The following is a 144,179-nucleotide window of genomic DNA, read 5'->3' as shown; positions in this document are numbered from 1 at the left end:
TTTGAGGGTCCCCCTTACTCCTCTAAGGACTCTGTCAACCACACTTGTATAAGTAAGCCCAGTGAGACCATTGGCCCACCATGCTGGGCTCAAATGTCATTTTGTCTTTAATATGTCATTGGCACCCTCTCTGTAGTGAGCAGACAGTTGTTCACGTCTCCCAAGGAAATGATCACACAGTGTAGCACATCTCACGGGAGTGACTGCTTACCTCATGGCCAGGATGTGAAAGAGCAAAATGGAAGAGACTTCAAGGTCATATGCCCAATAACCTAAAAACTCTTACTAGACTCCATCTCTGAAAGGTCCCATTACTCACCCCTCCAACTCTGGCGACACGGGCCCTTGAGGGGTATTCTGGATCCAACTGACCATCTATGGAGATTCTGAAGTATTTTTAAGAGTATGCCTCTGAGTTGAAATATAGTTAATTTCACGTGTAAGCAAACTTCCATTTAGCAGAAGTAGCTTCCATGCCATTGTGGATAGGGAGCATCTCCCCTTCTAGTGTCTCCTACAGACATCTTTCTTGTCACTGTGGGTCACATGGACAAGGAGCAGTATTGTTTTCCTCTGAAGCTGTATCTCAAAGTGAGAATGATGCTTGGTTCTTCTCTCAAGATGCATCAATGTAGACACAACTTTGAGTACTGATCACTATGAAAGCAGGGCAGTGCACTCTCACTTCCTGCAAAGGAAGATTTATTTGTCTTACAAACATTCACAGTCCGCCATGACAGTTGCTTTGCTGTTCTTGAGAATTTCACACATATGTACAATGAAATATTGCCATATCCGCCCTCATTTCTTTCCTCGACTCCCCAACGCATCCTCCTCTTGACTTAGTGTTTGTTTCTGCTCTTCCACGCAGCAGCTGCTGTCACCGGAACAAGGTCAAGCCAGCCAGAGTTCTGGCATCGAAGGTGTGGGTGCTCTAGACCCCGCCCCTTGCTGAGGAGCTATTATAGCTCAGAGCTGCTGGGGGAGGGAACATTGCTCTTTGTTGAGGGTGCTCCCACTGGTAGGTACAAAGTACCCTGTGCTCCAGCAGATGGCCCCACTTCTTTGCACATATGGGCCACACTAACCAGACTTAGTGATTAATTTTTAAAAACAAAGTTCTTATAAATACCCTCTCCCAAAGGAGTAAGTCTTCAACCACAGACCACTGTGGGCCTGGTGTGCAGAGAAAATGAAGCTAGGCTTCTTGATAAGGGTGGCCATGGTGGTGAGGCTGGCAGACAGCGGGAACCAGACTTATCTGGCACCGTGGTGAGTCTGGCAAGAGAAAGTTGTGGGAGGAATCCAGGCAGCCCTGAGTGAGACCAAGGGAGCCATTTTTTTTCAAAGCATCTTCATCAAGGTGAGGGACACCATAAAGGCTTGAAGGCCTGAGAAAGGGGTGACTAGTCTGGTGGCAAAGGGTCGTAGTCCAGTCTATGTTTATGCTACAATAAAATGCATAAACAAAAAAATTCACTTCTCATGCTTAGGAGACTGAGAGTGTAAGATGCAGGCAGATTAAACATCTGGTGAAGGCGGGCTAGCTGGCTCGTAGATACAAGCTCTTTGTGGCTTCTTCTATCACAGGGATCCCATTTGTACGGGCACTGCTCTTAGGACCTAACCACTCCTCAAAGGCTCTACCATGTGGAATCTGCCTGCTCCTGGCATCACCTCAGGAGCTAGGATGTCAGCATACTGAAGATACACACATATTCTGTCTCTGCCATGCATGGCATGCCAGGCCCTCTACGGGGCAGTGAATGCAGGAGGGATATCTGCCTTTTGGTGTGCATACAACTCCTGTCTCAAATGTGACCTTAAAAGTTGCTTGGCCCAACAGATAAATCCAGGGATGGTGAGATTTCCAGGCCTCTGTATGGACTACTTCCAAAACCAGGCAGAATGCTTCAGTCTGGCCAAGGGATGAACTGCCCTGTCCCAAGGGAGGAGAGAATAATCCTTTATTCTCTCACCATGAAATGAAAGCATCCCCAAGGCCATGAAGACCTGTTTGCTAGGACGCCGTGACCCTCACATTCCATTCTCAGCCGAGGAATGGGGCAAAATCCGCCGCTTAGATTTCTCATAGTTTGTAAAGTAGTTTTGCATTCAGATTTTGAGGAAAATGCCATGCATTGCACTTGTATTTATTTTTTTAATTGTCTTCTTGTTTAAGATTTTACTAATGTAAAATTTACTGAGAGAAAACTATTCTAAAATTTGAGGAACAGTGTCACTTTGTGAAACAGGTTAGTATGTCCTTCAGGACTTGTCAAAAATGTAGATTCAGATTTATTACTGTTCTCAAAATCCATTTTCATATCAAACTCCAGCTAAAGATGGTTAGAACATTCTAGAAGATTTATTATGTTTAAGATCATTCCCTCGCTGTTGTCAAGTGTGAGTTGGGTCTCCATTTACATCAAGATGAATTTCAAGACATTGCCCAAGCAAATGTCTGAGCAGCAGAGAGGTCAGTTAACATCAGCAAGGATACATGGCTACTTCTTGTCAATGGTGGCACAAGACAAAAACGTGAAGAGAGGCAATACCAAGAACGAGTCAGCCACCACAGCCTCTGCATTCTGAACCATCTGAAAAGAGTCTTAGGTTGATGTAAATAATGAAATTCCCCTGTTTGAAAGAATCCCAAAGAGGGAAAATAGTATTTTAATCTTACTTTATTTATTAGATTAAAAATGTAATTCAAATATTAATGAAGTGAAATTGTCACAGGCACTATAAGCTAGACTGAAATATTTCTGCTGCTGAAGAACCTCATCCTCGTGACACCAGGGAGCTTTGAGCTCTGGCTCTACCTGCCATGGATTAGATGTGTAACTTCCCCATAGGCCCATATGTTCTAACACCTGGTCTCCAGCACGTGGTGTGTTGGGAAGGTTTGGGGGCATTAAGGAGTAAGTAGTTCACCAGGAAGCAGGCTTTGGAGCTTGTAGCCTGGCCACACTTCCTATCCCATCTCTGTTCCCTGGTCCACAAATATGAGAAGCAGCTCTACTTTCCAACTGCCATGTACCCCACCATAAAGAAATACATCTTCAAACTGTAAGCCAAAATCAACCCTGCTCCCTCAAGTTCTCGTGTGTTTTACTTTTCTATTACTATGAAGAGACATCATGACCAAGGCTACTTATAAAACAAAACATTTATGTTTTTTTTGTTTGTTTCTTTGTTTGGTTTTTCGAGACAGGGTTTCTCTGTGTAGCTTTGCGCCTTTTCCTGAAACTCACTTGGTAGCCCAGGCTGGCCTCAAACTCACAGAGATCTGCCTGGCTCTGCCTCCCGAGTGCTGGGATTAAAGGCGTGCGCCACCACCGCCCAGCAAGAAAGCATTTAATTGGGGGCTTGATTACAGTTTCAGAGGGTAAGCCATGACTCTCATGGTGAGAAGCAGGCAGGCCTGGTGCTAGAGCAGTAGCCCAGACCTTACATGTTGAGACAACAAGAAGACAAAGAAACACACACACACACACACACACACACACACACACACACACACACACAGAGAGAGAGAGAGAGAGAGAGAGAGAGAGAGAGAGAGAGAGAGAGAGAGAGAGAGAGAGAGAGAGGCAGAGGCAGACATGAGACAGAGCTAACTGGGAGAGATGGGGATTTTGAAACCTCAAAGCCCGCTCTCAATGACACACTCCTCCAACAAAGCCACACCTCCTAATCCTTTCCATATAGTTGCACCAACTAGGGACCAAGTGTTCAAATGTGTGAGCCCATAGAGGCCACTGTTCAAACCACTCCATTAGGTCTTGGGTCACAGAAAGGAGAAGACTGGCCAAATAAATTAGTGGGCTCTGTGATTTTCTATGTGGGTTATTGTTGTTACAACTGGAGTTGAAGGAGGCCAAGGATGGACCTAGGGAAAGGAAGTGTGAGATCTAATGGAAAAGCAGCTGGACATGCAAGAGCAAACCCCATGGGTCTCATGTCACCAGTTAGTCCTGTTAAATGGCACATCTTCCCAAAGTCATCCAGCAGCAGCATCCAAACTGGACAATGTCCCGGCATGTGCTAAGAAACATGCCAACAATGCTTACATGTACAGTGTGTAATTCCTCCCATCAACATTTGCAACAGGCAGGGGGCTGGAGAGATGGCTCAGAGGTTAAGAGCACTGACTGCTCTTCCAGAGGTCCTGAGTTCAATTCCCAGCAACCACATGGAGGCTCACAACCATCTATAATGAGATCTGGTGCCCTCTTCTGGCCTGTAGTCATACATGCTGTATACATAATAAATAAAAAAATAAATCTTTAAAAAAAAAAAAAAAAAAAAAAAAAAAAAAAAAAAAAAAAAAAAAAAAAAAAAAAAAAAAAAAAACATTTGCAACAGGCTCTGTACTATCATGATCTATTGAGCCTTGGCTTCTCGCACACCGAGTCGCATCATTTCCCACCAAGTGACTTGTCATAGACAAAGATTTCATTTCACTCTTTATGCCTCTGTACAACAGAGCAAGAGTTTCCAGTACAGGAAGATTTTTACACAACCAAGGAGTATTTGGCAATGTCAAGAGATATTTTTGTTATCACAATAAAGGGAACATTCCCAGGACCCAGCAGGTAGATACTAGGATGCTTCTAAACATCTTACTGTGCACACAAAAGGCCCCAAGCTAGTAACGATAGACACTATATATTACCAGTGGTGAAACTAAGACATAATGAATTTAAAAACTTGGTTGTTAAGTTATGAGAAATAAGTCTAAGTCAACTGAAGACCAAAAATAATCTTCTAAAGCAAAAGAACAAGGCTTATTTAAACTACACATCCATCTGATTTTTTTTTTAGAATTTTGTACATGAGTATTTACATTATTTCTAGCCCTAACTCCTCTCTTATCCCCTCCTGAATTCATGGCCTCTTGTAATTGTTTTTGAATATGTGTATCTATGTATTCTATAGCCTGCTGAGTCTCTCTAGTGTTGCTCATCAGTACATGGGTTTAGGGTTAACCACTTAGGATCAGACAACCTAATGGGGTCTGTCGTAGAGAAAACTGCTGTTCCACCCTGCTGTAGCCATTGGTTCAGAAACTCATCTAAAGATGGAGCCGTGTGCAGTTTCCCGTCCATTTCATCATGGCGACTGGTGTGACCCTTATACACGCGACTGTGTTGCTGAGATTCCACAGAACCAGCATTCCTGTCACTTTAACTCATGCATTTTCCTATAATTCAAGTGCATTTTCTTTTATAACAGTAAGTATATATTTCCATTCATTAAATATTTTTAAAACATTAGTGTGTACCAGATATCGTTGACATAGACATAAAAGTAAAAGACACAGAAATTACCCATGGGAAGTTCAAGCCCAAACGAGGGAGAGTCTGGGCAAAGACCCAATCATTTTTGTGCAATGTGTAAGTGTTACAACAGACTCTCAGAGAGGGTTGAGAAGCTGGCTGGGTCAGTCAGAGGAGGCTTTGGTCACAAAGAATAAATAAGTAGAACATTTTGAATATTTCGGAAGTGTGACTACAGTTTGAGATGTATGGTATGTGGGTAGAATTGCAGTCCACCAGATTTCTTATGTGCTTAAGGGATGACATTTTTTTCTAATATGATTTTATGATCCTAGAAGTCATTCCAAATTCATTCACATGAGCATACACTTTTATCAAACATGAACAAATCAGGTGTTCTCTACAGTTCTTGTGATTAGGGTCAAAAGTTTGACTTAATAGCTTTTTTTCCTGAGGAAAATGTCCACTCCCAAGTCACCCATATTATGTGAGTTCTGATAATTCTGGTGATGCATCCACTATAGCCCATTTTAATAAAAAATAAAGAATCATAGTTTATTAAAATGTCTTCATTCCCCTAGGCATTTCTCCATGAGATAATTTATGTAACCTTTATTTCCTAAATAGCAACACTCAGGAAGTATACATGTATTTCTTCAGGAACACTCCACAATAAAAGAGTTCATAAAATATCCGTTAAGTAACAGGGGTCAGGCCAGGCACAGAATCCTTGAAGACAAAAGAGAGATTGGAACCACCAACTATCCCTTCTTCCTTCCTCCCTCCCTCCCTCCCTCCCTCCCTCCCTCCATCCCTCCCTCCCTCCCTCCTTCCCTCCCTCCTTCCCTCCCTCCCTCCCTCCCTCCCTGCCTTCCTTCCATTCACCTGATTCTGTTCAAATCCTTGGAACAGCTAAGTTCCCAGCCACTGCCTTAGCCAGCATCCTTCTTCCATCCCCCAGGCAGCTTCCTGACTGGTCCTCCAACATTCTCTGTTGGCGGGAGATGAGGTGGCACAGATGAACTGCACGGTGGCTTGCTGCCATGAGTTCCTTCACTGCTCCCACAGCAGCTCGTCTCTCTCAACCATCTTACTCCCCCTCGTCTGTCCTTACAGATGCCCCCACAAGTTTCTTGAACATGGAAGCTTGCTTTGGTGTCTGCTTTTGGCACTTCCAGACTGACACAGGAGGACATTCTACAAATGCCATTAGGACTTGGTCTGCTCGTCTCTCCTTCCTCTCCACTGCCCTCCCTCCCTGTTCTCTCCCCTCTTCTCCCTTCCCCTCTCTTTCTGACAGTCTCCATATGTAGTCCAAGCTGACTGGGAACTCTATATGAGCTCAGGCTGCCCTTGAACTCTCGCTTCAGTCTTCTGAGTGCAGAGATACCAACCATGTATCACCATACCCTGCAAGTCCTGGTTTTCCTAAGCAGAAGTTTCTCCTGGAATTCATATCCACCTCTCCAGTAAATCACTTCAAAAAATGAGTTCTCCTTCTCACACTATCCCTGTATTTTTAGATGTAGAATTCTGTCTCCCAAGGCTCTTCCCATCCATCCACAAGACAATAAACATTTAAGAATAGACTCTAACAACAGGGGTCCCACCCAAAATCAGTTTCAAAACCAACTGGCAACTGAGAAAACAAAAGGGATCTTTCTGAGCGTGGTTCTGTGTGGTCTCCTTGTGCACAAAACTGTGCCCCTCCCTCCCTTCAGTTTCATTCTTAATAGTGCTGTAAATGGGCCACGAGGGAGCTGGAAGGCCTATTCCCAAACACAGCCCACCCAGACCAATCTTTGTGTGGTCTTGACAAGGTTTTTAGATCACTGCCCTTACCCTTTTGGCTTTGTGATTTAACAGGAAGAGATGTTTGGGGCTTAATGGAAATAACGATAAATGAGATCTGCACTGTGCTAAACACTTTCTATGTGAGTTAAAATTATGTAGCCGTTTTATTAAAAATACTCCCACTTTTAAGTAAGAAATAATTGGGTTTTGTTTTTCAATTCCATTTATTTATTTGAAACAGGCTGAAAACCCATGTGTTTATCATGTTCAATGTGATGTTATGAACACAGACGCAAAAAGCAAACATCATCTGATCCACCTAGCCTGTGTTCAGCACAGTATTCACTGAGGGTTTCATACCATCTAGGTCATGTTTTGTTTCTAGTTCAGGCTGGTCTCTAACTCCTATGAGACAGGGATAACCTAGACCTTCTGGCTTTCCTGCCTCTACTTCCTGGGTGCTGGGTATGGAACCCAGGGCCTTGTGCATGCTGGGCAAGCAGTCCAACAACTGAACTAGTCACCAGCTCTGTATCAGGCATCTGTATACGTGTTCTGCATTACCCATCCTCACCTGGGAATAGTTAAAATGCCATCAATACATTGCCTTTTCCCAGAATGTTGATCATGGAAGTTGTCTTCTTGAGGCTTTATTTTGTCAAATGTGTCCATGGTTCAATACCTGCAGAAAGCCCTGGATTTAAAATGTGTACAGAAATGAATAGAAAACTAAAAATGTTTTGACATCAGAACTTCTTGGGGAGGGAGGGATGTGGTATCAAAAACATATGTGAGTTTATTACATCAAAATGTATGGGGTCCATCCTATCCTTGCTAGAACCCTTTCCCAAGGCATGTCTCAGGGATGAGCTCACATAGCCTAAGGCTGACGGGAAAATCTTGCTTTGCCATACTCTAAAGTCAGTTCCATAAGACTGGCCACAAGGGGTTGTCTGGGAACATAAAGGGACAGGCCCCTCCCTGCCTCAGACTGACCTTGTTACCCCTCCATGGAGTGTTCTGCTGTCAGAGCCTTCAAGACTGGAAATCCTTTGACTTTAAAGCACACACAAGTGTTTAACTCCAGCTCCCTGCTTCAATTTCAGACAATGCAAGACCTAGCCTGTGAGGAGCAGTCCATTGTTTTCTCCCCCCACCCCCCGCCCCCAGCGTGAACTGTAACTCATCAAGAGCTCAGGGTGGCTGTGAAAGGCAGGTCACAGCCTGAATTCATTCTGCAAGGCAAAGGTTGGACTCCATCCCAGTGTCTCCTCTGGTAACGCTAACACTTCCACGCTCTTGCCAAGTAAAGTGTTCCTGTTTGTGTGACACACCACAAGCCCTGAGCCCACATGGCCCTTCTGTATGAAGGCCTCCAGGGTGGTAGCTTATCTATTAAGTGTCATCATCCAGTGTGCAGCAAGCCTCTGCTGTTTACATCTGGGGCCTCTTGGTATGTGCTGAGGGCTAAGTAGAACCTAGAATGACATGGACAAAGAGTTAGAGACACAGGAGACATCTTTCCAATTGCTCTCTGGAGTTTGGGTCTCATTTCCACATTGATGGACATAATAAACTCAGGCAGGGAAAATGGCCTAAATCAAATTGAAAAGATCTCAGTGTGTGGTGGATACCACTAATCCGGAGAACAAGGCTGTGGAGAGTTCCTCTTGGTGGTGGCTTTCTTACAGTCTTGAGGCTCAGTATATCAGTCATATGTAATTCAATAATCTTGCTTTTCCATACTCCAAAGTCAGTTCCATAAGACTGGCCACAAGGGGTTGTCTGGGAACATAAAGGAATTGTTGCCATACTGCTCAATACTCGTTTGTGGCACAAAGTTTCTTTGAAAAGTTTCTGTTGATTTTCTTCATGGGCCATTGCAGATCTGCTTCAATATTTAGTTATATTAATGTACTTATCACTCACTTCCCTCTACTAAGGATCTGAGGCTATGGCTTCATTCCAGGAACATGAGGTGTCTCAGGACACACAGGGCTTATTTTCTCTGCATATGTTGCTCATTCTTTATGTGCTCTCCGAACTGAAGCATGTGGTCATTCCATAGAAACCACCAGTCTGGACCTGCCTGGACTGAGTCTACCAGGTTTATCGCAGTCCTCGGGGGAGGATTTGCCCTGGAGGAGGTGGGAATGGGGAGTGGGCTGGGGGTAAGGGGAGGGGGTGAGAGGGGGGAGAATAGGGGAACCCGTGGCTGATATGTAGAACTGAATGGTATTGTAAAATAAAATAAATAAAATAAAAAAAAAGAAAGAAACCACCAGTCCTTCTTCCTCTGCCACTTTGTGGTAACATGAAAGAGAGTTGCTTGTTAGGGTGTAACAGGAGCCAAGGAAAGGCCTACAAATGGGCCTATGCAGGCATAAGGCAAAGTTAAGAAGGGATTTAGGTGGCTGGAGAGATGACTCTGGGCTTAAGAGCTCTTATAGAGGACCTAGTTCAGTCCCCAGCAGCCATCAGGTGGCTCACAACTTTTCCTAACTTTTAAGGAGATCTAATGCCCTCCTCCAGCCTCTGCCAGCACCAGGAACACATATGTACACATACATACATGCAGGCAAACACTCATATACATAAAATACAAATAAAATAAATACTTTTAAAAAGAAAAGATCCCTGGAAAATAAAGACTGACTGAATAAGAATGTTAAGAACCAGAATATGTCACAAAAACCCATGTCTTTGACTTTCTTAAGTATCCACTTTACCCACACTCATTTACCTTGTTACTTAGCTACTCAGTGCTCCTTGATGTCCCCTTACCGATAGAAATATTGACACTCTTGGCCTGCAAAGACAAAGGCATTCTAGCTCATTACATTTCCTAGGAAACATTATAAACTATAGAAAATCTTGCAAGCTTAAATAATACTAACAATAAAATGAAATAAAGTTGTGTGTGCAAACCTTAATGTCATAGTGAGGCTGAGAGAATAGCACAAGAGTGTGACAGCTACTGGAGAGACCCTCAAAGCAGGCAGACTTACCTCCTAGTATTAGAGATTCAGGGAATATGAGGCATTCATCTTACCCATCAATACTGTTAAAATCAGTTCACAGGTGGGAGAAATTGGGCTTATTTGCTGAAAATCCATCTGCATTCCTCACTATGACATTATCTCCTTCAGTTATAATTTGCCTTTATCCATCAGCTAGAGCACAAATTCCACTCGTCTTATACTCCATGCTGCAGCCTTGTGCATGGATCTGTCATTAGCCCACCTTAATCAGTCATCTATTACTATCTTAAGCTAATGGTGGAGGGGCAGGCAGCATGTCATATTGCACTCGGCCCTCGGTGCCTAGCCCAGAGCTGAGCACTCGATAAGAGCTCTCAGGATATTGTTTTGATGTGACTGAATGGAAGGTGGCCACAGTGGAAGTGGAGAGAGCGAGGCAGGTGCTGACCCCCCGCCCCCCTTGCTTTCCTTTCCCTCTGTCCTTTGAAGGAAAGTCAGACCCGGGTTCTTAGAATCATCAATCTTCATTTTCCCACCTGCAGTCAGAGCTCAGCTACTCCAGTTAAGTTTGCAGAGATGTGCAGATGTTAGCCACATACATGGTCTCCTCGACAGCTCACACAGGAAAACCAAGGCTCTGTCCTGGTCGTCACAGCTTGAATGAGCCACTCTGGGTTTGTACCAGTCACCGACTGTTCCTTGTCCCTGTCAGACAGAGAAAATAGATACATGACCTATAGCTGCCACAAATGAGTGTTCATGCTGCCAAGAATAGTACAAGCTGTTCCTGCTTTTCTTAACAGTCAATCAACCTGGGTATGGAAAAGCCATGAGGGCATCTCTGCTTGCCTCCTCTGTCTGCTCCATCCCCTCACCTCACTGCTGCCTACCTAGTTCTAAGTTAATTACAGCAGAGGACGGACCCTGCAGCTGATGGGAGACGATGACACACACGGGCAGATCCTGCCATTAATGTCTTCCCCTCAAAACTGTTTTCCACAGCTTAGGTTCACCTGTAAGCCCTAATTAGAGCCAGCTCTGCTTGCTTTATTTGTCAGGTGTTTATGAAGCAGCCACTGCAAAGCTGAAGCTGTATCTGTAGCCACTGCAAGGCAGGGGCATGCAGACACTGCCCGTGCCTGGTCTCCACTGTGCTCACTTCTGTTTCCTAGGCACAGCAGTTGATCAGGGCCAAAGGGCTGGGAGGTGGTTCCAGAGAGCCCCTTGCTGCCGCTAAGTAGGACGTCACCTGCCTAGTCATTTACTCATTCAACACTGTCTACTCCCTGGACTCAGTGCTCCAGTATTGTCCACTACTTAGCTTCCACATCTAGTAAGGTCTTTGGATTAGAAATAGAATTAGCGGGGGTCCGGGGATGTCAGTGGGTGGGAATGGCATTAGAAATCATTCTTCATCAGTCGAGTCTCCATGCTTGCTTCAGAACTAGGCAAAGCTGATTTTTTTTTTTTTTTTTTTTTTTTTTTTGGTTTTTCGAGACAGGGTTTCTCTGTGTAGCTTTGCGCCTTTCCTGGAGCTCACTTGGTAGCCCAGGCTGGCCTCGAACTCACAGAGATCCGCCTGGCTCTGCCTCCCGAGTGCTGGGATTAAAGGCGTGCGCCACCAACGCCCGGCTCAAAGCTGATTTCTTATAGGCTAATTTTTTCTTCCTAAAGGAGTAAATTCCATCTTTTCCAAGATCAATACCTTGAGCTATTTTTTTTTTTTTTGCTCTTGCGTCTCAGTCTCACTTTAGTATCCTTCTAGTAACTCACCTCCTGGAGCGTTTACAAACACAAAACAAAGCAAAGCGCAGGACGTTTCAAAGATGACCAAGTATCTGTATCAAAGCCCGAGATGTCCTAAATTTCACGCAGAGTTGACCTGGGCCTTATGGTCCTGGAACTCTGGGACCCCTCGCCCAAGTCTGTCTTCAGCGGCCATGGGCTGATTTCCTGGGCAAGCAATGCGCCTGCAAGGATGGACAATGGCGCCCTCTAGTGACGCTTTGTCACGATGCTGCTCGTTCCTGTCCTTGCCAGGCAGATGGAGAGACAATTTGTTCTTTTCCCAACTTCATGCGGATAGACAGGAGCAACTTGACCTGAGTCTGAGGATGACTTCCACACTCTCCCATTGAGAGTCTCTTCTCCTGTCATTATAGTCCTGCATTCAGAAAGTACTAGTCTTTGCCTTAAATGAGCCGGGCTTTCAGTCCTGGTTTTAAGAACAATGGCTCACCTTCTTTTCTGTCAGCCTCCATGTGAGGACCGTGTGAGCATGAAATAAAAATGTGTGTGAAGCCGAATGAAGCACATAGAAAACAGGATCCAGTCAGCAAGCATGCAGCGTGAGGCCAGTCCGCCGGTTCCTTTGTTCCTCGCTCTAGGTAAAGGGACAATTTAATAGCCAGGTGGGACATGAATGGTGACGGGGCACGGTGACTCTAAGCAATTCGTTTTCATATTGAGTCGAAAGTTTGTCAAGGAAAGCTGAACGTTTCCTTTGCACATTTATCAGATTCTTCTGTGTGTCTGTAACTGGACCAGACGATGATGGGTCGATGGTGGGCCGGGCCACACCTCGCCCAGGCTACTCAGATGTGCGTCTCCTTGACCCTCTACCTAAGCTCCAGTCTCCCTTCGGAACCCCAAATATGGACCATAAGGGAATGGGGGTGGTCACTGAATCTCTTTGTTTTTTCTCAGGGTGACCTCACTGGATAAATCTCCTTTTTCTGCTTTCTACCATTAATTTGTCCTTTCTTGGCTGCTGAGAAGGGGAGCTGACCTGGCTGGGTCACAGGCTATGAGCCACAAGTGCTGTGGTCAGTGGTAAACCTTGGTCGCCAGGTTCCCATTAGAGATGGTGTCCGTTATGCACCTTTCAGCAGTGAAGAGAAGAGAAGCCACACTTGACCAGCCTCAACTTAAAGCATCTCTCAAGCAGTGGGGGCCAGGCCATTCTTTGTTCATCAGTGTTATGTTATGTTATGTTATGTTATGTTATGTTATGTTATGTTATGTTATGTTATGTTATGTTATGTTATGTTATGTTATGTTGTGGTACGGTACTGTACGGTATGGTACAGTATGGAATGGTATATTCTCAGTGTTTATATCCAATCACAATAAGTGCATATTGCCCATCTTAGTCCTGGGCACGGTGATACAAAGCCAGGCTTCCCTCTGGGCTTATTCTTTCATAACTTCAGGACGTCACAGCTCCTCCAAGCTACCAGTTTTCTCCTGGGGCTGTGAACGTGTGTGTGGGTGATGAGCTGTTTTCTTGCTGGGATAGGAACTGAAGATATCATAGTAGCTTGGCAATGCTGCAGTAGACCTGCCTCGACACCATTAAACATGCACACAGCCTTCTCCAGCAAGAAAGGCACTTGCAGCCATGAGGTGGAGGCCTTCCGTTTCCAGCACCTCCTCCCTCTATGCCTCTGCTCATTTCAAGGGGACCTGCGTTTAAGTCCCAAAGCTACCACACATCTCTGTGTGGCTCTGGTCTGACGGAGATGTTGCCATCTCTTCTAGAAAAATATCCACATGATGGAGCTTTCATGAAAATTTGAATAAATAATGCAGGTGGAGGAAGACCTACCGCAGACTCTGCCTGTTCCCTGGGTTTAATAGATGACAACTGTTGTTATTATTTCTAAATATTATACAACTTAAAAAGAACTTTTAATGGCAACAATTAAGTAATGAAATCAGTTAAAAACATTGAGTCTGTGGAGTTAGAGTGCCTGTTGTGTAAGTGTGGAAACCTGAGGATGAGTCCCAGACACCCATGTAAAGAAATCTGGGGTAGCCATATGTGAAGCTGTCACCTCAGCACTGTGGAGGGTAGAGAGAAAATTGCTGGGGTTTGCAGGCTGCCAGTCTAACTCCAGGTTCAGTGAGAGACCTCTTCTCAGCAGGACAGTGAGAGTGACTGAACAGGACATCTGATGACTGGTGTCCTCCTCTGTCCTCTCAATACTTGTACACTGGATATCTCTCTCTCTCTCTCTCTCTCTCTCTCTCTCTCTCTCTCTCTCTCTCTCTCTCTCTCTCTCTCTCTCTCTCTCTCTTTCCTCCCTCCCTCTCTCTCCCTCCCCCTCCTTCCCCCTTCTCTCTCTCTCACACACACCTTTATTATTGTATTGTGCTTTACATTGAACCTGAGCACATAAGCCTTCACAATCCAATTATGTTGGTAACATCCATCATTGGTGGGGAAAACAAGAAGAAGAAAGGAAGGGTAGCTGGCCATTGCGCAAGTCAGGCCTTGACTTCATTTGCTGTTCAGACAGTTGTCAGGGACTCATTTCAGATTCCAGGATTATGAGCACTGGGAGCCTGAGGGTGACCTCAGACAGTTATAGAGCCAGTCTGTGTCACAGTGCCCTGCACTGCTTGACAGACTGTGCCAGGGCACACGTGGCTGCTCAGCTGTCCATCCAGGCTCCTGTTGCCCCTCATCCAGCCGGGCCAGCTAAATGGAAGGCTGCACTCATCACCCTGGCATCACCACATGGTGGTGCTAGAGAGTAAGTTGGAGTGCAGCCTGCCCCTGCAGTGGACTGGCTTCAGTCCGATCACAGTGGTAAGCCCTGAAATGCTGGCTTAAGCCAATTTCTGGAACTAAACAGAAGATATTTTCACGTTCATAAAAAATCAGTTTCTGTGCCTAATATAATGACTCGGTGAGTAAAGGCACTTGCGGTCAAGCCCAGCAGCCTGGTTTCAATGCCTGGATTCCCACATACAGAAGGAGCGAACCAACTCTGTCCTCTGCTCATCCATACTCCGTGGCACATGACGCAGTGTGTGCACACATGCAATGAATGAGCCATAACATTTTAATCAGTTTTCTTTTTGACAGAAGGATTCTGAGGTGAGTTCTTTGCTGGTTTTATTCTCTGACAGAACAAAAAGGACGGTGAGGCACAGAGGTTTCTCATTTGGCACCAAGCAGTCCCCTAACTGTTCTTGTACCGATTTCTCATAGTTAATCAGAAAACCCCTCAGTTAGGTCCAACTTCATGGCCTGTTGGCGGCCGAAGAGCCTGTGTCAAAGGAACCTGGAAGAGGGCAGCAGACGCAGCTAGCCAGCGGAAGGAACTATGAAACGGAGACAGGGTCGCAGAGTGTGACAAGGACCATGGGGGACCCAGGTGTGAGCCTCTCAAAGGACTGCACTGTGAGTGGGACATTAGACAAGTCGGCTGCTCCCTGTATCACACCAAGCTGCACTGGGGTGGCAATGCCTCTGTGAGATCAGGCAAGGAGAAGCCCAGCCTACAGAAAGCAAGATAAGAAACAGGCAGGCACCCCAAGCTACTGTGGGATGGTCTGTATGGCAAATGTGTTGCTCTGATTGGGTAGAAAATAAAACACTGATTGGCCAGTAGTCAGGCAGGAGGAAGTATAGGCAGGACAAGGAGGAGAATAATTCTGGGAAGTGGAAGGCTGAGACAGAGACACTGCCAGCTGCCGCCAGGACAAGCAGCATGTGAAGATGCCGGTAAGCCACAAGCCACGTGGCAAGGTATAGATTTATGGAAATGGATTAATTTAAGATATAAGAATAGTTAGCAAGAAGCCTGCCCCGGCCATATAGTTTGTAAGCAATATAAGTCTCTGTGTTTACTTGGTTGGGTCTGAGAGAATGTGGGACTGGTGGGTGACAAAGATTTGTCCTGACTGTGGGCAAGGCAGGAAAACTCTAGCTAAAATGGTGCCCAATGTGGGGCAAGAGTTTCCACCTAAAACCTGAGAAAAGATTCTAAAACGGAACTAAAAACAGCTTCCTAATTGTCTCTCTCAAATGAGCGGCAGCTGCCGGTTTGAGTTACTGGCGGGTTCCTGGCGTGTGTACTCGATCTGCAGTATGGCGGGAATGAGGCCTTTGCAAGCGGCACATTAAGCTTTGTGGTGGATTTCACCTTTGCTAGTACAAAACAAAAAAAGAGGTTTCTGGGCTACACGCTGCTTGGATAAAAGCATAGACCCACGATAGCTCCCAGAGCTGGTGATAAACATACCACTGCCATGTTGGGAAGCTGAGGTGGGTGGAGCCAGCAGCCATAGCGACATTTCAGTCTTACAAATGCTGCAGTTTAAAGCAATAGATTCACAATAAGACAGATTCAGATGTAATAGTTTACAATGTGTGTACAATATACGTAGGCTTGAAAGAGACAAAAAAGGTGATATATACAGTTATATAAAGAAATAGATAGTTTTAAGAAATAAAGTCTTTAAAGAGACAGTAAAATTAATATAAAAATAAGCCACGTAAAGATGAATATTACACAGAGAATCTGGATTGTGTTGTCTTTGAGATTTTTAACTGCAGAAAAACATTTGATCATAAAAGATATTGAGTTAAACCAATATGTATATTTTTAAAGATTCCTTGACTTTAAAATTTGGACATAATGATGTGTTGCTTTGGAAAGGAGGCTCTGCTTTTGTTTCCACAGAAAGCAAGAGACTACGGATTTGTTCCAGATTAAGATACATCAGGTTTCACCAGCCAAGACCCCCTGAAAGGTCTCCGATGACACCATGGCCCAGATAATCCAATGTCCAGATCGGATTCAAGGCAACTGGCTCAGACAATACAGCCTCATGGACTACTCCATAATCCTAAAATTTTCTTTGTGTCCCCATAAGATACAGCACCCCCCCAGCAGGAAGTAGTAAGAGAAGCTACCCCCAAATTCCCAAATTATATGTAATTTTACTTTGTTAAGGTTAAAACCTTCCTTTTTGAAAAAAAGAAAAAAGAAAAAGAGAAAAGGGGAAGTGCTGTGGGATGTTCTGTATGGCAAATGTGTTGCTCTGATTGGTTAGAAAATAAAACACTGATTGGCCAGTGGCCAGGCAGGAAGTAGGTGGGACAAGGAGAGAGGAGAATTCTGGCAAGCGGAAGGCTGAGGCAGGGAGTCACTGCCAGCTGCCGCCATGACAAGCAGCATGTAAAGATGCCGGTAAGCCACGAGCCACGTGGCAAGGTATAGATTTATGGAAATGGATTAATTTAAACTATAAGAACAGTTAACAAGAAGCCTGCCATGGCCATACAGTTTGTAAGCAATGTAAGTCTCTGTGTTTACTTGGTTGGGTCTGAGCAGCTGTGGGACTGGCGGATGACAAAGATTTGTCCTGACTGTGGGCAAGGCAGGAAAACTCTAGCTACACCAGGCAGCAGAGCCACACTGCCTTAGCTGACATCAGCATCCTGCTTCACATCAGAGTGGAAACCACAGCCTTCCTGCGGCCTTCTCCACCTCCAATGAACTGCGGCCTCCACCCCTTGGCTCTCCAGTTCCAACCCCAAAACATCCTGTGCCCCTGCACGCAAGACTTTTGCCCAGGCTTTTCCCTCCTGGAACTTCCTCCTCTATTTCATTTATTTCTCTGCCACCTTCAGATGTTTTTCTACTTAAAATTGGAACTCACTGGCCCATCTTCATTCTTCCTTGTCGTAAACTGCACATTTTACTATGATGGGTCTTCAGTTTCCTGGATCCCAGGCTCATGAGAAGGCAGAGGTTTTCCTTGTTACTGGTCTCATCCAGGGCAACATCTAGCACACATAACACTCAGAGCAAACCTATGGAACCACAAATGAGTCAGGCACTTGCTGCTCACAGTCCACATCTCTGGTGGGACAGGAGCTCTAGGGAACCTCAAGTCTCAAGGCTAAAGAATCACACAGGTGACCAAGGTGGCCAGCAGCCCAGCCTGGCAGCAGCCCAGCCTGGCAGCAGTAGTGCTTGTGGAAGTTCACTGTCCTGTAGACTAGCTGATGTTTACAAATAGGCACATGGCTGTAAAAGGATTGATAGCTAAGCTAACTGCCATCAAGACCCCAGAAATGTCAAAAATAGAGCCCACAGTAGAACTGGGTCTCCACTGGAAATGTCAATTAGATGTGGAAGACAAGACTGCAGCAGACTTTGGAGCTAAAATAGGACCATAATTTGCTAACAACTACTCACAAGGATAGATGCATTGTCTTCTTGTGGCTCTGGACTCCTGCCCTGAATTTATCTCCTCACTACCTCACAGAGAGTGGATCTGTGTGAGTCCCACCCTGGCATTAAATAGCTCAGATGCATACCTCAAATTTTGTCCTGGGATTGTTTAATAAGAATGTATATAGCATCTCAAAATTCACTTGGACGTTTTGGGTAGACAACATACAGAAGCTGATAAGGCCTGTTTCCTGGCAGTGATACTCAGGCATGCAGCTCTCAGAGACAGCCCTTCGTATATGCATTATTTAATCCTTACTCCAACCTCAGAGGAGGCAGGACCTCTGGGAGAATCAACAGTTTCCCAGACTTCCCAGCAGGAAGTTAGTGGCAGCATGGGGGTTTTCTTTCCAGATCCTTCTCTGTCCATTTCTCTGAACAACAGCAGCACAGCAGCAGCGGCAGCAGGCCCGACTGCTTCCTGTCTGTCCCTCCAAGGCCTTGTCACAGCCTGCTTGATCTGTGTCACTGTGACCTCCATATCTGGATAGGAAACGATGTGGTCTGCCCAGCAACTGCATATAAAGGAAACAACTACACCTGGCCAGGTTTGTGCAGAAAGATGGAGGCAGCTGACAGAGCACCGGCGGCCCACACCTTTATGAAGTCTTGGTGCCGTGGAGCCTGAGGGGGGTACCGAGATGCCACTGCCAGGGTATTTGGCCAGCAGATCTTACCTTGGTTCCCATAGGACTCTTTCTCTACCTGGGGCCTGGCCCTCTCTTCACCTCCCAGGTGAAGGCTGCCAGCCCTACTCGGGTTGCAAGTTGCACCAGACCATTCACTCAATAAACACATCCATTTGTTAAACATTCTTAGAGTCTACTGAAACTGCTGCCACCTCTGAAAGTGCCTGTGAAATAGCTCCATGGGCCATAGGTCTCTTGGAGTTATGCAAGGTTTTTGTGATGACCATGAGAATATGAATTCAGAACACAAGACCCCTAAAGGCACTTCTTCCTGTACTGTATGAAGCACATTCTGGCTCTTGCATTCCCTTAGGCTCTCCAATACCTCCCTTCAACCCCTCAGGCCAGAGACTGATGTGGTTTTGTTTAATCATAAAGTGGCCAAAACAAAAATGACCCTACATTCTAGCCCTTTCCTTACACTCACCCTCAGATCTTGTTCTTCAAAGGTCCACAGGACTCATTCCAGGCCAGCGTTAGGAAGCCATTGAGTTATAGTCCCTTTGAAATGGAGAGAAAATTCAGAATACCATGCTATCAGTAGAGCATGTTCTGATGCTGTCAACCAAAGGGATACAAGTAACTGCAGCTGGAGCAGAGTCCTCTCCAACAGCACTGTAGCCCACTGGAAGCCTTTTTGACATGTAAAACCAGATCTTCCCCTTGCCCTCAAGCACACATTTGGGGCTTCTCCTGAGGGTTCACAGTGTTTAACCAGCTGCATGTCTCAGAATTCCAGTAGGATACGAACATCTTAGTTATTGTCATGATTTTAGGTGAAATGACTGAATAAGCCATGAATGCCTTGTGTCAGTTTAACTGGGAGTTTTGGTAAGCCTGGGATACAAGTGACCATCAGACACTGGCATTGGAAAGCACAGGCCAAGACACTCAGGACAGTGCCACTGCAGTGAGGAAATGACCATGCATTTCTGATGGACAGTTTGTAATCCTCCCTAAATGCTGTAAAATACTCAAAGGATGCTGCTGCAAGACTGGAGAAGAGAGGGAATGCAGAACGATGTAGCTTATCTTACTGGTCACAGGCTGCAACAGACAGATCAATGTTCAAGTCTAAATTCTGACTCCCAGTATAAATGAATCTCTGTAAGGAATCGCCTTGACCACCTAGTGCCACAACTTCAGACCAGAACCAAACAAGAGTTTGGGTTTTTACACCAAAACCAAACTATGGATCCTTTAATATATAAAACACTTTTATCCAACACCATCAATATTAATTTGTCCAGACTGAGGAATGTCCAAAGGTCTCTTTGGACCTGTGAAGATTCACATACAGATTTCACTTACAGGGCTTCATTGAGCTCCTAAACCATCAGGAAGATGCCAAGGCTTTAATAGAAAAACCTTAAATATGATCGCATAGTCACACCTGACTTATTGGAGATATGTAAGATATGTAAGGCCCAGCAACAGACAGAATCCAGGGGAAGTGACATGTACGAGCTGTGTGAACACATGACAAACAAAATGAGGAGAACCAGGGTGTGGCCCTTCCCACTGGTGATAACAGTGGAGACCGGACTGTGCTACTGAAGCAACCAGGTAGGTGTTGAACATTGAATTAACAACAAACACGAGGCATGTGGCAGTCCACTCTTTTTCTCTTGAGCTGAAGGATGGCTTTCCAATTAAACGGGGACAGAGTGAGCAAATTAAATGGTCATACTTCAAGGAGGACTTGAAACCACCCTGGAGTCAGCCCACTGGCATCTGAGCAATGTCCACCGTTTCTTCTAAGAAAGAAGAAACCACAGATTGTAGCAGGAAGTCTGAACATAACAGAATCAGCTCAGATTTCATTCTCCACTGAAGCTCCTTCATGAGCATTCACAGCTTCTTCAGAGAACAGGAGACCTGCACTTCACTGGCAGCCCCTACGCCATTATAGAGAAACTGCTTACACTTTGTCTCTGTTACTGAAAGCTATACCCAGAACATTCCCACCAATGTCACAAGCTCCCGGTAGAAGCTAACAGAGACTACAGAGGGGGAAAATTATCGAAATAATAAAAACTAAAAGGAAAGGATGAGTGAGAAGAGAAAGAAAATACATATGATGTCTCAGACAACCTTGATTTGCAAATGTCTTTGATCACATCCACATGTATGTATAGGTAGGTGGTACCATTATTTATTATATATGATGGATTATATGTAGATGTGTGTGTACTCTTCCACATGTGTCCTCTTCTGTATGTTAGCAAATTATAGCAGTAAAGTGGACACAATTGAACCCTTTTTTAGATACAAGGAAGCACTCTAAGATTTGACCTTTTCCAATTATTCTAGTAGAAGTCCACCTCCTGAAGAGAAGAGGAGGGTAAATGTCAGACAGCAAATCAAAGACTACTGAAAAGGTTAAGGCACAGTGAAGGATCTCCACACTGCTTTAGACCAACACATGGTAATAAGGAACTTAATTTATTCTGATTAAAAGTTTTTTCTTGTGGCAATATGAGAGTCTATTTTCATGGACAAAAATTAGAATCAAAATGCCAGCTAGTGAAGTTTAAGACTCACTTCCTGAATGTCAGCATCAAGGTTTTCTCTAGAGATTTAGAGATTTAGCCATGATGTTCTTGTGGTTCCTAAAGGGCATGTCCATCCACCGGCTTATGTACACTCTTTACAGTTATCAACAGACAGGAGCATGTCCATCCACCCACTTCTGTATACTCTCCCTATAGTTTATCAACAGATAAGGGCATGTCCATCCACCTGCTTCTGTATTTTCTCTACAGTTTATCAACAGACAAGAATAGTCCTTGCTCCCAGGTATGCATGTAAAACAGAAAAATTCTGTACATACCCATGAGCGGTCTGAATATTTGTGTCTGCTTCTCGAATTTTGTTAAAATCCAAGCCACAAGTCAAAGGAGACTGAGGAGGTGACTGTGGTGGTTTACATGGATCACTAACTTGACAAAGATATCTGGGGAGGTAACTATGGTAGTCTACATGGATCATCAACTTGACAAAGGTGTCTGGGGAGATGAGTGTGATGGTCTGCATGGATCATCAACTTGACAAAATCTAGACTCTCCTAGGACACAGTTCTGGACACACCTATGAGGGAGTATCAAGATTGGACCAACTGAGGTAAAAAGACATTAAAGTCTTTTATTTTATATGCTGACATTGCAGACAAATATGAATCAAAGTGGGCTGAGCACTGACATTCATCTCGCTCTGCTCCTGACTGTGGAGTATAGTCAAATTTGCTAAATGGTCTTATTAAATAAAAACTCAGAGCTAGATATAGGGGTGAAAACCTGAGAAATCAGAGAAATAGGAAAAGCCACAAGCTAACCTCACCTCACTGACACTTCTGTCTCCAAAGAGACCTACTTCCTGTATACCCACGCCTATATGCCTTTCTGTTCTGCTATCTCATTTGCTCTCTGTGTTCAGCTACATCACTTTCTCTTCCTGCCCATCTGTACAGACTTCCAGACCTCTATGGTTAGTGCTGGGAATAAAGGCATGTGTCACCACACTTGGCTCTGTTCCCAGTGTGGCTTTGAACTCACAGAGATCCAGACAGATCCCTGCCTCCCGAGTGATAAGATTAAAGGTATATGCTACCATTGCCTGACTTCTATGTTTAATACAGTGGCTGGATTTTTCCTCTGATCCTCAGATAAACTTTATTAGGCTGCGCAAATAAAATATCACCACAGTGGATGAAAAGAGACAGAGCCTTTGGGAAGTATTAGTGCAAGGGTTGGTGCCTCATGAATGGGATTAGGGATCTTGTGAAAGAGACCCCAGAGAATGGCATGGCCCCTTCTACCATGTGAGGACACAGTGAGCAGGGGCCATTCATGATGCAGGAACTGGACTCTCTCTGACAGTCTACTTACTTCTTTCCAGAGTGTGAAAAATATATCTGTTATTTACAAGCTGTTCGCCTTAAGGATATTGTTTAATAGCAACTCAAAAAGACTAAGACACATCCCATGTAATGGTATAATTTCTTATGATGTATTATTGCTAATATAAATATTTGACTTCTTCCCTTTGCTATCAAACAAAATGCCCTCCAACATGTCATCCTCAAAAGAATTTGTAAAATAGGAATCACCATCCTGGTCATTCACTCACAATAATTATCTATAAAATGGTGTAGTATTTAAAAAGGATGATCACACTGTTGGATAGCATAAACTTAATTATGCACAAATCTCCATAAAAGTTGATTACAAAATGAGAGATCATTTTATAGTTATTATGCCCAGCTTCATTCTGAGGATGTGTGTATGGCTCTTCAAAATTGGTTCTGCTGGGTTCTGGAAATAAAAAGTTTTAAATAAAATGTATAGTTGAAGTTGATGAAATTGAAATAGCTATACTAGATGGAGCAAGTCACTGCTTTTGAGGATTATATGCAGTCCATGGACATGGCTGTTCATAACAAACTTTAAAATCCACCCAAAAATCAGTGCACTTAAAAGCTTGAAAGATTTGAAGAATGGAAAAAATGATCTCTTGAAAGTTCTATAGGTACAAATACTGAATAAATGAGAAAAGTCAAGCAGATACATGAATGATTTATACACACACACACACACACACACTCACACATACACACATGCTACACACACACACACTCACTCATACACACATACACACACACTCACATGCTACACACACACACACACACACACACACACACACACACACGATGCATTTGCTTTAACAATCCCAGTTTTTCAAAGTTCCTGGTGTGTCAGCTGAGCATACCACAGCTGAAGGTAAGGACTCAGGCTATGAGTCTCTTTAACCATTTGCATTCCTTCATGATTGTCTGCCTTTAAAAGGACATTGTCTGCTTCTGGACTGGACATACAAGGGGAAATCAGGTGTAGGGTACAGCCCACAGTTCCTTATCAAGAGATTAAACACAATATGAGACTACACCTCCAGCCAATGGAGACAACCTATATAGTTGAGGGACATGTATGTTTCACTCCTGACCTTATCACTTCTATTTGCAAATTATTTATACTCCTAAGAACTTCTGAGTTTTTTCTCATTCCCAAAATAACTATATGGTTTTTATAAGGATGAAGTTTGAGCAAATTAGATAATGATGTGGTGATATTAGTTGTCAAATTCACACTATTGGATCATCTTGAAAGAGAGTCTCAATGAGGGATTGCCTAGATCAGACTAGCTTATGGGCATGTCTAGGAGAGATTATCTTAATCATGCTTATCAACGTGTGAAGACCCAGACTACCGTGGGCGACACCACTCCCTAGGTTTGGGTCCTAGGCTGTAGATTAAAGAGAGAAGCAGAGAAAGAAGGAATGTGCATTCTCTTCTTTCTGCTCCTGACTATGGATGTGATATGACTAAGTCCCTGCAGCATTGACTTTCTGCTATGATGGACTGTAACTTGGCATTGTGCACTAAGATCAACCCTATTTCCCCACAAGTTGCTTTCTGTTGGGATGTTTTTGTCACAGAAACAGAAATAAAACTAAGGTAGAAAACATGTGTTAGAGCCTGGCATAAGGATCATGCTCAGTGAATGTTTCTCCCAGTTGTGTGACATCTCAGCTCTCCATTTAATGTCAGACACTGAGTGGTGGATTCTGGTGATTTGTTCCCTGTACCTAATGCAGGAGCTAGTTTCTTGTTGCTGTGACTAAACCCCTTACAAGAAGCAATGTCATAGATGAAGGATTCATTTCAATTCATGGCTTGAGGGAGTGTAATTCCACCATGGCAGGAATCTCATGCTGGCAGGTGGCTCATTGCCAGCTGCAGTGTGTGCCTGGACCCTTCACATCACATCTGAGAGGAACAAGAAACAGAGAACACTAATAAGGTCAGACCTATAAACCTTATGCCTTGCCTTCCAATGACTCACTTTCTCCAGCAAGGTATCCCCTACAAAGTTCTACAACACCCCAAAATAGTATAGTGACCATGTATTCAAATAAACAAGTCTGTGGGAGATATTCTACATTCAAAACACAGCGTCTAGTAAAATCACCCTAAATTTGTGCCATTTCTCAGATTCAGCCATGAAATGAGGAGGTAAAACCATGCATGCACATGCAACAGCTTTTGATCTGCTCACTGGCAATAAAGCCGCTGGTACTAGGTAAGGAGAGGGCAGGGCTAGCCAGAGGGAACAACTATTTGTTATATCAAACTTCTTAATCACTCCTCCAGATGGTACCCAGATCTCCAAGAGGAAAGAGCAACTGGGATAGATACATTTCAACTTTGTTTTAGCAGGTGAGGTGTCTGCGATGTGAATAATGGTCTTTGATAATTTGTGTTCATAAAAACCAGTGATCCTGAGATCTTTGTCATGTTAGGGTCAATCTTTAGCAATATGACTAAAAAGAGGTTGCTGTTGGAATTTTTAAACTTTTAATATACTTTGGTGTCTTTCTTTAATGTTCCAACTGAAAAGAAACCAGAACATGTTCTTATCCAGCTGCCCTCTGCAGAAACTGCTGAAACATGTAACAGGAGGTGCTTCCTGGGAACCCACAGCCATGACACCTTCTCCTGGGGACCCACAGCTGTGACATCTTCTCCTGGGAACCCACAGCTGTGACACCTTCTCTTGGGAACCCACAGCTGTGACACCTTCTCCTGGGGACCCACAGCCGTGACACCTTCTCCTGGGAACCCACAGCCATGACACCTTCTCCTGGGAACCCACAGCCGTGACACCTTCTCCTGGGGACCCACAGCTGTGACACCCTTCTCCAAAGTGCCTTCTCCAGTTAATCTCCTTGGAGACACAGGAGTCTGACCATCTCTTCTGGAGCCCTTTACAGTTCAGCCTAGTCACTGTCCCACAGTCCATGGCACAGAAGCCAATCTCTTGAAGAGCACAACACACAAAGTCTGTGGATGTTGCATTATTTTAACTTGCAGATACAGCACTTGGTATAAGGGTGTCTTTTGGTTCTTGTTTTTCACAATTGCTGTTTAAATATTGTCACACATGATTTGAAGATGGACCTCTGCTTTATCAGTGTAATTTTATCGATAAGAAACAACTACAAATATCAAAAGCACTGAATATAAATTTTCAACTGTGTGCTCTAAGCTGGTTCTACAGATGTTCTTTGATTCAGCCACACTTGGTGCTGAACAGATTTTTCTGGTTTTGCCACCTATAAGGGAAGACATACTTCTGCTGAACTCAAAGCAGCATTTCAGTCAGTTAAAGCAGGCAGCATCTGAAGATTGAGTCTTTGGGTAAAATGATGATCCTTAATTGCTGGTTTCTAGTTATTTAAGATACTGGATCACAGTGTCAATAAATATAACAACCATTACTTAGTGAATAGAAATGAATACAAAACTTTGTTTACACATTTGGGGAACAGAGTAGACTACACTGGAGATAACAGTGAGTGTTTGCCAATTCCCACATGGCTGCTTAAAAGGCTGAATATCGGGTTTGTCTGTAAATGCCCTTAGAAATGGTGCAGAATTGTGCTATCACTGAACCAAAGAAATACAGTGTTTGGGACTTCGACACTATTGTAACCAAAAAACAGTTCTTATTGAATAGTAACTTTTGGTTACAATTTTAAAAAGTCATAATAAAGGGCTTTTGAGTATTTACATTAGTTACAAAAGAAGGCAATCGTGTTGTGTATGCACAAACACATAAATTCACACACAAGTTCACGAGTGTATGCACATGCACAAACACACACACACACACACACAAATCAGAGAGTGGGGGGATAGAAACAGAGAGAGACAGAGAGTGAACTGGGTCATGTTTCTGGCATTAGCTGAGAAAACACGTTTTCATTGTTAAATATAATGTTTTGAACAGATGAGGCAGAAAATTGAACACAGGCATAAGCTTATTTTGTTTTGATTTTTAGACATGGTCTCATGTAGGCCATGGAATCTCACTGTGTAGCCAAGGCTGACCTTGAATTCTAAACCTCACTCTATCTGCCAAGTGCTGGTGTGACAGGTGTTTGCCACCACACGGGGCTCTAAACTCATTTGGAACAGGTAGTATCAATTATATTAAGTAGCTAGATGATGGCTACAATGCTCTTTAAATAGATTATTTTCCTCCGTATTCCAGGGTTGGAAGTCCCCAACAGGGAAAGAAGATGCCTGAACTTACTTTGTCAGAGGAGCCACACAGGCAGCAACCTAAACCTGCCCCCTGCCATCTAAGATCCATTCCCAAGATGTCACAGGAACACAAGTTACTCTCCCTCCCCCATCTCACCCACGCCCACCCTACAAGAAAGCTATCCAGAAAACAAGCTCCAAGGAACCAAGCGGACTTCTCAACACAGTCTGAAATCTTTAGCCTCAACAGTGCAATTTAATCACCAAAACATGTTGACATTAGGACTCTAGATGATCCAAGTTATCATTCAACATACTGTTTATCATTGGCACTTAAAAAAATAAATCAGAAAATAATATGGCTTCGAGTGGAGAAATAAATATGCATTTCTGAGGGGGCTTCACATTATCTGTGACTTTCCTCCTGTTTGGCCTCTAAGGACAATCTCTCCCCCAGTTTTCGAATAAGTTCTGCTAGGTCTTCTGTGTTCTGAGATTTTTCTTCTAGGAGTTCATAACGAAGACTTGAAATGTCCTGCTTGATCTCCTTCAGTTCCCCTGGGAAGAGGGAGAGAGAAAAGACGTCAACCATGACTGTGAAAGCAAAGCAGTGATTCCAGGCTAGGATAAAGGCAGCCCTGACTGTATTCTGAATCTTTTCAATGGAAATAACTTCCCAATCAGAGTAGGTTTCTATTTCCTCAGGTAGGAAAAGTAATTACAGCAGAATTTTAGTGATTTGGAGAATATTGCACTTGGGGTAGCAGCCCCTCACCTTTTCCAGGGACTTTCACCAAGGACCCCATATAATAAGGATGTTTTATCTAAGTCTGTACCATCTGCAGACAAAGGACTTGTTCCCTGGTATTTTGTGGCCTTGATGGCTGCGGAGAGGACTAACACCGACTGTCAACTTGACAAGGTCTAGAATCACCTTGGAGACTGACTGGCATCTGGACTAGTACGGGAGTAACCTGTGGGTTGGGGTAACTGTCATGGGAAGAGGCATCGAAACTGTGGGCAGCACCATTCCCTGGGCAAGAGTGCCAGCGGAGGAAAAGGGAGAGCGTGAGCTGGGCGTGGACAGTCGCCTCTGTCTGCTTCCTGACAGCAGACACACAGTAGAACGTCGCTCTACCCTTCCTGCACCGCACTCCTTCACCGGCATGGTGGACCGACCCCTCAAGCTGCCCCCGCAAGGTGGGTGACCCCCAAACAGTGACCAGAATAAAGGTCCCTAAAGTGTTCTGTCACGCATGCTGTCACAGCAATGGGAAAAGCGAACAGAGGTGGAGAGAGCCAATTCCATATGGCTGCCTGCGGCTTTCTCACCTCTACATCAGGACACAGCCCCAGCTCACACAGGAAAGCTTTGTCCTTGTGTTCAACTCACCTTCATTCACTTCATCACTCTCCTTATCAATTTGAGCCTGCAATACATATCTTTTAATGAGTCTTTTCATGATTTTCTAGACAGGAAAAAGAGAAATCCATTTCAGCAGCATGTTCATGCAAACATCTCATTTGGAATAGGCTTCTGGTCTACCCATCTTTAGAAGTGATAGCTATCAAAACTCGGATAAGATTTAGCCCACGAGGAGTATGTATCTCCATATTTTATTTTTCTTACGAAAGCAACTGTCATGTTACTTGGGCTAATGACTCAAAAGTTAATTCTCAAAAAGAGGAATACCAGAAAGCAAACACCAAATACTTTGTGCCCCTCTTGTATGATTTGAAGGCAGAGCACAGACTTCCTGTCAGATAGGTCCAAGATTGTGCAGAGCTCTTTGAGGAAGTAAGGAATTCAACAGCGCCCAGTTGTTTATTTCCCCTACCCTACCAAGAATTTTAGCCACTTTTGATTGTGCAGTTGCTTTAAGAACCACCAGTTTCAACGTAATAAGGTTCCTCTAGTTCTTTGGTTTATGTATAACTATAAATATATATTAAATGCAATTTAAGAAACACAATAGTGCAGGAAGTTCTTACATTATGAAACCAAATCTTACCACAAATTAAAAGGTGACTAATACAGTTCTGTTGGAGAAATTCACATAAGGACATAGTTTGGTGTGTAAAAGGTGATGAATACAATTCTGTTAAAGAAATTCACATAAGGACAGTTTGTTGTAGAGATATGTGTGTTTTCAGTAGTGTTACTTGGGCTATTGACTCAAAAGTTAATTCTCAAAAAGAGGAATACCAGAGAGCAAACACCAAATACTTTGTGTCTCTCTTGTATGATTTGAAGGCAGAGCACAGACTTCCTGGCAGAAGTTTTACAAAAGCAGTAAAGGAAAACTTAAATGTTCATCAATGGTGAATTGTTTCAGTAAACTATCATTTATTTCTATAAAAGAATACATCATAGGTATGTATGTTGTAGAGTGAAAGCACACACTATAGAACTATGTACAGAACGCCTTACTATTAATTCATTTGTATGATATGCCACAAATATTACAGAATATTAACATATATAAAACTGTACACATGCATACATATATACAATCAGTAGATAGATCATTCACAAGTAAGCCATCTTTATTTCACAGTAGGAGACTGTGAAGTAAATTGTGCTCTTTGGTTTTATTTTTAAAGATTTAGTTTTACTTTTAATTATGTATATGTATGTGTAAATGTGTGCATGTATATACACAAGAGTGTAGGTACCCTTTGAGGTCAAAAGAGGGGTCAATTGCCATGGAGCTGGAGTTTGAGGCAGTTGTGAGCTGCTGCGGAGGTGCTGGGAACCAAAATTGGGTCCTCTGTAGGAACAGTGCATACTCCTAAGTTGAGATATTCCTGTAGCCCCTCATTATTGTTTTGAAAGATTAGCCTTTTAAAAGAACCTGGTCTCTAAGCTGTATGATTATCTACTTACATATTCCTCACTTAGAAAGTGCCAGGCACATGATAGTTACACCATAAGCCGTTGTTAAGTAGATGCATCCTTCTGAAGTTTAAAACATGTCCTGACATTTTATTTTAATTTAACAAAGTGCAGAGCTTGAGAACCCGAGCTGAGCAAAGAGCTAGCCTCATGTCTTGAGTTTGTGCTTACCTGGTACTGTCTTGGAGGGCTACTGAAGCTGTTTAAATGGAAGTCTTCTGAGCTCCTTATGCTTGACTGTTTGTGTGCCAGCTACAAAAGGAATCAGAAATCCTCATTAATTCTCATTGTAAGCAATGTGTAAGAGATTAGTCATATGGGTGCACTAATAGTCTGGTGTATTCAAATGAGCATATCTGTATGGATAGGGCCATTTGTCTTAATTGCTACGTTCTGCTTATAAGAAACAAGAAGTGGTCTCACAAGGGTCTTGAACCCCTCTGTTGCTGATGGAGATTGTGTGTGGAGCCTCTCAGACTTGGTGGCCCTCATGACATTGTTCTATGAGTCTTGTTGCAGCCTTGCAACAGGTAGATGAGTGGTGAATGGAGAAGCAAATGTGTAGGGACTTCATAGTGCTGGTATCCCAGTCACCGGTGAGAAGACAGACACTGTCTGATTGCCACACTCACACCTGCCCTCAAGTCTCACCAGGGCACCAGGGCACCTGACCAGACAGAAGTCAGGTGCCATGGCAGCTCTTACTAAACCATTTCAATTTGGACATCTGGACAGTGTCCCCTCCCATCTGTACTCTTCGCTAAAGCTTCTGCATTAAGTAGAATGCCCACACATGTATCTCTGGAGCAAACATGTGCCCAGGGTTTTCTGCCCAAAGGGAACTGTGTCAGACTCCAGATATTGAAAGAGGAGCATAAATCATGCTGGCCCAGCAAAATGCCACCAGCAGGCAGATGAGCACAGCGACGCTGAGGAGCATCACGGAGACGGTGTACCATTTGAAAGCAGCACTTCCTCTTCTTTTCATCTCCTTTGAAAATTTCAGCAAAATATCCATGTATTAATTCGTGTTGGCTTTTAAAATCACTGGGATACTGTGCTACAATTTACCAAATTAAGCAAGAATATTCAGTAAGGGTAATTGAAAAGAAGACCTGGTGGGAACTTGGAGACAGGTTCTAACGTGGCTTCTCCATCCCTCCCCCATTTGCTACAGAACCCTAGGCAGAACACTTAGCCTTGCTAGCATCCCTTGATAATGAAGGGTGTGGTCTCCTTGATGTCTACTGTCCCTCCCTAACTTAGGAAGTCATGAAATGACAGGAAGTTTCAACACAGCATCTCTGGCCTTAGGACACAATGGCTTTTAAGGTACAGTTCGTTTCTGAAAGCAGCGTTACATTGGGAGCTCTCTACCACCCAAGTTACTAGACAGCATGGACAGTGAGGGCAGGCTCATAATCCAAGGGAAGAACCTAGATAAAAGGAATCCTTATGATTCATGCTTTTGGTTTATTTACAGTTTAGCAAACTTGGGGTTATGATCTTTCTTATCTTAAACATCCCAGTACCGCAAACAGTAGGTGGAAATGAGACAGCAAAGTGAAAACTTCTGCATATTAGAACCTTTGAGAACGCGTATCTCTGGTCATACATACTCTGACATGTCAATCCTCTGTGAAGGTAGACCTGAAAAGATAATCTTTTCTTTTAACCTAGTAGTTTGTGAATGTCACATGGGTCATCTTTCACTTGCTCTCCACATTAAATGCCATTGTGTTTGCCATCCCTAAAACCTTTCCTTCCTCGTGCTAGCAAAATTGCTCAGTCAGAACATTGAGATTTTAGCTTAAAGCATAAGCTCTTTAGAAAGCTTTCTTGCCCACCTCATGATAACAAAAATACTGAACTGGCCAGGCCTTTTGTTTTCTTCCTAGCACCTGTCAGAACTGCTCATGATTCTTACACTGGCTTGGTTGCATGGTTGTTTTTGTTGTTGTTGTTTTTGGTCTTGGCAGAAGTTTATTTCAGGGCCCCTGTGGCAGCACTGACATACAGCAGGTGCTCAAACGTTGCTGTCTTGTGTAAAGAATGAAATGATGGGTGTTTTTCATCACTAGTGGGATGTACTGGGGTTGTGGAGTTTTTGTTGAGTTGGACATGTCCAATATGAGATCTTAGCCAGGTAGTGGTAGCTTAGCTTCATGGTAAACATGTATTGGAAACACAAGGAGTAGTGTCAGTGAATAAACAGATGTCTTACAGGCTGTCATAGACAGGTTACACAGAGATGGTAATAGTGCAAGGAAGGTTTGTGTGTGGAAGAGCGCAGATGTGGCTTTCTAAGGTGCTGATCTTAAGGCCTGGGAGACCAAAACTATGGTATATTCCCACATTTCCTCTCAAATGCATGCCAGGTGGACAACACCTTGCTTTTTCGGACACAGCAGTATCAAGACCAATATCATGGTTTGGAAAAGTCTTCACTGTGGGCAGTGTCCTATGTATTGTATAGTGTTTAGCAACATGCCTAGTTCCTAAGCCATAGATGCAGATAGCAGGCCCTACCCCTGTGTAGCAAGCCCAGATATCTCCAAATCAAATGTATCCTTGTGGGGGGATCAATGGCAAAATCGTTCCTGACTAGGAACCAACTAGCAGACTGATGGTTCACAAGCAGGCAGATGTTAATTCATACCAATTATTTTGTGGCTAGTTCTGTTTTGAAATATCAGGTTTGGGATGAAATGTTATTTCATAAAAATGATATTGTTATTTTTCCAATATAACGACTCAACAAATTTGTTTTTTAATTGAATAAGGCAACAAAATAATGTGTAAGAGGAAATGTACCCAACGTGCAAAGAAGCATTATTACCACTTGGTGGCACAAAATCCTCATTTATCATCTGGCTCCATGGCCAGCTTCCCAGTCAGCTTAGAGTCTAGAGAGAGGGCACTGCAGCTTGTTTGCCCTTCGGCTCCTACCAGGGATTCAATGGGCAATCTGAAGAATGTTTGAATTTAGAGACGAAGCCACAGCAGAGGCGCAAAGGACTGAGTGTGAGCTTTGTTCTTACTGTCTGTAAATATTTACCCTCCAGTTCAGAATGAAGCATGGGCTGATCTTTAAAAAAAAAACCAACCTATTATTAAATTTTATGCATTTTTGGAAGAGATGGAGCTCAAATTCATGGGGCAGTGCATGCTAGGTAGATGCTGTGTCATGAGCTACACCTGCCCCAAGTCTGTTTCTGCATTCTTTATACCTTTCCTTTCTCATTTCATGTTTTATATTAGCATTTTAACCTACAGACCACAAAATATGCATGAGAAACATTAAATAAAATGTTTATGATTAATGTAGAGAAGAAAGTAAGTTCCTGTCTTCCTGAACTTACAGATAATTTTGGAAGTCTGTCTTATTTTTGTAAGGACTAAATTGCAGGACCCTGGGAAAACACAAGGAAATAAGACAGTGGAGGCGATGTACTCAGGCCTCACAAAATGCAGATGTGAGGTGGACCATAGTGTGCACTGTTGGGAAGCCCCCTGCTTTAGAACTAAGTGGCTGTGGACTTGGATTTCAACTGTCACTTGTCTAAGGCTGAAATTTAGATAAAGTACTTCACCTCTCAGAGCTCAGCAACTTCGGGTACAGAATAGAGAAAATAATCTTGCAAAAGAAAAGCTGTATGGATTTTCCAGCTTGGAATGATAGGTATTGCCAATATCTGTTATTATTGTAGACAGGCATGCATATCTACTATATGGTTTGAAGTCTGTTCATAGATGATCCTGATCTAGTTCATATACACTGGGGACACTCTGCCAAACATTGCTTTTGATTGATGTGTCCAAGCCTATGACTAAGTCATTTAGAAAATTGTATAATGTGGCTCCCCTCCCCAATGATGTCTTAAAGTCTTTTCTTTTAGACACGTTCTTACTACATAGCCCTGGGTGGCTTAGGACTCACTATGTAGACAAGGTGGGCCTTGAGTAGCAATCTTTCTGTCACTGCAACCTGAGCACTGGGATTAGAGACATGAGCCACCACACTCAGCTTCCCCAGAGCTTAGTGAGTACACACATTTCCAGGACCCTCTGTCATATTTTAATGTATAAAGGAAATCACATGAGAATCCTCACAAGATCATGTAGAAAGATGGGTCAGCATTTTACCTGCTTGCTTCTTTGGATGATTTCATTTTAAGTAGCTCCTACCCTAAGTAGTGGCTAAAACCATAATTCCTGGATGTATAACCAGTGCTTTGCAAACACACACACACACACACACACACACACACACACACACACACACACACACACACATATATATATATATATATATATATATATATATATATATATATATATATATATATATATCTCCTCACTGAACCCAGGGCAGAGCAAACTACCCAAAAGGCATAAAACCCACTGTGATATAAACAACCTGATAGTGACCTGTGCTGAAACAGGAGCAGAGCAGGCATTCAAGACATCACTCTGCATTAGCAGGTTTATTTGTGTAATGGTGAATGGCAGAGACTGGTTTTCAACTACACTCTTCTTTTGCACTGTATGTCTGAAAAGCTAACACTAGCCTCCATCGAAGCCAGGAAACATTTGAAATAAAGGATGTGACAGAATATGAGAAGGCCTGCTCAGTGAGTACTAAGAAGAAATTTTACTTGGCTCACCCTGTGGATTGTATGGTATGCCTGCAGCAAACGAGAAGACAGCATTTCCATAGCTAATTAAACACTGCCATCTTCAAGCAGTCAGAAGAGGCCTTGGATGAAACACAAACTGCCATCCTAGAGGCCAACTTCATGAAAACACCCAAGCCAAGCTGTGGGGTAATGCAGCCTGAACCATGGAGTTTGAATCTGTACCCACAGAATGGCGTGTTCCCAGAGGAGCCTCCTTCAGCAACACTGGGAAAAGGTTATTTTCAAGATAAACAGGATAATTTAAAACTATTTTTTTAAGTAAAATCATTTGAAACCAGATGTTCACGTGGTAGGAAAATGGACATTTGTGTTTTTTGAGCATCTGGGATGCAAGCGTCAAAGACTGCACTAGAAGATTGAGATATATCCATAATTGCATGTATGAACCTGTCACATACAAATAATGGGTTCTATATATGACCCTTACATGTGTATATCATGTGCTCTGCTCATTGTATCCCTCATTACCCTCTCTCACTTTTCCCTCCATACACTGCTCCCCTCAACACTGAGGGTTGGCTGGCCTGTGAAGGCAGGAAAGGCATGAAGATTGTCTAGAAGAGTAGCCAGCCCCATGGAGTCGAGCCCAACTCCAGTGTCTTGACTTCATGGGGTGGGGGTCACTGTGGGACAGAAGCACTTAGGACCTAAAGGGCACAGTCACAGCAAGGGAGTGACAAGATCTCAAAGATTCTACAGCTAGAAGCTGCCGGGTGACCCCAAGATGACCAGACTCTGTCTTGAAGAAAGATGTGAACGCCACATCTCTGTGGCTGCCATAGTATACGACCTCATGAAAAGGTTTTCCAGCTGTTAAACTGACATCAGAATCAACATCTCACCCCAAACTCCACAACTGCATCAACTAAGACACGGCCTATGCTGCCTAGACATTCACACCCTCTTCTTGACCCGGGTATTGGTTATGATGCCATGACCAGTATGATTTACCAAGGAAAATGAGAGGCAGGTACTAACACAGAAGTAACAAAACAACTTCACATCACATGCCTTACTACATATTTGAGAGTGTAGTAGCTTATGCAATTTTTGCAAATTCTTAGCTGGAATGTAATGGGAAAATCAATATAATGGTGATGAATGTGTGTGTGTGTGTGTGTGTGTGTGTGTGTGTGTGTGTGTGTGTGTGTGTGTGTACTGTCAAGCATACCCAACATATGCTAATGCTGGTGTCATTTCTCAATTAATGTATGCTGGCTTCCAAATGGCATGATGATTTTCCATTATCATTACTGTTTTTCCACTTGATAATTCACTTATTTCCAATTATTTTTTTCCAGATACACCCACTTACATTACTCAGCTGGACTCCCTTCATTTTCTGTTTGTACCCTTTCTCTAGGACTTTTAGGCTGAATCCCATTTTCGTTTCCCCATGTGACTGTAACTGTGTGCCTGTGTTTGTTCTTCCCATTCTTGCAATGATAATTAAGTAGCTCTGTATTCTACTCTGCCTCAGATATTGTCGTAAGCACTTTATCTGCACGGACTGATTTGATGTTGCAAACACTCTGGGATGGCAGCGTGTTTGATGTCTACATTCTAAAAACAAGGAAGGCACTGTCAAGGTAGTGTTTGTAAGCATCCCTCCTACGGTTATGAGGAATGCCTTACAAAATATCCAATACGCTCTGTGTCTTCAAAGTGTTCTTGTCATAACCTCCCCACAAGCTGAGGAGCAGGAAGCTTCTGCTGTGAACAGATACTAAATACTTTGGAGTTGTGAGCCACATACTGTCTGTGCCACATTCTTCCTTTGTTTTTCCTGTAATTCCTTAAAATGTAAACAACACACACACACACACACACACACACACACACACACGCACACGCACACGCACACGCACATGCACACGCATGCACGCACACGCTGAACTACCTCAGTCTGAGCAAAAACAAGTTGGAGAGCAAGCATAGCTGAAGGAAATGAGAGTCCCTCCACTTCCCCAGCCAACACACCAGCTTCTCCATGGAGAAAATGGACCTTGTAGATCTCTTATTATTTATTTCACTCCATGACTCCCTATCTATACTATTTTAAAATGCCTGCTGTCTCAGTGGCAACAGAAACAACAACTTGAATAGCAAGACTGCCAATTCCCCACAATCCTTAAGGGTGGCTGCCTTGGGGACTACAGGTTATTTTACTGCACCTGCTGCTATTTCACTCCCAGCCCCCATTGCTGCAACTAAAGCCCCAAGTTGCAGCAGGCCTTCTGGGTTCCTGGGTGTGTCACACACACACACACACACATACACACACACACACACACACACACACACACACACACACACACACACACACACACACACACACACCTCCTTCCACTACCATCCTTCCTGCTTGGGATCCTGTTCCATGAAAATTCTTCCCAGTGAGATTACTAATGAGAGCAGGGCTGCTGGCCCATGTCCTCTTACTCTAGATTTGTCCTTTAGGTTCTGGTTAAAGTGGGAAATGGTTGACAGACTTGTGGCTGAGATGGTAGCAAAGAAAGCTGGGAGGCTGGGAATCATGGTCACACAGACCATAAGTATACATGTGTTCTGCTATGGGACATAAAATATTCACTTAAAAACAGACCTCGGTGGCCTCCTCTGGGTCTTTGCTTTCCTTGCAGTAGCAGCACAATTCATTTCTGGCCGATCAGAATAAGGAAGTTATAAGGTACTTCTGGAATTCAGCTAGCCAGCCATTCTTCTTTGTACACATTCCTCTTTCATACCTCAACAGGGAGTGTAATGACAGGAGGTAAAGCTGTCATCTTGTGTCCATGACAAGAAAACTCCAGGAGGGTCCCAGCCACTCATCCTTAACAAGCACTGCACACTGTCTCTCAGGGCGGGTTAAATGAGAGCAGAAACAGGAAGGCAGCTGCCTTGCTTTGCCCGCCATGATTTGGGCTTTTTACTATGTGCAACTGAACTTGGTTCTTTCCTGACAAACTGCTCTTCTCACTTCTTTTGTCGAGTTTCTCTTTGGTGTCTTTTAAAGCCCTGTGACTTATAACTGACAGGGAAGAGAGTAAATATCTTATCACTGAGGACTTGGTGACTCCAAATTAGGAGGCTGGTGTATCTCGAGATACCTATCTCATTACGAACTGTACTGGCCACATCTGTTGAATCCTCACAGTACCTCTGCAAACAGCTTCTTGATGCCTGACAGACATCGCTAGCTGTGTGCTCTGCATGGTTAACAAACCCTCCGGCCTGGTGCCTTGTCTCTCACTACCCGTCAGGACCCACAAATTCGTGCAAACAGACATAGGTGCATTCTCAATTACAATCTTTGATATAATAGTTGTTAATAGCATAACTGTATCTGCTACCTATTTCTTTTTTACTTTTTAAAATGTGCATTAGTGTTTTGCCTGCATCCGTGTCTGTGCATACCCAGTGTCTGTGGAGGCCAGAAGAGAGCATCAGATCCCCTGGGAGTTACAGAAGGTTGTGAGCCATCATGTGGGTGCTAGGAATTGAACTCAGGTCCTCTGGAAGAGCAGCCTGTGCTCTTAACCACTGAGCCATCTCTCCAGCACCTGCTACCCATCCCTTAATGTTGCTTCTAAACATTGGTCTTTTTCTGTGACAAGACAACTGTGATCATAGGCAACCTAAGTGTGGCTTTCTATTTTCAAGTGTTATCTTACCTGATTTTTGTCAAGTGAAAATTTTGAAAGGTCTTCATGACTTCCCAAAATTCCAAATTTCTTTTCTTCATTTCTCTTTTAAAGATAGATATTAAAATGAGTCCAGTTGCATGGCTTTTTTTTTTACTCTTCATTTCATATGCCAAAAGCTACCTGCTCTAATTCCCCAGCAAGTTTTAATGAGAGAAACGTATTCTTTTTGAGTCTTCCTTTTGGCAAGTTCTTGGACATTTATTCAAACACTCAATTTTCTCAGGTTACAATTCTAATCAAAGCCGACAACTGTACATTTAATTACATTGGGTAAAGAAAAATGTCTTCTACTTAACCCACTGACTCCTGCATATCAGCCATCTGGAGGAAGGCCATCAATGCTGCTTCCTCCAAATGTCTATGCACAAGCATTTAGAAGTTTCAAAGTACTTTTAATATTTATTTTACTTAATCTCTGCAACCCAGACAGAATTTTGATTCCTATTGCTGGAGAGGAAACGAGAAACCATGAAGCTTGCCCCTGACTTAGAGTCCTACACAATTGGTGCAAAGGGAGCACTAACGTAAACACCTTTTCCTTCCATCCAAAGACAGAGTCCTAACATTTCAAGAATCCTCCAACCATTCGGTCCAATGGCCCACCCAGGCTAGAGAAACAGCTTTGGGTTTCTAATGTCAGACATTTGTAGTTTACTGGTTAACTACAATTCCAGGGGCACCCGGCTTCCAAAGATTATCCACAGCTCTGCTGGGGAGATCTTATCAATATGAATTTGTTCTTTCATAAAACTGAGATTGAACTATTTATAACTTTTGCTCATTGCCGTTCTTCTCATTTTTGAAGAGACAAAAAAAAAGCCTTTAATCTCTAACCAAAAAGTGAATGCTCTAAAAAGATTCTTGTTCCTTTCAAATTCCCTTTTCAGAAGAAACTGACAGCTCTGTTAATTATTTGAATACATTCCATTCTATCATACATGTCCCCATCCTGATCCACCTCCACTGGAAGCAGCTAGTGTAACACCCCTCCTTGGTCTATACTCAGCCCATGTCTCCAATCCTATGTATGCACAGCATTGTATATGTGTTTGAAATATATCTGAACATACTAAAAGCCTCCTACCCCACTATCTGAGCACCACTCCTTTCTTGAGATCACCTTGCCTACTGAGATTATTATTTCCAATCAAGCATCTTGCTGCAGACACAGGCCTCCCACGTTGTGTGTGAGCAGTCATTCCTGAACTTTGCAATGCAGATGTTGTTAGATGGCCAAATTCCTATCAGCTATTGATAACTGCTGGCACATCACTAACAGCAAAGTGAGAAACTTGGGGCGCCAGCAGCACAATAAAGCCTCAAATGCTCTCGATTTCATTGTCTGCACCAGACAATGCATTAATTTAGTTACAATTCATTTCTCTTGCATGTTTTCACATAGGAAATGTCCAGTGTGCCCTTTACAAACAGTCACCAGACCAAGGAGCACCATATATGTAGTTACTAGGGATGAGAATGGAGGGACATGGCTTATCCACGGAAAGCTTCTTTAAAGGCTATTGCCCAGTGGTTACCATGGTGGTAACAATTATGACTGTAGTGATAAATGATCAGGCTAATCACCTTGTTCATCTCTGCATCTTCTTGGAAGCCTTTCTTATGACCCTGGACCAGGTCAGACATCCATTTCTTAAATTTCAACAGGAGATAGAGCAGGGACTTTGGACTTGGCACAAGATTGAAAGGGACTGGAAGTGTTCTTCCCTCCTCAAAATAGGAAAACCATAATTTGGCCCTTGCAAACTTCCACTCTACGTCAGCATCATCCTGTACAAATAGACATGATTGTTTAGCATAGAAATATGGAATTATCAGGTTCTTCAAACACTGTGTGATAGAAGAGGCAATGGCCAGAGGTAGATAGCCTGGTTCCTAAGCCTGAAGGCTCCACACGCTCGTTCTGAAGTCTACTTCAGATTTTACTAGGCTTCCTAGACTACTGACCTCAAAATTCACATGAGTTTATAAATACTATGCAAGGTATCAAGTGTGCTTTCTAAAACACTGTGAAAATGTATCCTTCATTCAATCACTCATTCATTTAGGATATTTCTGGAATCAATATTTCTAGAATACAAACTTACACAGTCATCACCAATTTGAGAAATAATAAATTCTAAATATAACTCAAAAAAGATTTGGATATTATATTATTTGTAAACAATATTTTTCCTTTGTTGCTGTTATTTTGAAATAAAGTCTTATTGTATAGTCCAAGCAGGTCTGAAATTCATGTTGCTCTGTCTGCCTCAGTCTCACAAATGTTGGGATTAGAGGGTTAGGCCACCACAGCTGGCTGATAGCAATAATTGTTGACTAAAACATTAATTCATCACCAGGTACAGTAGTAGCATATATACTTGGAAGGTAGAAGTTAGAGGATCCAGAGCTCAAGGCCATCCTCTGCTATGTAGCAAGCTCCAGGCTAACCTGAACTACATGAGACTGTATCTAAAAAAAAGTAGAACAACAAAACACCACAAAAAATAAAATTTCATCTTGATACAGTGTTTCAGGTTTTAAGAAACAGTAATAAATTAGACAGTGCTATGCTATCCCTTATCCTCTGCTGATTCAGCATACTCCATCAATACTCTAAAATACTTTAAAAGAAAGTGAAGCCTGTCTGCATTCCTAGACCAATACTGTCCAAGCAAGCATGGACAGTGGAGAAATAACAAATCATGGAGAGTACACTTCATTCCACTGATTAGTTGATCCTTACAATACTTGAAACATGGACATGAACTATAAGAACACATGGATTTCATACCTCAATTTCCTGGAATGAACTGTTGATCATTGCAATTAACATATTTAGCAAAACAATAACCATTGTGACATTATAGACACCATACAGAACATAGCCAATGTTTTCAATGAACTTGTGATTGTAGTTGATGACCACTGACTTCACTTCTGAAAGCCCAAAGATAGCCCAGAACAGTGTCTTGAAACTTTCCTCAACTCTGGGGAAAAAATAACAGAAAAAGAAATATAAGAAAAGATGTTAATACATAATAATAACATCATCATAATTTTGAGTGGTTTCAATATTCTTATAAACTATTAGCTATTCATGAGAAAATTATCTTCTTGTCTGAATTTTCAACTTCCTTTCTGTAAAATGGGCAAAACAGCAGTTCTAGGCTCATTGCAAAGGTGTAATATGGAGCATATGGAGTGTGTAGCTTAAGATTTAGCATTGCATAGATGCTCGTTAAAGGCTGTGGGATAAGTTCATGACGACAGATGTTGGTATTTAAATGACGGGTGGATTTGGCAATAGAAAATTTAAGTGAATTACTTAATAAAATACAACTTGTTAGAGTCATTTTAGTTTCTTGTTCATCTGTACTTCCATTCACACAAAATAAATAGAAAATAATGATATATATAAGGAAATATGACAATATAAATATAAATATGGCACCAAAATTCTTGGCATGTCCTAGGAAGAATTGTGATGCTTCAGGCATAATCATTTGTCCAGAGTTTAGCTCATAGGTTTAAACCAGTTGGTTTAATTTTCTATTGAAAAAAAATGCACTTTAGAAGAATATGAAAAACAGTAGGTTCCTCTTCAGATGCCACTTGTCATGTGCCATAGACATTTAAGACATCTCTTCCAGCACAGTTTATTCAAACTGTATGTGTGTGTGCTGAATGCAAGTCATAATCTTGTCACTGTTGCTACTTATAATCTGTCCAGTGATATAAGTTCTGGTTAACTGAACTAGGAGAAGAGCTGTCCTCACACCAGTGCCCCAGCAGTCCCTATGAAAGAGGAATAGGACAGTGGATGCTACTTTGTAATAATGTCAGCACTTATGCAACATCTAGCTTTGTTTAGCTTTGTGTGAGCTTTAGTTTCTTCTTCTTGTGCACTGTCGATAATAAAGGTATGTGTAGGAGGATTTACCATATAATATAGCTCTAAAAAATGTTATCATTATTTTATATTAGGAAGATTTCTGTATGTTGGTCTTCTTACAAGTCACTCTGAAAACATCTGTCTTGCTAAAACAGACTTAGAGAGGGTGTCTGCATCAAAGCATGGGCCTATGAACTGAGTGCTATTGAACAAATCTCCCTTTGAGCCATCATCAAATTCTGTAAGCAGAACACCAGGACCACTCACGTTGTGAAGGCTTCATTCTGTTTTGCACCAATGTAGTAGGAGTAGAGGTTGAACATTCCAATCATAAAGGCAACAAACACCATGATGAATATGACCATGAATTTGAAGATATCTTTTACTGTTCTTCCAAGTGAAATCTGCAGTGGTCCGAAGCTTTCGTTTGCTGGTAAAATGTAAGCTATTCTGGAGAAACTTAAGACCACAGCAATTGCATAAAGACCTTCAGAGATGATTTGAGGATCAGAAGGGTCCCACTTTATCCTGGCTAGAAAAAATCAGAGACAAATAATTCCTATGGGTTGCTTATTCTTTGTAAATTCTTTTCTGATAATAATAAATGTATGCTCAAGTGAAAGTCTCCATTCTGACGAACTTATCAAGTGCCTGCCATATCTTCCAATCTGACTGAGATGGTTTGCTATGAATTCTCCACAGGGTACAATTCTTAATCTGGCAAACCCATGGAAGACGTGTTGAGCAACTGTCCCTATTGATAGCTATGTATCTCCAACTGAAAGAACTTAATCATTAACCCCTCTTAGGTTCACTCCTCTCTCCCTGCTCCCATGGCTCTCAGCTGCCTTTGAAAATTCAATAAGTTCACATACAGACAGTGCTCAGAAACATCTGGCACTTACTAAGTTATATCATTTATTGTTCAATCTTGAACTATAACCACAAAATAATGTCATTTGATGCTTATATATTTCTTATTATTTAAACCTACTAGAAATATGGTTATTGGTCAGTAAAACAAGTCTATTTTTGCCACAAATTTTTCTACAATTCATTAATAATTTCTTCTGGCATCATTACATTAAGCCATCAAAAACCACTTAAGAAACCATTATGAAGAAAAATGCAAAACAGTGTGTAAGAATGAGGAAAATATGATTACAAATTTGCATTTGGTTATTTTCAGAGAAGTGGAATTAGGAAAGGATAACACAAAACTTATGAATGTGGTTTCTTTTTATAGTGTTTTGAGTAGTGTCTTTAAATAGATGTCTTTGAGTATATTTTGAAACTCCTTAAATAAAAACCTAGGATTGAAATAAATACTAAAATCCATAATGAAAATGAGACTTCAGTGATATAGACATTAAGCCCACAAAGATGTCAGTTAAACATTAATAGATTTATTTTCCCCAAGCCTTTTCTATGGGAGAGATTATTTTACTTGGGTGAATATTGAAATTTATTTCCTTTCCTTAGTCAGTTTTCCCCTGGGGAAATAAATAGCTCATCATTTGTTAACCTGGGATAGTAACCATGTTGACTTTGATCATGGGGTTGGCATTGCCCTCTTTCTTGTAAAACTTCTCTGGTCCCCACAGAAGCATCCTTCAAGATCAACCATTTACAGTCATCACCATTCTACCCCTCATTGAGAATGCTACCCTGGTCCACTGCTAGCTGAAAACTGGATGATAATTCTTACAAATTTGGAGAATCCAGTTCAGGGATCCACCTAGCTCTGATGTATGACATCTGCCCTTTTATCGGGTTTAGAGTTGAAGTCTCCTAGAGACTTCAAAAATTATTTTGCTTTGACACAGTTTATATGTCTTAAAAGAAAAAAATCATTCAAAAATAAACTTTTAAAACTCATGTGTATGTGAGTTCAATGTCATGTATGTTGACATGTCATGCTGATTAAATTAATATAGTTAATATATAAATCACCTCATCACATACTTTTTCTCTGTGGTAAAAACATTTAAAATTTACTGTCTCAGCAATTTTCCCATGTGTGGTACACTGGTTAACTACAGCCACCATGTTGCATGGCAGAACATCAGCATTTGTAGCTTATGTCTGAGTACAGCAGCATGTTCTTCTCTCCGGCCCACACGTCTCCATTCCTGCTTACCACCATTATGCTTTGCTTATGTGAGATACATGTAAGTGAGTTCATGAGATTTTTCCATGCCAGTTTTATTTCATGTAGCATGATATTCATTATGCTTTTACAATAATCATCTCCTTTCTTATTTAAAGCCAAGTATCATTTCATCATGTATGCATAGTTCACATGTGAACTTTTCTCTTTCTAGTTTAACATTTCACAGCTGATGAATATGTTCAATTAAAGAAATGTCCGATGAACTTCTGCCATCAACATGTGATCCTGTCAAATGCTCAGACAAAGCCTGCAGGAAGAGGCCATATTTAACCCATGGTCACTACTCAGAGCTCCTCTTACAGAAGCCCAAATGGAGCTTGTTCAGCTCTGTGCACTAGGCAAACACACAGTGAGCTTTAAAGGCAAAAGAGCTAACTTTACAGAAGTAGATAGGGATGCACAATATGGTCTCTGCTTTCTTTACATCATTACAGACAGAAGTGCAGCCAGAGTAGGAGCTTTTATTGAAGGCTTTAGAAAGAAGGGAATTCTTCATGATATGGAAGACATGATGGGCAGAATACAGATATCCTATACTGGCATTTTTTGGATCTCTGTCTCATGTGAACTCTCTTAATAGACAAGGAAAAATAGGCAACTGTAGAGAGGGCTCAGTAGTTGAGAGTGATTGCTGCTCTTATAAAGGACTCAAGCTCAGTTTCCAGCAACCCATGTTGAAAAGCTCACAGTCACCTGTAACTCCAGCTTCAGTGGATCTAACAACTTCTTCTGGACTCTTTGGGTACTCAGTCTTATATGGGAAACACACACAAAGACTCAGTAAAAAGAAAAAGACAACAGAAAAATACATAATTATAAGATATGGTACAGGGATTCTCAATGGATTTGATAGCTATCCAGTTGATTTAAGAAGGAATGGGAGATGAATACCATTAATAAAGGTTTCCATGCAGAAGATAAACCAAATGTAGAGGCAGAAACCATGAACCTTCAGGTGATGTTATTCTTCAAATACAGATGCCATCAACAAACGATTTTGTGTGAACTGGGGGAAAAAAGCTACTACTGCTTACTTCTCTTTTACAAGAAAATATTTTACCTTCAGTAATTTACACAGTAACATAGACTCACCCAGATTGTAGTACTTGACGTTGTCTCCCAGTGTGACTTTTGTCAAGTCCTTCAAAGTGTCATTTGCATCAATGATGCTCTGAGCTTTGGATGCATGCCAGAACGCCATGAATCTCGCAATGAATGATGCTGCAAAGATTGCCAGCATCCCAAAATCAAGCATATTCCATAACTCAAATAAGTACTCTTTGGGGCCTTGAGTCCAAATTTCTTTACATTCAGCCCATATCATGCCTGCATCAGTAAAGGATTAATATGTCAGCTCAATTTCATTCTAACTTTAGCTCTTCCATGAAGACAATACAATTGGAAAGGTCTCACCTGATATTCACAGCTCTGTAAGTTTCCCCTACCTTCCTCTCCAGTCACAATTTCCCCACCCCCAGAAACCCAGTCCAACTATATCACCATGTTTCCTGGAAGCAATCAAATGAAATTAATCAAGAATCTCAAGTGAAAAAACACCACATTGATCTTTTATTTCTAATCACGGAAAAATACTTAAGATGTTCTTTTGAATATCCTAAGCACAACATATCTACATACTTAAAATGGAAGTGCTCACACTTTCACAATGAAATTATACAGATATTTTATATGATATCTTATAAATTGTTGTGGGTTACAGATCATGGGAACTACCTGCCGACATCCAACCACAGAACCTTCCTTGACCATGAGCCTCGTCTACTGTCTTCTGAAAACCACCTCCACTTTTCCTACTGTATGCCCCTCTAGACAAAGACTGAGGAACACATAGGACTTCTCTGATAAGGACTTTGATTCAAAGATTAGTGGTCTTGCCATACTTCTCTTAGTCTGAATGAAAGTTTGGACACATCTAACCAAAGATGCCTCCCTCCATTTCCAACCCTCAGGACTTAATATGCACCAGGTTTGAGAGTCCCTTCCCCTCTCTCCCCTATATCCACATTTGTTTTCTCACAAGAAAATTCTCCTTAATAAAATTACAGTTCTTTCAATGTAGATATTGTGTGTTTAGTTTGTCCATGTGTGTCTTGAGGAACCAGAACACACACCATCAAGTAAAATTCAAAAGTTTAAATGGCATGGAATCTGTGAACAAATTTAAAATGAGTATCTTGAAAGACTAGAGGAAATTACAGTGGCTGATTGCATCACTGCACTAACAGTGATTGACTTTTTGATAAATTATTAACAATATTTCATAGTTTTTCTAAAACCTTAGTGCAGCACTTACGAGCATTGGTTGTGAGATTTTGCTTCTGCAATAATTGGCTGCAGAGTCATTGGCAAAGTGTTTAGACTTTCTAGAATGTAAATTGCAAAATGAGAATGCAACATGTACCTACTTTACAAGACCACAATGTACAAATGAAATGAGATGTATAAAATATCGAGCACGGTGCTGGCATTTGTGACAAACTGTGACAAACACTTGGAGCACTTGCTTCTTTGATTTACTTGTAACTTTCATGCACCCTCTTTCTTAACTTGAAGGATATTACTTGATTAAAAAGAAGTTAAAAGTGCTGTCCTCTCTGACACCCAATGCCCTGCTAGAGCCCTGTGCAGAAACACAATCCACCAGCTCATTCAAGTCTTCTCTCACAAAGAACTTCTACACAGACTTAGAAGCAGGCCTCTTCCCTAACCTTCAGCATCTCTTGCCCCAGTTCCCACATCCATCTCATGTCTATCACAGAACATGCTAGTCCAGTGGCTGAGCAGCCCTGCCAAATGAAGAAAATGCCATGGTCATTACTCATGTTAGGTAATTTCAGGTTAAGGGGACATTAGCATTGACTTATAAGTTTATAACAGGAAATAGTGCAAGACACACATTCACACCAAAACATTGAACAGTATGGGAAAACCTAAAGACATCTCTGTTCTTGGTGTGACCCCCAAGTTTTCCCAACTTTAACAAAGATTACAATGATTCCGAGTAATGTACAGGAACCAAGTGGACATTGGAACTCACACAGTCCAGTCATTTTGAAACTGTCTCTTTCTCCTCATACCTTAGCTCCACCTTTTTTCTGGTACAAATGGTATCTTGCTGCATCTGACAAACTACAGAGAACACTCAGAACTATTCAGGAAGTGTGCCTGTCCAATTCCCTCTATGCTGATCTCACTCTCTGGGTTGTTGCTTAAGGACCTTTGAAATTGTCCACATGTAGTCTGGCTTCTCCCCCATGCAGGAGAGTTCTCCATAGGGACCACACTGCTTAAACAGCGCTGGGTTGAGTGACTTCCTACTTCTAAGGGAGACTTGATCTGTTGCCAACTTGTGAGGACCATCTCTTCAAAAAGAATGTGCTGGTTCTATTTCTGTTCTCTAGAGCAGTGGAGAGTGTGCCAGCTCCCTCTGCATTGAACTTCTCTAACGACCAACCTACTTGGGTGCTCATCGCGTTTGCTCTCCTCCAGCAGAGCCATGCTTACCTGTGAAACTAAGGCGGCTTGAGCTTCAACACCCTGCTTGCCCCTACTTCCAGGTATATTTCACCTTCTTCTCTAAGTGACCCCACCACCACCACCAATGGAATAAACCTCAAATTATAATATTGAAGCCCTCCTTTCCATCCCTTTCAATGATGAAGAGTAAACTCCCCCAAATCTTCTGAGAACCACTGTGTGGGGTCACTCTCGAAGCCGTGATCTCCACAGCAGAGAAATGACAGCCCTGACCCTGCTCTTACCCTGCTCGAGTCAACCCAGGATCACTTGTGCTTTCTCAGCAGCTCGCTGTGGGTGACAAATGACAAATGATCCTCGGACTTCTGAACACAAAGCCCCTCACACACAACCCCTGCCCTGTGTTCCTGCCAGACCCTGCACCAACATCAGTCTGCAGTTACTCTGCCTGGCCACAGTCTCTTGGAATATCAGTTCTACTCTTTGGCTTTTCAAATTTTCATCAAACAAAAATCACATAGATTTGCTTGCTGTTAAAAACATCAAAACAAAAACCATGTCTTTTCCACCAACACTATAACACATCTGGCCTGTGACCTACATAGGCTATTTCTCATTAATATTTCTAGAAGCTTCTGTGAGTTTCTTGCAAGAACGAAAATACAAGAAAATAGATAGTAGTGTCAGAGACTGAGCCAGGAGCCCACATAGTCTACATGGACACAGCTGTCTCTTTATTTTTGTTTTTATCTTCAAATAAACATTGTAAGGTAATTTCTAATGTAAAAAACAAAGGTTATCAGGGCAGTTCTTCCATGGAAAATGTTTTTGTTCATAACATTAAATATATTTAATATTCTCAGCTTTGGTTTCTCATTGAAAAATATCTAAGTCTGTACTAAAAATTATATATTACATGAAGAATAAGTATTGATAAAGAATGAAATGAGCATTCATTATCTCTAATACTATTAATAAAATTTATTTTCTCTTAAAAATTATGTCTTGTATTTAAAGAGCTATCTCTTATCTAATAGGAAATGCTTACCATATTAAAAAAATACATAGTGAAAATTTTAATAATTATCTGAGACTCTGAGCCTGTCGGATGCTCTAATTCCTTATTGTATATTTTACTTATACTAATATATTAAAAAAACCTCATAGCTCTTAGTGTAATAAGATAGAGGCTATAAAATAGTATTTACCCTTATGTCATAGAACAGAGATAGAATACATCTCTTCCAGTTTGTCAATTAAATTAGAAAAGAAAGAGTTAAAGAAAAGTCAGGTTCTGCCATGTGTCCAAGATCAGCATTACTTTAGTAAAACCAAGGGGAAACTATCTATGAAATCATGTGGTTTAGAAGTTTTCAATAATTCAGTACCTGGTGAATTACCTTACAAAGGTAAAAATAAGCATACTGTAATTGTTACACTACTTCTTAATATTTCAGCTGGTCATCCATTGGGCTCAAACATGAAGAAGCCCAGAAGACAAGGATGCCCAAGAAGTGACATGAACTGACTGCAGGCATTTCTCTGGGTGACTAAGAGGGACAGCTGATGGAGCAGACCTAACATACTGTGGGAGGTTCTGTACCAAGAGCCTTTGTGTCTTCTCTTTATACTCCACACAGTTCCAGAGGGAATTTCATACAGTCAAGGCCTTAAAAGTCATGAGAAAGTGAAGAATTTCTGGAAATTTATCTATGGCCAGACTTATTCCAGGAGTCAGTCTTCATATGACTCAGTTGACATTTATCCCTGGAAATGTTAGGACATTTCAGAATTAACCATGAATTTAATGAGCAGTTTTTCATGGTCCCCATTCTGACCCCAGGCATCTCTGTCCCCCAGCCCCTAGAGGACAGTAACCACCTTCTAATGCACAACCCTCCCTGTAGACACATAGCAATTACCAAGTTATTCGCAGTTTAGCCTTTAAGCCACTCCCAGGTCCTCTCCCACAGATGCTGAACTCAGGTAACTCTTGTCATTAGGTTCACTGCAGTTGGACCCAGCCTCTGGGCTCATACCCCCACCCCTTCAAGCCTCCCTCTACCTCAAAACCACTGAGACATTTCTGAAATGTGCTCTGACCCATCAGCAGCCGCCACTGGAAATCACCCTCTGACCATTTACCCACCCACCTCTATCACCCACATCCACAAAGCCCCCAGACACCAGCCAGGAGGAGTTCACAATATTTCAAGTGGTCCAGTCTTATTATAGTTCCTCATCTCAACACTTGATGCTCTCATGCCTCTGTGTCCGTATCCCCCAAACACTTGGTCTGGTTAGCATGTCTTTATCCTCAAAGCCTTAATTAAAGGTGCCATTGATATTTAGGGAGGACTTCCCTGCTCCTTCTGCATCCTACCTCACTAATATTTAAATGCCCAATCTGTGCTTCTGTAGTATCTTAACAGGTCCTCAATTGTAGCATTTTTCATGAATGAGATTTAACTATTGACTTTTTGATTTGTCACCCAGATTACTTCCTTGAATGGAAAGACTACATCCCACTCAACTTAGTGTCCTTATTACCCAATGACAGCTCAGTAGCTGTTGAATGTGTTTATTCATAAATATCCAAGAGAGATATTTTTCTCACATGCATTGTATTTAGTGACAACCCACAAGTGTAAGTGGATTCTACAGACAAATCAAATCCTATAGTGCTTCAAACTAAATTCCTCATCTTTCACAAGCACCTGAGGAAGTGAGTTACTTAATGCCCACATAATTCCATAAAATAGATGTTATTATATGTATAGAAGATTGGATATCTGAGAGGCTGTGTGGCCTGGTGTATGGTAAGAGCTTTGAACAATTCCTGGTACATAATAAATTTTCAATCAAAATGAGTGGCTCCTGGTTTTAGTTTCTCTTAAATCCCAACATAAAATAATGCAGTTGTTTTCAAGCTTGAAATCAAAGCCATCCCAAACTGCACATGGGAGGTTGTCCTTATTGGTGGTGGGTTTGATTAATGGTACACTGCTGGTTTTCTTCCTTTTGGGGAGAGGGAATACAATTATCACAGGGCATATGAAGGGACTGACGTTGGTAATAAGGACACCATAGCAACTGTGTAAGATCACAAAGAAAGTCACGGTGCATGGAACACTCTTTCCTACTGCATACATTTGTATAGCTGATTGTGTGGGAGAATCAGCATGATTCAGTCCAACTGCTAAGGCTGCAAAAAGGAACAAGACAGAAAATCAGTCTTTACCTATTACCCAGGATATAATGAGCATCTCCATCCATGAGAAGCAGGATGTTTTCATCCTGAACAGCTGTCTTGCATTATCTGTGCTGGTTTCATTAGGGAGGAGCTTGGTGCCTTCAAATCTGTCAGCTGCATTCATGACGAGCAGCCCCAGGAAAATGGTGAAGGAAGCTGCATGTGCTACAAACTTCATGAATGGTCCACGCATTATCTTCCCCATCTGCCACAACACACAAACAGAAAAATCTTAATAATATCTTAATAATGTTCTCTCTCTCTCTCTCTCTCCCTCTCTCTCTCTCTCTCTCTCTCTCTCTCTCTCTCTCTCTCACACACACACACACACACACACACACACACACACCTGCATATTTCAATGCTCTCCTAAAATAGCCATATATATTTTTATGATTAGTGACAGAACAATTATTTTTATGTTGTTGTAAAATTTTGGCCATGTTCTTCTACATGCTGGTGTTTCTAATAATTGAAAACTAATTTCATGATCAAGAAATTCTTGGGCTGGAGAGATGGCCCAGTGCATTAAGCACTGCTTGCTGCTCTTCCAGAAGACCCAAATCTACATCCCAACACCTTCATTGGGTGGCTCACAACCACCTGTAACTCCATCTTAGGGGATCCGATGCCATCTTCTCATCTTCTTCAGGCACTCACACATACATGTCAGACTCACAGATGTATATATAAAAAAAATCTTTTAGAAAAAGAACACTTAAATTCTTGAGGTGTTGTTAATGTTGGTTCAAATGCAGAGGACACCATCAGCACGCTCATAAGGAGCAAACTCATTTAGTGAGCCTAAGCATGGAAGAAGCAGCAGTGAAAACATTAAGCAAGTCTGCGTTATAAAGCACAGACCCTGAGTTTTGTCTTCTGCATAATTCACTGACATACATGGAGCTCAGGCTTGGGATGATGCTGATGTGTTGTGGATACTGTCAGGGCATAAAAGTCATGAAGATCAACACAATGTCTCCACAGAGGACAGGACACATTGGAGCCACAGGCTCAAAGGACACTGACTTTAAAGTTCAGCATTTGGGGATCAGGCTTCAGGTTCATCATTTTGTTTGCTGGGTGACAAAGAGTACATTTCTTGCCTAGTGCGAAAACTGAATCCTTCCTATGAAATAGATAGATGGTAAAACCCACTATGTCACTGCACTATTGGATTAATTTCTGTCTGAAATGTGGCCTTGGCAGTGGGAGAGTCTAGGTTATACCTCAAAGCTCTGGAAATCCTCTACAATGATAAGTGAAACCCATTCAAATCAGGGATACATAATACACCACAATACACCTGTTAAAAATGTGATAAACCCATAATTTTTCATATTGAAAAAAATTAAAAATTTGGTGATTTTTAAAGCAAGCAAACAAATGAAAGCAAAAAAAGAGCAACTTTCCAGGAGGTTAAAGCAGTATATTTGGATCCTCATGTCCTTTATTTCAGGAAACTGAACAAGCTCTGGCTATGTAGCCTTGAGTTGGGATACTCTAGCCTCTGCCATTGACTGTTAAGCTCATAGGCACGTGCACAGTTGGCTGTATCTCTCTTTAAAGTGAGGAGATTTGGGTATGTCTCAATGAAGATTAAGAATTTAGCAGTTATTTTAGAAAATTTTGTCATCCATATTTTGGGACATAAATAAATTTATAAAATATAACTATAGATAGAAGTATTTTATTGAATAAGCTGCCAAAAATTCAATAGCCTAACTAATTATTGAATTAAATACATTAAAATAAACACACTCAAGTTAAGTTACATCATTAAGTCATTTATTTTTGACCTTTCTGATTGTTTACCTTATGGCTATAAACTTCCCTGCTTTTAAATAGTTGTTCTTTTGTAATGGGCTAGAAGGGATGGCAGAGTTAGCATTCATAGACACCACACACCAGTCATGAAGGCAGCAAGAGTGATGGGAAAAAACCTGGAGGTGAAGGCCGGGAGTGTTTATGAGGCAGCCTTAGACCACCTCTTCTCAGTAAGCATGGATGGAGACAGAGAGACACACTAGCTGACCCCTGACTGGCTTTGTTATTTACTTTCCTTTACTAGCCAGGCTGTTGGCCTGTGTTTGCTTAGAGCTATATCTATCATGCTGTACAAAAAAAATTAGATCCAAGTGGGTCAAAGACCTTACTCTGAAATGTGAGACCCTAGAACTGCTAGAAGAAAACATTGACAGTAACCTACAAGAAATAGGTGTAAGAAAGAACTTTCTGAACATGACTGTATTAGCCAAGTACTTAAGGCCAACAACTGACAACTGGGACTTAAAAAAGTCTCTCTACAGCTTATGGAACAATTAAGTAAAGAGCAACCCACAGAATTGGAGAGAGTCTTTGCCAGCTATATACATGACAAAGGATTAATATCCAGAATATACAAAGAACTCAGTAAACAAAGAGTCAAGGAAACAAATAAGTAGAATTACATAGACTAAGCTGGCTGTGTTTATGTGTTTAGGAATACATATAACAATTATGAAAAAGACAAATTTGAAGGAGAGCAATGAGGGGCATAGAAAACATTTGGAGAGAGGAAAAAAGCAGAGGGAAATGAGTTATTACAAACTCAGAAATTTTTTTAAAAATAGTTTTAAATGGGCTAGGGATCTAAAGTGTTCTCCATATTAGAAATGGCTAAGAAGTATCTCAAAAAGTGTTTATCACCTTAGGAATTAGGGAAATGGAAATTTAAAAAAACTTTGAGATTTCATCTCACCTCAGTCAAAATAACTAAAATCAGCAAAAGTACTTACAACAAATGCTGTCGAGGTTGTAGAGAAAGAGAAACTCTCATTCTCTGTAGATGGAGGTGAAGACTTGTGTAGCCTCTCTGGAAATCAGTATGCAGAACCCTCAAGACACTAAAAATAAATCTACCATATGGCTCAGGTTGGCACACCACTCCTTGGCATATGCCCAATGTGGTGAGATATTGTGTACCCTAATAAACTTGCCTGAGGATCAGAGGACAGAGCCAGCCACTAGATCAGACATAGATGTCAGGCAGCGGTGGCACATACCCTTGATCCTATCACTCAGGAGGCAGAGTTCTGTCTGGATCTCTGTGAGTTGAAGGCCACAATGGAAACAGAGCCAGGCAGTGGTGGCACATACCTTTAATCCAAGTACCAGAAAGCACACATGCCTTTAATCCCAGGAAGTGATGTCTGGGCAGAGAAAGGTATATAAAGTATGAGGAAACAGGAACTCCCTCTTTTTAGGCTGAGGATTTTGTAGAGGTAAGAACTAGTGGCTGGCTGCTCTGCTTCTCTGATTTTTTTAGCTTTCACCCTGATATCTGGCTCTGGGTCTTTTTTAATATAAGACCTTTTAAGATTTGTATTATATCTGGTGCCCAACATGGGGCACGAATTGATGATCTCATGAAAAGGCTGCTTGCCTGAGGCTCAGGATCGATCTACATGCAGCCAGAATCTCCATCCTGGCTGGGCCTGGAGTCCCTAACGCACTGGCTAAGTTTCTGTTGCAGCCTTTCTATAGCGAACTCCCCAGGCTCAAGCTCCAAACACCCCAGAATTAGCTGCTTTTGATTGTTCCCCAGTGCAGAAAGATGGCTTTGGGGCTTCTTTTCTCACCTGGTGGGTTTTGGCTTTCCTTGGGCCCCTTCCTTGGACTGCTGCCACACTGTCATCCGAATTGTCATTATCAACAGATTTGGTGAGTCAATCAAGATTTCTTAAAGGGAGAAATTAGGTAAAGGAGAGTTTTTCCCATATTAAAAAATGGGAAACATTTTTAAAATAGAGGGAATATGGTCTCTGTTTGATAATACAATTGATTATTTTAAAGTGGAACAATTAAATGAGAGGATAATTAATGTAGATGGAATTTATGTAACATCAATTACAAGTATTATTTGTTTGATCATTTTGTTTTATTTTTAAAAAGTTGGTTAATATGAGTGCCAAGACAAAAGTTTTAGAAAAACTTGTTAAAACAGATCATAGAGATATTCAGACCCAGACAGAAGAATTTAAAGGTGGATTAACCTCAGCACTGTATTATATGGTTACAGAGGAACAGCTTAAGGCTTTCAAGCAGCCAAACTTAATCTATCTAGTAACCTCACAGGAACTGCCAAATGCTTAAGGTTGTATAAGAGCTGATTAGACTCCTGTGTAAATGTTAGATTTGAGGAGATTCAAAAAGGCATATGGTATGCATTCCCTATTTGTGAATCAGATGAAAAACTTGTGGTCAACTTGTAATAGAATTATCCCTCAAGACTGGAGAGATTTGGTCACAGATGTCCTAGAAGTTGGTCCACAATTGTAATGGAGGACGTGGTGGAAGGATGTGGGTAAGACCATTTAACAATGAAGTAGGGTGAGAGGTATGGAAATCTCCCAAGATCAACTTCTTGGAGAAGGAGATTATGCTAGTGTAGAAAGGCAATCACTATATGATGAGAACACCCTGGTTTTATGCCGAATGGCAGCCTTGAATACTTTGGACAGAATGAAGAAGTAGGAAAGAAAATCAAGTCATTTACAAAAGTTATACAGGGCCCAAAAGAAACCTTCACCAATTTTTTACAAAGGCTGTCTTCAGCAGTAAACAGAATGCTAAAAAAATTCAGAAGCTAGACAGATAATAATCAAATATCTGGCTTTTGAAAATGCTAATACACAATGCAAAAGAATAATTAAGCCATTAAAGGCAAGCTCAGCACCCTTGGAGGACTGGATCCAAGATACAATGAATATTGAATCTCATGACCATGATGATACTTGGATAGGAGAGGTGATTTCCAGAGATTTGAAGAAAAACAGTAATGTCAGATGTTTTAAATGTGGTAAACAAGGTCACCTAAAAAGGGACTGTAAGCAGGGTGTTCCTAGAAACAATGTTTTTTCAAAGAATAATCCCAACAGAATGCCCCTTCCTTGTAGAGTGTGCAAAAAGTGTGGCAAAGGCAGATATTGGACTAATAAATGTAGATCAACAAGAGATAGACAAGGTAATCCTTTCCCTTTGCTATAAGGAAACTCCCTGACAAGCCTCTCGCAGGTCCCCATGACAAATTCAGTTCAGTCCTTTCATACCATCATGGGTGAAACCCATTCTCAGAGCAATTTAAGAACCTATTACAAAAAAACATGCTGCTCAGGGTGATACAACAGCTATAGAAGAGAGAACAAAATATTCAGGAGAAACCATGAAGCCAATTTTTTGGCAAACTTCTATAAATGAACAAAGACCAAAATTAAAAATACAAATAATATCACTGAAGGTCTTATTGACACAGGTGCAGACATAACAATAATTGCACCAGAATCTTGGCATGCAAATTGGCCTCTTCAGGAGGTAGATGTTCAGCTTTTAAGGACTGGAACATTATTGTAAGTAAAACAGAGTGCAAGATGGATCAAATGTATAGGGCCAGGAGGACAAGGGAAGAAAATTAAAGCCATATAGAGTTATGAATCTATGGGGCCATGACTTATTGCAACAATGAAATACTCAGATTAACATTCCTTCAATCTCAGAAACAAACCATAAACTAACATATGTTTCTGGAGAAAATATTAGAAGGTATTATAAAGAACAGTCACCACCATCCAGACTGTACAAAAACAGGGCACAACAGCTGCTGATCCTTCAAAGACACCAACAGCCTTACCTTTAAAATGTTTAACAGACAAGCCCGTATGGGTTTAGAAATGGCCTTTAACAACAGAGAAACTACAGGCCTTAGAACAGCTCGTACAAGAGCAGTTGAATGCTCAGTATATTGAAGAATTAACCAGCCCTTGGAATTCTCCTGTAATTGTTAAAAAAGAAACCTGGTAAGTGGATAATGGAAACAGATCTAAGAGCTATTAACAAGGTAATTCAGTCACTGGGCTCTCTATAGTTTGGAATTCCTTTGCCTACTCTGTTATCTAAAGGATGGTCTCTTACAGTTATCAATTTAAAAGACTGTTTCTTCTCAATACCCTTATAAGAAAAATACAGAGAAAAATTTGCTTTCACAGTGCCTGCTTATAATAATTCTCAGCCTGTGAAGAGATATCAATGAAAGTTCTCCCACAGGGAATGATAAATAGCCCAACACTGTGCCAATATTTTATATGACAGCTGTTGGAAGTAATATGTAAACAATCTCCTCAATCTATAGTTTACCATTTCATGGATGACATTTTACTAGCTGATTTAAATATAGATACTTTAGAAAGAATGTTTGAAGAAGTAAAGAAAAATTTGCCTTGTTGGGGATTACAAATTGCTCCTGAAAAGACACAAAGAGGAGATTCTATTAGTTATTTAGGATATAACAGAGGTTTACAAAAAATTAAACCCCAAAAGGTACAAATTAGGAGATATCAATTATGGACTCTTAATGACTTTTAAAGATTTTTAGGAGACATTTTCAATCTACAGACCATTAATGGGGTAAAAAATGATGAACTGAGTAATTTGTTCAAAACCTTAGAGGGTGGCAAGGACTTAAATAGTCCAAGAGAATTATTAGCTGAAGCTGAGAAAGAATTGGCCTTGATGGAAAAGAAAATACAGGATGCACATGTGGATTGTTTGGATCCAAAGCTTGAATGCATTTTGGTTATTTTACCCTCTAAGCATTCTCCTACAGGAATTTTAAAACAGAGGGAAGATATATTAGAATAGATATTTCTACCAAATAAACAGAGTATAAAATTAAAAATTTATGTAGTAAAGATCATTGACTTGATTTTAAAAGGAAAATTGAGACTTCTCCAATTAGCAGGAATAGACCCAAGAGAAATAATAGTAACTTTAACTAAGGATGAAATTGAAAAATTATGGGCAGAAAGTGAATCTTGGCAAAGAGTTTGCATTAATTTTTGGGGAGAAATTAACAGCAAATATCCCAAAGAGATAGAATTCAACTTATAAATATAGACAAATGGATCATGCCTTGTATTGTACAGGAACACCAATATCTGGATCCCCTACATTTTATACAGATGTAAACCAAAAAGGAAAGGCAGATTACAAATCAGAAAATTTAAGTAAAGTGTTTCAAAGTCCTTATAATTCTGTCAAAAAAATCAGAATTATATGCCATTCTGATGGTATCATTGGATTTTTCAGAACCTCTCAACATAGTTATTGACTCTCAGTATGCTGAAAGAATGGTCTTACATGTTGAAAGTGCTGAATTTATCTCTGATGAGTCAGAATTAACTTTGTTATTTATTCAGATACAAGAAATAATCAGGAATAGGAATCATCCCTTATATATAACTCACATCTGATCCCATATGGGTCTACCAGGCCCTCTAGCACAAGGTAATGATGAGATTAATAAACTATTGATAGGAAATGTGCTGGAGACTTCTGAATTTCATAAAAACATCATGTCAATAGTAAGAGTTTAAAAATTGATTTTTCCATAACCTGGCAACAAGTCAAAGAAATTATAAGAAAATGTCCTATTTGTTCTTTATACAATTAAGCTCCACTACCAGCAGGATGTAACACAAAGGGTACTCAGAGGAATAAAATCTGGCCTATGGAAGTGTTTCATTTTGAAGAATTTGGAAAATTGAAATATGCACACCACATCAATGATACCTATTCAGGATTTCAATGGGCAACTGCTCTGTGTTCTGAAATATCTGATCCTGTAATCAAGCATTTGCTAGATGTTATGGCCATCATGGGTATACCTACACAAATTAAAACTGCCAATGCTCCAGTATATGTCTCTGGTAAAATGAAACAATTTTTTGTTTACTATAATATAAAGCATATTATAGGTATACCACACAATCTTACAGGCCAAGCAGTCATAGAAAGATCAAACTGAATTTTAAATGATATGCTAAATAAACATATTTATTATATAGGTGTAACAACTGCTTCCCCAGAAATAGATTACATAATGTTTTATTAATTTTGAATTTTCTCAATACTAAGGAGAAAGGAAGCTTCAGAGAGACACTGGATAATAGGAAAAACTACAGAATTAAATCAGCCTATATACTTTAAAGATGAGATGACCTCAGAATAAAAATTAGGATATGTATTTAATGGGGATGAGGTTTGGCTTTTGTTTCTACAGGTGAAGAAAAGATGTGGATACCACCAAAATTGATAAAAGTTCAATTTGAACAAGGGAGACTTCCTAATTATAAGAGGTGATAGCTCATCAATCAACATGACCATTCAATTTAAATTAACTTATACAACTAATAAATGCTTTTCATTTGGTCAGATATAACTTGCCAAAAAAAAAAAAAAACCTCCAAATTTAGGGTTGGGGAAGGGTTTTGTTTTTGTCTTTCAGGAAAATGGAGGCATCTAACTATGGAATCTGAAGACCACTGGATAAATGAGACATCTGAAGAAAAAGGACAAGTCATCCAGAATAAAAGTCCCAAGAAAAAGATTTTCTGCAGGGAATCATGACCATGTCTAACAGCAAATTTGAAGTCTCCAAAAAGATGATGGGACCCCACAATGGCGATTCCATCAGGATGATGATAATGGTACTAAGCTGAAAAATATCACCCAAACATTGGCATTGGACTACAAACTGCTCAGGACATTTTCAAGATAGCTAACTGAGATTAATCAACCTTACAGACTACTTACGTAAGAACTTCAGACAAGCCCTGTACTTTCCAATTATGCAGAGACTAGACAAATGATACAGCAAATTCCCCCAGGACTTGACAATTAACCCCAAATTTTCTTTTTGAGATTTTCTAAAGATGCCTTTGCCCCCTCACAGCAGGAAGTAATTTTAAGAACACAATGTCCACATTCCCAAGAGATAGGATGAGTAGTTTTTTGTCTTTCAATGGGTTATGGTTTATTGTCATTGCTTAGGATGGTTGGTTACAAGCTGTTAATTGTTATTGGTCAGGAAAAAAGTTAAATAAAAGAAATTAGATTTGGGGTTCTTGTTTAAAAAAAAGAAAAAAGAGGCTATAGATATGATAAGATAAAAGGTAGATTAATGAAATCTACTCTGAAAAGAAAAAAGAAAGAATATGGATATGAAAAGATAAAAAGGTAGATTATTTGAAAGCAACTACTAGTTTTAAATATTTTATATAGGATTGAATTTTTGTATACTGTATACAAATTATGTATATAGATACAAATTTGAGATTGATTTTGTTAGAAAATACTGTACATATGTTTCTAATCTTGTTCACGGTATTGTACCTATACAGCTCATTTAAATGTACAAGCAGGACACAAAAGAAAGGACTGCCAAACCTTGCCAAGAGAAGGGAGGAAGGCCCTTTAGAAAATCCGTCTTCACAGATGAGTCTGTCAGATATGCTAGGCATATAGGCCAAAGATGGATGCCCCAATGTTGCAGAAAAATCTTGGATGACTGTCCAGGCAGCCAGCTGTTTCTGTCTTTTCTCATATTTTCTGGAAGTCGCTTGTTTTCACTTCCTGCTTACTTAGGTATTATTATTTCTTTCTCGGGTTTTTGAGGGAGTTGAAGATTAGATAGTTATAGTTTTCCTAGTTAACAAATTTAGAAAAGAAACTCACTAAAGATGTGTAAATTGTGTAAGTTTGGAAGACATCAAAAGATATTTTTGGCTGGTAATACAAGTTAAGATAGAAAGTGAATTAGGTACAAAATGGAGTATTTTCTCTGAATTTGTCAAATGTTAATGAAATGGACATTGTTAATATAATTCTTGACTGTAAATATTGTATATACTTATTTTACTTATTGTATACAGTTTTTCTTAGTTATAACCTTCTATTATTATTTTAGACAAAAAAGGGGGAAATGTGGTGATATACTGTGCCTTCTGAGGATCAGAGGACAGAGCCAGCCACTAGATCAGACATAGAGGTCAGGCAATGGTGGCACACACCCTTAATCCTATCACTCAGGAGGCAGAGATCTGTCTGGATCTTTGTGAGTTCATGGCCACAATGGAAACAGAGCCAGGCAGTGGTAGCACATGCCCTTAATCCCAGTACTAGGAAGCACATATGCCTTTAATCTGGCCTGATGTCTGGGCAGAGAAAGGTATAGAAGGTGTGAGGAAACAGAAACTCCCTCTTTTTAGGCTGAGGATTTTGTAGAGGTAAGAACTAGTGGCTGGCTGCTCTGCTTCTCTGATCTTTTAGCTTTCACCCTGATATTTGGCTCTGGGTTTTTTTAATTATAAGACCTTTTCAAATTTGGGTTACACCCAAAGGACTGGACATCCTATGTCACATAAACTTGCTCATCAACATACATAACCACCTTATTCACAATAGCCAGGAAATGGAACCCTAAATGTCCTTCAAGAGATGAATTAATAATAAAAAAAATTTGGTATGTATACACAATGTGAAGACAAATGAAGTCATGCAGTTTGCTGTTAAATAGATGGATCTGGAAAAGATTCTATTGAGTGAAGTAATCTAGACCCAGAAAGACAAGAGTTGCATGTTCTCACTCATCTACCTTCCCTAGCTCCAAATCCTTACATGTGAGTATAAAATACTGAGTAACCACAGAAAATAGGAAAGTATAAGGAGACCATGGAGAGATCTTGGAAGGGGACTAGCAGAATGTGAATAACACGAAGTGGGAAACTGGAAAGGGGATTTGAACTGGAGAGGATAAAAGAAGGTCAATACAAGAAGAATAAGAGACAAAAAACAGATAACACCAAAGATATTTGATGAAGCCTCAAGGAATCATATTGTTTTAATTTACCAAAAATTGCACTATATATACACACAATATATAGGAAATTATGCCAATATGCCACCTGAGCTGACAATACTCTCCACAAGAACCATAAACTAAGAAAAACCCAAGTAAACAAGCATAAGAAACTGCCTTTAAAATGTTTACTCAAGGCAGTCCTCACTATTGCCCAAACAACATAGATTAGAGATGTAGACCTTGGTTCCCTCTCAGGGCTGCGGGTGATCCTTACCCCTGAAAACAGCACATGCTTAAGACACAGGACTTGGATGATTTAAGCTGGGTTTGACTTGAAAAGCCTTTGCTCTGTGATGTAGCTTTCCATATACCATAAAATATTTTTGCCAACTGCTAACGGAGGGAAGCAATTAAACAGTCTTACCAAACAGCAATATCTATGAACCATGACAGCTACCAGAAAGGCAAGACATCCATAAAGTTCCAATAAGTGGCACTCACATGTTGGTGGTAACCAGAAACTGTCTATTTGGAATTAAGGCCCACTCAGGAGGAGGGAAATCATGCCTGGTACTAGAAACCTGGCCAATTTTCCATAGCTTTTCATAAGTCATGAAGTTTAGAAAAGAATATGACCCCCACTTTCTTAAACTATCATTATTCCTTACTACATCCTAAATTGTATCTTTATACTCACAGGTAAGTGTAGCTACCATCCCTCACAAAAGAAGCCATACTCTACAGCAATTGGAGACCATCATAGAAAACCACAACTGGACACAACACAGAAATCAACAGATCAATCATGGGGAGCCCAGGCCTAATGGATGCACCTACATCACAGCTCCTGCATCCATGGCTCAGGGAACTTCATGGAAACCAGGCAAAAATATTGTAAAAGTCAGAACACCAGAAAGCCTGCTGTGAAACAGCCTTTCCTAGAAGTGTCTATATAAACAGGAAAACGATGATACACAAAGAGCTACAGGCAAGTATTGACATCTGGAAGAAGGAGAATCAGCCCCTCTCAGGGATAAGGCCTCTTATTGATGGTTCAAATGCATAGTGGTTGATCCTGAAATCATACACACACCACCACCATCAAAACAGTATTTCTACATATTTGTGCATATGTATACATATATATGCATATGCACACAAATGAATGTATGTAACAATAATAAAGAAAAAGAGGATACCAATTTAGGAAATGTGGGGTCATGGAAGGGGTTCAGACAGGGTGGTTGGTATTGGATAGAGAGAGAAAGGGAACTGGGGAAATTAATGTAATTCTATGTCAACTAAAAATATATTTTAACGAAAGAAAAATTATGTATTTAAAATAATTTAGAAGAAATGCTTCCCTTTAAGCATTATCTACCACAGTCTTGTAGTTTTTCACTGATGAGCAACTGAAAGTCAAGCAAGAGCTTCGTGAAGATATATTCCTAAAATTTTATTTTTGTGGATATATAAGAAAATCTAAAACATTTTAAATAAAAGCATCAATTTAGCCAAAGATGCCTCTCACTATTAAAATCAATCAGCTCTATGACCCAATAATAATGTTCAGTTCATTGCTAATGAGAAAAGCTACACACTTTATCATCATGATTCTGAAGATAAAGAATAGACAATAAAACAGCTTCAGATATGAGGAAAATGCTTTGATAATGCATATTTAACCTATGCTTGCCTCAGTGTTTATAGATCAGAATTGAAAACAGATATCAGAAAGAATTATAACCAGAGAAGAAGAAATGGTGAAGGAAATCAGATAATTAATATTCAATTAAAATTGGAGAAATGTGTAAACCCGAGGCAAACCACAAATGGCCTGAGTCAAAGCTTGAGGAGCTAAGGAAGGTATCATGATCTTCACTTATTGCTTACAAGAAAAGAATATTATTTGCTTTAGAAAAGTTGTCACAATTGCATGGCCACTGTAGTGGGAGCTGTTTGAGCCATGTTCTGAAGCACCACCCCTAGTGAGATATCAGTTGGGGGTGGATGGCCAACCCACGCTCCCACATGGAGGAGTTTGGTGCCAGATAATGGGATTAATCCATGGAGTCTATTTAATGAGCAAAATAATTTATTTGGGGGTTAACTCACAACCACAGGAGATTTATTGTAGGGTCCAGGAAAGTTGAGCTATGTCCCACACTGACCTGCCTGGTCCAAGATCTCAGCATCTAAAACCATGAGGTAGGATCCCAGGTCTTAAGGGTGCCCCAGCAGCCACACCCCAGGGGCATGTACCTCAAGGTCATAGGCAGGAGTAACAGCTACCTGCTACCTCACTGGGGGCGGTGCTTCAGGGCATGGCTCAAACAGGCACCCACTGCATGGCCACGGAGTGAGAACAAGGATGATTCAGACACTGCTCTAACTCTTGAAGACTTGGGAAAGAGCAGTAGAGGCATAACAGACTACAGACACAGTTGCAACCAGTGTTCAGAAGAGAGTTAGAACACACACTGGCAAGAAATTCTCACTCAAAAGGAGAGAGAAAATAGAAGATGTTGAAAAATAGTATGAGAATTCAGCAGTTAGCTGTAAACCATATTTTCTGAAAGTTAAATCCTAGGTCTACCTATTATCAACTGCAACTCTGGGCAGATTTCTTAACTTTCTATGCTCAAGTTTTCCTTAGCTGTAAAATTGGAAGTTAGCATGAAAATTCATGATTCTGGAGGTCTTTTATTAGTATCTGGCTACGGGGTGTGTTTGGGGAATATTTTGTACTATTACTGTAAGGGACCAGGGGAGTTTTAAATATTGAGTAATGTAGAGCTTTCAAATCTTATACTAAGGTAAGGAGGGGGTGGGGTAAAAATAACTAAAATTCATTATATAAATATATAAAACTGTCAGACAAAAAATTTAAATTTAAAAAGAATTTATCACTCCTGTAACAAACAGGAATGGTGCTAAGACTACTAAGCAGGGAAAGGTGCTTAGGTTCTTGTTGCTCAGACCTGACAACCTGAGCTCAATCCCTGGAACCCATATGAGGGTGAAAAGAAAGAAGAAACTTCACAATGCTGCCCTGTGATCTCCCAACATGTTCTATCAGAGAGAGAGAGACAGAGAGAGAGAGAGAGAGACAGAGACAGAGACAGAGACAGAGACAGAGACAGAGACAGAGAGAGAGGAGGGGGTAAATGTTTTTCAATCAATTGGAATGGAAATATAACCTTTATAAGAAAACCTGCACTACAAATATCATTTCTAATAATCTATTATTGTTAATGTCATCAATGTGTACTTTATATATGGTCAAGTTTTGGTCTCATGTCTTCTAAGGGGGAAATTCCATGATGATGAACTTTACTCTCATGAGAAAATACCATGTTTCCAGTAGTCCCTAATGTCATCATTGTAAATAGTCAGGAAGTTCTTACTGTGTAAGAGACCTTGTAGCAGCATCCTAACACGAGTCAGTGTGAGGTTCCTCAGCATGGTAAGACAATGTGCTGGAAATGCTGATGTGTGTTCTCTTCCTCATAACAAATGCCTAAAATGAGTCCTGCCTGTGTCTACGAACTGCACTCATCACCTGATGTGTCTGCCCGGAAGAGATGGAAGAAATGGCCCAGATGATGTGCATTGCTGAATTATTTCAGTCAGCCTCTCAGATTTGTGACTTACAAAGAACTAGAGAGTGGCTTCAACAATGTGAAGAAAAGTTTGCTAGCGATGCAGCCTCTGAACCTATGTGCCTGTTAGCAGAATGATAAGTCAGGGTTGCCCAGGCTTAGTGGGAGGGACTTGTAGGTCCAGCTATGGCACAATTTCAGGGGAAGATTGCAAGGTCATGGCCTGAGTGGGCAACTTGGTGAGGCTGTCTCCCACAGTTCAAAGAGAATTAAAGATGCAGCTCCATGTAGAATGTTTGCCTGCCATGTCCATGGTCTTAGATTCAACACCCAGTCCAAACAAACAAACAAATAAAACAAAAACAAACAAAAACCCTCTTCAGTCTTATTTGAACGTTCACCAGAAGAGCAAGGCCCAGTTTTCACAAAAGCCTGGGCAAACAGAGTATGCTTAGAAAGTGGGTGACCGCTGCTGCATATTTCCAGTGAACTTTCCCCTTGATAGAGCTGGTCTTTACCAAAACACGCCTCAGAATAACATTTGTACTCTTGTTCTCTGGTTATATAAGGATATATATATATATATATATATATATATATATATATATATATATATATATACACACACACAAAATATATCTCTTATCTCAAATACTATCTCAGGAGAAACAAAGAAAGGAATAATGATTGAATTTTATGAAACCTTTGATAGATGAGCTCAATAAAACTAGGTCTACATTAAAATGCATAAATTATGTGTATCTATATGCCTAGAGAAAAAAATAAGGAAATAACTTAATAGAGTGACATTTTATTTCACACATAAATAGAGACAGTATTTTGTTTCAGGTGAATTTTCTGGTTTTTTTTTCTTTTTCTGTTTCTGTTTCCCATTGGAAATGAGCAATATTTTTAGAATATTAAAAAGAATAAGTCTGTGAAGTGCTTGTTCCTAAATAGGATATTTATAACACACTGTCACCTCCCAAGGCTCAGGAATCATCCTGATAGGAAGAGAGAAAAAAGTGTTTGAGTCATAGATGGTGAATTGCTGCAGCCCAACAGTGTCCTCTGGACATGACAGGGCCATTGCGCATGTGAGCTCAAAGCAGTTGTGCAGCTTCCACAAGACCTGCACAAAACCAGCCAGATGAAACCTCAGCATGTTGTTGGGGTGGAGGCAGGAGAATGGCATGGAGTCCTACAGTAGCTGAAGGGCTATTGGCAATTGATGGCTGCTGGAGTGGGACATTTTCTTCAGAGATGGAGCCACTGAGAGGCTGCCCATGTTCCAGTAGACCATCTACACCTGTGCTCCAGTAGACAGCCTACACCTGTGCTCTAGTAGCCAGCCTAAGCCCATGTCCCAGGAGACAGCCTACACCCGTGCTCCAGTAGACAGCCTAACCCTGTGCACACACTGGCAACTCTAAATTAATTCAGTGGGTTTTTAAAAGAGCACATGAAGTTGGGAGGGCAGAGTGGTGGTGTATACAGGAAAGGAATGGGGGTAGATTTGTTCAAAAATCATTATATGCAAATATGAAATTCTCAAACAAACAAGTATTTTATTTAAAACTGTGTACTTCAATCAGATTTTCATTTTGGAGCTAGAACTATGCCAGCTGGACAGAATTTCAAGTGCAAACAGGTAGCAGGCCTCACAGACATACCTTGCTGCATGGAGCGCACCAGTATATGAGAGCCAGGAAGGGCAGTCCAATGGCAACCGCAAGGACCACGAGAAACTTGACTGCCATTGTCTGCTGCCGTAGACCAGAGAGGTTCTCATACCATATGGACAGGAGCTGTTGCTGGCAGTTCGGATGAGCTACGAACTAGCAGTGAGACAGCACACAACAGTTTAATTAAAGACAGGTGAAGCATAGGCTAGTCTCTGAAGTCTAATACGTCTTTCTACGCTTTCCCATGAAAAATGTGATTAGAATTAACAACCAAACAAGCCATCTAACTAACAGGCATCAATCAAAACAGCACTCACTCTGTACACAAGTTCAGATAGTCAAAGCACAGAAAATCTTTGGGTTTTTAACATTATAAAAAGATTCTCAAGTATTTTTGCCCAAGTGCTTTTATGAATTCTATATAATTTTTTTAAACAAGAAAGAACAAGATTAAGGTCATCCTAGATTAGATGTGGAAATATTGTTTGTTTATGAAGATTTGTTTCTAAATGTGTGTGTGTGTGCACACGCACGTGCATGCCTATGTTCCTGGTGTGTATGTGTGCATGCACGAGTCCACATGCCTTCAGAAGACAGAAAAGGGAGGCATCAGGCCTGCTAGAAGCTGGAGTTACAGGTATCTCGTGAGCCATCTGATATGGTGCTAGGAACTGGCATTGGTTATTCTGGAAAAACAGTGTGTGCTTTTAACTGCTGAGCCATCTCTCCAGCCTCAAATCACTATTCAAAGCAAACCACATCTTCCCTTCTCTTAGCTGGGATGGCGTGCTTTCCACAGAGGTAGCATTCTGTACCTGTGCCAATTCTACACATTCAGGTCCTCTGGGAGACACCTGCTATCTCCTTTACTCTTTCAATTATAATTCTTTTATAGAATTCTTTATTCTCACATATTTAATTTGAATAATAGCCGGGCGGTGGTGGCACACGCCTTTAATCCCTGCACTCGGGAGGCAGAGGCAGGCGGATCTCTGTGAGTTCGAGGCCAGCCTGGTCTACAAAGAGAGTTCCAGGAAAGGTGCAAAGCTACACAGAGAAACTCTGTCTCAAAAAACCAAAAAAAAAAAAAAATTGAATAATGTATTTTCTTATATTTATTTACATTTTATATACGAGCAGTTAACTCTAGTAAGTATACAAAAAAGCAATCTTCTAAAATAAAAATTCATAAGGAAAATATCAGGGTATGTAAAAAAAAATTTCAGATGAGTCTTAAGGACAGTTCATCCCAAAAACAGTGAAAGTAAAGTGTACGGTTCATCTGTTCAGAATGGCAAAGCATGAGAACATCACTGGGGGTGGGAAGAGCCTCTGCACACTGTGTGGGCGGGGAGTGAGTCTCTGCACACTGTGGGGAGTGAGTCTCTGCACACTGTGGGGGGGAGTCTCTGCACACTGTGGGGAGTGAGTCTCTGCACACTGTGGGGGTGAGTCTCTGCACACTGTGGGGAGTGAGTCTCTGCACACTGTGGGGAGTGAGTCTCTGCACACTGTGGGGGGGAGTGAGTCTCTGCACATTGTGGGGAGTGAGTCTCTGCACACTGTGGGGTGAGTCTCTGCACACTGTGGGGAGTGAGTCTCTGCACACTGTGGGGGGTGAGTCTCTTCACAGTGTGGGGGGTGAGTCTCTTCACACTGTGGGGGTGAGTCTCTGCACACTGTGGGGAGTGAGTCTCTGCACACTGTGGGGGGGGCAGGAGTCTCTGCACACAGTGGGGAGTGAGTCTCTGCACACTGTGGGGAGTGAGTCTCTACACACTGTGGGGAGTGAGTCTCTTCACACTGTGGGGGGGGGCAGGAGTCTCTGCACACTGTGGGGAGTGATTCTCTGCACACTGTGGGGAATGAGTCTCTGCACACTGTGGGGAGTGAGTCTCTGCACACTGTGGGGAGTGAGTCTCTGCACACTGTGGGGAGTGAGTCTCTGCACACTGTGGGGAGTGAGTCTCTGCACACTGTGGGGAGTGAGTCTCTGCACACTGTGGGGGGTGAGTCTCTACACACTGTGGGGGGAGACTCTGCACACTGTGGGGAGTGAGTCTCTGCACACTGTGGGGAGTGAGTCTCTGCACACTGTGAGGGGGAGTGAGTCTCTGCACACTGTTGGGGGGGAGTGAGTCTCTGCACACTGTGTGTGGGGGAGTGAGTCTCTGCACACTGTGTGGAGTGAGTCTCTACACACTGTGGGGAGTGAGTCTCTGCACACTGTGGGGGGGAGTGAGTCTCTGCACACTGTGGGCAGTGAGTCTCTACACACTGTGGGGGGGAGTGAGTCTCTGCACACTGTGGGGAGTGAGTCTCTGCACACTGTGGGGGGGGTGAGTCTCTGCACACTGTGGGGAGTGAGTCTCTGCACACTGTGGGGGGGAGTGAGTCTCTGCACACTGTGGGGGGGGTGAGTCTCTGCACACTGTGGGGGGAGTGAGTCTCTGCACACTGTGGGGAGTGAGTCTCTGCACACTGTGGGGGGGCAGGAGTCTCTGCACACAGTGGGGAGTGAGTCTCTGCACACTGTGGGGAGTGAGTCTCTACACACTGTGGGGAGTGAGTCTCTGCACACTGTGGGGGGGAAGTGAGTCTCTGCACACTGTGGGGGGGAAGTGAGTCTCTGCACACTGTGGGGGTGAGTCTCTGCACACTGTGGGGAGTGAGTCTCTGCACACTGTGGGGAGTGAGTCTCTGCACACTGTGGGGAGTGAGTCTCTGCACACTGTGGGGGGGAGTGAGTCTCTGCACACTGTGGAGAGTGAGTCTCTGCACACTGTGGGGGGGGGAGCGAGTCTCTGCACACTGTGGGGAGTGAGTCTCTATACACTGTGGGGAGTGAGTCTCTGCACACTGTGGGGGGTGAGTCTCTACACACTGTGGGGGGGAGTCTCTGCACACTGTGGGGAGTGAGTCTCTGCACACTGTGGGGAGTGAGTCTCTGCACACTGTGGGGGGGAGTGAGTCTCTGCACACTGTGGGGGGGGGAGTCTCTGCACACTGTGGGGGGGAGTCTCTGCACACTGTGGGGGGGGAGTGAGTCTCTGCACACTGTGGGGGGGAGTGAGTCTCTTCACACTGTGGGGGGGAGTGAGTCTCTGCACACTGTGGGGGGGGAGTGAGTCTCTGCACACTGTGGGGGGGAGTGAGTCTCTTCACACCGTGGGGGGGAGTGAGTCTCTGCACACCGTGGGGGGGGGAGTGAGTCTCTGCACACCGTGGGGGGGAGTGAGTCTCTGCACACTGTGGGGGGGGGAGTGAGTCTCTTCACACTGTGGGGGAGAGTGAGTCTCTTCACACTGTGGGGGGGAGTGAGTCTCTGCACACCATTGGGGGGAGTGAGTCTCTGCACACCGTGGGGGGGGAGTGAGTCTCTGCACACTGTGGGGAGTGAGTCTCTACACACTGTGGGGGGGAGTGAGTCTCTGCACACCGTGGGGGGGGGAGTCTCTGCACACTGTGGGGGGGAGTGAGTCTCTACACACTGTGGGGCGTGAGTCTCTGCACACTGTGGGGGGGGAGTCTCTGCACACTGTGGGGAGTGAGTCTCTGCACACTGTGGGGAGTGAGTCTCTGCACACTGTGGGGGGGAGTGAGTCTCTACACACTGTGGGGCGTGAGTCTCTGCACACTGTGGGGAGTGAGTCTCTGCACACTGTGGGGAGTGAGTCTCTGCACACTGTGGGGAGTGAGTCTCTGCACACTGTGCGGGGGGAGTGAGCCTTTTCACTCACACTGTGGGGGGGAGTGAGCCCTCTGTCTGCACACTGTTGCTTACATCTTTTTTGGAAGAACAGTTACAAAATAGTCTGAAATATAATAAAATAATACATAAAGTAAAATTCTAACATATTAATTTTACATCCAAGAATTCTTTGCAGCTTTAAAACAAGTAAATCATTTAAAAATGACTAGTATATAAAAATGGTCAGTGTCTTTATGACTGAAGTTTTAAAAAATATAATAAGCATCATTGCATAGTAACTGATTACTGTGTAGAATGACACTGCACAGCCGCAGAACAATCAAGTTTGTGTTTGTGAAAGCAGACAGTCACGGTCAATTTCTCTCTGCTTTTAACTGGACAGACTGAGGGGCAGCTGATTTACAAGGAATAATTACCATAAACATATATTGCTTTTATTTTTTAAATAACTATTAAAAAAAATTTTTTTAGTGGCTACAAATGACTCTGTGCTTAAGAGCACTTGTGCCTCATTCAGAAGAACAGCCCCAGCCCTCACATCAGATTCAAGCTCCTGAAACTCTAGCTCCTGGGAATCCAACACCCTCTTCTGGTTTCATTGAGCACACACACACACACACACACACACACGCACGCACGCACGCACGCACGCACGCACTCACACACATGCACACGCATACACACACGTTAAATGAGCAAATACATACATGCATACATACATGCATACATACACGCATACATACATACATACAACTTTAAAAAAATCTTCATGCCCAAGAAAAGAGGTCAGAGGAGTAGGGATCAATGTCTAAAAAAAGAATCTAAAGAATATTCTACAAAGATCCTAGAAGAATTCAAACCAAAAGAAGAATTGAAGCCACTGTTTCAAACTGGAAACTAGCGACTGATTAGAGAATAGAGGCATCTGAAATACTGTAACTAAGTTCGTTCCCTTCATACAGAAAATGCCTTCGGGTTTCCATGTATGGAGTCATTGTTGTTATTATCCGAGTGACGCAAAATGACTGTGATTCTCTGCATCAAAGACTGACCAACCCTGTGCCATTCTGTGTCTCACTACATGCTTCCCTGTTCCTTGAGATGCCTTCCTGCTTTGCATATCCACCCAGAGGAACTGAAGCAACGAAGAGGCCTCAAGCCCGACCTTACTTTTTTTACTTCATATTTAATGGCAAGTTTTAATCGGCTGAGATTCGGACGGCCGAGGTCCCCGGGCTGGCGAGTCTCTGCATCCCCGTTCAGGATGGCCTCCACTTCTTCCGTGTTTCTGCAGAGATCCAGGAGACCAACCACGAAATCTTTGCACTGCATGGACAGCTTCCTGTAGTCATTCTGGGGAAGACAGGCACAATTAAAATAAGGAAGAACAGGCTCATTTTGCCATGCTTGGCAGAATTTTCCAGATAATTGGGGGGTTGTACATTTCAAGAGGAAAAATCAAATTTTAGGTTTGCCACTCCTGATTTGTTCAGGCTTTGTTTTGCTTTGAGAGAGGGTGTCACACTGTAGCCTGGGTGATATGAAACCTACTGGTCTCAAATTTGCAGCGATCCTCCCCCATTAGCTGCTCACGGGCTGAGTCTAGGATGGGCGCCTCTGCCCAGATTGGTTTCACTGTGTTTTATTTTAAACACATTTTGATCCTGTTCTGCTGTCTGCTCCCTGAGCTACATTGTCACCATGAAGATTTTTCTTGAGACTCTAAAATAATGATATTTGCCCAAAGAATCACTAAAATTATTTTGAAGGATTTTGTTGTGCCAAACTCACTACCTGATCTGGGAGAGATAAAACAGCCAGCTTTCCCCACAACATGACTATCTTGCTTTGCATAGATCTGTCTTATATGGTATAATTTCACCATTAAGTTATAAAATATATACTTGGTAGAACACTGGAAGACTATGTGCTGTGTTGACACACCTGAGACTCAGAGCATTTAACACTTACCTGGACCTTCTTTCCTTTTTCTTTTTTCTTTTTCTTTTCTTTTTATTTTTTTTAAGACTAATTCTCAAGTACCTCAAGATGGCTTGAATCCCTGATCCTTTTGCCTCCACCTCTCAGGCACTGGGAATACAGATGTTGTGTTTCACAACAACTGGCTCATCAATTATCTTTTTAATGAATTGTTATTTCTTACTATGAATTAAGCACAGGATCAAAATATAAAATCTATGTATAGATTCTGAAACTGATATTCTCTTTAGAGAAGAAAAAGTTTAGTTGGGTGTGAGTGTATATGTGTGTGTGTGTGTGTGTGTGTGTGTGTGTGTGTGTGTGTGTGTGTGTGTATGTGTGTGTGTGTGTGTTGGGGGTGGGGGTACCTGTAATCCCAGCACTTGAGAGACAGAAGCAGAGGGGTGGTGAGTGCCAGGCCAGTGCAAGTTAAACAGTGAGACACAAAACCATGTTCCATGGAGAAGCCTTTACTGTGGTACTGTATTATCCAGTGAATTAACATTCTTCCGAGAAGGAGTTAGAATGTAGACTTGAATGACTGCAAACTACCGCTGACGTTCTGCACAGCATCTCTTCATATCTTCATTAGCCTCTTCCCTACCTTCCTCCCTCCTTATTTTCTTACCCTGAAATAAGGTCATACACATATCACGAAATGTAACCAAGAAAACCTGCTGTGGTGGTTTGAATGAAAATGGCCCCATAGGCCCATAGGGAGTGGCATTATTAGGAAATGTGGCCTTGTTGGAGTAAGTGTGTCAATGGGAGTGGGATCTGAGTCTTCAGACAGTCAAGCCAAGCCCAGTGTAACTCTCTCTTCCTGCCCCGGGTGGATCCAGAGGTAGAACTCCCAGCTCCTCTCCAGCACCACGTCTGCCTGAGTGCCGTCACGCTTCCCACAACAAAGGTAATGGACAGCTCCAGTTAAATGTTTCCTTATAAGAATTGTCATGGTCATGGTGTCTCTTCACAGCAATAGAAACCCTAATTAATACACCTGTTATCAGAACCTGCTGTGCAACAGGTAGATATAATCTCATTTAACTGCCATCTAATTTGCTGAAAGTAAATAAGGTGTCCTAATTTATTCACTCAGAACTGTTGACATCCGACCTTGACATAAATCTATTTGGCCTCAAACTCATTCATTGCCTTTGAGGACATCACATCATCTCTTCTTCACAAACGCTTTCTTACTTTGAACTTTGAGATGACAAGCAAGCAGGACAGATGCCATTCCCATCTAGGATGTGGAAAAAAAACAACCCTGTTTCCCAATTGCACAGTCTTTCCAGCAATGCAGATCTAATCAGCTGTTTCTCCATCCTAAAACTCTCCTGTGCTTCCAATTGAGAGGTCCCTTAGAAGGTCACAAGGGGAGAACACTGGAGAAACCTTGTGACTCTGGGTGCCAGTCAACAAGATCATATTTTAGCAATGCTGCTCTGGAGCACAGCTTCGTAAGTGATGCATGCAAAACAGCTTCATAATGTGTGCCAAGTGACCCTCAAAACCTCTCAGTGACTGTGAAATCGGCCATCTTTGACCAGATTCAGCCCCATAAAAGGTGAGTGAGAAGGGAAACATTCTGCACACCAGGACCATGCTAGACGCCATGGTCTTGCTAAACTACAAGACCAGAGGGGCGATGCATCTGAAGATCAGGATAGGGCAGAGTCTTATTCTCCAGATAATGCCAAGTGCCCTGATATGCTATGGGAACTAGTTTCAATCTGGGATTCCCTATCTTTACAATAACAGTCACTAAAGGCACACTGATCATACCCTCTGCCATAGTTGATATAAGAAGGGAAAAAAAATGGAGACTACCCTATCGGAAATGTAAAAATAAATTATATACAATCTCAAATAAGAATTAAGGAAAGACACTTCCCAAGATGCTCCTAACTTTTCTGTGTGTTCAGCCTCAGAAGTGGACCCCATTTCACTTAACGCCTTTGATGATGGCGTTTATCCTTTGAGGTCCCATGGCCGCTGTGAAGTTGAAGGAGCAAGGAAGGAGACAGACACACATGGGATTCCTAGTGCAACAGAAGCCTTGAGGCAGATTGTCCTGACAGTCCTTTCTCTAACTGTGAGCTATCATCTGTTGAAAATCTGTTGGAAGGAGACTTTCTCTGTCCATACATTTCACACTTCAGCAGGAAACACAAAGGAAAAACACATTGTCGTGCACACGAATGAGACACAGGCAGAATTTTACTGCATTTGTTTGTTTACACTTCTGTCTCTTTTCAACAGACTCACAAATTTCCCCATTTTTATTTAATTAAAATGTAATTATGTAATTTTCCCCACTCCCTCCTATTTCCTATGCTTCCTATTTACCCTTCACACTCCCTCCCAAATTCATGGAGCATTAACCATTGTTGTTACATATACTAAATGAATAAAAACATAAATACAGCCTGGTGAGCAGCTCTGTGTTGCCTGTGTGTGTTTCTAGGTCTAAAGAATTTGTCTTTCATAACCATCTCAGGGGGCTCATCGCTGAATCCTCTCTCTGTAGCTGTTAATCTCTGAGCTAGCTGCTTTTGGTGGATTGGTCGTTTCCCCACACCAAGTCTTACCAGTTCATGAGCATGAAAGGTTCCGTTGTCGAGGGTCTTCCTCAATCTCTTTCTTCAGATAGTTAAAGTTTTCTTTGTAGAGGTCTTTCATATCCTTAGATAGGTTTTTTTTCCTAAAATGTGTTCTGAGACTATTGTGAATGGGAGTGTATGCATGATCTCCTTCTCAGCATGTTTTTCGTTGGTATACATAGAAAGGCTACTTGTTTTTTGTGAGTTGATTTGATTATCTTTCCAGACTTCTTACTTCTCTTTTGAGTCTACACAAGCTGGCACAGTATGTAATCAGCAAACTTTGCTAGAGAATGTAAAGAGAGGAATGTGGAAGGATAGAAAGTGTAGCTTTATCTGAATTCCTACTTACTGCCTAGTAGACACATGAGGTAGGATAATGTAGCTCACTGTCTGGTCTCCTGTAGACACGTGAGGTAGGATTCGTAGCTCCTTGTCTGGTCTAGTGAATGCTGTTCTGTCATGAAGTTAGAGTGGGAATCACTTAAATAATTCATGAATCTCAACAAGAGTAAGTTTTCTCCTTCCTCTTTGGTCAGGACTTCAGCTCTATGCTCCCGGTGCTGTGAGTCTGCCTTGTAGGATGTATCTCAAGTAAGTGACAGCCTTTGTTCGCTTATAAGGTCTGATAATAGACACATGACTTTACTACTAACCAATACAGTTAGTTTCAACCCAGCCAGTTTCTTGGAAGATACTTATCTTTCAAGCAGGCAAATGGCCCGGCATTTTTAAACGTTCTACAACAGAACATAGCAATGATTTAAAAATAGACACAACAGTCATTTCTCTGCCATTCTCTTTCCCCGTTCTGCAGCAGAGGCATCTGGAGGGCCATGTGCGTGTAAGTGCACGGACCTCTGGGGAGACATAATGGAGCTGGAAAAGCTGCAGAAAAACTTCCTCTTCAGAATTACAAGGATGCTGAGAGTCCTTGCTGCTTAAAGGAAATGAATGGGGAGCTGAGGGGCAGTAAAGGGAATCGCTGCATCACTACAAGCAACCCAAGAGGTAGAGGGGCTCAGAAAAGAATTTAGAGACAGAGCTCACAGGAACACATGGAGACACCAAAAGGAAATTGGGACACTGGGGACGTGTACTTGTGGACAAGGCCATCCTGTCCTGACCTTTCCCTTTGAACTCTCTCACTCCTGGTCTGAGCTTTGACTTCAGCTGGAAAATATGCTCTTCTACAGTATTAAAACAAAAGTTCTGGACCTCCGTTTTTTGGTTGGTTGTTTGCTTACTTGTTTGTTTACTAATTTTCTGTCTGCTGCCATGTCTTAACTCTGATTTTAACCTTACAATAGTCAAGATCTCACATTATTCTCTAAGGCCTATTTTCTTAATATATTTCATTCCTTTACAAAATAATATCACATGTACCAAGTAATAAGGGATCTTCCTCTAATAATTAATCTATTTCTGTAAACCCTGAAGGTGTCTTGTGTCTCTCCACATTCCACCACCTGCTAAAGAGGATGCCTGGTGGTAGAGATGCATGTGAATTAGTGTTAAAATGACCACATGTGTGCTCAAGTGAAGCAGCGAGAGCTGGGATCATTCTTAATGTATTTACCCTCTTTGTTCTCCACCATTGACAAGTAATACCCCTTCCTTGAGTGAGATGCTGGCTAGAATGGGGTACATTGGAATTAACAAGGACCACTGAGCACAGTAGCCCTTCCTCATCCCTGGCTTTTACTTTCCAAAGTTTCAGATTCCCATGGTCAATTGCTGTGGAATGGTCTGTATGTCAAATTGCTCTGATTGGTCAATAAATAAAACACTGATTGGCCAGTGGCTAGGCAGGAAGTATAGGCGGGACTAACAGAGAGGAGAAAAGAAAGAACAGAAAGGCAGAAGGAGTCACTGCCAGCCACCACCATGACAAGAAGCATATGAAAATACTGGTAAGCCACAAGCCACGTGGCAAAGTATAGATTTATGGAAATGGATTAATTTAAGCTATAAGAACAGTTGGCAAGAAGCCTGCCACAGTGATACAATTTGTAAGCAATATAAATCTCTGTGTTTACTTGGTTGGGTCTGAGTGGCTGTGGGACTGGCGGATGACAAAGATTTGTCCTGACTGTGGGCAAGGCAGGAAAACTCTAGCTACAGTCAACAGTGGTCAGAAAATACTAAATGGATGGAAAATTCTAGAAATAAAAATTTCCAAGTTTTAAATTGTGTGCATATACTGGTAATGTGATGAATTCTTTCTTTCATCTCTGCGGCTATACCTCCCCTGTGTCCTGTGTTCAGTAATAATGACATCAAGGAACTTCCCAGGAGAGACTGGACTGCAGTCTCTCAAGCTGAGGAGAGACCATCTTCTCAAGGTGTATGGACTAGAGACAATTAAGTTATGTGCTTGGATAAAACACTGAGTTCAATGAACTGAACTGATTCAAGCTGCATAAGTTTATTAAAGTGAACAGTGATGAGGTGCAGTGGGGAGATAACTCAGTACATCAAATGTTGGCTATGCAGGCTTGAAGATCTGAGTTCAGTCACAGGACCAACATAAAAGGCCAGGCCTGAGCTAGGAAAAGGTCTAATCCCAATGCTAGGAAGGAAGAGGCAGGCAAATCCTGGGAACTCTCTGACCAAGAAGTTTAGCCAAATAAGGAGCTCCAGGTACAGTGAGAGATCCTGTCTCAAACCTAAGGACCAGGGCTGGTGAGATGGGTCAGCAGGCAAAGGTCCTTGTCACTAAACCTTATGACTTACGTTCAGTCCCCAGAATATGCATAATAGAAAGATAAAAGAGACACTTACAAGTTGGCCACTAGCCTCCGTATACATTCCATGGCTGGAGAGCATGTGCCACGCGCGCGCGCGCACACACACACACACACACACACACACACACACACACACACACGCACGCACACATACAAATGTTAAGAGTAACTGAGTAAGACACTCAAAATCCACCTCTGGGAATCACATGGTCATTAACACACACACACACATACACACACACACACACGTGCACACGCACACGTGCACATGCACACATACAAACATATACACAAATAATTGTGACAAAGCTGTAAAAAAAGAAAATGAACACAATCAGATTGGAAACCCAGGAGGAAGTTCAGCAGCATGTGGATGCTCTTTGGCTTGGAATCTGAGCTTTCACCTTCTTCAAATGTGTCAGGGACCACGTAGACAAGGGCTGGATCTGATACCATGTCTTTCCAGAGCCACTTTTAATAAGAGTCTGCTTATATTCAACATGCCTGCTTCCCTCATGTGTACAGGACTATTCTGCTTCTTGTCTCTCATTCTTGGCCTTCCAAAATTCCATTCATTCTTCCACACATGGAAGTACCGCCTTCCAAGCCAGTTGGCTGAAGCCTACCAGGAATTGAATCCTTTTCTTTAACTTCTATAGTACAATTGTCAAAGCTCAACCTCACAGTCATGCTTTATTTTATGTCATGCTTATTCATGTATGCACTGCCTCTCAAACTGTGTCTTTCTGCCCCAGTGGCATCTGTCACGGTATACTGCATACAGACATAGTATGTTTTAAGAGAAAGAAGCTGAAAATCAGAAGGAAACTGTATTCTGATCCCAGCTCTGCCATTTACCAGTTGTGGAATTCAAGTCCTACTAAAACTTCCTATCCCCCAGTTCTCAATTAGAATAGAAAAATTCCTACTTGGGGCCATGATAAATACAAAACATCTGGTAGAAAGTAGATAATTGCAGCAACAATTATAATACACTTATTCAGTCAAACATAAATTGGGAATGAGCAAAGGGCTCAGTCAATAAAGTCTCAGCTTCACAAGAATTAGGACTTTAATTGAGATTCCCAGAACATGTTGTTAAAAACACAACAACAACAAAAACTGCACACTGACAACTTTGCAACCCCAGCAGTAGCTCAGACAGGTGGAATCAATGAGCTCTGAGAATGCTCAAGGAAGACACCCCATGTCAGCTGTTGGCCTCTACACATATACACATGTGTACATCCACATGTTTGCACAAACTCACATGAACACATACACATACCCCCCCCCACACACACACCCATAAAGTCCCATCATGCACAGTAATTAGCACATCATGGGAAAAGAGCCTGGCTTTGACCTTGCCAACATCATACTTTCTCTCACTCTGAGCCTTCCAAATTCTGGTCCATTCTTCCACACGTAGCTGACATGACAGCTCCTGCAGAACTTTGCTGAAACCCGGGAGGAATTAGATGTGCCTTGCTCTAATATTGTGCAGCACACTGCTCATAGATCTACTTAGCGTTTGAACTTTGTGATGTTGCTGCTGCCAATGACCTACCTTGAATTCTTTCTCAATGTTGGCAAGCACAGCCAGCTCATTGCTGAGTTCTAAAGCTGTCATGACTGGATCTTCACTGGACAAAGACAGGTATGCTGGACTTGCCAGGCCTTTGTAGGCATTAATCCTGGATCTGGAGTGACTGAATGAGTCATTCTTTTGTTTCTGGCTGCATTCTGTACACTTGCAGAAGTAATCATGAGGCCGTTCAATCCGGGCACCCTTTCTCAGGAGTGTGTGCACTATTTCATATTCCTGGCAATGAGCAGCCAGAATGATTGGTGTCACATCATGGGAGAACCTAGTCCCATCTTCATCATAGGCATAAAAGTCATCTTGCTGGAGTTCAGACTGACTGGGGCTTGTGGCTAACCTCTTGCCTTCAGCAAAAGCTGGATGGTTGAGGATTGCTTCCACAATCCGTACATAACCTTTACTGATAGCTAAAAGCAAAGCATCCCCAACTCGAGACAAGTTTTCCTTCTTGAGCAACAGCTCTGTAATTTCCAGGTGCTCATTGGCTACTGCCAATTGCAGGGCATTCTGGCCCATGTAATCCACACAGTTAACATTGAGGGAGAGACACTCCTCTAGCATTTTCCGCACCACCGGGATGTTGCCATATTCAGCTGCATCTAGAAAGCGTTCCTCCTCAATAGACAGGCTTGTTGAGTGATCATTAAACATGTATGCTGGTCCTCGGTTAGCCAGTCTTCTTCCCTTCTCACGGAGAACTGTCTGCCGCCGGTGAGTCAGTCTGTTCTCATTACCCCGGCTGCAGTAAGACAGAAAGATGATGAAGAAATCATATTAAGAGCAATTTCTTATGCCAAATGACCTGTCATTCATCTAATGCAATCCTCAAGTATATTAGATGTTGCCTCAGCATCTCTAGACCTACTAGCTGATAAGATGAAGATGAATTTATTTGTTAATGAATTCTAAGAACTTCTTATTTAAGAAAGATAAGTACTTTATAGAGCTTAACTTTCCAATTCGAGGTGGAGACCTTGGCGATGGCCATCATTTTCCTTATGTCATTCACTTAGAGATATTAGTGAGTATTTCTGAACTGCAGATTGCAAACACTTGGGAAAAGCTATTGGCCACTGTGGTGGTTAGTTTTAAATGTCAACTTGCCACAACCTACAGTCACCTAGAAAGAGTCTTCATGAGGGATTATCTGGATTCACTTGGTCCATCATGACTGTGGGGATTTTCTTGTTGATAAACTGACTCAGCTCACTGTAAGCAGTACCATTCCCTGTCCCAGACCCCTGGATTGTATGAGAGTAGTGAGGGAAAGCAGAGTAACAAGCAAGGAGGTATCACGAATGCATTTCTTTCTGCTCTTGTGTGTGGCTGGGCTGTGCGCAGCTGTCCAAAGCTCCTGCCCCCATGACTTCCCTCCAGGCATGGACAATAACCTGGAATCATAAGTCAAATAAACCATTCATTCCCTAAGTTGTTTTTGGTCAAGGTATTTTTGACATCAACATAAATGAAACTAGAGCAGAGAACATGAAAATGTTTTAAAACGGTGAATAGAACAGAAAATTCATTCCAAGTCTTCAGTATCTACTGAGTCATTCCCTATGATAGACTAGTACATTACTCCAGGAAAATTGATAGTGAACAGTATACTTTTTATTTCTTTAAGTCTTATCCTCTAAAAGCAGAAATAAGTATAATGCCCTATTACCAGCTGCTTAGCTGTTGTGATGAGCCTATAGCATATCCATCTAGCCTAGCTGCTAGGAGAAAATGGCATGCCAAAAATGGAACCATGACTGAGTCACATGAGTGTGTGTTTGGGAGCTTGGGCTTGAGGTGGGAGTAGATGGGAGCTTTCTTCAGCAGAGGAAATGTACTGAGGGAGAACTTTACTGAGATAATTAATGCTTGGACTCTGTTAACCTGTAACATCACTGTAAACTTGGAGTCATGATCAAGAATATAGGAAGAAATGAAATCTTCATGGTGAGGACTGTTTCCAAAGGGGCTGTTGGCCTTTATTGTGGCCTTTAGATTATCATAAGAAACTTAAGTAATCCTTATCCTGATCAAAATGCTATAAGAAGAAATTTATCCTTTATGGATCCAAAATGTGTCAGAAGGTCTTCTTGAGGTTGAAGGACCCTCATTCAAATAAAAGGTTCAAGCCTTATTACCATCACCTACTGGAAATCCAAAGAGGAACAGTGTTGGAGAACTGAGGATGTGCCTGGTTATGGGAGTGGCTTAAATGAAGGAAACAGAGATGACAAATGAGGAGCTTCCTTATTATAAATGTTCAATGGACTATCCTCTCTAAAGACTGCCAACAGACCCTCCAGTACAAAGAGAGCACCAGTGGGTGATAGACTTCACAAGCCACCATCTCTGAATGCATCCAGGTCGAGGAAACCTAATAGCCTTTCCTTCTTGGAATTCATCTGCTTTCCGGGGGTGTTGTCTATAGCAGTAATGCCCACTAGAGAATGGAACTTAGTGAAACTTCATCAGCTCCAAAATTCATCAAGGAGCTTGTAAAGTGCACTGCCATGTTCACAATGAGCTTCATTTTCATTCATCATCGATTGTCAAAGGCATCTTCTAAACAAACCAAAACTATGCTTTGCTAAAGAAACAACTCAGTTTTTCCAGGTAAGGTAGTAGATGCCTTTTGTGTTTGGTTGGGAAAAAAGTGTCTTATCAAAACAGATATTTTTGGTAACCTTATTTCTATGAAAAAACAGACAGTAGACATCAGCCTAAGCAGGATTTCCTCTGGTGTGGGTGTGGGGAAAGGGGAACATTTACTCACTGCTAGTGGGAGTGCAAACAGGTGCAGTCACTATGGAAAAAGTATGATTGTTCCTCAAAAAGCTAGAAATAGATCTACCATATGATCCAGTTATACCACTTCTGGGCACATTCTCCAAAAGACTCTATATTTTACTTATTACAGAGATACTTGCTCACCCATGGTATTGCTGCTAAACACAGCAGCCAAGGAATAGAATCAGCCTAGATGTCCGTCAGATGATAAATGGCTCAAGGACTGCTATGGAAGAGGGATCAGAAAGATTGTAGAGCCAAAGGAGCAGGAAGTAAGTTGTGACGTTTCAGAGAGGCTGTACCCATGAAGTCCCATCAACATGGCTGCCTAAACAAGACCTGATAAGGACAATGCCAATAGACATGCTAACACGGAAGTGGGAAAGCTCCTATGTGAAGCCTCAACGCTGGACAGAGAACTGGAGGATGCTGAGAGCCAGAAAAATGCTCTTCCTCATGGAAAGGACTTCTCCCACAGTGGTTTTCCAATAATGTGGTAGTTTGAAGAAAAATGCCCCATAGGTTTGTGGTGATATTTTTATTGTGCTAAAATGTGTTATTATTTGTATGTTAATAAATAAAATTTGCCTGGAGATCAGAGGTCACACAGTGAGGTCACATAGTGAGCCATAAGCAGAAGTACAGTGGTGGTAGCACACACCCTTAATCCGATCACATGGCAAGCAGAGTCTCTATGTGGTCAAGGACACAGCCAAGCATGGTGACACAAGCCCAACCATACCAATACCAACCATAGAGACCTGGAGTTCTGTATAGACAGGCAGTGATGAGGAAGTCATGTGGTTGGGCTTAGAGCCAATGAGAAGGAAGAACAGCAAAGCAATAAAAACACAAGTCACACAGGAAGAAGCTTCCTCTCTGGGGAAGCGACAGCGGCGAGGTGGTAAGCTAAGGCAGTCATGGCTCTTCGCTAGTTCTCTGATCTCTTTGGCTATTACCTCTGTATTTGGCTCTGTGTTTCTTATTTAATAAGACTGTTTAGAAATTTGACTACATAGGTCCATATATTTATTTGCATGACTGGTCCGCAGTAGATAAATTATTTAGGAAGGATTAGAAGCTGTGGCCATGTTGGAGTAGATGTGTCCTTACTGAAGGGGTAAGTTTCAAGATTTTAAAAGCTTATGCCAGGCCCAGCCCCCCTCTCTGCCTGTTGCCTGTGGATCAGGATGTTGCTCTCAGCTACTTCTCCAGCACTGTGCCTTCCTGCCTATCCACCTCCCTGCTGCCACGCTCCCTGCCACCACATTCCCACCACAAAGATGACGACAAAGACTGAAGCTGCAAGCAAACCCCTAATTAAATGCTTTCTTTTATAAGAGTTGCCATCAGGGGGCATCAACATCATGAGGGAAAAACCCACAGAGACAGCTGACCTGAGCTTGTAGGAGCTCAGGGACTCCAGACAGACAGCTAAGGAGCTGACACTGGACTGACCTAGGCCCTCTGCATGTGGGTGACAGTTGTGTAGCTTGGTCTTTTGTGGAGCCCCAAGCGGTGGGACCAGGACCTGCCCCTGATGCATAAGCTGGCTCTTTGAAACTTATTCCCTATGATGGGATGCCTTGTTCAGTCTTGATGCTGGGGAGAGAAGCTTGGTCCTGCTGCAACTGGATATGCCATGTTTTGTGGATTCCCAAGGGAGACCTTACCCCATCTGAATGGAGAGGGTGGGGAGAGGGAACAGGAGGAGAGGAGGGAGGGGAAACTGTGGTTGGTGTGTAAAATAAAGGAAAAAATCTATTTTAATAAGTTCCAACTCTGCTTCAAAGAAAAAGAATTGCCATGGTCATGGTATGGTGTCTCTTTACAGGAATAGAACAATAACTAGGAGAAATATCAAGCAATCAGTCCTGAGATCATATACATGCAGGTAGCATTATACAGACTGAGAAAGTTATATTTATGTATTTAGGAATATGTGTGTGTGTGTGTGTGTGTGTGTGAGAGAGAGAGAGAGAGAGAGAGAGAGAGAGAGAGAGAGAGAGAGAGAGAGAGAGAGAGCAAGAGGGTGCATAGGAGGGGTTGAAGAGAGAAATATGAATGGGAGAATAATGTAATTATTTTATAATTTCAAAACATATATATGTTACATTTATATGATGAAATATTTATTATCCAACTGTTGGGGAAAATGAAATTATGAAATTTACAGGTAAATGGAAGCAAAATTTTTGTAGATGAGCCATGTTTGAAACGACTTAATCATCTCACCAAATGTAACTAACAGTGACTGAATGAGGAACTCCGTTGACAGAAATCCTGAAGTCCTGACTCTGTTGGAGTCTAGGGTTTGAAGCCACTGCTGAGAAGTACAACGTGCCTTGAATTCTTGCTCACTTCTTTGTCTCTTTTGCCCTCAAATTCAGTGTTGGCTTGTGGAGAGAGTCCTTTCTCCTCCACAGTGCTGAGGAACATTCTTGTCATAGGTTTTAGACAATCTTATTTCCTACCTTAGCATTCCATTTTCAACTCCTTGTGTTTGGATGTTGGACATTTCATAATTACTCTTTAATTTTATTACCCCTTTTCTCTCATTTCCAATTGTGCATCATATTCCAGATTGCTTCAATTTTATCCTGTGATATAGCTAATGAATTTTTTCTGCCACTACATTTTTAATTTTCAGGAACCTTTTCTCAAATGTTTCCTTTCAAATTTTATTAACCATTATATTGTCATTATTATATTATATTTATTATTACTAATTATTACTACTACTACTATTACTGCTGCGCTGAGCCATCTTGTGGCCCAAATGTTTCTTTAATCCGTTTTCCAATGTCTTTTTATATTCCTCTGCAGATATTAAGAATATAGGCAATGCAGATTGTAGTTCAAAGAATTTACTCCGGAGTTGTTCACTTTGATTTGTTTGCCTTGGTCTCTGTATTTCACATTGCCTTTCACACATAGTAAGTGATCCTTAGAGGATACGCTTTCCTATCCTCCAAAGAAGTACTTTAATGGGCATCCTAAAAGGATGCAACCTTTCCCTAGGAGAACTAGACTATCATTGGTTTGCCAAAGTGTGTTTTCCTGAGTGGGACGGATGTTTCTTTCTTTTTTTTAATTTATTTATTTAGAAGAGGGTGTCAGATCTCACTACAGATCATTGTCAGCCACCATGCGTCTGCTGGGAATTGAACTCAGGACCTCTGGGAGAGCAGCCAGTGTTCTTAACCTCTGAGCCATCTCTCCAGAGCCCCCCCCCCCCGAAGGATGTTTCTGAGAGAGGCTTTATTTCCATGTTAACAACATGGATGGGGAGAAGGCAGGGGACCACTGAGGCACTTGTGTGAACAGCCATCCAGCATCTTCCCTCGGGAACTCCTAGTCTTCTTCACTCAGCTGTCACTTTCTGACCTCTGACAATCTCCTTGGGCTTTCACTTTCTGTGTTCTTATTTAGCATCTTCAATGATTTTTGTTGTATACAGGAAGTTTAAAGATGGGGGAAGGGAAAGGTGTCAGCTGAAGGTGCAGTATAGTTTCAAAAAGACAAAAAAAGTAAAAATAAGTGAGAAATCAGATTTAAAAGGATGAGATGAAAGCATTGAAAGTGAAAGCTTGCAAAAAAGCTCTTATGAAACAAAAAAATAACAAGAATAGGAAAGAGGCATAAAGTAGAATTGGGTACCAAATGATCAAGAACTAAGCCTCTTTTGTTCATTTTAAAAATATTTATCTTTTAATTAATTAATTTGTTTGTCTGTTTGTTTGTTTTTCAAGACAGGGTTTCTCTGTGCAGCCCTGGATCTCCTGGAACTCACTCTGTGGACCAGACTGGTTTGAACTCACAGAGATCCACCTGCCTCTGCCTCCTGAGTGCTGGGATTAAAGGCATGCACCACCACTGCTCGGCTAAAATATTTATCTTTTTTTTCTGCATGTTCATATGCCCATGAGTACAGGTACTCATGGAGACCAGAAGAGAGCAATAGATCTCAGGAGCTGGAATTACAGGTGCTTGTGAGCCACTGATGTGGTGCTGGAACTGGACCAGGGTATTCTGGGAGAGCAGCAAGTTCTCTTAGAAACTGAGTCACCTCTCTAGCCCCCAGATTTGTTCTTTGTCTGTTACAATAGGAACAAACAACTATTCCAGCTTGTCTCAAAGTATTCCTTTAGGAGTCTATTAAAGTTAGGAACGTGGAAAGCACTTAGATTCAGATTGCATTCATCCTGCGTCCTCACAGACAGGCACTTAAAGAGAAAGACACCAGGACTTCACCATTTTCCAATTATTATTTAAATAAAAGACCCTGACAATGCTCACAATATGACAATAATTAATACAAGAGGCTTTCGCTTTTCCAAAGAAGAAAACATCTTATCAGTAAATTCATTTATAGCTCACTTTTTTTTGTTTTACTTTATTATTTATTCAATTTCATTTCATTATTATTTATATTTACATGCTCATGTGTGTGTCTCTGAATGTATGTGCATGTGCATGCACACACACACACACACACACACACACACACACACACACACACGCAGAGGTCAGAGGAGGACATCGTGTGTCCTGTGCTGTCACCCTCTGCCTTACTCACTCCCTTGAGACAGGGTCTGTCTCCCTGAACCTGCAGCTAGGCTGACAGCCAGTGAGCCCCAGAGATGGAAGCACACTCACACCCGTGGGTTCTGGGATTTGAACTAACACCTGCATGTGTGTGCAGCCAGCACTCCTACCCACTGTATAGCTCACTTTTTAACTCGGTGCCCATAGTTGTGTTTGCTCATACATGTTTAAGTTTATATTCAACTAGACTATGCCATAGTAGAGACACACTTACTCTAAAATTTAAGAAGGACAATTTATTATCTTACTATTTATTTGGGGGAAAAAAGTCATGTTCTATTGAGGCAAGCCATTAGTCCTGGGACACGACCTCGTGCCCTCCCAACTCTGCCTTCACACTCAGACTCCCTCTGGAAGAACGACAGTCCCCTGGGGAGTGAAATCTGCTTTCCAGGAGGAAGTCACTCTCTTTTGTCCTAACGGCTGTGCCACAAATACATGTGGAATACAGTGACATTAGTTTCTGACACATTTTCATTTAAAAACCTGGCTTTTGGTTTTGTTTTTGATGTTGTTTCAACAGAAAAACATGGAGTATATCATGTTTACATATGCATAAGGCCATTTCTGTGGCCTTACAACAGCAATAACTACACACATGATAAAGTCAGTTCCCAAGTCCAGGCATGAAGGGCTGCTCCGAGCTGGAGGAGCCCATGGCTTCCTCTGCCCCTGCTCCGCCTAGCCACAGTGTAACAAAGCAGAGGGCAGCTCTGGCCTTCGGTTTGGTTTGGTTTTGTGTTTGAGTTTGTGCTGGTTCCTTCTTCCCTGACTTCCAACTGTAAATACAAAGTAGGTAAAGTAACTTTTAAAATAAGGTGCATTTCAGCCCCTTCAGAGAATATAAAAGGTGTTCATAGACCACATTATCTCTCTGATAATGGATTTTATAAAGCTATCTTGTAGAACTGGGTTGTAATAGAAAACACAGCCTGGAACAATCACCCATTTAAAAAACAAAAACAAGAAAAAAAACCGCCTAACTGTGTCAACAAGAGTTATTTTCATTTCCACTAAAAGGTAATTTTGCAAAACCAGCCCTTCTATTTTAAATATGTACACATGCACACATTCTCTCTCTCTCTCTCTCTCTCTCTCTCTCTCTCTCTCTCTCTCTCTCTCTCTCTCTCTCCCCTTTCTCTCTCACATACAGTTCTTTCTGTCCATTGAGCAATATTTAGCATAGTTAAATGTTCAATAATCCACATTTTCATCTCTATTTTAAAATTCTTTTCATCACAGCATATAAATAACAGTTCTAAGAAATAATCCAAACTAACCACTACCTCCCATGATACTCGGCTCTCAAATCAGGTCATGAAAACCGCTTTTTACATACCTCATTTCCGTGACTCCTTTCTCTGGTGAAATAGTGCCTGTTGCCCCAGATAGTGAGCGATGGAATAATCCATCTCAGCTGAAAAAGCCAGCAACGTGAATTAGCTGCTAACAGAACAGACTGCGTGCTGGGGCCAGAGCATGTGTGGTCATTTTCTCTACTTCCTGTTCCAAGATGATGTGCTTTTATCATCATCAAATGCAAGTGCCCTTGTCCAAATAAGCCCCACGGCAGTGCCTTGCTTAGCTTGCAATTTTTGTTGTTTTAGGGGGAAGAGATTTTTCTGTAAAATCCTTCTGAATATATAAATTCAAGCACAAATCTATCTACTAAAGCAAAAGTTAGCAATCACATAAGAACTCCATATAGTCAGCCTAGGAAAATGGAAATAAAGGAGATTTGGGAATCTATATTTTATGAGACATACAATTATTCAACAAAAGAATTAGACTTGGTTATTTGGAAACTGTTGATCAATACAAGAAGTGAGTTTGCAATCATCGTTGTTTGGGATGCATGAGTGACAGAAGTCATTTTATTATAATTTGTAACATTAACTCTATTTTGAACATGTCTATTTAATCTCTCTCCCTCTGTATTCCAGGACCTCTCTGGGGTTGAGGAAGTAATAACTATTTGAGTGATGTTCGCTTTGGTCTTGTGGGAGCAGAAACTACTTCACTTTATTCTTCCATTAATCCACACCCTCAGGAGAGCACTGCCCTGCGAGTGCTAGTACAATACCTGCCGAAGAGTGACTCCTGCCTGTCCAGGGAACCAAGTTCACAGCCTTTAAACTCCGCATTAACCACGATGTACAAAGCTACGGGGGAAAAAAGGCAAAACATACAAGCAAAGCACTCTGTTCAAGGAAACATCAGACTCTCTGCAGAGTTTTTAATGCCACAAATCCAGAGGAATTTTTACCCTTAGAGATAGAATGAATAGCCTCCTAGTGTGCTCTGCTCTTCCCAGCTGGACTTGACTCTGCACAGAGTTCATGGCCACCCCTCACAATGCCTCACCAGACCTGTCTGGACCCCAGACAGTGTTCTAGGTAGCAATTCTTGACCTGTCTCCACTCAACTGGCTTTGATTTTCCCACCAACTCCTTTCATCTCATGAAACCCGAACTTCCTACTCCACCACTGCCTGCCTGAGATGTTTGTCACCTTTAGTTCTGAGGTACAAAAGTGTGACTGCAAAATCATGGTAGAGATTTGGGGTTGCATGTTTAGGTTTTAATCATCCATTGTTGTCTTGTTTGAACCAGTTAGATTTCAGACTGCTAGAGGCCAAACCTAAGTAACACCTGGAAGTTATAGAAAGTCAGCTTTTTATAGAACTACATCTGATATGTATGTGCTGCTCTCTCTTTTCAGATACCAGTTTGAGTTCAGTTAATTTTTGTATGCCTTGTCTTCTTTGAAATGCTCTTTGGTAGAGTTCTGGGGACAGGCATTCAGTTTTTATCTATCTTGATGAGTGTTCTTGGGACTATTAAAAACTTGGTGTATAACATAAGCAAAATAGACTCCAATTATGTTGTCAAAGAAAGAAGTTTAAACCCTTTGCTTCTATTATCAACAACTTCATAGTCCTGTATATTTCACACATGTCTCTTCCCAGTCCACAAATAATATCTCTTCTATAAGGCAGATTCCAGGGCAGAAAATGAGAGGGCACTTACAGTGGATAAAATAAAGGAACCACTAGGAGTATGGAGAATTCAAGCTCAACACAAAACTGCCTACACCAGGACAACAAAGATGCAAGTATAAAGTGATGTAAGGAGATGTCCAGCTGTCAGGAGTGTGAGATGCAGAGATCCCAAGAGATAAAAGCACTCACTGCTCTTGCACTGGGCAGGAATTCAGTTCCTGTCACTCATGTTGGATGGCTTATAACCACCTGTAACATTGGCTCTGGGGATCTGACATTCTCTTTTGGATTCTGCAGGAACCTGTGTATGTATTTGTGGGTGCACATGTACACACACACAGAGAGAGATAGATAGAGAGAGAGAGAGAGAGAGAGAGAGAGAGAGAGAGAGAGAGAGAACAACTTCTTCTGCCCTCTGGAACCCACAAATCCCTCACATATGTTGAATCCAGGCCAGTGACAGGAAATAAAGGAACCACATATGTAATCTACACAGGTCTGCGTTGATGCCCCCACACTGGTTGCAAGGACTTCAAAGATGGAGAGAGGGACAGGGGGCCCCTGACCACAGCAGCCCGAGCCCCATGGTGGACTCCCTCAGAAAGGACTGGCGGGAACATGGCAGAGGAGATGCCAGGGGATCTTTCCTGTGAGTCATCAGTGTGTCATCACTTCTCACCTCTCTGGGCTCTGTCAGGAAAGACACCCACATTCAAGTCCAGCCAAGTTCATTATCTTTTTTAAAAGTGAGGCTCCAAAACAAATTTAATCCATCTGAATTTTAAGTTCCTGCACATGGTCACATGAGGCTTTGAGTGAACAACTCAGATTCTAAAGTTGAGAAGGAGGTGCTCTGGTGTCTCAGATTTGGTGTAAATGTCTGTGAAGAGCCTGTCCTGAAGATGCTGGCTCCCCAGTCATGAAGGGTATACCTGGAGCTTGCGCCTGTGGGACATGTAAACACAGTTTACTAGCCTTTCCATCAAAGAGTTAAATAAAATAGATTTTTAAAAAAACTGAAGAAGCTGCTTGGCAGAAATTCTAATTCCTCTAGGGTCATGACTTCTTGAAATCAAAATATGTGCTTAAGGTTGCCCACTCTGCTAAAAAACAACAAAAAAACTGCATGTGTTTCTCAACTCCATCTTTTAAACCAGCCAGTCTTGTAAGGATATGAGCTGAAGTTCTGATCACTCAAAGTGGAGTATGGGATCCCTTTGCATTGGGAATAAAGCTTAGTAGAACCCCCACACATACTTACACACTGCACATACTGGGATGCTTGCCTGCTTCACTCAGCATGGCTCTGTACCTTTCTAAAGAAGTAATATTTTTTGCCTTAAAAAAAACTTTGGGTTGAGTGGTCCTTTGCTTAGACTCCAGAACCATTTCTTACATTCTTAACCTTTACCACTAACCAGGGCCAGATCCAAGAACTCACTGCAGAAGCTCCTGTCTACAGGAGCCTTTGTGTATCAGCAAACACAGCTATGAAGGATAGAAGGTAAACCAAGGAGCACATGGCTTCCATTTACTGAAACCAGTATTGCAGAGTGTCTTCATTCACTAGTCAGGTGAATTTTAAACACGAATTACCAATTGCCTTGATTCAGTCATTCAATAGTTCAAATATTTTTCCTGTCAAGTTGTGTGTGTGTGTGTGTGTGTGTGTGTGTGTGTGTGATGTGTATGTGCCACAGCACACATATGGAAGTCAGAAGACAATGTGCATGAGTCATTTATTTCCTTCTAGAACCATATGGGTTCCAGGTATCAAACAGTTTGACAAGCATGATGCAGGTACCTTTACTCCATGAGACATCTCGTTGGTCTAAGTGTTCCACTATTTGCCAAATACATAACCAGAATGTTCTAGTTCCTGTGCTCAGCACATGGGAAATAAGAAGAGAAGATGAGGTAGAAAAAAAGAGAAGATTAAATGTTAAATTAATTCTGCTACTGGCATGGTATGCTTCTACTGGAAGGCAATTTTCAGCCAGCTCGTGGGTCAGGTAAAACCTTCTGAGGAAATGTTACTAAACCTAAGGAGGAAGGAGAGCTAGCAGGAAGGGGACATCACTAGAAAACAGCAACAAAACAAAACAAAAATAAAAAAGAGAGAAAAGCCCTTGCTGTGTGAGTCAGCAACCTGAAATTGTCCTTCATTCAGGAACTAGAGTACCCTTCTTCAAAGAGAAATCTAGTCTCTTCTGTTTAACTGAAGGTCTGGGACCAGGGTTAAATGCCTAACATCAGTTGACCTTTTTTGTTGGATTTTCTTTTACTCTAGCCCCACGCTGGGTGCCAAAATATTGTTGGTTATTTTTTCTACTCTTTTGCTCTTTGGGGGACCTGCCAATCAGATCTCAAATAAATCACACATGAAGGCTTATTCTTAATTATAAATGCCTGGTCTTAGTGTGGCTTAGATTCTAGCCAGCTTTTCTTAATTTAAATTATCCCCTTTTGTCTCTGGGGTTTTACCTTTTTCTGTTTCTGCAGATCTCTCTTTCTTACCCCGTTGCTGGTTATGCAACTGGGTGGCTGGCCCCTTGCATCCTCCTCCTCTCACTGCCCCCCCCAGATTTCTCCTCCTGTTTATTCTCTCTGCCTGCCAGCTACACCTATCCTTTCTCCTGCCTCACTATTGGTCCATTCTTTATTAGACCATAAGGTGTTTTAGACAGGAAAAGTAACACAGCTTTACAGAGTTAAACAAATGCAATATAAAAGAATGCAACATATCTTTGCATCATTAAAGCAAACATTTCACAGCATAAACAATTATAGCACACCTTAAAATAATATTCTCTAACAGACTTTCACTGTTTAGCACTTAGGACTTAAAGTTTAAGGTAGAAATGGGGTTGTTTAGGCCACTCTAAAAGCTCAGGATAATGATTTAGAGAATTTAAGTTTAGAAGTCAGGTTCTAAGTATCCAGCCCAGCAGGTCTTGTTCTGAGTCAACTGGGGCTTTTGAGAGTCCAATTCCAAAGCTGGAAATCACTCAAGGAGAACTCATTATAACTAAACTCTGAGTCGTTAGGATCTGGACTTTGTGTCACTTGGGGCAATCAGGCAAATCAATTGTGAGAGCATGGAATCTTAGTCCTACAGTTTACTGTAGCTGCTGCTGGGCCTTATATTACTTAATGGAAGAAATGAGATGAGGGCTAACCCTATATTTAGGGTTATAATGAAGTTGATGATTTGTGGAATTCAGCTTAATGGAACTCTGCTTTGTCTACTATGGTCTACAAAGCTTCTTGATCATGATTGGTCAAGTCCAGTGACAGACAAATAATGTGAACAGAGATTTTCAAAAAAAATAATACATACATGAAGAAAATGCTTAGCATCACCCATATCAGAGAAATGCATATCCAAAACACAATTAGAATTCCTTTCTTTAATCTAGTCACAGTCATTATGATTAAAAAGAAAAAGAATGTGCTGGTGAGATGCAGAGAAAATGCAACATGCATTGTTGGTGGAATTAATAATATCTCTCCAAAAATCAAACATAGCTATAGTATGATCTAGTGATCCCACTCTTCAGCAAATCCCCAAAGGGAATATATATATATATATTCTCATAGTTATGGCAAAGATATTTACAATAGTCAATAAATGGGATCAATCTAAGCACCTACCAGCTAGAGTACATAAAGGAAATGTAGTACATGTACACAATCGAATACATTCAACCATAAATCGTGTGATTTGTAGCAAAGTGAATGAACCTGCAGAACATTATATTAAGCAAAAGAAGCCAGGCACAGAAAGACAATAGCATACATGAGTTCTTGCTCATATGTGGATGCTGAAAATGTTTATCTCATGTAAGTAGCAAGTATAATAGTGATTGCAAGAGGCAGGAAAGATCACAGGTAGGCAGAAAATAAAAAGACTAATTATGGGTACAGTGCTACAATTGAGATAGAAAAATAGGCCATATGATTACAATTAATAATGACATACATTTTATAATCATTAGAAGAGAGTTTTGAATGTTCTCACTACAGAGAAACAAATATTTGAGGTGATAGATCTGCTAATCCTAATGTGATCATTATAAATTGTATAGCAGAACCCATGTGCAAGTGTGAAATTATTCTATGTCAATTAAAAATAAAGTAATTACATACACTGTAAATTTAGGAGAATAATAGTATTGGGTTCTGATCTAGGGCTTATGACAAATCCAGCCACATGTTTTTGGCCCCTTTAATGGTGCTGAATATGGATTCCATCTTACGGAGTGGGCCTTAGATCCAATCTGAAAGTGGTTACTTACTCCCATAACATTCATGTCACTATGCACCAGTGAGCTTATCTTATCAGAAGAGTCATCATGACCAAAATGACATCTTCAGTGCCTTGTGTTTTCTTTTTTATCTTCATTCTATCTGTGCCTTGACCTTGAAGGCACTGTTCTTAATACAAATTCCATTATTTTGGCTTCAGCCTTCATTTTCTTCTTGTACATGTGTGTTCTAAAGCCCTGAACTCTTCTTTGGATTCCACAGCCAAGTCCAGGCATCATGAAACAATTCTCTAATGACTATAAATAAATAAATAAATAGAAACTATAAGAGATGACTGAATAAAGATCATCCTGGGGCCGGGCGGTGGTGGCGCACGCCTTTAATCCCAGCACTCGGGAGGCAGAGGCAGGTGGATCTCTGTGAGTTCGAGGCCAGCCTGGTCTACCAAGTGAGTTCCAGGAAAGGCGCAAAGCTACACAGAGAAACCCTGTCTCGAAAAACCAAAAAAAAAAAAAAAAAAAAAAAAAAAGATCATCCTGGATGATGGGACCACAGCTTAGCTGTAGAGTGTTTACTTGGCTCTTGTGAGGTACTGGGTTCAATCTCCTAAAGAGTTGTGGAAATGCCTTTTTTCCATGTCAGAAAGCATTATCCAGTGATAAACTGATTTATGGTCAATAGCTAGATGGATAATATTCATACTATACAAACTCTCTGTTCCATCTGAGAGCTTCATTTCAAATGACAAAAGCTGTATGCTATCGAGAAACTGTTGAGTCTTCCAGACGTCTTTGCATGATGATGCTTTGGGAGGGAGAGGAGAGAGAGAGCTCACTCCATACTGCAGCCGTGTTTGCTTTAATGCACGTGAAATTACTGCTCACTTAAGGTTCCACTTATCAGAAGAGTGCGACCTCACTGAGCACATACCAGGTATTAAATCACAGGTCTTTGAAAGTCAATTTTACAATTGTCACAAGACTAAATTTATGAATCTTTATGCACTCTCTTGAAACAACTAAGATCTTCCTGTAATGCACATTTCTGTCTTTTAAATGACTTAATGTCCTAGACATGCAGGGTCAAGTTTTAAGTATTATAAACAGTAAATAAACCGCAAGGGGTTTCAAAGTTGATCCATATTCTATAAATTTGTCTTTATGATATTCTTAATATCATGATGTAAGATTCAAGGTATTGTGTGTATTGTGTGTTGTGTGTGCATATGAAGCACATATGTAGGGGCTATGCTGGCTGGCCCATGGGGCCTGTGGAGGCCAGAGGCTCATGTCAACTGTATTGTTCAGTCACTTCTTCACCTGACTCTTGAAACAAAGTGTCTCACTGAGCCTGAAGCTCCCTGATTCTTCTAGTCTGTCTGGTCCATGAGCTCCTGGGCTCTCACTGCCACCATTTGGATTCCATATCTACCCTTTACATGGGTGCTAGGGATCTGAACACTGATCCTCATGCTTGCTCAGTGAGATGGTTATGCTTGGTTGTCAATCTCATTACATCTGGAATTAACTAAATCCCCAAATGGAGGCCACATCTGTGAGGATTTTTGCTTAGTTTGAAGTAGGAAGATATACTTCTAATCCAGATCTTTTGAGCTGGGAGAAACAAGCCTTTAATCTGAATCTTGATGCAGGAAGACACACCTTTAATCCAGATTGTTCGAGCTGGGAAAACACATTTCTAATCTGAGTCACACTTTCTGCTGGAAGCCTACCTAAGGACATGGAAGAAGGCAACTTTTTCTCATTGCCTGCTTGCTCCCACCTTGCTAGCAAGTCCGTCCTTTCACTGGCATTGAAGCCTATGTCTTCAGGATCCCAGCACGTATGAAGAGCCGCTGAGACATCCAGCCTCGGGGACTGAGAACTGCTGGATTCTTGAGCTTTCCTTTCACAGCCAGACATTTTGGATTATCTGGGCTGCAGCCTGTAATTTGATCTAAGAATTTCCCCTTTTTTATATGATTTATTCTGTAAGTTCTGTTTCTCTATAGAATCCTGACTAGTACACACAGCAAGCACGTTACTAACTGATGCAGCTCTGTTGGCCAAGACATTTTTATTCTTTGCCTTTATTTCCTCATTCTATGCTCAAATTTTTAATCAAACATTTCAGAATCTGCCAACTAAAAGCACAAATGCTAGAGTGAGCAGACATAGATTTTGGTTCTGGCTTTTCCATTTGTTGACTGTCTGGCTGCCTGAAAATGAGAATTACAATGTTCCACTCACAGACGTGGTGGGAGAGCTCTGTGTGAGTGTGTGTGTGTGTGTGTGTGTGTGTGTGTGTGTGTGTGTGTGTGTGTGTGTGTTTGGAAATATTCACTCACAGCTCCAGTATAATGTGGATTTAATGAAGACAGTCACTTCATGAACAACAAGCAGAAATGTAAGATTGTAAGCTCAGGTTTGCAGATGGTCATATTTCACCATTTAAATGTTTTTCTTGCTGTGACAGAAATAAACTATAATTTTAAAGCAGTGATGAGTTTGGCAACATTTAACTCCCTTTCCCACCTAAGAATTACTTCACTGGTTGTTTTTAGGCCTATTTGCTTCTCAAACCCAGAAAGGTAGCAGGTGTTTGGCTCTTATATTAAATATTATCTTTATTTTATAGTTTTAAAAAACTACATATACAATCACAGCAAAACAAAAATAAGAAATATTGCCAGTGTGGCACACTTGGAGGGAGCTTCCCTGAGAACAACATCCCAGGAGCCAGTCCTTGGATTGTGAGGATCCACAGAGCTGCACCCACCGTCTGGGAGGCTGGCAGGGCACCTGTCTATACATCTACTTCTTGTTGTTTGTTTTGGCTCTTTGGGGGGGGGGGCGCGACAAATAAATCCCAAATAAATCACACACAGAGGTTTATTCTTAATTATAAATATCCAGCCCTAGCTTGACTTGTTGCTAGCCAGTTTAAATTATTCCATCTTGATTTTTCTTCTATGTTTTTACCTTTCTTTATTTCTGTGTACCTTTCATTATTTCTTACTCCATGGCCTGCTGTGTAGCTGGGTCACTGGCCCCTGATGGTCTCCTCTTCTTCGGCTACCTTCTTCTCTCCTCTTCTTGATTCCTCCTTCTATTTCTTCTTTCTGCCTGCCAGCCCCACCTAGCCTTTCTCCTGACTCACTATTGGCCATTCAGCTCTTTATTAGACGATCAGGTATTTTAGACAGGCACAGTAACACAGCTTCACAGAGTTAAACAAATGCAACTTAACAAAAGTAAAGCACCTTAAAATAATATTCCCCAACATCTACTGCTCTTTATGCTGTCCCAAGTGCATAGGTCAAAGAACATCCTGGAGAGGTTCATCCTCTTCAGGCAATTCCATGTCACCTTTAGAAATAAAGGTGCTAACCACAATTTTCTTGTTTTATCATATGACCTCTTTTGTCTGTATTGGTTTTTAAGTTTTATTTTGAACAGGTATGTGTGAATATATGCCGCATATGTGTGGATGCTCTGGAGGCCAGAAAGGGGTGTTAAATCCCCTGGAACTGGAGTTACAGACAGTTGGGTGCTATCCAATGTGGGTACTAGGAACTAAACTCGAGCCCCCAATAAGAGCAGCAAATGCTCTTACCTAATGAGCCATCTCTCCAGCCCCTTGTCTGTATTTTTTAAAACCAGTTCTATAAAACAAAAGAGTGAATTATGACAAAAGCTGTGTTAGTGTAACCAGCCAGTGGCTGCAAAGCAACCAGCTGGGTAGCTAAGAATGAAATACAGCATCTTCATTCATTCAACACTCAGGGATTAAAGTGTTACTTACAATGAGATTGACAAGGTGTACCAACCTATGATGCTCTGAGACTTCTCTAAAGTAAAGTGGGAAGAGAAACACAAAGCTGAGTCAGCAGAGCCGTGGCTTGGCACAACACGAAGGGAAGTCTAGTTGACTACATCTTGCATACATAAGCCAGAGATTTGGAAAAACTAGTGCAAAACAGCGTCTTCTGGACATGACAAGGTCATTTCACCTGTGTTTGCCTGCAAAAGACTTAGTCAAGATCAAGCCAGTAAAAAGTGGAATGTAGATTGGGGAAGGACTCATAAAGCTCCACCTAGCCTAGAAACTTTGGCAGCTGAAGACTGCTAGGGTAGGGGTAATCACTTTTCTTCAGGCAATGGCCCCTGCTAGGTGCCCATGTTCCAGTAGATGGCCCTACATCCTTATAAGGACAGTCATGATCAGAGTCAATAGCCTAGAGAATTGTCAAAATGACATGAGGATGTAAAGAACTGGGAGGGGTTGGAGGGGGAGTTGGAGGCTGATATAACCAAAACATATGTTAAAAAAACAATACACATAGCCCTGTTATAAAAAAGACAAAAGTTCTGGCTTTCAATAGAGAGATAATTATCTTACTCTCTTTATGTCAAAAACTGAACGTCAGTCCCTACCAAAACAACCCACACCACTTTTATTGACTGCATTACACTGCTTGCTGGTAAGTTTCAAACAGAACTCTGCTGAAGGTCCTGTTTCCTCTGCCATAGTTTATTAATGCTGCTGGTCGAAGGGTGTCAGTCACTTCGGTATTTGCTGGCATTGAATACAATTCCACATCACTTCTTTACCCACCAAACAAAAAGGGATGTTGCTTCCCGTGGAAATGGAGTTACAGTCATTTGGAAATCACAAACTTAAGTGCCAGCATGAGACTTGAAAATGGTCTCTTTCAACATTGTCAAATATCTGTCTTACATTTCCTAGATAGAAAACTTCAGTTAGAAAGCGGAACTTCAAGAGGCCCAAAGTAACATGACCAGTGTTGAACAGATGCTTGTAACCCAGAACTGTTGACTTATTTTGCTTTGAAGTGCTACTATCCAAAACAATTGTTTTTAAAGTAAATTCATTTCTCATCCTATTAAGAGGCATTTTGTTATGGCAAAGATCAAATTTAAACAACATATTTTCCCCAGATAATCCTTTAGTTGATATTAATGTTCCTCATTAATATCATTAATATATAAAAGCAGAATTGTCTTAGGCCACAAGGCTAGCTGAGTTCATGCTCCTCAGCCTTAAGCTAAGGCTAAAGTAGTGACAAAAACCACAGATATGTCTGCTAGTGGGATGTGTATGCATTTTTCTTGGTTGGTGGGTTGGTTGGTTGGTCTGCCACATTTTCTTTAGTTTTACATTTTTATTTACATTTTTCATACAACATATTTTGATCACATTCCCCCCTCCCAACTCCCCTCCCCCATGTTTTTGTTTCTCTCAGTCTATTTATCTATCTATCTATCTATCTACCTATCTATCTGTCATCTCCCCAAAGAAACAAACAACAACAACTAAAAGACAAAAATATATCAAAGCAAAAAGTACACACACACACACACACACACACACACACACACACACACACACCATGGAACATGGACCAACTGTTTCTGGGCACGGAATACCTAGAGAATGGTTGATATACTCAGTATCACTCCTTTGAGGAAAACTGATTTTCCCTTTCCCATCAGGTATTGATTGCAAATAGTTTTTCAGTTACTGGTGGAATGTGTCCACTTCCCCATCTCGGTCCTGAGATTTTGTCTGGTTTGAATCTGGGCAGCTCCTGTGCCTGCCATCACAGTCTCTGGGAGTTCATATGTGCATAACTTCCTTTGTGGGTAAAGATGCTATTTCTTTTGCTCCTGGGATGTTACAGGGCACCTAGCCAAGTAGGTCAGCCAGATGTTTCTTTCCATTTCAACAAAAAAGGAGGAAGGAAATAAGAGAGAGAGGAAGGGAGGAAGGAAAAGAAGAAGGGAATAGTTTTCCTTCTTCAGCCTTCTGGTTTTGAAGCAACATGTCCCTCAAAGATACATTCTCAGTGCATGGAATGCACCCCACACCTAAATGGATTCATGATGACTTCCTCTGAATGGATGAGCACATGCATAAATGGCATGGGGGTTGACATCCAAAAGGAAACATGAGGTTCAGGCTCATTGTAAACGTTGTAACAGAGTTCTTCAAAGAGGTAGATGACATTTGTAAATCTCTGTCAGGATGATTAGAAACAAACAAAACAACAACAAATTACACAAAACATTAAAAATGAGAGAGTTAATATTATTACAAGTGTAATAGACTATGGACTACTTTAACATTTAATAATGTGTACTAACAAGAAATTTTTAGACAAGACACAGACAACATGATTTGTGAAAGACACTAAGAGAATCAGGAGCTAATCCAGGGTCTGGGAGAAAATGTATGCATGTAACAACCTGGTGAAAGACATATAGAAAGAATACAGAAAAGACTCAAAACACACAAAAAGACTTGAATTAAAATGGCACAGGACTACAGGTGTAGCTCAGTGGGAAGGGGTTTGTCTGCCACACTCAAGTAACTGGGTTCAATCACCACACCAGAAAAAAAGGAAAGGTATGAAGAAAAACACAATAAAAGAATGAATTCAATTGAAATGTTTTCAACTTGTTATTTGTGTGTGTGCATGCTCTGTGTGAGTGGGCATGCATGCAGAGATCACAGAACAACTTTTCAGAGCTTGCCCTCTTCTTCCACATTTATGTGGGCTAGAGGGACAAGACACAGGTCATCAGACTGGCTTGGCTTTGGGTGTTGAGCCGTCTCACTCACAGAAGAATTCAATCTAAAATAAATATATTTAGCAGATCCTTCATCAAAGCATATGGATAACAAATATCAGTCCTTTAAGAAACTCAAACTAAAACCTTTATAAGATGTCACTGCAGACTCATGTGATGACTGGAAGTAAGCAGAATGATGGCACCATGCTTGATGAGGACTGGGCATTTGGGAACTGCATCCCCTGGCTGGTCTGCATGGAGTAAGATTCCCAGTTCAATGGCGCCCTCTTCTGTCAGTATTGCAAAGTTCAAGCACTCCCTGGGCCGTTGAGCTGTTCCGGTGGGGGAAGGGGAGTTTGCATGCCCTCAAATTGTTTAGTTGTCTGTTGTATTTGTTAGAAGGATCCAGAGAAACAGAACCAAGGAGATTTACTGTACAGAAATGGCCTTTCAATTGAGTGGGATGAGAAAGCCCAGAATCTGCACACAGAGAAACTGATGATGTCCTTCAAGTCTGAGTCTAAGGACATGAGAGCCAAGAAAGCAGAAGGTGGCGTTTCCAGTGTGTCTCTCTCAGTGCCCTCTTGTTTTGGACTCTCCACAGTGGTGATGCAGGCTCACAATGGGGGAGACCTTCATTCCTCAGTCCATCAGTGAAAATCTTCTCTGGAGACACCCTCACAGCCACACTCAGCCACAAACAGTGGAACTTGGAAGCCCTGTGGCTCAGTCAAGCTGACACAGAATTAACTGTCTGCTGTCTTCCAGGACAGAGACCCGTGTCCCCTTCCCTTCTTTGCTCTTTCACTGACTAGAAACAAAAAGGCACCTTTAAAAGAGTCACTTTGCCCTTTTAAACCAAGTGTTATACCTTCTGAAGAATGCTCATTTAAATCATACATGCTTTTAAATTATCTCTTCATAATCCATGTTCTAATTTACCAGGACACATGTTATAATCTTTTCCAAACTTAGGGTCACCTCATTCTTCCTGGAAGTGATTTTATATGAGCCAAATACACACAGTTTGCTTTTGTTGTTGTTGTTTTTCTCCTTTGTTCCTTGTGATTTTTTTTCTTGTTCAGGGTAGAGGGAAAAGTCGGAGGATGAGAGAGCAATGGAACCATCAGATGGGGGAACTGACAGAAGCATCAGATTACAGCTGCTTGGAAGTTTGCTCGCCCCCAGTCTCTGCGTTCCTTAGCAGGAAGCCCTTCTCTGGAGCTTCACCTCTTTTCTGGGCTGCACCATTTCCAAAGTGCATTGCACAGTGGACTGAGCAGACAACACTGTTATCAACTACTAGAACTTTCTCTTCTTTTGTCTTTCTTGTAAAACAGTTTATATCAATTGCAGTAAAAGTTTAAAAAAAGAACCAACAACACAGATTCCATTAAAAGTTGGAGTCTAACTTTGTAATGCAAACATCAATCTTCGGTAGAGAGTTTTAAAAAAAAAGACAGAAAGAAAAATCTATATTTTCCCTTAAGTTAGATAACAGTTCATTTCACAGATGGTTATTGGATGAAACAGAATAGAAAAATATTGAAAATATTAAGCAATTTCAGTGGTTTTAAAAATGCATCCAACATCTACCCCATGCTCTGCTCTGCTCTGCTGACAGCGATCACTTATAAGAAGTACTTGTAGGAAATAAAGATGTCTGTGACTAGAAAACCAGTCAAGAAGGGACATTATTACTCCATGAGAAAGTTCTGCGCCTTCCTCTAACGACCTTGGACAAAGCATGCCTCTCTGCTATCCCTCCGGCCCCTGTAGCTGCTGCAGTTTTTGTAACTATAATGACTGCTGACTTGAGAAGCATTTATCTTTAAGGAAAAGCTCTGTCCTCAGCATGATAAACTCAGAGTTGCTCAAAAACGGCCCTGCGTGTGCCTGCTCAGTGAGTCAGCACTCTTGGAGCTAAGTGGCCACCTATCCATGCGCTCCCTCCACAACAGCGTTCCCTTTACTGGGCACGGTAGGGCCACTCAAGTGAGTCTCCCAAGCTGTGGAAAGACAGGAGCTTCATCCTCTGCCAGGCCTTCTTTATTCACTAAGCTAATGTGTAAATACACCATAATGTTATGACACAACTCTACAGTCCTGCAAGAGCTTCAGTTTCCAGACTGGGTCTTTCAGTGTCATCCATTTCTCAACACACTGACTGCTGTCATGATACACATGTATATAGAATTACTCATAATTCTTTGTCTATAAAGAGTGACAGGAAAACTGGTTGAAATGGTTACTATAGATGGCAGCATTATAAGGTCTCCAGCATACTGCTTTGTCATTATCTTATGAATATCCTACAGCTTTGCTACAATACTTTTTAACTAAAATATTAAAATATTTTTTGACACAAAATTATACACAGCCCAGCTATTCCATTCCTGGGGTGTGTGAAGAACTCTAAGGTCACCATACCAGAGAAATATATATATATATAGTGTGTGTGTGTGTGTGTATATATGTGTGTGTGTGTGTGTGTGTGTGTGTGTGTGTGTGTAATTTATATTATATATATAATAGAAAATTCTCAGTCATAAAGAAGAATGCAATTATGCAATTTATGGAAAAATTGGTGCAATTGGAGATCCCATTGGCCTAATTAAGCCACTCTCAGAAAGAATAGCATCATATGTTTTTTCCTTGTTAGTGGTTCTATCCATGTATGTATTATGTGGAAACAGAAATGAAATTGTCCATGGGAACAAAGGGGATTAGTGTGAGAGAGGGGTAAAAAATAGGAAATGGGAGGAATAGGAAGATATGTTCAACATCCAGTGTGCATCTCTGAGAAACCTTTAGACTGTGAAAGCAGAAGTGGGAGGCCACTACAGCAAAACTGTTTCCTGGCCACAGCAAGGCAGTTGCACACAGCCTCACAGCAATTCTGGCACATACACTGTCATTCTCAAGTTGAAGCCAGGAAAAAACCCCTATGGAGGTGGGAGACAAGCTTGAGGTCATTGCAATAGATGGCTGCTGGGAAAGAGAAGGTTAGTTTTTCTTCAGGGTGTGACCCCCGGTAGGTGAACCATACTGCAAGATGCCTACGTAGCCAATGCCTGGGCAGCAGGATGGGTTAATTTTGGTGGGTAGGGGAGAGTGGATCTGAGAGAAGTTAGGAGAGAAGGAGGAAAATGATCAAGTATACACTGCATAACATGCTCGGACAATTAATAAAGTATTAAAAACAGCATTTTAAATGATACATTGCTTCATTGACTTTCTAGTTGTTTCTCAAATCTCATGCCTTGGAAATGAAAAGAAACTGTTACATCACTCCTAGTAGCCAGTGATTTAAGAAGGAGTCTTGGTGGAACAGTTGAAGAGATGAAAATATTCCAATGCCCAGTGCCAATTTTGTTAGTCACTGATTTTATTTTAACAGTGGAGGAAATATTAAAACAAACTGAATCTGAGTGAACATGTATAAATGGTGTCACTTTCAGCCTTCAGCCGTACCACCTTGAGTGTACCCAGTCTCCTCAAGGTGATGTCATTTTGAACAAGCATATATGGTCATTAGCATCCTCCTCACCTGGGAAAAGGTCATGAAATTTGGTTTCAGTCTTAGCTTTGTGACCTACTAGGTACATGATTTTTAGCAAGTGATTAAAGGACTCTTGGCTGCAATTCCACCAACTGTGGAAGAGTATAAGATGATCAGGGTAGCAGGCTTGTCTTAATGAGTAAGATTAGAAAGCAAAATAGTCCACAGCAAAAACATTTCATCTAGAGTTTTCAGGACGTAGTGACAGAAGGACTGGAAAGGAGGTGGTAAAGGGTGGGGGGGGGGACAAGAGCACCTGTTTCTGGTGTGGGCAGATAGAATGAGATGAAGACTCTAAGACGTATATGAACTCGTCAGGTAAAGATTCAGTAATATGAAGCAAATATTCTAGAAAGAAGGAATGCAAGATAAAAAGGTTGAAGGTAAGACAATATGTTCTTGGAACTCAAGATAGTTTAGAACAGTTTGATGGGACAGGGTGCCTAGAGAATGGGTTGAGAGAAAAACTGGGCAGTTGTAATGGAACTTTCTATCGGGATGCAATGTTCAGACTTTATCCTGGAGTGATGAATAGGCCCCCAAAGCTCCTAATTCCATTGTTACAAAGGACAAGGGACAGAAGGCAGAATGACCAGTTAGGGGTTGACAGCCAAAGGTTGATTGGGCACAGGGGTGGCTGAGTTTGAGAGCGACAGTGGGAACTGGACCACACACCAGGACTGTTTTCAGAACCCAAAGCACTCTACACTCCCCACCACCACCACCACCACCACCACCCCACCACCCCAGTGCTTACACACTAACTCTAACTGTACAATAGGGTGTACTTCAAAAGGACAGGTGCCCGGGCATGTTTGCAGTTCTCCTCACAGCCTCTGGCACGTGGAAAGCACTCAACTGATGTACACTGAGTATACAAAAAAAAAAAGGCTGTCCTTTTAACAATTCATGGGGATGTGTGAACACTTTCAAGTACTAGAATGATGCAGTATTAGTCTCACAAAGACTATCTGCACTGATTTCATGCAAAATTGTATTAAACATTGAACAGTAACTAAATATGACATCAATTTTGCCCTTAAACCTCATATGTAAGATATATTTTTAGACCTTCAAAAAATAAACTTCAGTGAATTCAAGTTGTTCTTTTCTCCTTTCAAGTGTAAAGCTATTTAACCAACGGTGTTTGGGGGATGTGTTACTTCCAAATTGTATCATTCTTTGTAAAATTTCAAAATGTCCTCCTTAGGATTTTTTAAATCGTATGTGAATGTGTGTGTCTCGGCGTGGGTGTGTGCACATGGATGCAAGTGCCCACAAGGGACAGAAGAGGGAGTTGGATCCTCTGGAGCTGGAGTTAACGATGGTTGTGGGCAGCCTCGTGGGGAAGCTGGGGACCAAACCCAAGACTTCCACAAAAACAGTACATACTATTAACAACTGAGCCAATGCTCCATTCCCAAATTCCAGAATATTCTGAATATCAAAAGAAAACTTAATTGTGTAGACTGAGTCCCAAACTGTAGTGACTATGTTATAAAACTATAACAGGTGACCTCAGGTTTCTAGGGAACTATATTATTCACTATGTACATGAACGCTGAGTGAGTGAAAAGGAGCACAAATTTAAAAGATGCCATATAGGTGTAAAACTGTGCAGTGTTTTGTAAAACAGAGGACTGGCACTAAAGAAGGAAAGAATGCTACCAATATATGTGTGATTTCATTTTTTAATTTTAGAAGAAAATGATTTTTATCTCTTATTGTAACAGATTTATTTCCAACTGAAATTTATACTTTACCAGAAATGTCAAGTGTGGTTTCTTAGTTTTGCAGAGCCCACTTAAATACAGTTTACTGCTCTAACAGGCTTTCACTAATTACTCTTAAGTTCTACTGTAATCCACGCCTCGATGACACTTAAAATTTTTGTGAAGCAAAGGTTTGCCTACATAGTCCCATGCCCTGTATGATATGACTGAACAAGCGAGTGTCCCTGTGCAATGTTGAGAGCAAACGCTGACTTTCATATAGGAAGGAATGTACTCTAAAAGAGCAGTAAAAGGCAAAGTCAATACACAACCAGCTACACAGTCATCCCTAACTATTATGGAGTACCAGGCACTTCACAGAATCACCTTGCTGCACTTCTGTAGGACTGGCAGGGAGGCAGGACTGTTTCTCAGCACCTCCAGGAGTGTGAGTAACACACTGTACCATGTGACCGTGGCTGTTATGTTGGCAGGGAAGAGGGGTTTTGCAGCCCCTGTGTAACCTCACAGGACCCCATTACAGTGTGCACTTTGCTCTTGGCCAGTCGGCTGCTACCCAGAACATGCTACATAGGAGACTTCACAACTCTCACAAGTGGTGTTTATGTGGGTGTATCTATTATTTTTTCATGGGCATTTTGTTTGGGCTAAAAGAGTAATGATGCACATTTTTTAATTCACTAATTAACTACGTGGAATTATTTATATGCCCAAAGGAACTTTAATAAAATAGCTAAATAATTGCTGCTGCTATTTTTTCTTTTCAGTTTTGTTCAAATTTATGACAGCATAGATCCTTTCTGAAATGTAAGAGAGTACATAATATATTTGTCTGTCTGTGTCTTTAGACAATGTATAATTCCATGTATAAATGTTTTAAATTTGTGTATTCTTTATTACCTTAAAGTACATGTAATGGAGACGATAAAAGATCAATGGAGATCTTGAGATACTGACACTGAAATGTGTCTACCATATGTGGGCTGCAAAAGAAAGTACATCAATATTAGTAAATGATGTATGATCTCATTATGAAATATTTGTTAAATTTTATCTTTAAAATGTAGATATTGCCAGAAAGTGACGTCACGTCTGTCATCCTGCAGGAGGAAACAGATTACTATACTCCTGGCATACATTTAACAGATAAAGTTAATGTCATCTTATTATTGCTGTATCACTAACTCATAATTGATCATGTCAATAAATATTCTTTGACTCAAACGAATTTTTGACTAACTGCAAGGTTCAATTATTTAATTATTGGATTTATTTATTGTGTATGTATGTGTGTATGTGAATAGGTACACATGTTTCATCTCATGGCACACATGTAGGAGTCAGAGAACATCTTGTAGGATTTGGTTCTCTCTTTGTGCCAAGTAGGTCCTGGGAGTTGATCTCAGGTCTTCAGGCTTGGCAACAAGTGTTTTTACTGAACCATCTTGCCAGCCAAGAGATTGCAAAGTTCTTATATGCAAAGAAACAATTTCCCTTAAAAGACATTATAAACCAGTTGGCATCTAGAATTATGAAATATTAATGATTCCCTGAAGTAATATATTCTGGGAAAGTTCAACTAATAAATACATAGTCATTTTAGTAAGCAGGAGTATTAGTGATGGACAGGTGTCACTCTCCTCTTAACAGTTAGTAGGACAGACTTGACCAAAGGCTGGGAAAAGCTCCAGGCTTCAGTAAAAGCTGAGGATGAACAGAAGAGATTGAGTGAGTCCACCGCCTGAAACTTACTACTGCGGGTGAGCATAGGATAATGCATGCACAGCATCTATTACCCAGGAAGAGTGGAGACATGAAGGAAGCAGTGTCTGGTTGAAATGCCAGAGCAGCATCCTGGTGAGGAGAGGCCTGCCCTCAGAATGCTCTCCTGAGGGAATTGATAGATGCTCTAGTGTCATTAAATGAATTAAATAGCCTGGATAAAAGCTTGTGTGTGCACTGAGTGGTCTTATATCCATCAACAGTCCTCTGATACACATGGTGTTTTAAAATCATTTGTCCAGTGTGGGCTCATGCAAAGGCAAGATAAACTAGTGTGGAAGTCTGCAGCATATCGGTTGCTCTGTAGAACTATAGAGCTTCAGAATGCAGTAGACTTTAAAAATCATGAATTATTTTCTAGGTATGTGCTGTGTGCAGTCCTATTTATTATTTTCTAAACAAGCACTCAATCAAGGACAGTAAGGTATCAGAAGAGGTAGCCCTCTTGCTCGTATCTCATACAAGGACAACAATTTAGCAGCTCCCCATAAACCAAAGTATCTCTGTAGGGTCCTTGGGTCTAGGGAGGAGAATGTAAACCCATGGGTGCCAAGACAACAGTGGTTCCCTCACACAGATCTAAAAGTACATCTTGCTTGGGCAGATACAGCTTTATTGCATAATGGTGCAGTCTATCTTGTGTAACTAGTCAGTTCCACGGATTACTGGTCACCTCTAAAGACAACAGCCAAACCCAGATGATAGTCAGAAAGCAAATAATATTGGTGTCATGCTTTTCTTAGAATGAAAATTAAAGTAATATGAATAATTATAAATAAAGAAGTGAAAAATATCTAAAATTGAAAAGCCTGTATTGTGAAGCTAAAAAAAGAAATGTATTCTTGAATGAAACATAAAGGAAATGTCCCAGGCCAGCCTGGTCTCCAAAGCGAGTTCCAGGAAAGGTGCAAAGCTACACAGAGAAACCCTGTCTCAAAAAAACAAAGAAAGGAAGGAAGGAAGGAAGGAAGGGAGGGAGGGAGGGAGGGAGGGAGGGAGGGAGGGAGAGAGAGAGAGAGAGAGAGAGAGAGAGAGAGAGAGAGAGAGAGAAAGAAAGAAAGAACGAAAGAAAGAAAGAAAGAAAGAAAGAAAGAAAGAAAGAAAGAAAGAAAGAAAGAAAGAAAGAAAGAAAGAAAGAAAGAAAGAAATCTCAAAGGTGTAGACCTATTTTGCCTCTGTAAAGGCCAAAAAATAAAATTTGGATGTCTTTACAGCTATTCATATATATGCTATCTTTATGACTAATGAATTTGATATATAAACAGTTATAAATGATGAAAAGGGAAAATGAAATGTAAGCATAAAGATGGTAAAAGACTTGAGACTTCAACATAAGAAATAGAACTTCAGAAGAAACCATGACATAAGTTTGTGATCATTAGTAACACAAAGATTTTGATAGGGTTTTAAAAATATGAACCCTTTCAAAATTGCTAGGTTTTGTTTCATTAAAATTAGAACCTTCTAGCCAAGCATAGTGGTGTACTTTTCCATGAGCTACACAGGGAGACTCTGGTACAGTCCCAGCACTCAGGGGCCAGAGGAAGGCCAGTCTATATTAGCTGGAGGACACCATGGGCTGCACAGGGAGATTCTGTCTCAAACAAACAGAATTAAAACCCTCTGCTCTTTGACAACCATGCAAGAAGAACAAAAACAGAGCAAAACAAAACACTCCAGAGAAAATATTTACAAAACAGTTCCCTAGTAATGAGCTTCTACAGATTACAAAATTCTACAGATTACAAAAACAGTTCATAACAGAGAGCATAAGATACAAGATAAGATTATAAAATAAATACACAGGAATGGCTCACCAGTAAGAGTATTGGTTGCTCTTCCAGAGGACTCAGGTTTGATTCCCAGCACATGGTGCTTTTCACTGTCTCCAACTCCAGTTCTAGGGGATCTGACACTCTCTGCTGGGCTCCATGGACAATGAGGCACACATATGATACACACACAAGCATGTAGGCAAACACTCACACACATAAAATAAAAATAAATCTCTAAAACCAAATAAATATTCAAATTCCCCATACATACACGGAAAGATTCTCAACATAATCATGAAGTGGTTAATTGAAAGTTCTTACTACACCAGTCTGATGAGATTGCAGACTTCCTGGAGCTCATACAGGCTGGCAGGATATAAAATAGTCTAGCCACTTTGGAAAGTACATTTGTAATTTCTTACAAAGTTAAGAGCACATGTACCCTTTGACCTATCAATCATACTCCAAGAGAAATGAAAGCATGCTTGCTTAGTAAACTTAAGATTAGTTGGTGTTTATTTGTTTGTTTGTTTGACTTCTCCAGGGACATATTGGGAACACGCTCACCCATTCTGCTCTGTGAAATGGCCCCCAAGAATTCATTCATGTAATGAGGACCACATACACTCCAAGCATGTGATTCTGGTAAAGCAGGGTCTTAGAATGGGCTCACTGTTGGTCTTTACGTGGTACATACATGTTCATAGTGATTGAAACCAGCAAAGCATGTGTTTGTGGGGCACAGACCTGTTTTAAGCTAGATTTTTTTAATCTGTGTGTCTTTTAACTTGCAACCCAATGCTCTGCCAATCACATGACTGAATCTCCTGATGCTAATAAATCGTTGTATAAAAAGTTCACTCAACCTTAGGACATTATGACCAGATATTTGCCTCACTACTTAAAGTAAGTTCAGGCAGAAGATGGAGGTTCTATAGTTTTTTCTTCCTTTTGCTATGATATCTCCTCATTTTTTTCAAGGAAACACTGAGATTGCTAAATAAATATCCAGCTATAATATAACTGATTATTAATTGACCCAGAGAGAGATGTGAGTTTGAATCCCACTTTCTCTACTTAGCATCTGGAAATCCAGGCTTACTCCTTAGCTTTTGTGACTCACAGCTTCTCAAGTGACAACATGAAGATAATAACACTCATCTGTAAAACTGACCGGAGATTAAGACAAGACATATCCAAAGCACCCATCATGTTCTTGAGGAAGCAAAAGACGTTGACAAAAAGTTTAGTGTGGCTGTAGGAAAACAATTAATACAATTCAGTTTCTATCAGGGTACTTCTCCCCATCCAGGAATAGAGAGGAACTTATTCTGATAAAAGAAACTATTAAAAACTAGGAAATGCAATGGCCATTAGAAACTGGGAAACTCTTAAAATAAAAAGAACAGGTTAGTCAGACTCGTCCTGCCAGTGAGACTTAGAATGGAGCTTTGGTAGGATAGAAAGATGAAGAATAAACACCAAAGCAGACAGCAGAGGGGAATGAACTGTGAGGCAACCCCTGAACACTTTGTGTACAGCAAGGATATTGCTACAGGCCTTTATATAAAGAATAAAATTGTCAATAAACACTGCCGAGAATTTATTGAAAAAAAGCAAAATTTTACACCTAATAAAATAAACCAAAAAAAAATTCAGGCATTAAGAACTACTTAAATGAGAAAAGCAAAATGCCAAGATTCTGGTAAACAATATAGAGAAAATAAATCTCAGCTCTGAGCAGGGAAGAGTTACTTAACAAGACACACAAAAAAAATCAACCACAAAGGAGGTGGTTGTGAAACCAGGTGGACTGCATTTAAGAACCCTTTGAATTTTGTTCAAATTCACCCTGGCTGGCTCAAAGTTCTCTGTCAGCAACAGGCTGGCCTCGGATTTAGAGATTTACTCATCTCTGCCTCATGAGTGTTCACACTTAGCATGTTTTTAAATAAGTAAGCCCCAGATTAGAGACCATAACTGCAACACCAAATAAACAAAAGTTCATAGCATAAAAAGGAGTCCAAAGAGGACAGGATTAAAACAGTAATTAGAGACAGAGGATGGTGATGGACAGGAACAGGTACTGGAGGGAGGGTCAAAAGTTAGATCAGCCAGTCGTTTTTTGGTTTGTTTGTTTGTTTGTTTGTTTGTTTGTTTGTTTGTTTGTTTTTTGTATGTACGTATGTATGCATGTGTATGTATGTATTTTTATTTGTGTCTGTGTTTGTATGTGTGCCACAGCATTTATGTGTGTCAAAGACAGCTTGCAAGTCTCAGCTCCCTCCTTCAACTATATGGGTGCCCCGGAACGAATTCAGGTCATCAGGCTTGGTGGCAAGTACCCTTAACCTGCAGGACTATCTTGCCTGCCCCAGTCAATGTTTTGCATTGTTTTGTTTAAAGGATGCTAAATGGACAAGTATGTAGGAAACATGCTCAAAGTCTTTGATAAATAAAATTCAAACTATAATTTGATAGCATTACATTTCTATGAAATTTGAAAATATTGACATGTAAAAAAAATCTGTAATGGGTCAAGTTGTGTTCCTTACCCCCAAAATTGACACACTGAAGTCCTGAACCAATGTCACTAAGCATTACCTCATAGGGACAGAGTCTTAACAGAAGTCGTCAAATGAGGGTGAGATTACTAGAATGGGCTCTCATCCAACAGGATAGGCATTCTTAAAAAAACAGAGAGAGAGAGAGAGAGAGAGAGAGAGAGAGAGAGAGAGAGAGAGAGAGAGAGAGAGAGAGAGAGAGAGAAACTTTGAGCTTGGAGATACCTGCACAGGACAGACATCCCTGAGGAGAAATTAAGACTGCTAACATCTCAGCGTCTGTAGCATGCAGAAGTGGAAGGCAAGAGAGTTCTGTTGTAGAAGGCACCCGATTTGAGACACCTTGTTCCAGCATTACCCACAGACAGGCATTGTGCAGGAAGAGTTGGCCAAGGCAGATGTCCAGGTCCTTCTGGATAGAACATAAACTGGAAAACAGCTTTGAAACTCAGTTCAGCATTATCTGGTAAAGCTCGGTGTACAGGCACTAACAGTCCTCTTAGATACCCACTTGGCAGCCTGGGTGTGAAATAAAACTTTTCAAGGTAAAGTTATATTAATTAGTCCTGTCTCATGCAATAGATCCAAGTCAAATATTGTTATCAGGTATTTGAAACATGGTTATCACAATTATATGACGCTCATGTATGTGTGCATGCATGAGAGAGAAATACATAGATAGAGAGAGGTGTACATGTGGACATTTTTGCACAAGTGTGTGGAGGTCAGAAGACAACTTTGGGTGTCATTTCTCAGACACTTCCCTAAGGCCTGGAACATCACTTCATAGGCCAAACTAACCGGCCAGAGAACTTCAGAGATCTGCCTGTCTCTGTCTTCTCTTGCACCATGACAGGGATCACAAGTGTGCACCACTGTGCCCTGTGTCTTCCTGAATTTGGGCATCAGGTCCAGGTTTTTAAGCTTATGAAGTAAGTATTTACTGACTGTATGATCTCCCCAGCACCATTTGTCTTTATTTTTTTTTACTACATGTACATGTATGCACATGTATATAGAGGCCTGCATGTACGTGTGTGCACGTGTATATAGAAGCCTGCATATACATGTGTGCACATGTATATAGAGGCCTGCATGTACATGTGTGCACATGTATATAGAGGCCAAAGATAAACCTCTGGTGTCGTTCTCAGGAATGCTGTCCTCCCTTGGTCACTCACTGACCAGGAGCTCATAAGTTAGGCAGGACTGACTGGACAGTCAGCCTGGGGAGCCTCTTGTCTCTTCCTCCCCTCACTGGGGTCAGAAGCATGCCACCACAGAAGACATTTTTAAACGTGTGTTCTGCAGATCAAACTCAGTCTCCACATTTACAAAACAAAAACTTTATGAACTGCAACATATCTCTGTCCCCTCTGAGATTCTGATAAATTTAAATAGTTTACAATGTGTCTTGATAACACCTAAAAATAGCATGCACCAAGACATGCAGATAAGAACATCCATAGCAGAATTGACTACAGTATTCTAAATCTAGAAACAACACAAGTACTTATCATAATAGAATGCATAAAGCCAATTATGATGTCTTTATGCAATGGGAAACTACATTGTCATGAAAAGGAATAAGCACATAAAGTTGATGAATCTCAAAAATCATCATGAGAGCACATTAAGCAGGGCATGGAAGAACACAAGCAGCCCAGTGTATTTGCAGGAAGTCCAAAGACAAGATAAATACACAGTGGTAAATGATAAGTAAAAACAAAGAAACGATCCCAACAGGAGTTAAGTTAGGAAGAGGCTCACAGGTATTGCCTGGAACTCACTTGATGATAATTACTTAAACGGTGTATGTATATATTTTCTCTTATTGAAAATAGAGTTTTCTATCACAGAATACATCCTGATTATGGGTTGTCCTCCCTCTGTTCCTCCAAGTTCCTCTCCACCTCCCCCCACCATCTGGATCCACTCTCTTTCTGTCCTTCATTAAAAAACAAGCAGGCTTCTAGAGGATAATAATAAACATAATAAGATAAAACAAAAACTAACACATTGGAATTGTACAAAACAAACCAACAGAAGGAAAAGAGCCCAAGAAACAACACAAGAAACACTCACTCATTCACATACAAAGAAATCTCACAGAAACACTCAACTAAAATCATATATATATATATATGATTTATATATGTATATATATATATATATATATGAAGGAGGGGAGAGAGAGAGAGAGAGAGAGAGAGAGAGAGAGAGAGAGAGAGAGAGGAGAAGCAAGTACAGACCCATGCAGACCCTGTGCATGATGCCTCAGTCTCTGTGAGTTCACATAAGCCAGAGGAGATGGACAACACACTCAGGCTCTTACATTCTTTCTGCCTCTTCTTCTGTAAGGTCCTCTAAGGTTGGGGGTGGGGTCGATAGAGTTATCCCATTTAGGAAAAAGGGTTCCAAGGTCTCTGCATTCCTTCCCATCTACTGCAGGGGGAAGCTTCTTTGATGATGAGCAAGGCACTGATCTTTGGATATAGCACATGGTCATCAGGAGTCATTTTATTACTACTCCTTTGTTGTTTTTGTTTGTTTGTTTGTTTTAGAACAATGGTATTTGGTTTTATGCCAGGTCTCTGGGCTATCTAGTCTCAGGTTCTTGGCCACTCAAGCAGTACTGGGTATGGGTAGCATCTTGTGGAGTGGTTCTTAACTCAAATAAGATATTGGTCAGTTCCTCCTACAGGATTTGTGCCACCATTGCACTAGCATGTCTTACAGTGTAGATCATAAGGTTTATAGTTGTGTTTGTGTTTACATTTCTCTTTCAGTAGCATGCAAAGTGACCTTCTGTACCAAAGACACTAGCATGTAGGGCAAAGACTCCCTGTAGACACTAGTTGGACTTCTCCATGTCCAGTGAGTTTTGTCAGTGTTGTCTTCCGCAAAGGGGCCTTGTCATCAGTCTGTGGAGAGCAACCTGTAGTCTTGGCAACAGCGTGGTTTATTTGGGAATTGCCATGGGACCTTTTTGGTCAACAGCTCTATTAGATATAACCCAACCTCAGTATTGAAAGCTTCATTTGGTAACAAGAGTTGTCCAGTTGGAGCTCTGTCTACCCCATTATTTGGCAATTTCATTTCGATAGCCTTCATATATGTACATATTTTAGGAAGCTTCAAGTGTATTTGGGTTTCCATATTAGTCCTAAAATGGACCTTAATCTTGTCTGTCTCTCCTTGTATTCTCTCCCTTGTCCTACTTTCCTCTTCCACTCCCCCTCCTGACTTGACCCCCCCCCCATTCCAGTGCCTGCAATGCATCCATAACTATCTATTCTATTTCCCTTTCTTACCTAGGTCTATCTGTCCCATCTCATCCTTTACTCTATACCTAACTTCTGTGATTCCATGGATTGTAATTTAGTTATCATTGACATAACAGCTAATATTCACATATAAGTGAACACATACCATATTTGTCTTTCTGGGTCCAGGAAACCTGATTTATGACAATTTTTTTCTGGTTCCATCCATTTATCTGTATATTTTATGATTTCATTTTTAAAAGTTAAGAAACATCTAGGTTGTTTCCAGTTTCTGGCTATTATTACTATAGCAGCAATGAGCATGGTTGAGCAAATGTCCTTGTGGTAGGATGAAGCATCCTTTGAGTGTGTACTCAGGAGTGGTATGGCTGGTCTTGAAGTAGATCTATTCCCATCTTCCTGAGAAACCACCACACTGATTTCCATAGTGGCTGTACAAGTTTTCACTCCCTCCAGCAATTGATGAGTGTTCCCCTTACTCCACATCCTTGTCAGCATGAGCTGTCATTTGTTTTATTGATCTTAGCCATTCTGACAAGAATAACATAAAAATCTCAAAGTAGTTTTGAATTGCATGTCTCTGACAGCTAAGGATGTTGAACATTTCTTAAAGTGTTTCTCAGCCATTTGAATTTCCTCTTTTGAAAATTCTATCTATATCCCAATTTTTAATTGAATTATTTGTTTCCTTGATATCTAATTTTCTAAGTTTTTTATATTTTGGATATTATCCCTCTATCAGATAGCTTATTACTCATGTGTGAGTATGCTGTCTCACAAAAAAAAATGAGGCCAAAAATGTAGTTTTAATAGTTACTCTAAGGCATTCATTTTGTTTAGTAATTAACATCACTTTTCTTTCAAATGTAAAAGATCTAAACATAGAAAATTAATCAGCGATTTTCAGTAGAAATTAAATCCTGATTTTCTTTTCTGTGTCTGAGTTCTTCAATTTAAAGGCCAAGCCCATGGGATCAATATGAAAAGGCCACGTAAGTGACCTTGCTGATCCAACTCTGAGTTAACCCGTGTCCCATTTATAGAACACACTCCCTGGCATTTTACTGTGGCTATGTCCTTCTGTCTCAGCTGTGTATACTCATTAATGGGATTTAAATAGAAAATGAGAGTCACTGATTGTATGAGAAGTCATCTGTATATTTTGGGAAGATAACAAGGAAGGGTATACAAAGAAAATGACTATTATTTAATTAGGATGGATAGATTTGTAAAAAGATGGAAAAATCAAAATCTAGAAAATTCCTGTACTTGAGCTGCTTTGGGAGAGTTTTTAATTTCTCATTCTATAATTTAATTTCTCATTACACAATCAAAAGATTAAAATTTTACACAATCAGAAGATTGATTGTGTAAATCAAAGATGATGCAGTTGACTGTGGTTGGTGAGAGACAGATTAAAAAAAAATAATTATACCAACAGGAAATCTACACAAGGCTCAAGGAAAATACATTATAGTAAAACAGTGGTAGGTCTTTCTGAATTTATGGTTTTAATTATGTCCTAATTTAATATATTGATTTTAAGCATCATTTTTTATAATTCTTTGTCAAATCAACGCTTTGGGCTTAACTGGTATCTACCAATGCTAACAATTAGAAGGCATCAGTTTGACCTTTATCTACTGGTATTGTTAGAAGGTACTTGATGTGCTTAACAGGCCATATTGGAGGAAAGAGGCAAGCAGAGTCTAGACAGCAAAATCTTTCAAAACTGCTGAACAGTCCTGCTGCCTCCATTCTCTCCACCCAAATTTTCTTTATTTTATCAGAAAGACATGTTTATGCCACTGAACACTTGGTCAAAGCTATTATTGACTTTCAAACTGCAAATTCAATGGCCAGTTTGTTCATTACTGCTTTGATTCTTGTCCCAGGATTGATGTCCTATCTATTCTACCTTGACTCATGCCTCTGAAACTCATTTAATATTTGATTTCAAATAGTAAGTCTATATCACCAGGTCTTGCTGACTCTTCTACTCTGAGCCTATACAGAAATCTAAGAAGCATTTGCAATTTAAATGTCCAGAGTGCTACTCAGATTCCAATCTCCCCTGTTCTCTGGCTCACTTTAACTCAGCAGATGTCACCACATCTGCTTTGAAGTAGTCTTGGTCTCTCTTTTTCCCCCTACAGCTAATGTCTATACAGTAAGCTTTGGTGGTCCTTCATATACCTGGAATCCAATCATATAAAACAGAGGTTCCTATGACCACCACCGCTGCTATGCTCTCTAGCAATAGGTAACCTAACTGGTCTCTAGTGTCTATCTTTATCCCCTACTCAGAACTCTATTTTTCTCAAAATATAAAGTGAGACTGTAAATTTGCCTTGGTAAAAGATAGACAATCCCTAATCACTTTGTATAAAAAGCCTTTTACAAGTTTATGAGGAGAAAAACTAAATAGGTAGCTTGCAACTTGATTACACATGACTCACTTCTCACCATCTTCTACTATGCTCTGGAGACCCTGCTTCGTTTCCTTGTCATTTCTGGAATATACCAGGCATACACCTGGAAGGACACTCCTTCATCCATAGCCTTGGTTCAGTGGGGCCTGGAGACAATCTATTAGAATTTTGGCTGGCTTGGTCTTCTTCAGGTATTAAGCAAGTAATCCCAGCTTTTTCTCCCAGTAAAACCCTACCAATTAGCAGCTCAAAGAGATCCCCAAGAATTCAGTTATCTACAGGTGTGTCTGGAGTCTCTAAACATTTTATTGTGAGGCAGTGTTATACCTTTTACCCAAACTTTGTTTTCAGGGGTGGTTCAGCAAGCAGTCTTATGAGATAGAATGCCCCTCCCCAGAGCAGAGGACCTGTCAAGATTCTTGCTCATCGCAGAAAGTTTAATCACAGAAGTTTTCTATCACACACCTCTCTGGAGGAAGGGGAAGCATCTCATGCTTGTGTCTCCTTGAGGAAATCAAGGCATGGAGAATCAATTCAAAACTGAAAACACATTGGCTGCTGCCATCACTATTATAGAAACCTGTTTACCTAAGACCAAGAAGTAAATTAGTGTGTTTCCCCAGCATATATGAAACTATGACAGGTTATCTTGTAGGTATTCAATCGGAAATCCCAGGCCATTCATCATGATTGACACCACTAACATTGCAGACTTTACCCATATCCATTCATTATTTTCAGGATTCAGAAAGTTACAATTTTCTTTAACCAAACAAAACCAAAATTAACAAGGCCAAAGTATGGATCACTTGTAGGCATCAGAAATAAGTAAGAAAAGGGGTGGGTAAAAGGAAAGCAATATTACCTGTGTTTGAAGTACATGATGACCTATATTTGAAAAAAGTCGTATCACAGTCACAGGAGGACAACTTTCATAACTGTCAGAATGACTTGGCTCTCAACATGTCTATCACCTTCTGTCACAGTAGTTTGTATATCAAGAGAGAGAAAAATGTTCTGGGAAATATTTGTACCAAACAATTAAGGACTCGTCAACACCTTCTTAACACTGAACAGAAACTAAGCCACCAAGTTAGAAAACACATTTTGCTCTGGGGATTTCTTTTCTTCTCATTTTTATATCTGTTTATTCATTGCCCAGATGAAAAGGGAAACATCATTTATTTCTCCACAAGAAATTCTAAAAGAAATGAAGTTCTAGCTCTATTAAATTGTGTGATTTTATAAAATCTGTATCTTGTGAATACAGTAAATGTTTCAAACTCTGTGTATCTTGTTCAGAACTTCTGCATTGTTCTTTTCTGCTGGTGTGGAGAAGACATTTTACCCCAGTGCACAGCATCGAGTCTAATTCTGGGTTCTAGGGAGGGCTGAGAATAACAGATGTGAACATGACAGGATGTGTTTATGAAGGGCAATAATGAACCTCATTGGACTTTACTCAGAGTGGTTTTTCTGTTTCAGATGGCAGATGTAACGTGAAAATATCAGAACTAAGGAATCATTTGTGTTTTTTTTTTTAATTAGATACTGGAAAATGTCTTTATTCTACACATGTAAAAAAGAGAAGCTCCCTTTATGTCTGGGTTTGCAGAAATTCCAGAAGCAGATTCTAATGGGGATTCAAATAGGGCTATGAGATAAAGCACAGTCAAAAAGAAATAGTGTTCATCCCTTTCTGCCGTGGCTGAGTCAGAACGATGTACCTGAGCTGGTCTGGGTAGCCAAAGTAGCTGCAGCCTGCAAGGGACATGACTTATGCCCTATATTCTGACCCTAATGCTTTTGTTTCAAATGTTGGTTTTGTTTCTTCCACATTTGACATTGTCATTCTCCTGAACCTCTGTCATTACCAATATTCCAATCAAGCTGGATGAACAAAAACATACAGATGCCACCACAGGCTGGATACAAATTTTTAACTGCCCACTAAATCCTATTGCTTTGGCCACCCATCACATCAGCCTCTTTTAACACCAATGTTAGCCTAAAACAGTAATACCACCTCATGCTTGGAACATTAGCCTCCAGGAAAATACTTTAGAATCCACCTAGACTATGCTGCTAAGAATTTCCTGTGGGTAGGTAGCTGAACAAGATTAAGCCCCTCAACATTTCACCACGGGTGGTAAGGGACCCTAAAGCCCCTCCCCCTGCCTTAGGAACTATTAGCAATTAATGAGTGCTGGGGAAGAGATGTCATTTTCTCCCGTGGTGTAGTCACTAGTAAGCTGCTCATGTGCTGAGACAAGAAATTCCAATTAAACGCAGGGACAACACAAGAATAACTCATGAAAATAGGAGGGGGGCTTGTTGAGAAGAAGGGCTCTGACGGGAGCAAGTGAGAGAAGAGAATGTGGGGTGAGGATAATTAATACTGTTATATGGATATTTTAAACTATAAGAAAATAAAAAGGAATTTAAAGAGGTTTCCAGGGCACTTTTGCCTTCAGCCAGTCCTCCTGCAGATGCCTCGGTGAACACAGTGCCACACCACTAAGAACTACCCAGTATTCCTCTCCTGTCTGCATGGCCCCTGTTTACCCTTTTGGCTGCATGGTTAGCACTGGAGTCCCTCGGGAGTCCCTCACTCCACCAGCGTGCACATGAGACCCTCTCTGCTGCAGCCAGCAGACAGTGGGAGGAAGTGGTGTTTAAATGCATCACTTGGACCACACACTGTTGCGAGTATTTGTAACTTAGCAGGGCAATGTTGGGAAAGTAGGTGTGTGTACTGTATGTGGAATAAGGAATTGGAAATGTTGGTGTCTAAGCTGAATTTAGAGGGAAGCAAATGCAATTGATTCTATAAATAAGCAGAAATCAGCCTTCCAGGCAGACGGACCAGCGTGCAGTGCAATGGATGTGTGAGACAGTGTACTTCATCCTGTGCGGTTTCACCAGGAAGAGCTGAAAGGGGAAGCTCCCTCTTTCTACTTCTGCTTTTCAGTAAAGGGGGAGTTGCAATGAAATGGAACCAACGCTTAAGGTTTAGTATTTACATACTCTCGTTTATGAATCCTTCGTTTGCATAGATGCTGTGCTTGTTGGGTTAGCTGGGCACTTGTGGTTATTCCAAAGTTGAGCAACAGTGAAACTGAGCCTCTTGTAGGAGGCCTGACTGTGCCTCACTCTCTACCATTCCCAGGCCTGCAGGAGTCTGGGTAAAACCCATGAGGAGTGGGAATATGGTGGATGGGTTTCCCTGGCAACAGTGAGTGAGGCATATCAGGGACCTCTGCACTCCCCTTCCAGCCCTGGCCTGTTTCAGGTGGTGGCTGCCCAGAACCAAGCAATTAGAGGAGACAAATCAGAACCCTCACATGTAGAATCGGGGTGGGCAGAACCAAGCAATGAGTGGAGGGAGATCAGACTCCTCACATGAAGGAGGGGGAAAGAAACCAAAGAGCAGCATGAAAAACAGCAAATCCACCAGAACGCAGTGGGAAGTTGCCTGAACTCCCGGCTGAGGTGGATAGCCACTGGCCTTACAGAACCAGACCGCCCCCCATCGGCTCTCTACCCTTCCCCTGTCTGTTCTCCCGCCAAGCACCCCTACATCACCCTTTTGACTCCTTCTCTTTTGACTTTCCCAAGCTTGTCTTTTTCTCTGTTTCAAGCTCTGGAAACAGCTGTCATGGCCCCATTCCATAGGTTGTGTTCTTTCCGGGTCGGATTGTAACCTTGCTCATGGTCAGGTCACAGATCTCTGTGCACACACTGTGCTAGGCCACAGACACATAGCCAACAACAGAGGCACTGCAGGTTTTGGAGTTCATTCTCTGTCCTGTGACTTACGTACTAACTCCCTTCTGGTGAAATAAGCCTTCCCCCGTTCTTCAAAGGCAGGATGCTTTAGGCTTAGGGTCAGCTGGTCATGGACCATATGGGGGCTCTGTATTATTTCTTCCGTTCCAAAGTATCTTCCTTTTCAACTCCATGACATGGCATCCTACTCTTTCACCAAGCACTGGCCCTCTCTGCCATTCCATGTCTTTTAAAGGCTTTCTCTTAGCTCCCATAACTTCCTTTTCCTGTCTGGGGAGGGTCCTGTGGGCTGTGTGTTTGTTTATGTTCTGAGCTTGGAGAGTAGTTAAGCTGACATTTTCTGTTCACAGTCATTAGTGTGAGTCATAGGCTTTTCCCTATTTTAGAATGAATACCCCTGAGCTTGTGGCACAGCCTAATGACACACAAACTTATAGATAAACAGATTACATCTCTCTGGGAGAAGTTAACATGGGAACATTGTGGAATTAGATGCAAACTTTTAATACAAAACAAACATCAAGGAATATTTGTGCTTACAGCACGCTGTACCAGATTTCTATGAGAGTAAGTCATTTTTATTCTGCAGTGGGGGGACATAAAGCACTAAGAATTTTATATAAATAAATTTTCATTTGTAAATCTTCGACACACTCTACCTCAGCAAGTCCTCTGGAATGGTTTCCCACGAAGTTATGAGCACAGACATTTAGCCTTAATAATTATGAACTGCTGGAGACATAGCTTGGATATTTTTCCAGGGAACTTAGAGGACTTCTTGGTGATAAGAACAGGATTTTATCAAAGTGATGTTTTAAGATTTACTTCTCCGTTAACTTACAATTATCTACATTAATTTGATCTGTCTTTTTTTACAGTTCATTTTTAAAGTGATGGCTCACCATCTTGTGAAAAATAAACAGTTGTTTGCCCAGCACCAGAAATAAAATGAAACCCGTAGAACATGGGGAATGATGTGACTTTGCTTTTCTTCCAATCGATGGAATCATAGATTTCATTATGTTAGCTTTTGAGAGAACAGAATTTATTCAACCTTGAATTACAGTCTCACGGAAACTGACCTATTGCTCATTCTAGGTCTTTAAAAATTATAGGCTAGGAGTTATATCTGGTCTATTGTCCTTTTGGATCATGCAGTGTTTGACAAATCAGAACATTCTTATTCCTGGCTTCTCTTTAACAGTGATAGAATTTAGGAACACAAGTCTCTAGTGCTCTATAGCAATCATTGATCAAAACCAAATAGATATTATCATTTTCATGAAGGGCAGCTTCACAAAGTCAGTATGTCTCCTACCCCTCCTGTTTTTACATCAGATCTCTTTACTTATTTTTTGTTATTGGCTTATGAATTTGAGTTGGCGAGACTGATTTGCTCAACCATTCACCCATTCATCATGCATATCTTAGATATCACATTGTTCTAAAACTTAAGAGCATAGTAGCAAACTCTCGAGCCTGTCCCTAATATTCAAGTGCCTCAAACATAGAGTCCTTGTACTGCGATGTCTAAAAATTCCCAGTCTCTCCAGAGCATGAGGGGAGCTCTAAGGGGAAGCAATGTGGAGTTCAGAGAGAGCAGAAGAAAAGATTCTCTAAGGAGCTTCCTGATAGAAACAAGGCCAGCATAGCCTGTTTCGGGGAAGAGAAGAGCTGCAGCAGCAGGGGCAGCTGTCATTTGTTGGTAAAACACAAAGATTGGAGAAATGAATAGAGCTGATGTTGAAGACTGACGGAAGTCAGTCGCCAGGAGCCAGTAGACTACACTTGTTCCCCTTGGAGCATCTCATTGATTTGATTGTTGCCCATGAGTCAATCCACAGAAAGGAATGTTCTATTCTATTATCAAGTCTCAATGCATGAACATTTTTATTAACTTAATGAATTACATTTTAAAACCTCTCTAAATGCATTGTGTGCATCTTCTCATTGATACATTATGCTCACAATGATCAACTTTGTTTTGATGACTACAGGGTACCCTTTTAAATGTCAATCATGATACCTAGCTGCCAACAAAACATCAATATTTTAAGTGGGTTTGGTGGCTATGGGACATTCCCTCCTGCAATGTAGCCTGTTTGAGTAGCTCATCTTTTACATAAGCCTGTTAGACAAATTGACAGGAATGAAAATTACAAAGTTTTAGGGGCTGTCTTTCTCATTTGTTGTTTCTAATGTACCATAGGCTAAAGGTAGAGAACCAAACTCATGAGAAGAGAGAAAAAGCCTTTGGTTTAGATTAAGATGAGCACTTACAAATTCTATACATGAACTCCTTGCAAGTCTTTTATTTATACAAAAGCCATGCATATAACACTTTTATTTTAAATTTCCATGCAAACTGAAGTACATTCAAGAGTAGTGAAACTTTTTTGTTTGTTTGTTTGTTTGGTTGGTTGGTTGGTTGGTTGATTTTTCAAGACAGGGTTTCTCTGTGTAGCTTTGCGCCTTTCCTGGGACTCTCTTGGTAGCCCAGGCTGGCCTCGAACTCACAGAGATCTGCCTGCCTCTGCCTCCCGAGTGCTGGGGTGAAACTTGTTTTTAATCCTTCTATAATATATGTGATCTGGTCAAAATCTAAAGGGGAAAAAGTTTTTTTGCCATGAATAGACATGGTATGAGCTAGTAGATATAGACAGACAGACAGACAGGTAGTTAGGTAAATAGATAGAGATATATCCCCATTTCTCCATCTTTTAATACAAGAAGACTGCCACTTTTATAGAGTCCTAAGGCTAAATTTAAATACCTTAAAAATATATAATAGTAATAATGTTAAATGGAAAAACAAAATATAAAAAAGAATGTCATCATTGTTTAAGACATGCATCATGAATGAACAGAAAGATATGAAAGTATATATGCACATTATATTATGTACATATACATATAAAATATGTGCATTTAATGTATACATGCATATAGATATATTAAGGAATATCTATGAAAACTTATTTGAAAATTAAAATTTTAAATTTATGTAATTTTTGTTAGTATATCACCTGAGACACATTCCCTAAAGGCTAGAGCATGTCATATTCCAGAAGAATGGAGTGGTCGCCTGGATGAACAAAGAGAACTCAAGGTTAAAGAATATCCTGAGATAGTAAAAACTCAAGCTCTTTGATAGTGTCAGTTTCTAGTGTTTGTGTGCCTTCTTCCTCTAATTCTCCTGAAAAATGATAAAAGAAAGAGAGAAGGGGCGTCTAAATAAAGATGACAGCTACAGAGAGAAATGTGCACAGGCTGAGGGGGACCTACAGGAAGTCCAGTTTAACTGACTGTAAGAAGCTGAATGAAAATTACGTGCTTAGTGTTCAGTTGGGGAAGTTCCGTCCTTCCAGAGAGCTATGACCTCATCGTGGATCCCAGAATTTTCCCAGGGCAAATCCCTTTCAAGTTGTGCTGTCATCTTTTTCTCTTTTCTCTTTATTTTTTTATTTATTGTGCCATATGAAAATGTCTATTTCTGTAAAACTTCCAATTTTAGAATACCATTATAAATGAAAACATAAAAAGGAAATGACCTTTACCCTTGTTTCTGACCCCTTTGGTCTGAGTTTAGAAGGTAATATAAAATTCACCTTATTTACCCAAGACCACAGAGAGAGCATTGAGGATCTGTACCCTGGCATCAAACTACTTGGGTATGAAACCCAACTCTGACTTTTGAAGGGTTATGTCCTAAGTTTAGACTTTCTTTTTCTCATCTGTAACATGAAGAGAAACAATAAAGCCTACTTCATAGGGTTGCTTTGGGATATTAAAGAGCTTGGATATACAAAATGCTTCATCGTTTAGTCATGTTTCCTCTGTCAGGTCCTCAAGAAACTAATCAACATACTGGCCCTTGTGGTAATCTCATCCACACAACACAATGTAAATTGTTCAGGATTAAATAAAACTAAAATTTGAGTTTCTCAGTTTTGCTATCATATTTCAAGTCCTCCATACCACAGAGGACTACCATGTTGAGCAGAGAAGATACAGACCAGTTTTCCACAATTTCACGGGACACTATTACATGTTGTGTTAGCACCTGTCAATAACCATAGATGGAACAGCAAAGACCCACAAGACAGGATTGAGGACAGGGCTGTGATGAGACTATCAGCTGTTCCTGAACTACATGTAATTCACTCTGAAACAAGTGACACATAAATCTCTTGGAGTCTTTGATTCATGTAGCCCTTTGTTGACCCCCAGAGGTTGAAGGTAAGGCCCTATTGCTGAAGACATCCTGCACTTAAGCTACAGGGCTTAGATGATTTGAGCAAAATCTATGTCAAAGCCTCCTTACTGCAGTCTAGTTTCCATAGAACTAGGAAGTACTGTTGAAGCTGCTAAAGGAAGGAAGCAAGATCTATTCAGCTGCAACACCTATGAATCACAATGACCAGCATGGCAAGATGTGCATGAAGGTGCAATAAGGGGAACTCACATGTCGGTGGTAACCAACAACTCTCTAATTGGTCTTAAGACCCACTCAACAGAAGGGAAACCTAGGACTAGAAACCTAGCCAGCTTCCCAGAGTAAGTGCAGTCATAGACCTTAGAAAGAGTCACTGTTTTGCTAGGTCATCATAATTCCTTATTACATTCTAAACCTTATCTTTATACCTACAGCTAAATGCAGCTGTCATCCCTCATCAAAGAAGTATCTCTTTATAGCAAATGGAGATCATTACAGAAAACCATCATGGGGTCCAGAATGTTGCTTAATGAACCTGGCCCAGCCCCAGTGGATACATCTACATCATACTTCCTGCATCTATGGTTCAGGAAATACCAAGAAAGAGAGAGCAGAAAGATTATGAGAACCTTAATACCAAGAAGTCTGCTGTGAAACAGTCTCTCCTAGAAATGGCTGCATAAACAAGATCCAAACAGTGGCAGTGGCAGTGGACACCTAATGTGGAGGGGAAAGTTCCAGAGTCTCACCCCTGGAATGGGAACTATCGGTAACTGATGACTGCTGGGAGAGTTGGCTTCTCCCGGGGATGAATCCCTGTTTCTCCTACTTTAACATCCCTAAAACTGTATTTGTTTTATACTGTAAGCCTTCTAGCTATAGCTCTGCCTGCTGTCAATCATTGCCATGACGTAGTTTTGATCAGTAGTGCACGTACGAACATTATAGCCTCCAAAGGTTCAGCATAGGTGACAGTAGTTCAAAAATAAATCCTAGAAATAGTGTGAAATATTCTTTTCAAGCATAAGAAACAAATAAACGTGTGTTTCTGTGTATGTCAGGGACTATAGAGAGACCATAAGGAACAGCAGTGAATCAGGTTCTTTAAGCAGCATTCTGGAAACATATAATTATGAAGTCAATTTAATTGCATAGCACCAAACAATTGCATTATTTGCTCCAGGGATATTCTACACCCTCTCATGTTCTCCACTGGCATCTGCATACATGTGCACACACAAACAAACAAACAAGCAAACAACAGATAAATAAATCTTAAAATTGCTTTTACACCAATGTTCTGCTCACCATTTAGAGCAGCACAGTGTTGAAAACAAGGGCACTGAAGATTCTTACTTAAAATGGGACTCAAGGGAGTCACTTCCAGAAAGTGAAGTGTTCATGATCAGATTTTTAAAAAAGTTATTTTATGTATATGCTCTTTTCATGTGTTTCTAAGTTATACATAAGCCCTATCTATATACATTTATGCATAAAAACCATTTCAACAGATATGAAACAAAATCTAAAACATGGATTCTTGAAAATACATAAATTAGAAGGGCAGGCTACAAATTATAACTGTTGAGAGTTAATGAGATGTGGTGGTCCTAGCTTTCAAAGACAGTGTCTGATGAATCTAAAGAACTTAAACAACTATTGAAATAAATTAATGAATGTTTCATCTTGGAGTAGTGACCAGCCCTAAAGGTAAGCAACAGGTCCCGGAGAAGGTATTCCCTCAGCACTATACAACTGCAGGAATTTTCACACAGCCCAGAGCCCAGACAAACTTCTGTTTTAAGAATGCTAATATTGGGTCAGCTGTCTCTGTGGTTTTCCCCATCATGATCTTGACCTCACTTGCTCCTGTGATCCCTCCTCCCTCTCTTCAACTGAAATCTAGGAGCTCAGCCCAGTGCTTGGTTGTGAATCACTGAGCTAGGGAACATGTATGAGGCTGAACTAGATCCTCTGAATGTGGGTGACAGTTATGTGGCTACATCTGTTTGGGGAGCCCCTGGCAGGGAGACCAGGACTTATCCCAGGTGCATGAAATGGCTTTTTGGAACACATTCCCAGGGTGGGACACCTTGCTCAGGCTTGGTCCTGGCTCAACTTAGTATGCCAGACTTTGTTGACTCCCTAAGGGAGGCCTTACCCTCTCTGAGGAGGAGTGGTTGGGGGGGTAGAGTGGGAGAGGTGGGGGGCGGTAGAAGGGGAAAGAGGGGAACTGGGATTGGTATGTAAAATGAAAAAGAAACCTTTTTTAAATAAATAAATATAAACATAAAAAGAATGCTAATATTGCAATAACAGGGTGAGTTTTATTTGCAACAGTTTAATTCCCTGAAAGAACTTTTAAACTACCCTTAGAATTCACCTCATTTCCAATTCTTATGGTAATTTTGGTAATTTGGAAGTTCATTTTGTTAGCAAGCCCCGTGTGGAGTCCAGTCCCTCCCTAGTGCAGTGTCGGACAAGATGCTCCACACAGTAAAATCAGAGATTCAGAATGGAGATGTGAAATCTGCCCTGAATAGGCAATCAGTCTTAACATGGCCATTGACTCGATTGATTTCAAGCAGTGCATACCTCTGGGTAAATACTGTACAAATGTTTTGTTAAGGAAGGCAAAGCTGGTTTTGGTTTTTGAGCTGTTTTTGTTTTTGTCTTATTGATTTTTTTTATTTTGTTTTTGTTATTAGTTCTGGTTGTTTATTTTGAGAGCAAAAGAAAAGACATGAAGTTGGGTGAGGAGAAGTTGGCAGGAGTTGGGAAAAAGGAAAAAATATGACCAAAATATATGAAAAAATTAAATTAAAATGTAAAAATAAATTATGCAAATCCTACAGTAAACTCTAATTTCACACTTTTTTTTTCAAAGATTTATTGTAGTTTTAACTTTAGGGATAGGCTTGTGCCCGTGTGGGTGTGGGTGCCAGTGAAGGTCAGAAGGAGGTGACAGATCCTTAGGACTTGAGTTCCAGCTGCCCTGGGTGGGGTCTGGGAACTCAACTCTGGTCCTCTTGAAGGAGGATGAGCTCCTAACAGTGGAGCCATCTCTTCAGCCCCTCACACAGTCAGTCAAGCCCGTTTCCCTAACACAACTGGATGTTGGCACAGAAGCAATTTATACACATTTTAGAAAAATAGCACTTTATGTCTGTAATTTATTTTTTATTTTATTTTTAAAATTATAATATAAATACATCACTTTTCTCTTTCCTTTCCTCCCTCACAAGCCCTCCCATGTATACCTACTTACTCTTTCTCAGATTCATAATCTATTTTTCATCAATTGTTGTTGCATGCCTTTATGTATCTACCTAAATATAATCTGCTCAGTCTGTTTAATGTTACTTATATGTATGTTTTCAGGGCTGACTATTTAACCATTGGTGTGCTCTTCACTGGGGAAGACTATTTCTCTCACTCTCTGTGTTCTATAGGTACCTGTAGTTCTTTGTGTAGGCCTGAGGCCTTGTGGCCTTTTCCAGTCCACTTTGGCATGTCTACTGTTGTTGAACTGATTCAGTACATGCTAGGCAGCCATGTTGGTAAAACACCATGGTACAGCTTCTGACATTTCTAGGATCCACAGCCTCACCGCAAACTCCCTGATCCTTTTGTGCAATGTTCTCTGAACCCTATGTCGGAGTGTTGTCTAGATGTACTCATTGGGACTGGGCTTCACATCTCCACACTTTTATTGGTTGTGGTTTTCTGTCATGGTTTCCATATGTCACAAAGAGATATTTCTTTGATAAGGGGTAAGGACTCTACTTACCTATTAGTATTAGGACAAATAATTCGAGTTCAGTGAAGTGGTTGTTTTAGAGTCTCCAAGACCTATGACTTCACCAATGGGTAATTGGCTAGGCTTCCAGTATGAGGCATGATTTCCCTATTTCTGAGCAGGTCTTAAGCCCAATTAGAGAGAGCTGTTGGTTATCTCTAAGGTATTAATGCCACTATGGCATTGTTAGGGTATTCATATTGTGTTGTTCATTGTGGTTCGTAGGCATCATATCTGGGTAGGACTATTGATTGCCTCTCTCCGTTGAAAGCTTGCGTGGCACCTTCTGGTACCATGAGAGCTAGTCCTTAGGGAAGAGGCATTCAGGACAGTTTCAGCTCAGGGGCCTCTGGGCCCTGTGTCTGAAGTACATGTGACTTCAGCAATAAGAACTTATCTTCTACCTCTAGGGGAAGGGGTGACAAATGAGGGCAATAGTAATACCCTGTGTGTTTTGGGGAGTCTCTTGGACAACCCTATATCAAAAGAGGGCTTCTCATGACTAGTTTTGGGGATTTTGTTACTTGGCCCTTGGCTCTTGGAGGGAACATTGCCAACCCAGATAAGAAATTTTATTTAGATTATATATGTATGTTTCTACATAATGTCTGTAATCTTTAAAGAGTTGTGATCAATTTGTAGATCTTGGTTAAATTTGCAAAATATCTACAGAACACTTATTTTGGTTTACCGATCTTTTTGGTGAAAAAGATTGGCCATATTTCAAACCTTCATTTCACTGTTGATGGAACTAATGATGAAAGAGTCTTTGGTTCCTTCCTTTAGTCCCATTCAACCAACTGCAAGCTGTGTAATGCTGGGCATGCCCATCAACCTCTTATCTGTAAGTTTTTTTCTTATCAGTAAAATAAGAATTTTGAATGCTCACACCTCACAGCTTTTATTCAGTTTGAATGACTTAGTATCTATGAAGCATAGAAAAGTCCACAATAAATTCTCCTTACTAAAAATAATCATATCATGCCAACAGAAATGACTAAATAGATTCAGCAGTCATTTAAAGGATGGGAGTATGCAGGTTGGCCCTGATCTTCAAAGATGAGGAACACCTTGATAGAAAGAGAAAGCTAGGGCTGGAGAGATGGCTCAGCCATAAAGGCTAGGCTCACAACCAAAAATATAAGAAAGAGAAAGCTAGAGTCAAAGATGCCCAATTCTGTGTAGATTTCTGGTATTTCCCCTCCTATCTGTCTTCTCTTCTCACCTGGGTATTTCTTGGATATAACAAGCACAGCACAGGAATCTTGGCTCAATATAGCGGAGCCAGCATGTGGCTCTCTAAAGTATCTGTGGCAAGAAGGAAGAAGCAGAATGGAAGGATGATGTTATGCTGAGTCCTCTGTATAGGTATAAGAATGATTATGTGGGGTGCTGAGAGTGTTGAGGACCCTGCTAGCCTTTCTGCACATGCATTCCAGATGTACTTTTGAGATGTACTGGGTTGAGCCCATGTGAAAACTTAACAGCCTTGTAACTTTATGCTAGTGGCTTAACATCTATAAATTTCAGCATCGTTATTTGTAAAACAAACATTAAAAATAGACAAACGGCTGCTTTCAAGAGTCTACTACATTTATACAACTAGAAAAAGACTTACTACAGAGTAGGTATCCCAAAAATGTTAGATCCCCAGATGTAAGTAAATATTTTGGATTACTTGTCTGTAGAAACAAGAACGTGTTGTATTGTATATAATTCTTCTTAGTATCTCTTCTCCTCTTCCTGGAGCCTCAATTAGCTGAATTTGAGGTCAGGTGTGCCACAACCATGTTATGGGACAGCTGGAACTCTTGTTTGTGTAAGAATGTTATTCAGCCAATTGCAATGGCTTGAGTCTTGAGAAGTATAGCAAATTTGACTGCCAGAGTTTAATTAAAACATGGTGCACAGATGAAGATGACCCCTTACACTGAAACCAACAGAATACTCCTAAACAAAGAGCAATCATAAACAGTAACTTAATTCACTGGATCCAATTATATCTAGCATTTTAATAAAACAGAAAAAAAGAGTGAAATCAACAAAATGTCCCCTTGTATAATTTTTACTCTCTAAAAGACAAATTGCCCTGAGAAGTTGCTTCTAATGACTCAGGGAAGATAACCCTGTGGAGAAAAATGATACACTGTTTCCTTAGAAGTAACACTCTAAACAAAATGAGTGTGAACCTTTAAGCACATCTGAGGATCATTCATCTCACAGTGTTGGCACCCTAAAGACATGTTCCAGGACAATCAGTGTTTCCTGGTGGTTATTGATTATTTCAAGCCATGGCAAATTTTGAAACAACAGGTGTGTCTGTCATGCAATGCGCTCTCCATGAGGTCAAAAGTGAGACCCCCTGTGCTGCAATGGCTGAGGGAGGGGTAGGAGGGGGAAGATGATTCTAAATGAAGTTGGAAACCAAAACCAACAGTGATTTCCACACTCGATTTTCCCCTGAGATGCAGCTTCAGAATGTATACTTTCCACCATTAGATAATGGTGAATAATAATTGTTGATATTCATCAATATTTCTTTATATCTCTGCATTTGGAGTATTATCTGCTGTGCATATAATTCTATATAAATAAAACACTGATGGCCAGTGACCAGGCAAGAAATAGGTTGCCAGGCAGGAAGTAGGTGGGACAAGGAGAGAGGAGAATTCTGGGAAGCGGAAGGCTGAGGGGGGAGACACTGCAGCCACCACCAGGACAAGAAGCATGTGAAGACTCCGGTGAGCCACCAGCCACGTGGCAAGGTATAGGTTTATAGAAATGGGTTAATTTAAGATAAAAGAACAGTTAGCAAGAAGCCTGCCATGGCCATACAGTTTATAAGTGATATAAGCGTCTGAGTGATTATTTTATATGTGGATTGTGGGACTGCGGGGCTTGGGGAACCTGGAGAGAAGCCCTCCAGCAACAATTATCAATTATTCTGTATACAAATTCCATTTTTAATTTTTCCATTGGGTTTTTTTCAATAATTACATTTTTCAGCCAGGTATGGTGGTACACAACCATAATTTCAACACTCAGCAGGTTGAAGCAAGGATTTCAACCTATTCTACATCATGAGTTCAAAGTTAGCCTTGATGACCCAGTGAAACTGTCTCAGAAATAAAAAAGAAATTATATTTCTCATGGAAAGATGATCTATTGGCCTCCTTTAACTAAAGTTCAGGATTTGTCTTTATGTTACTGATGTCATTGCAAAGGATATAACAGATATTAGGATTCTCACTGAATTCAAACATTACCTATTTTTTTGTTTGTTTCCCTAATAGGAAATAGAAAATAAAATTAAATTTCTCTTTGGGAGTTGAAGAGATGGCTTGGTGAGTAGAATGTTTGTTCTGCAAATGTGAGGCTCTGAATTCAAATCCCTTGAACCTAATCCAAAAAAAAAAAAAAAAAATTAGGTATGGTTGCATGAACCTGTAAGCCAGCATCAGGAGGTAAAGACAGGCTGATCCCAAGAGCTCCCTAGCCAATCAGCGAGCTGAAAGATAAGCATATGTGCCAGTGAGAGGCCCTGTCTCACTGTGAGAGGCAGTAAGAAAAAAAATCAAAAAAGATAATCAAAGTCTTGCTCTGTCAAGTCTTACTCTGTCCTGGATATGCACTCATAGGAGCACAAATCTGCATACAACACACACACACACACACACACACACCAGAGAGAGAAAGAGAGAGAGAGAGAGAGAGAGAGAGAGAGAGAGAGAGAGAGAGAGAGAGAGAGAGAGAGAGAATCTCTTTGGATTTTTTCCTAAAGTTGAGACCCAATGAGGTTATCCTTTAAAAATATTTTGTTCATAATTATGTTCCAAAAGATTCTGTCAGCCTTGAACACTGACTGTATGAAATGTTGTGTTCACAAGTGGGCTGCAAATGATGCCTTTTATGGGGGGGGGACAAAACAACACGGCTCTCACAAGCCACACATCACCAATGGATCAGAAGACACCATGGGAGAATTTCCACTGTAAATATTTTAAAATATAAACTCACTTCAAGTCCTTATATTTTCGTTAACTTTTCATTTTAATTTTTTGTCTTTCATGGGCATTTTGCAATTAAAATGACAGGTTTTATTTGTCTGGCTTTATGTGTCATGATAATATTGTACTTCATGAACATAATAATTTGTCATTTCTGGAAATCATTACCCATTATGTATTCAAATATTGGTGCTTCCTTTTTCTTGTTATTTTCTTCTGGAATACCTACCTTCTTATTCTATGACTCTTATTAAAGTCTATTTTGGGGGCTGCAGAGATAGTTCAGTGGCTGGGAGCACTGGCTGCTTTTCCCAAGGACCCGGGTTCCCTTCCCAGCACCCACGTGGCAGCTTACTACTGGAGTCCGTAGCTCCAGCTTCAGGGGATCCAACACCCTCACACACACATACATGCAGGCAAAACACCAATGCACATAAAATAAAAGACAATCATTTAAAAAAATCTCTATTTTGTCTATTTTTTTGTGTCCCTGAATTTTTGCTTTGTTTTCTTTTTTAAGTCAGAGTTTCTCCGTGTACTCCTGGCTGTTCTGGAACTTACTCTGTAGACCAGGCTAGCCTCGAAATCACAGAGATCAGCCTGCTGTGTCTCTGAATTTTAAATATTAACCTCAGTTATACTATAGACAATCTGTATTATCTGCATTGTACTACTTAATGTTGTATTTGTCCATCAAGTGTTACGTTATTTGGGGTGGGAAGGGCAGTGAAGAAGCTCTGTGGGTTAAGGCAGCTGCTGGCAAGCCTGAGAATTTGAGTTCAACCCCTGGGACCCACATGGTGGAAGGCAAGAACTAACTCCAGCAAGTCCTCTGACTTACACACACACACACACACACACACACACACACACGCATAATTATGATTAACTTTTAAAATAAAATTGCATTATTTTCTTTTATGGGTGTATCCTCACACATATGCATACACAAAGTAAGTCAATAATTGTAATTTTAAAAACTTTTTAAAATGGAACTGTTTTCTTTTTCAGATATTCTGTCCGTAGCTCTTTTGTGGATGTCCCCCCTGTTCTTCTGAGACTCTTTCTTTCCTTAAGGTTTTACATTTTTACATTGTGACATTTTCTACAAGCCAGCCTTATACCTTTCCCCCTAATTACACTGCTACCCTAAGTTCCTAAGGACCTCACAGGGCCATGATGCTTGCTGTGTAGTGGATTCTGCTGTTAGCTCACTCTCTCCTAGTTAACTGTTTCCTGTGTGCTTGGTCACTGGCTGTAGTGAGTCTATTTTTAGCAGACTTGCTCTTGGATGAATTTCCTAAGCAGTCAACATGGACAGGACACTTCCTCTTCATGCTTTAACATTTTGCTATACCGAGAGCCCCAGGCTTGAGGACCTCTGGGTCAACTAGGCATACAAAAAGTAAGAGCTCACGGGGCATATAGGCCCTTAAATTCCCAAGGGGACTTGTCTTCTTCCCGGTATTTGCAACTGACTCTGTGCTGGTGGGCATCATTTTTTAGCCTAACTTTTCAGTATTATGAGAGTCCTGGTTTCTTTCAAGGTATTTCTCAATTCTAGTTATCTGCCTCATTTGCAACTAAGACCTTTCCCACATTATATTCTCTCTAGCATCTTTGTTCCTGACACACGGCAATCATTTATAATTTTTAAGCAATTTATATAATGTTATTGTTTTGTTTCTTGGTACTTTTGATCAAATCCTGGACCTTGGGTATGCAGGTGAGCATCTTACCATGGAGCTATTCCCCAGCCACCAAATTAGTAATGCTTTCAAATATTTGAAAATATATTACTACGACATGCTGGCTACCACAGGGTATTTTTCCGCATTTGTTTCTTGGGGGTTCATGTACTCCACAGCACACATAGAGAAGTCAGAGGGCATCTTTACAGGGTCAGTTCTCCCCTCCCACAACATGGATCCTGGGGATCAAACTCAGCAGGCAGCAAGTGCCCTGACCCACTGAGCCACCACATCTTGTGCTACCACAAGTTTTTGTAGTTGCTTTAGACTTACTCTAGTGGCTGCCTGTAGCTTTGATTGTCATGCCATGCAATTATTCACAATCTGAACAGCAATAAACGTCAATTCAATAGTTTATAACTCAATGGTCAATGGAACTAAATCAACTCATCTCCACTGCTTTGGAAACCCTTAACGTATGTGTACATGTCTGAGATTCTCCTTCATGTTCAGGGTCATAGACTAGAGACATTTCTTTAAATAAAGGAACCCCTGGGGTCTTGGCAGGATGTGGGACTTTCTTGTTACTCATCATTCAAAATTAATTATAATAGAATATAGCATCTGCTTTCTAATTGAAAGTTAGAAAAAGAGGAAATCTTTCTTTCAAAATTACCATCTTTAAAATACTAACACTTAGACTTACCAAGGCCTGAGAATGTGCAATTGGTTTCCCACAAGATAATTTCCCACAATCTTCAGTAGTAAAAGCTCCAAAACTACATGTAAAAACATTCTTTTAAAGAAGATAAACATGAAAGAGAATTTCTAAGTGAGAGTGGGTGAATTTATCTCACAGAAATGGCCACTTACAAAATCCCAGAATCTTACAGGGAAATGTCGGTGAGTTGAGAAAAATAGCCATCCTGCACCTACAGTGTACCAGTGATTGCCACAATGACACCAGTACACACTCTACTAAAAAAAAAAAAAAAATCACTCTCATCACAGTTTAAAAGTCCATGAAGTGTTCATTTGTACTCTGTACCAAAGGGAAGTCATTTTTTTTTCTAGCATTTCCTCCTGCATCGTTTTTATTCAACTGCAAAATCCAGAAACCGTCAGAGAACACTTTGGATGAAAAATAACCCTGAACCCTTTGGAAAACAATAGATTTGGAGGAGAAAAGCTTTAACTCTGGTGTGCGGTTCACTCTCAACTTGACTCAACAAGTGCCACCCGTCACCAGCTGGAGCCCATTACCGTGTTCCTCTGCATCCTGTCTTTCACCTGTCCTCATCAAGAGCAGCTGAAATCCCTGTACTGAAGGAGAAAGGTGTTTTTGCTCTAAAGAGTATATTTCTAGAGTTCTCTAAATACCTAATTACATATTAATTACTATATATAATAGTAATTTAAAGAACCCCATGATTTAGACAGTAAATCACATTTGAGGACATTATGAAAAGTGTTCAAACAACTTGGAATTCTTACTTTATTTAATCTCACTGCTGATAATATAACCACGGATTTTTAAAGTAAATCACTTTCTTTAAGACAAAGAAATCAATTAGAATAGAGATTGTAGAATAAAAATGTTTAGTTAATGAGACCATCTAATTTTTTGAAGATGCAGATAGTTATCAAATCACTTCATTTAGCCAACAAGTAATGTTACTAAACAGCATTAGAGCTTAGTGAAACTCAATTCAAAGACAAGGTCTCCCTATGCTGCCCAGACTGGCCTCGAGCTTGAAGCCTTGAAGTAGCTGAGATCACAGATGGGCAACACCTACCCTGCCTTGAAAGCAATTTTGCAAACAGCTATCATCAGAATGCCAGCATTTTCCTATCATTATTTTTTCTTGCCATGCATCTTCTTGTTTTTAGTGTGTACTGTGTCAACAAGTAAATACAACATCACTAGAGACTTAAAAATGCAGACTTTCCAGTTGCACCTAAGACCCGGGAACTGGAGTCTTAGCAAAGCCTCTGGGTGGTCACACACCCACCGAACTGGGAGAAGTCTAAGTCTGCCCTAGGAAACAGAACTCTTCTGGCCTGGGAGGCAGCTCAGTGGGTAAAAGCGCCTACTGAATAAGCATGAGGACCCAAGTTCAGATCCCCAGCACCCAGGTAAAATCTTGGTGCAGTGGCATGTATCTGCCAGTCTAAGGAAAAAGATGAGCTTCAGGGTCAGTGAGAGACCCTGTACCCAAAAAAGTAATGTGGAGAGCTGTAGAGGAAGACTTCCTATGTCCATCTCTGGCCTCCACACACAAACCATGGGCGCGCGCGCGCGCGCACACACACACACACACACACACACACACACACACACACACACGACCACAATATATACCACTCCTGCACAGAGGGAGGGAGGGAAGAGGAGAGGGCAGGTGGAGAGAGAGACTTATAATTGGACAGCAAACATAACATTGACAAAAATGTCCTGAAATTAACTATTGATGGTGGCTGCAAAGCATAATGACTATTACATGTACAATGTTGTACTGTACAACTAAAGAGGTGAATTTCATGTTGTCTGAATTATATCTTAATTTTTCATAAATGAAAAGAGGTTTTCATAGATGCGTTTGGCTTGCACAGCTCAGATGAATGGAACCACTTCCAACTTTTTTTTCATCCTGGAGAAAAATGTAGATGCCCCATTTCCTGGGGCTCAATTCTCGCCAGGAAAGTAAACCACAGAAGGTTTTGACTCTTCCAGCCCTGGTCACTGTCCAAAAGCCAGTCTGTAGTCTCTATCATGAGGATCTGCCAGCCCCCAGGGAAAGGATAGAACCCTCCCTCCACTAGAAGGGGTCACCCAACTGAGAAAGGCTTTCCTAGGAAACAGCTTGGACAGCTATGACAGGCCAGGAAACCTGGGTATCAGTCCAGCAAGATCGAGCAAAGGTGCACAGAGCCAGAAACACTATCTGCCTGCTGCACACTGGTCCCAGCCTGGAGTGGGGAGAGGGGAGCGAGGGAGGAACTGAGACTGTGTTTCTCCACTCTGCTGTCCGCTGTCTGTCCCTCCCCATCACCACTGTCAGCAACCTGGAATCTGGAGGTTTTGTTGTTGGTTGTTGCTGTTTTAAATAAGGGCTCCTGGCTATTGAGAGGCCACTAGGAAGGAGCCGATTCCTATTTTTCTGTCCCCTAACAGGCTCACCCATGTCCTGCCATGGGTACAAAAACCTGAACGGGTCTCCTTCCTGGTCTTAATCTCAACTCCAAGGTAAGAAGGAGGCTGTCCAGGGGATAATGGATAGGTCTGGCCTCAGAACCTCCCTACTTGCTTTCTCCCCAGCAATCCTTATGCAAGACCAGAGGACTGAGGCAAAGCTGGAGAGTGCACTAAGTGGGTTCCTGTCCCCAAAGTGCCTTCAAAGACCCAGAGAGTTCAGTACATCACTTGCAGAAAGGCTGAACCACTGGAGCGAAAGCTGGAACCCATTCTGAGTTCAGATTGTGCCTGTTGAGCATTGCCACAGGATGGCAGGGACTGTAAAAAATGACCCAACAAAGGTAACCAAGCACCAGGTCCCCTGTGGTGACCTGGCATCTCTCCCCACGTAGTGGAGCGGGAACCCAGAGGGCTCATTCTGAGGGTGAGCGCACCCCTGGAGTGCTCACAGCAGCCAGGCCAGCCCCACGCGCGCGCCCCTGGATGTCTGGAGAGACATCACTGGTGGGACACTCGCGGTACCCACTCCTGCAGCCCATGCCGCGCGCGCCTGTACTTACAAGCTGGGGTAGTAGCCATAGGGTGGCAGCGGGAGCTGCGAGCAGCCGTCGTCTCCCAGCTCGTCCATCAGCAGATAGTCTTGGCTCTCGTTGCGCCGCGCTCCAGGGGCAGCCAGCGGAGAGCCGCCCCTCCGGGCCACGAACCCGGGGCTCTGGCTCATGGCACAGCGCCCAGCCGGCCTGCACCCTGCTCCCGCAGATGGGGACCTGGGGATAAGGGGCCGTGTCACCTACCAAACTGGCCCAGAGCAAAGAGATACCGGGAGAGGAAGATGAGGGATGCAGAAGCCAGGCTTACTGGGCTCTGTCAGTGGCTTCCGTGCCCGCCAGGGTGGAAGTCACTTCTTGGGGGCTTGGCGGACAACGGCCAAGGGAACCTTGACCTGAGAGCATCTGGACCGCGCCAACAGGCGGCCTGGGCTCCCAGGCAGAGGGCACAGGCGGGGCCTCGGTGGCGGCCGCCAGGGAGAGCAGCTGAAGAGTTACTATGTCAACCACAGACTCTCCAGCCTTCGCCTCCCGCCTTCTCCCCACCCCCCACCCCCATCCTCCGTCACGATCCCCACCTTTAAAGGGATCGAAAGGAAGGTCCAGAAATCCACGGACCCCTGTCGCGAAGCCACGGCTTGCAGGACCAGAATAAACCTTAACTAGGCGGAGCCAGGCACACTCTTTATTTGGGGTTGGGAGGGCTAACTGCTCCCAAAGTAGGTTTATTAAGTAACGCCAAGGGAGGGCTTTCTAGGAAGTTTCTTTTAAGTAACACTAAGACAAGATCCTCTCCATCCACACCTCCTTGTTTTCTTTCCTGTTCCCAAGCTCCGAAGTGATTTGGACTTCACTTTGAATTGAGGAACCATCTGCGTTCTCACCATTTAATGTTTCTGGTTCCTGAAAAAAAAAACAACAACAACAACAACAAAAGGGGCATTTTCCGATGATGCCTGCTTGCTTGAGGGAAAATCCTCGCTCTGTAATTCGAATGCCAGAACTGTTGCTCTGCCTGTCTGCTTTTTCCTACGTCCTAACCAACTCTGTAAGACTTGTTTCAAAGTTGATTAAGTGGCATACATAGACAAGTTAACAAGTTAAAACCTTAACAGGAACGGATAGGAATTCTCCCAGCAGTTGAGTTCTTGCTGCAGAATTATAGGGGGCATGAATTGGGGTCTCCAGCATTTATACAGCAGTCCTCCTTAGTGAAGGACATCTCTAACTGCAGCTCTAGGGTCTCTGAAGCTTGCTGGCAAGCTAAAACAAGCTCCAGGCTCAGTGACCTCTCAAAACATCAGCTGGAGAGTTCACAGAGAATGACAAGTTAAGACCTCTGACCTCCACATGAGCATGCAAAGCCTCCCTGTGCCTGAACTCTTTACACACACACACACACACACACACACACACACACACACACACACACACACTAACAAGAATCAGTATTTATAGTAGTTCATTTAAGAGAAGTCAATTAAGAATCCATTCATTCATTCAATCATCAATACTTAATGAATGCCAAGGGTATACCAGCCACCATTTCAGGATGCAGGGACAAACAAACAGTTAAAGCCCCTGTGTGGCACCATAGTGCTCTCATGAAGGAAAAACAATGGTTAAATATTTACAGTGTGTCGCTCACACTTCTAAAGCCTGCACTCGGAAGCCTGAAGCAGAACACTGGAAAGGGTTGAAGTCTAACCCTGACTGTATATAAGTTCCAAGCCAGCCTGGGCTGTAGAGTCAGACTCCACCTCAAAAAAATATAAATTAAAAAGCAAATAAAATTCACAGAAATAAATCATGTTGATGTGGTGATGCCAAGAAGATGACTACAGTATAGCTCTCTGAGAAGCCGATAATTGATTCAAGACACACACAGCAAGGAGCTGGCCTTGGAAACAGCGGATGAGCATGCACCTGGGTTGAAGAGGGAGTTTTGCTCCCCAGAAACAACACAGCAATGTCAATTGCATTGGACGGTGGAGGGGCCCAAAGATGCTATAAATCAATAAAATATTGACTTTGCCAAACACTAAGAGGGGTGGAGAAAAGGAACACAGCTTTGTGTTTGACAAATGTCCTTTGGATATAATATGCCCCCCCCAGAAGGCTCCTGTGTTAGAAGTCTTGGTACCTGAAGTAGGAGAGATGACTCAGTGGTTAAGAGCACTTGCTGTTCTTGTGGAGGACCAGAATTCCATTCCCAGCATCCACATTAGTCAGCTCACAACTGCCTCTAACTCTAGCTCCAGGGGATTCAGTGCCATCTTCTGCCTTTGGTGGGTACTACACAAGTATACATGTATACAAAACACACACACAAATAAAGTAATTTTTTTCAAGGCTTAATAATCAGTGCAGTGTTCAGAGGTGGGGCTTTGGGATGCAACTGGATCATGAGGCTCAGGGTGTGTGTGTGTGTGTGTGTGTGTGTGTGTGTGTGTGTGTGTCTGTCTGTCTGTCTGTCTGTCTGTCTAAGGATGGACTGGTAATTTGAGGGGGTTATTGGTAGGTGTTGGAAACTTCAGGTGGAGTGGAGTTAGAAGAAGTGTGGAAGGCATGCCATTGAGGGTATACCTTGTACCTCCCTGCCCTGCTCTTTCTTCTTCATGGCCACCATAAGGTAAGCAGACTTTTCTTCACTACAGGTTGAGAAACATGGAGCCAAGAAAGAATGGACTGAAACCTCTGAGATGGGGGCTAATGTGAATCTTTGTTGTGTTCAGTTGTTTCTCTCTGGTATTGTGTTACAGTGATAGCTAACCAATACATCACAGGGGTACAATGCGCAGTCAGATGGGTGGGGGGTAAAAGAAATCAAAGGTTCTGACCCTGATAAACTAGAGCTGGTTGTTTCTGATTTAAGAGCTTCCTATTAATCTCGCATTATGTGAAACCATAATTTAAAAGTGTTACTACTTCATAGTTTTTATACCCAGCGAAAAGATTCTGCTTGGAGTTTCTTGGTTTGGGGTTATTTTAGTTTGTTCTTTTGCCATGATAAATGCTGTGACCAGGAGAAACTTGGGGAGGGAGATATTTGGCTTACACTTCCACAGCAGTCCATCACTGAGGGAATTCAAGCAGGAACTCTCTAGCAGAGACCTGGAGACAGGAGCTGGAGCAGAGACAGTGCAGGAATGCTGCTTGGGGCTTGCTTGCTGTGACTTGCTCAGCTTGCTTTCTCATACAGCCCAGATCACCTGCCCAGGAGTGGTGCCACCCAGCGTGAACTGGGCCCTCCCACACCGGTCATTAATGAAGAAAATGCCCTAATCTGATGGAGAAAAGTCTTCACCTGAGGTTCCCTCTGCCCAAGTGACTCTAGTTTGTGCCAAACTGACAAAACCTAAGCAACATGGTAATCATCGTTATCGGTAAGTACTCGGCAGCTTTGAGACTTCAAAAAACTAATGAATAAACATTTCATTTAACAATGCCCAGGTAATCTCTTTGGGAATACCACTGTGGGAAATGGTAGAGTTGGTGATGTAACATTCAAACATATTCTACTCAACTCAAATTCTGTTAAGTGGAAGCAAAGTTGGAAGAATCCACATTGACTGTTGAAGTGCTAGGTTTTGCTTTGAAAAATTCCCAAGGAATTTGCTTTGTTGTTGCAGTTAGTTGAGCTGTGTGTGCCTTTTCTCAACACTGTTTTCATTTGCACATAACGATTTTCACACTAAACAAACTTATTAAATTTATACTGTAACATTATCATTTGGTGGAACAAGATACCATTTTTTTCTCTTATTTGAAATATAGTCAGCACTAGACAAATAGAAGGGCTTTTCTGTGGTAGGACAGGGGTACATAAATGAATCAAGGGTTCTGAGGGTTTTATATGATGAAATAGAAGACCATGTTATGTTTGAGTGTGAAATGTCCCCACAGGCTTATATGTTGGGATCTTTGAGGTCAGCTGGTGGGCTTTGGGGGACATGATTGCACCCCAGGGTCCCTACTACTCAGTAGATTACTTCCTTAATGGATGCAGACTGTGATGGCATTGGGGGGGAGTGAAAAGTCAAAGAAGGAGCCTGACTGGAGGAAGTAGACCACTGTCTCTGGGGAGTCCTCTAGTCTCCAGTCACATTCCGGCCTGCCTGCTCATTCAGTCTGTCGTGAGATAAGGCAACCCCTGCCACATGCTTTCCTGACCATGATGCTCTACCTTATCATAGGCATGGAAACAACAGAACCAGCCATGACAAGCGGATTGAAACACATAATAATGTGGATGGAAACAAAGCTTTCTTTGCTTCATCCCAGCAACACAAAGTCTGACACAGACAAGCAGATAGAAGTGCAAGAGCCTACATTTATTTCTTCTTTGGGGGGGGGGGGGGCGTGGATTAGACAGCTCAGAAAGGCCTCAAATTCACAATATTCCTGCCACAGTCACTTTGGTGCTGGGCATACAGGATCAGACCATGGCGCATCACTGTGACTGAGCCTCACTAAGCTGGATGATATCGATATCATTTGATGTCTCTACATCATTAATTGCTAATCTGTGAGGAAATGTAATTACTGAGGACAACTCTGTCTCTAATGTCCCTCATTCTTTAGTCATGTATGTAGTGATTCTTACATGGTTAATCCAGTACAGAACAAGAGAGGATGCCTTCCCCACCAAATGCTTCTGAATCACGTATGCGATATCGAAGAGATCTGGAAGAAGGAAGAAAGTGGGAACAGAAACAACTCTCAAGATTAAAAATTGTTGGATGAAAGAAGAACATACAGTTCTCAAAGTTGGACATTTTAATTCAAGTATGTAGCTTTATCTCATGTGTTTAGGTGGTAAATTCTAAAACATGAGGGTGAATATGAGCTACATATCTTGAGATAAAACTTTGCCTTTACACATATCTGCACTATGTGATTGATTGTAAAA

At 41.3% G+C, this 144,179-nt stretch overlaps 1 protein-coding gene across 4 annotated transcripts; it reads right to left on the bottom strand.

Moving 5' to 3' along the window:
• Window positions 1-27,126: 27,126 nt before the first annotated feature.
• On the bottom strand, window positions 27,127-139,944 carry Trpc6 (transient receptor potential cation channel subfamily C member 6). 4 transcript variants are annotated; one of them, XM_076575638.1, is made up of 14 exons: window positions 139,846-139,944; window positions 139,280-139,486; window positions 79,593-80,367; window positions 71,857-72,039; window positions 66,963-67,127; window positions 51,001-51,217; window positions 45,354-45,587; window positions 42,356-42,620; window positions 40,988-41,183; window positions 39,778-39,981; window positions 38,161-38,235; window positions 29,958-30,038; window positions 28,284-28,359; window positions 27,127-27,448 (listed from the first exon to the last, which is right to left on the bottom strand). In XM_076575638.1, exons 2-14 carry the CDS (start codon window positions 139,438-139,440, stop codon window positions 27,297-27,299), a joined length of 2,784 nt encoding a protein of 927 aa, XP_076431753.1. In that variant the 5' UTR covers window positions 139,441-139,486; window positions 139,846-139,944; the 3' UTR covers window positions 27,127-27,296. The 4 variants fall into 4 exon arrangements, with proteins under 4 accessions (XP_076431753.1, XP_006983838.1, XP_076431756.1 ...); XM_006983776.3 differs by lacking the exon at window positions 139,846-139,944 and having other exon boundaries at window positions 139,280-139,703; XM_076575641.1 differs by lacking the exons at window positions 139,280-139,486; window positions 139,846-139,944 and adding an exon at window positions 109,781-109,919.
• Window positions 139,945-144,179: the final 4,235 nt, after the last annotated feature.

Source organism: Peromyscus maniculatus, chromosome 7 (assembly GCF_049852395.1).
Source record: "Peromyscus maniculatus bairdii isolate BWxNUB_F1_BW_parent chromosome 7, HU_Pman_BW_mat_3.1, whole genome shotgun sequence".
Classification (NCBI taxonomy): domain Eukaryota; kingdom Metazoa; phylum Chordata; class Mammalia; order Rodentia; family Cricetidae; genus Peromyscus; species Peromyscus maniculatus.
Note: the sequence above shows the minus strand (reverse complement) of the source record. Positions and strands in the feature narration are given on the sequence as shown.

Bases quoted from the DNA above. Each gene is read 5' to 3' on its own strand.
- Trpc6 (XM_076575638.1), bottom strand. From the start codon at position 139,440: ATGAGCCAGAGCCCCGGGTTCGTGGCCCGGAGGGGCGGCTCTCCGCTG. The intron at 42,621-45,353 runs GTGAGTCTATGT...GATTTTTTCTAG, and splicing joins CGTCAAGTACTACAATCTGG to CCAGGATAAAGTGGGACCCT. The intron at 39,982-40,987 runs GTATGAAATCCA...CTATTTGTACAG, and splicing joins GTTCATTCCAGGAAATTGAG to GATGATGCTGACGTAGAGTG.